The sequence below is a fragment of the Castanea sativa genome, chromosome 3 (assembly GCF_040712315.1).
Source record: "Castanea sativa cultivar Marrone di Chiusa Pesio chromosome 3, ASM4071231v1".
NCBI lineage: Eukaryota > Viridiplantae > Streptophyta > Magnoliopsida > Fagales > Fagaceae > Castanea > Castanea sativa.
The window spans coordinates 9036723-9165263 of NC_134015.1; the positions used below are offsets into that span (position 1 = coordinate 9036723).

The window sequence follows — 128541 nt, forward strand, 5'->3', positions numbered from 1 at the left end:
TTTAAGTTCCTAAAAACATCTCTCAACAAGAAAAATGTCAAGCATTGAGATCCAACACACACACACACACTAAACAAGTCTAACCAATTTTATATCACAAAAAAAAGTCAAGACAGTTTAGTGAGCATTCATTAACACAAGTATTCCTTGTGATGGCCAAATCACATTATACTTGTACATGTATCAAAAGTAACAAAGAATATTGCATGTTGTGTGTGAAAAACATTGCAAGATTGCATAAGTGTCTACATGTTATGACGATTTGAGATATGAGAAAATGTTAGGTTCTAAGAGTTTAGGGACTAATGTATTAGAACTTCAATGTGTATTGTGATGGTAAACCATTATTAAAATATTTAGTCTAGGTTTAGACTTGCTCAAAGTTTGGTGTAATGTAAATTTGGAATCGAGTAATTGCAGGTCTGCAAGGTTCGATCGATCGAGAATCGTAGATCAGGAATTTTTTGCAGAATTTTAAGTTGGCCCAAACAGCAGTTCAAGCCCATTAAGGATTAGGGTTTCAGATCTACTTCTCCCACTATATAAAGGAAACCCTAAGCACGTTTTTAAGGGCTTATAAGAGAGAGAAGAGTGTGCCACTTTTTGTATCTAGGGTTTTGTACCCAAAGCTCTCTAGAGTCTGTGTTGATGTTGTTGCTGTGTATGTGAATCTCTTGTGAGATCTAGAGGTGTTTGCCTTCACATATACTTAGGGTTATCAAGAATCAAGACTATGTCAAGAACTTGATGATCATTCAGTTGCTGCATTAAGAGCTTAAAGATATACAAGCAGGAGTGCTTATGCTTGTTGGGAATTCAAGAAAGAAGCAGTCCATGGACTCGAAGTTGTCACATGGTCGTTGTAGTAAGTTTCCTACTCAAGGTAGCAATAGGATGTTAGTGTTCTAAGTAGCTATTGTGTAAATTTCAATTCTTTCATAATGGATTCAGTTTTGCCTTGAGGATAGCTAGGTTAAATTCTCCCTAGGTTTTTTACCGGTTTGGTTTTCCTGGGTCATCATATTATTGTGTTTTTTATATTTTCACGGTGTTACATGATATGATTGTTTTGTTTTAACCTAGATCTGAATAATAAACCTAAGTATTCACTTGGTTAATTAATTAGGTTAAACAATTTAGTTTTACAGGGGTCTAAAAACGTACAAGTGGTATCAGAGAGGGTTAGCTCTAGTGTTTAGATCTTTCGATCTAAGAGTTGATCCTTGATCCCTGTTATCATGGATAATTTTAAGTGTCTTACTGTTTTTGATTGTGATGATTTGAATAAAAATGATACTGTTGTTTCTGTTGATTTTATTGATGCCTGTGAAACTCTCCGTAAGAAATTATTGAATCTTTGAAAATTGCTAAGAAATTCAAGGAATAGTTAAAATTGGCTAATCTTGAAAAAGAGGAATTAGTTGTTAGATTAGATGAATCTAATAAAAAGAATGAATTTTTTAGAAATTAAATTTCCTTTCAAGATGAGAAGATGAAAAGCTTGGAATAAGAGTTAGTTGAATCTAAAGCTAAAATTGAAAATTTGTCTAGTACCAAGCCTGCTGTTGATAACAGAAGTGTTTCTGTTTCTCTTAAGCCTAAATCTGAAAAAGTTTATATCCCTCATTTCAAGAGGAATATTAAAGAAAATAGTTATTTTGTTAGGTTAGATAAAGGTAAAAGTTCTGTTGTAGACGCTGAAGTTTCTACACCTAAGTCTAAATCTACTGTTAGAAAGCATAACAAATCTGTTTTTATGCCTACTTGTCACATTTGTTGTGTTGTTGGTCATATTAGACCAAATTGTTCTTTGTTAAGGCAATAACCAAAATCTGAGACTAGATTTGCTGTTAAGAATACTGATGTTCCTAAATTTGTTCTTATTTGTCACTTTTGTGGTGCCTCCGGTCATATTCATCCTAATTGTCATAAATTGAAATTTAAAAATTTTGTATTTCAATCTAGGATATGTGATGATATTTCTCCTGCCACGAGTCAAAATAAATTGTTTCATATGCTTTTGAGAAATTTAAGCTTGTTGGCTTGTGAAAGGAAATTGCAGGATTTTAGTCTTTCTCAGAAAATTGGTATAATTCATCAAATACACTGTTTTCATGGATTTTTACCTACAAAGCCAAAGGCTCATGCTATATGGGTGAGAAAAGATTCTCTAAGGTGAGTGTTGTTTACTTGTCCTTAATTTAATTCTTTCAATTTATTGTGGACATGTTTTCTTTTAGTTTTTGGTTGTTTTATTTTCTTAGGTTGCTTTGATTATTCAAAAATCCAAAAACATTGAAAAATTTCAAAAAGACAAAAATATTTTATTTTGTGTCTTGTTTTATTTGTTTTGAGGATTACATGAGTTATAATATCCCTCTCTTGATTTAGAACATGCTTGACATTGTGGAAATGCTAAGTTATTTATGATTTTGTGTGAGTATGTACTAGTTTGTACATGTACTTATGGGTTAATTAAGAAATTAATATTTCTTGTTTGTGTACCCTCTATAGCTTAGTTAAGCACTATCATGCATAGTTTTGCATTGTTCTTTTAGCATAATGTGTGCTTTTTGTTTTTGGTCATAAAAAATTTTTAAACCAAAAAGATTTTTGTGTTTTGTATTACATATCATGGATTTGAAATCAAGGCTGGTCATATTATCTTTACATAACTTGTTTATGTATCTTGTTTAGCTTGAATGAGCTTATTTTATTGCACTTTACTAGTTTGAGCTTTGTAGTGCATGTTGTGTGGGAGATGTTTATATTTTTTGATCACTTTGTCTTGATCTTGAAGTCACATGCCTTTGATTGTCGGACTTGATCTTAATGAGAAAAGCATAAATAACCATCTCACCACTGTTTACTAGCCAATCATGAACACCTTAGTGTATATTGTAAGATTTTGTACTCAAGAAAATGTAGCACATGCACAAAAAGAATATAAGGTGTAGCCTCTATTTAAATGATAAAATTGGTGTGTATATTATTGGGTTATAATTAAATCAATCAAATAAAATTGGTGTGTACATTATCCCGGCAATCTCTAATAAGTTTCTGATCAAATAAAATTGGTATGTACATTATAAGGCAAATCAAGAAACTTACATGATTGCAATCTTTTATTCTAGGAGATGTGAGAGTTATATGATGTAACTCTTTAAGGGATAGTCTCTTTTAAATGTATGTGATGGATTTTGTAAAAATTGTGATTGATTACTATCTACATATCACCTCATATGTATCTCAAGTTTTTACTAGTTGCACACACAACACAAGTTACTCTTTGTTAAACTTAGTACATATTATTGTGTGTGATCTTGTTGTGGCCATCCAAGATTAATTTTCCTATGGTGTTGATACAAAATATGTTCATTGATTGATTTTTGAGGACAAAAAGTGTGAAAATATTGTTTTTGGAAAATTTGGGTTAAATACAAGTGTTTTTGAAAAACTTTTGATCTCATACTCATGTATTTCATTTATAAAATACAATGCTTTGAGGAGTTTCTGCAAAAAACTGCTCTGTTTTTCAAAAATTTAAGTTTTCCAGATTTTCGATTAATCGAAGCTGTTTCTCGACCGATCGAAATTGCGTTAAAATTTTTTGGTTTGAATCTGCCTGGCTCGATTGGTATTCAATTGATGCTCGACCGATCGAAACTGAAAAATTTTCAGTTTTTAGATGTTTGACCAATTTTTTTTCTCATGCATCATTTATGTTTAGGATTCACATGCATTGCATTTTTTTTGTGTCCATTTTGCAGTTTGCAGTGATATCTCTCATTGTTTTCACACATAACATGCATACATTTTGCTAAATTGGGTACTCAATTTAATCAAAAAATTGATTGATTAATATTTTGAGTCGTTTGTACATTTTAGTATATGCTATTTTTTTGTGAACTACAAAAAATATTTTTCTTAAGAGATAAGATGGATAATAAATATGCAAATATTTTCTCTACTCATGCAACTGTTTATGGGTCACATAGTGTCAAGTTTGCATTTATTGATAGAAAGAATATTTTTCTTCATGTGTATCCTCAACTTAATTTTTAAGTTTGGTTTGTGTTTTTTTATTTTTCTCCACCTCCTAATTTTTCCCTAAAACTCTTTTTCCCAAAATTTGTTTTGTTTTTCCTATTTTTATAGGGGTAAAAGTCTGTTTTTAAAACCTTTGTTGTTCATAGGGAGAGTTGTTGCTCTTCATTGGGGGAGCTGTCTCTATTTTTCTAAAGAATTGAATTTTTATGTGTTCCCTTAATTCTCTATTTTCTCTTATCCTTTGTTGCATATGTATTCTGTTTACTCTTTAATTGAGTTGTCTTTGTCAATATGTGACAAAAAGGGGGAGAACTAGATGAAATTTGGAACAGTTTGTTTTGTTTAGGGGGAGATGAATTTTTTTTTGAAATGGGGAGAAAATAAAATTTTTGATGTATCTAACTTAGGGGGAGAGTTAGTTTGCATATTTGTTGATTTACTGTTTTTATGTTTTTCTTTCCATACATGTGTTTATGTGTTTGTTAAGTATTTCAGGAATATATAGGTTGATTCAGTCGTGCTGCTGTCTATACTTGCAACTAATAGATAGTGGTTAGGTTGAATTATTTTTGGGCATTTTGTAATGGGCTGTTTTGTAACTTTGAGCATTTTTGTTTTGGTATGTGTTTTGTCACGGATTGCCAAAGGGGGAGATTGTTAGGTTCTAAGACCTTAGGGACTAATGTATTAGAACTTAAATGTGTATTGTGTTGGCAAATCATGATCAAAACATTTAGTCTAGGTTTAGACTTGCTCAAAGTTTGGTTTAATGTAAGTTTGGAATCGAGTAATTGCAGGAAATTACTGTTCTATTTCTGCAAGGCTCAATCGATCGAAGAATAGACTTGATCGATCGAGAATCGTAGATCATGAATTTTCTGCAGAATTTTAAGTCAGCCCAAACAGCAGTTCAAGTCCATTAAGGATTAGGGTTTCAGATCTAATTCTCCCACTATATAAAGGAAACCCTAAGCACATGTTTTTAAAGGCTTCTAAGAGAGAGAAAAGTGTGCCTCTTTTTGTATCTAGGGTTTTGTACCCAAAGCTCTCTAGAGTCTTTGTTGTTGTTGTTGCTGTGTATGTGAATCTCTTGTGAGATCTAGAGGTGTTTGCCTTCACATATACTTAGGGTTATCAAGAATCAAGATTATGTCAAGAACTTGATGATCATTCAGTTGCTGCATTAAGAGCTTAAAGATATACAAGCGGGAGTGCTTGTGCTTGTTGGGAATTCAAGAAAGAAGTAATTCGTGGACTCGGAGCTGTCATGTGGTCATGGTAATAAGTTTCTTACTCGAGGTAGCATAGGATGTTAGTGGTCTAAGTTGCTATTGTGTAAACTTCAATTCTTTCATAGTGGATTCAATTTTACCTTGAGGATAACTAGGTTAAATCCTCTTCAGGTTTTTTACCGATTTGGTTTTCCTAGGTCATCATATCATTGTGTTTTTTATATTTCCGCTGTGTTGCATGATATGATTGTTTTGTTTTAACCTAGATCTGAATAATAAACCTAAGTATTCACTTGGTTAATTAATTAAGTTAAATAATCTAGTTTTACAGGGGTCTAAAAACGTATAAAAAATTAATTTAACTCACACACAATCATAATTGTTTGATGAGAACTATCACCTTCAAGGTACATCCTATAACTCTCACATCTCTTAGAAACACGCTTGCAACCATATTTAAAAGTATTTTGATTCTTTTTGCTTTTATATTCTTTGTATATTTATCTTTTGAGCATATTATGCATGAGCATATAGAGAGAGAGAAAAGAAATACATAATTCTGTTAAGCTAAAAACATCACAATTTTGCTATGCCAAAACATACAGATGTTATTACATGATTGACAGGCTTTAGTGGTGAGATGGTTATTTATGTCTTTTTCTTAGGATTTTCTAATCATTCCCAACAAAAAGAGTGATATGAGTGTTAAGTGTAAAAGAGACAAACTTAATCGTACTCATCACAAACACGAGCCACAAAGCTCACTTGAGTAGTTGTGCATTAAAGTGCTCATCTAAGTTACAAGAGATACAAAGTTTAGAAAACTTTGTTTCAATGGCCATCTAAGGTACACAAGCACTAATGTATACAAACACACACTGTTTTTATTTTTTTTAAATCTTTTTATTTTGAAAAATAAACAAAATAAAGACTAAACAATCAAAAAAAAAAAACATGAAAGCATGAAAGCATGATTCCAAATGCAGATAAAAAATCAAGCAAAGAGAGTTCTACTTTAGATAGAAAGATTTAAAACAGAGGACAATAGAAAAAACAACTAAGTCTTAGACTCTTTTCTCACCCACACAGCACGAATCTTTGACCGTGAAGATGAAAAGACACGTGTCCTAATATGTCTACTAAAAGACATAGAAGAATTAGAATTCTCCTGAAATTGAGTTAAAAAACTCAAAATTTTTAATAATTCTCCAAACAAAGGTGTAGTTCCTTAAGAGGAAACCTGTGACCATTTAAACACTTACTTTTGAGGATACAACTTAAAGCAATTAAGACGAATGTATCTAGAAACACCACAATGGTGACAAACATGAGCAGTTTTTAGAGCTATTCAGCTTCCTAAAGTGAGGTCTATCAAAGAATTTAGAATTAGACAAATCAGCTATGGATTTCATACCTTTATGACCTTTCTTAGATTGGGGTACAAAGACAGTCTGTGATCCAAAAGCCGTAGAAGAGGAGGGCTGGAGGAAATGGCATATCCTAAGCCAGCCTTATCAGAACTAAGTTTTTGAGCACTCAATATCTCATCAAGCTTTGCACTAGACATCCTCTTTATTTGAGTTCTAGCTTGACTAAGCTCTACCTCAAGATTTTTGGTCTTCTCTTCTAATGAGGTGTTTTCCACAACAAGAGTCTCAACTAACCTTGTAGTCTCATCTAGTTTGACTAACAGATTAGCTTTTTCAGTTTTTACCTCATTAAGCTTTCTTCTACAAAGATGAGAAGTCTTTTCAGATTTTATAAATTTAGTGCATAGCTTATCATAGGCTTCCTGAAGGGCCATCTTGTTGGGTACTTCATCATCAGAAGAATCTTCACTGTCATTAGCACTCTCTACAATCATCTTATCGATTGTGGTAGCAAAAGCCATAAAGTGACCACATCTATCCACATACTCATCAGAAGAGTCATTTTCAGTATCACTCTAAGTAGCAATCAATCATTTATCTTTTGACTTCTTGGTCTTTTCCTTCATAAGATAGTTTGGACACTCTATCCTCATATGACCAAAACCTTTACACTCATGGCATTGGATAAGGGGTTTCTCATTCTTACCTTTCCTAGAGGATTTAGATTTCCTAGGAGGTTTGTCTTTATCCTTTTTCCTAAATTGAAGAAGCTTGATAATCTCATCAGCTATGAAGGTTAAGTCTTCATCCTCATCCTCATCCTCATATTTATCTTCATCTTCAGAGTCATCACTCTCTTCCTCTATACCCTTAAGAGTTAAGTTTATACTCTTTCCACCTTTTCCCATTAAACCTAATCCCATCTCAAGGTTTGAAAGTTCCCTATAAGCTCAGTCAAAGGAATTTGATCAATGTCCTTCACTTCTTCAATGACAGTGATCTTGGCATGAAATCTTTCAGGTAAGGACCTAAGGATTTTTCTAACAATTTTGGATTTTGCTATAAATTCTCCAAGGTTGAAGGCAGAATTCACAATATCCTTGAGTTTAGCATAGAACTCATCAAAGGTCTCATCCTCCTCCATCCTTATTTCTTCAAAATTACTAGTGAGTCTTTGAAACTTCACAGTCTTTGCTACCTTGGTACCTTCATAGGTGGTCTCAAAAATGGTCCATACTTCCTTGGCAACTTCCATGGATGATATTTTCTTAAATTCCTCATTGGTCACCCCACAAAACAAATCATTCAAGGCCTTACTATTGAAATTTGGTACTATGATTGTTGCTTCATCCCAATCCACCGGTGCTTCCTTTAGCTTAATTCAGCCAATTTCAATAGCTTGCCATACTTTTTCACCTAGAGCTTGCAAAAAAAAAAACTTTCATACAAACTTTCCACTACGCATAATTAGTGTCATCAAATAGAGGAGGAATCAAAAGAGATTGTCCACGATCCATGACAATGGGGGTATAGAATCACACATAGGAAATTAATCTAATCAAAGTGTACCCGCTCTGATACCCCATGTTAGGAAATTTAGATCCCAGTTGATAGAATTACAAGTTTTAAATTTAAGTTGTTAATTAGATTTATTATGTACAAAACTTGTTAAAACAAACAAATATTGATATCATGTCAATATCATGAACAACGAAAAATTCAATAAGACAAGATATGATGACCCAAGAAAACAAATGAAACAAACTAGTTTCATAGTAAAAAACCTGGGGGAAAACCTTCCCGAAAAGCAATTCACTATAGTAAAGAGAAGTTTTAGATCTAATACAAAACCTTTATCCCTAAGCTATGCAATCCCCGTAGATAAACTCACAGTAAAAATCTTCTACCGCTTCAAAATCTCTAAACTCTTCAATATACGAATAACACCATTTTGATGCACGAATCTCAGTACGTGGCTAACCAATGATGCACGACTCCTAATACGTGACTAACTCACCAACTTGAAGAAGATTGTTGACTGCAAAGTTCTTCACTTCATTAACAATGAAGATCAAGAAGTACTTAATTACAAAACTCTAAGGCGCAAAGACGCAGTAGCTTCTTTTAGAGAGAATAAGGCATCAGTCACATTTTGCATGTGTTCTCCTTGTATTTTAATATGTGACTGCTTTTAAAATAAGTCTTATATATGTTTAAGATTGTGAGAAAAGAAACCCTACACATATATGTCAACATGGGCCGAAAATCAGATCTGAAAATTTGAATTTCATAATTCTCGATAGATATAGTTGTCGAGCTATCTGCTGAGATCTCGATAGATATATCATATATCTGTCAAGCTATCTGTTGAGATTCATTAATCTTCGATAGATATTATTTGTCGGCAGCTGTTGAGAATCTGTCCAGCTTTAATAAACAGCTTTTCTTCACTTGTTTCTTGGTCCAATATTCATGGCTTTAATACTTGGCTTGAACAACATGTTTTTTGAAGTCTTAAATCCATCCTAAATTTACCCAACTATGAGTAAAGTACGTTTTGTCAAAGGATTAATTAATTCTAAATAACATATGTACATAGCAATTCCCACATATGTCCTAACATATATTATGAAAATTACCATACATACTATATCATAAGGTGAAAATTTGTGGATTCCATTAATTAGCTCAACTTGTAAACTCTCTTGTTATCGAATAAGAAATCTAAAGTTGATTTCCGCCTACAACAAAAACCAATTTGTGTTTTGGTTTGACGATAAAGAGCAATTATCATGAGTGAGTGTCATATGTTAAAAGTCTCGCAAAAAGAAAAAGGAACATAAGGGGGGAAAATTCAGGAGCATGACCCGCTTGATCGAAAAGTAGTAATGTCCTTGGCTAATCATGGAAACCTTATTTAGGCATGACCTCAGTGATCAGTCCTACCAAAATTTCAATAGCATCAACTGGTATAAACTACGATTTGAACTGACTCCCGAGGATTAAATTGGTGATCATTGTATGCCTTCAAATCACATACAAGTAACTTGGTGCATGATTGTATGCTTTCAAATTTTCAATAGAGATAGTATTGTAATGAAATCACATAGGATTGAACCTTTGTCATTAGAACTCATCCTAGGCCGTGTTTAACTTAATCGGTGATTGTATGGTTTCATTATTAATCTAAGGTATAATTCTATAGCATCTTATCCAAAGTGAAAAGAGTTTCAAAGCTCGACCAAAACCTAACCATATATGCAAGATTTAAATTCATAAAGGAAATGATTTTGCCGCCAAATTGAAAGACAAAGACATAAAGAAATTATAAACCTAGAAGATGAACTAAGCAAGCACACACTGAGGCAAAAATAAAGGTTTATAATCAGTTCTTTTTAGGTACAGTTCGGTTGAGACCATCCCAAAACTTGAAACGTGCACAAATGTCGCCCACTCATTTGTATAGTACAAACTGCATCAATATTTTAAGCTATATAGATTTAGATCATGTAAATACCATTAATCAGATTATATGGGTCTATGACTCTAAGTGGAGTGTAGTGGAGGGGACCAAATTTGTACTGTAGTTGATACGGCTTTCAAGGTTTTATATTTATTCAAAACCATATCATTCCCAAAATATATATGGCTGCAGAGTTGGAAAACTAATCAACTTACTAAAATGTAAAAGCCCTATTCTTTATTCACTTTTATTTGAAACAAAATTTAACTTTTTTCAATAAAAATGAGAAGGGGTGAGCAACTATGACTATTCTATTTAAGTGTAACCATAATATATAATTCTCTTTTTATTAAATAACTAATGTCTGAGAGATTTAAATGAAAGAGGGGTCTCAAATAGGGGATCTGTAGATACTTACTCAAATGGTTGAGTCATAAATTTGGTACACGATGCACTAGGTGAATGAAATCACTAAAGTTAGGTCCACGTTGAGTTCTAGTGATATGACATGACTAATTCAGTGCCTTGACAAAAAATATTTTCTATTAACAAAATCTTGCTACTTTGTTTGACGCTAAAACTTAGGTACTATACCATGACGTTTTAAGATCCATGTTTCTCAGTTTGTTTTAATTTCTTAGCTTAGCAGGAGTCTGATACGTTGATTCTTTATCTCTTTACATATGCTAAAACCATTTGACATCAACAACAGCTTCAATATCAGCTATAGATTTAGCAGAACTTTATTTTAATATTTTGAAGTCAAACTTTGAAACATAGACCCTAGTGCTATTGCATCACCAAGATCATGTCTCTACCTAGGCTTTTACATCATAGATCATACCATTATGACCATAGTGACACACCTTCACATGCAACATATATATCCACAATTGTTATATGTACATAACATGTTTCATGCATGTGTTTATACATAACATGTTTCATGCACATAGACACATGCATATACATGATATACATACTTTCATCTATATAAGTGAAGATACATGATCCACTAGCAACATGTCTGTGTTTGAGAAGAAAAAAATTCATTTGATTGCCAAGCCAACTTTAGAAATGGATGATGAGCAAGAAAGATTGCTTCCAATTGCAAACGTGGGTAGGATCATGAAGCAAATCCTTCCCCCAACAGCAAAGATTTCCAAGGAAGCCAAACAAACTATGCAAGAATGTGCAACTGAGTTCATAAGTTTTGTCACAGCGGAGGCATCTGACAAGTGTCACAAAGAGAACAGAAAGACTGTCAATGGGGATGACATCTGTTGGGCTTTGAGTACTCTAGGTTTTGATAACTATGCTGAGGCTATAGTACGCTACTTATATAAATATAGAGAGGCTGAAAGGCTAAAAGCTAATCAAAACAAAGGTAATGGTACTCCTGACAACCATGAAGAAGAATCAAACTATAGAAGTGGAGGTCCACATGGGAGGCAAACTGAGCTTCCTATCCCATTAGAGTTTAGAGTTACGGAGAGGGGTGACAACTCTCAAGCAAGACCATCTTGAACTATAATATTGTCTACTGCATGATATGATGTGCTGATGAATAAGATCACTACTGGAGGTAGAGGTTCAAGCCATGTGTGTGGATGTAATCAACTGTGAAAGATTTGAATCTATCTTTCTTCAATACTTTTGTAGTTTAAGGTAAATTTGCATCTTTCTGCTCCACTTAATGTATCATTTTCTTCATATTGTACTTTTTTTCTTCCTCTCTTTTGCTGAAGGAGGAGAGGAACCTCTGTAGAAGGTGATAAACAATATATGTAGTCTGGCTTGCACTTAATTTGCAGTTTTCATGACAGATCTTAATGTTATATGATAGTACATAGAACTTCTATAGAGAGCGTTCCGGTATTTTAATTTAGAAAGAAAAAAATATGTGAAATTTATTTCTACATTATTTGATATTCAAATTTTGACCATTAATTTTTACTTATTGGAGTTTTATTTGAGAATTTACCATATTAAACTCACATGTAAGAACAGAAGGTGCTGGCCAATATATGTAGTCTGGCTTGAATTTTGCAGTTTATACTTGATAGATACTAATGTTAAGATGGTACTCTCATGAGCAGTTCTTGATTTTGAAAGGAAATAAGCTTGACAATAGTTTAGAGGACAGTGTAAGAAGAGTCCATTTTGGTTAGGCATTCAGATTCTGGCTAGACACAAACTTGGTTTGCTAAATTGGTAGCTATAAAGGAATTTTAAACTCTTCTATGTGATTGAGCACTTCTCACTTCTTCTAAAGACTAAGGATCATTTTGGGATGAACATTGGTTAATGAGATGTAATTATTCCCATTTTTGGGATTAAGGCAGTGGAAAACTTAATTTGTTCTCTACTGTGATTTATTCACATCATTCTGTTTTTTTTTTTTTCTTTCTTTCTTTCTGTTTTTAGTAAAATATATCATGTAATTACATCCCAAGTGGCCAGCTGATATTCCTATTTCCAGATTAAGGAAATGCAAAAATTATATTCTTCTCAACTGTAAGAATTGATACATATTCCTCTTCAATTTATTTATTTTTTCAGTATAATTTATCAAGTGATTATAATCCAATTATATTTTTCACTGTAATTAATTTGCTTAGCTCTTGAGCTAGCATTCCTCCAGAATGATAAGACCTTGTGTATGCAGTGTTCATTTTAGGTGTCTGTAGAATAACCATATAAGAATTCCTTGTCACATATATTGCTATTTAATCACTGGTTTATCAGATTTATTTTTATGCTTATATGCATGGACCTATCAGCACTTGAGGTTTGAGACTTCAACTGAGTTAACAATTGAATATCCCCCTTTCGCCCCTCATTTTTCTTAGGGTTTTCTTATATTGCCTAGCATCTAGCTGAATCTAAATCTTCCAATATTGTACTATAACCACTAGTCAACTCATCATGAAAGAGTATAATCCAAATCTGTTAGCAGACCAAAAAGGTCAAGAACCAAATCTGTTAGTATAATCCAAAGTACTTATTCATTTCAGTTCTGTGAGCATTCTCCACCAACCAGAACCCCCACTCTCTCACTAAAAGAGAAGGCAAATGAGAATCAAAAGTGAAGGTTTCAGTTCAAGCATCCAATCCCATTAGTTCTAAGTAGATCCTCTCATTTTCACTTAAAGAGAGACAAATGAGAATGAAAAGTGAAGGTTTCAGGTCAAAGATCCAATCACAATAGTTCTAAGTACATCCTCTCATTTTCACTGAAAGAGAAGGCAAATGAATGTTTCAGTTATAAGATCCAATCACATTAGTTCTAAGCAGATCCTCTCAATTGCACTATAATTCTCAATAACAAATTCCACCTGAATTTTTCTGAATAAATTTCCTCACAAAGTTTTTTTCTGCAAAATATATCATGCTAGCAGGTTGATATATATTACTCAAATAGTAATAGTCAAACTAGTCTAGACATTGCACACACACACTAGGTTTTGGATTTCGGTAACCCTAGAACTAGGGACCACTATCACGTGGCTTTACATGACATGATTAATCGTGAACACCCAATTAAATCTATGGCATGCTTTATATTTTACTCTTATGCAAATAGATTAGGGTAATTTTCCCATAAAAGTTGATTGTAAAGGTAAAGTTGATTGTAAAGGTGCTGATAATCAAATTTAAAAAAATTTGTCAGAGCTATGGCTTTCAACATGCAGCCTAGGGTTTCTATAAACTCTTGGGACCACTTCTCAACTATCTCCTCTCATATATTCTTTTCCCACTCTTTTTCTCTCATTTCCAAAAGATTTAATTGGTACAATTGGTGTGGAAAATCTTCCACTAAGTATGTTTCCTACAAAGGTATGGAACAAAGTCCCACTAATTAAGTTACCCTATATAAAAGGAGAGAAATTTCTCAAAATTGAGCATGGTTGATACTAAATATATATTATTAGACTAGTTGATACAAAAGCTGAAAACCTCACAAACCAACTATGCCACTGCAGTACGACCATGAAATAGTTTCCTTTGTAGAATCAAAGAAAACCTTAATACATTTGGAGCAACCATACCAAGACAGTATTGCATGTGTTATGGTGTTGCTTACTAGGACAATGTTGAAAAGTTCAAAATTTAGGACTAATTATAGCAATGTAGTAAGTACTATGTGATAGTTTCCTTGATAGAATAATTTCGAAAACCACAAAGAATTATGGGACCAACTGCAAAATATATTGCAGTACTAAATATATGATGGTTTCCTTGATTGAATGATTTCAGATAAATATTGCTTCCATGGACTCCGACCATGGATTTATGGTATCGAGCTTCATAACCTTCTCACACTGCAAGATTACTTGTGCAAATTGGCACTTTGGCAGCAGTGATTTGAATTTAATTATAGCAAACCGGCGATATGTACCGCAATTGGTGCATCCATTTTCCAGGCTGAAGGGCAAAGGCATCATGACTTGTCCCTGTGAGTTGCAGCAGCCCATCATATGAAAAGTGTAACTTTGTTGCAAATTAATTGCATGTGACCTAAAATTTTACCCAAAGAGGCTTCATTGATCTTCTTAATATATAATTTTAAACTACCCCAATGATCCATTGTTCACCTAGCTAATGCACGCATAGTTGCATACCCATGCCTTCTAGCATTTAGCCATGACAATCTGCATTATAGAGAGACATAGTACAATGCACAAGTAGGTAATAAGTTTTTTATTTCAATAAGAATTCCACACGTAATAGTTTAGTTTTGAAAGCTGTAATGTCAACCTATAAGCTAGCAAATAACTAAATTATATTGAACATTGTTATTTCGCTAATACAATCTACTTACTACAAGATAGAGAAAATGTATTCATTTGAGTACCCTTTTTTTTCTTTTGGGTCAATTATTGATTGTAGTAAAGATTAATAAGCATTCAAACATTTATTTCTTTTCCTTTCTTCCCTTGGCAACCAAAAGGAAAGCATTAAGCTTGTTGATTTATAACCACTATTGAGTTCTTCACTGGTGATTACTTGGACAAAAACTATTACATGCTTAAGAAAGTTGACGACAAGCGGTTGTTATTGAACTTCTAGCTAGCAAGGATTAATTAACAGATACTTAATTTAGATGCATCGCTGGTAACCTTTTTTTCCGTACTTATACGGGGCCTAATCAGTCCAACATTTATGATGTTAAAATCATATAGAGTTAACTATTGGATGGTTTATGGTTTTAATTAATGTCATATTAATTAACAATTCTAGTGAGATATGTATAACTACTAGCAACATACTTGTTTTTGGGATATATACTTAATATGTCGAGGGCATCGATGTCTTCAAGGACTTTTTCAATGTGTTATTAGACTATTCAACCAATAAGCACCTGAATTTCATGCACTTTGGTTAATGCAAACTGTTTAAAACCCATCAACACAATAGATTTATAGGACTCATTCAGTTATTCATCCATCTGGTTTCTGACCAGGTTCTAGTTAGCTAAACGTGAAGCTTTGATATGTATCCTGGGTGACAGTTTAAAAACTTGAAGATGTACCCAAACACTGGCTTAAGGTTTGCATCATGCTTAACAAGCAGAAAGCCCCAAAGGGTTGGTCTTCCTCAAACTCATGATCACTCAACATGGGAGTCCTAAGTTTGACTTTTGTCACTAACATTCTCTGAACTTTTTGAGGTCATCCTAGGGATCTAGTTTGTATGATATGGGAGAGTGTATAAATGTATATGCCAGGGGTTAGTGAAGTACTCAAAACAGTTTTAAAAGAAATGGGGAGGGAGAGGAAGACCAAGAAGAAGAAAAGGCAAGCGATCAAGCAGGAAGCCTAAAATGTTTGCTCTTTGATGAGGTTGGATTAGATAGACTTTTTTTTTTTTAATTGCACCGATCTATTTTACCAAGCGATAGTACGAAAAAGAAAACCGCGAAGACATCCAACAAGGAATTAAGGTTGGGTCCGAGAGAGAGAGAGAGAGAGAGTAAATTGTCATGGTTGTATTAATGGTCATACTCAAGATTTTAATTGAGTTGAGGCAAGCATTAAAAGTTTAAGATTAGTTGAACAAGAGTTGAACTTGTTACTAAGCAAGATTATATATTCATGCTTTTTTTTTTTTTCCTTTTTAAGGCTTGATTTTTTCCATAGACTACTTCATTAACTTATTCTTTTTTCATCTAAAATAAGTAGGAATTTGTATCGCTTTTCAAATCTATACTAACAAGTAATAATTAACATATAGTTGAGATTATATATTATTTGAGTTAATTAGATATATTCACTTAGATTTATGAACTTTTTAGAAATTAGATTTACCAATCTTATATTACTGGTAATTAGTATCAATTTTACTACTAAACCAAATAAGTTTTTTTTTTTCTTTATCAATGACTAAGAGAAATTAATTCAATCTTTAAGTCGATCTTCAGTTTATAAGCCTTACTAGTACTTACAAATATTAGACCCTTTTGTAAGTGTTAGTGTTGTAAGTCTTGTCTTCTTACTCTCTCATTTCCCATTCTCTTTGTCTTCTGTCTATATTATCTCAAAAAAAAAACAATCAATCTTAAGTCTGCTTGTTTATGGACATATTATAATGTAGTTTTGCTTGTTCAATACCTAAGTTTAAACTGTGAAGACATCCAACAAGGGATTAAGGTTGGGTCCGAGAGAGAGAGAGAGAGAGAGAGAGAGAGAGAGAGAGAGAGAGAGAGAGAGAGAGAGAGAGAGAGAGAGAGAGAGAGAGAGAGAGAGAGAGAGAGAGAGAGAGAGTAAATTGTCATGGTTGTATTAATGGTCATTCTCAAGATTTTAATTGAGTTGAGGCAAGCATTAAAAGTTTAAGATTAGTTGAACAAGAGTTGAACTTGTTACTAAGCAAGATTATATATTCATGCTTTTTTTTTTTTCTTTTCTTTTTAAGGCTTGATTTTTTTCATAGACTACTTCATTAACTTATTCTTTTTTCATCTAAAATAACTAGGAATTTGTATCGCTTTTCAAATCTATACTAACAAGTAATAATTAACATATAGTTGAGATTATATATTATTTGAGTTAATTAGATATATTCACTTAGATTTATGAACTTTTTAGAAATTAGATTTACCAATCTTATATTACTGGTAATTAGTATCAATTTTACTACTAAACCAAATAAGTTTTTTTTTTCTTTATCAATGACTAAGAGAAATTAATTCAATCTTTAAGTCGATCTTCAGTTTATAAGCCTTACTAGTACTTACAAATATTAGACCATTTTGTAAGTGTTAGTGTTGTAAGTTTTGTCTTCTTACTCTCTCATTTCCCATTCTCTTTGTCTTCTGTCTATATTATCTCAAAAAAAAAAAAATCAATCTTAAGTCTGCTTGTTTATGGACATATTATAATGTAGTTTTGCTTGTTCAATACCTAAGTTTAAACCGTGAAGACATCCAACAAGGGATTAAGGTTGGGTCCGAGAGAGAGAGAGAGAGAGAGTAAATTGTCATGGTTGTATTAATGGTCATTCTCAAGATTTTAATTGAGTTGAGGCAGGCATTAAAAGTTTAAGATTAGTTGAACAAGAGTTGAACTTGTTACTAAGCAAGATTATATATTCATGCTTTTTTTTTTTTTCCTTTTTAAGGCTTGATTTTTTCCATAGACTACTTCATTAACTTATTCTTTTTTCATCTAAAATAACTAGGAATTTGTATCGCTTTTCAAATCTATACTAACAAGTAATAATTAACATATAGTTGAGACTATATATTATTTGAGTTAATTAGATATATTCACTTAGATTTATGAACTTTTTAGAAATTAGATTTACCAATCTTATATTACTAGTAATTAGTATCAATTTCACTACTAAACCATATAAGTTTTTTTTTTCTATATCAATAACTAAGAGAAATTATACGTCAACAACATTTTTTACAACACTTTCATAACTTAAATACAATAATTTGATATCTTCTAAATTTATGTACTCAAATTCAATCTTTAAGTCGTCGGTTTATAAGCCTCACTAGTACTTACAAATATTAGGCCCTTTTGTAAGTGTTAGTGTTGTAAGTCTTATCTTCTTACTCTCTCATTTTTCATTCTCTTTGTCTTCTGTCTATATTATCTCAACAACCAAAAAAAAAAAAAAAAAATCAATCTTAAGTCTGCTTGTTTATGGACATATTATAATGTAGTTTTGCTTGTTCAATACCTAAGTTTAAACCTGAGCTTGAATTTGATTAGTTTGCTAAATAAATAAACACATTATTTTTTGGGAGTCTGATACTAAACACTTTGATTTATTTTCTTCTACAAAAAAAATAAAATACTCATTTATTTAACGGCCTTAATTCTATGACTATGACATTGGTAAGCCCATACAAGTTAAAGCTTAGAAAGGTACCTTGCCGAAAATTAGATCCTACATTGGTAAGGTCAGTTAGACTTCTAAGCGTTTGCAATTGCACACGCCCATATGCTTTAGGGTCTCCATATTTTATAGTCAGGCTTTTAAACAGTTGGATCTCAGTTTTGTGGATGACAACATCTTCCCGCAAAATTTTAGCCCAAGTTTGCCCTTTTCAGCCGAACCTTCAACTTTCACTTTGTAAATTTACACCATTTTAATTTTATAGCTCATGTCTATCACTTTTTTAAAAATAAAAACCAATTAGTGAGATTGAATCCAAGACTTGAACTAATCCCAACCACTACTGCTTCACTGCCAAGTCACGGACCAGATGCTTCATCCAACATTTTGATTTTTGCCTCATTATTCAATTCGGTCAATAGGATGAGGTCAACATAAATAAGATACAAATGGTTCGTGAAAACAATTAGGGGCAAAAAAATATCCACATGCGTTAGCATCTCACAAACATAAACTGAACTCAAAATAAAAGGAGTGTGACCCTTAATGCAAATTGCTTGAGCCAAAGCAGTACATAAAATCGACCGTCCATGCATACTCGCATTAAAACTTGATGATCCCTTCAGTTTGAGTTGATAAGAGAAGTTTATGATCACCTCTATATACTCTTTAGCACCTCTTAATTGCAAGTACAATATTTCAGCTATTTTTAAGAAATCAGTGACTTGTGATCTCCAGAATCTAATACACCACCACAGTGCCACCTCCTAGTTCATCCCCCAGATTCAGTATTCTCCTCTACCTCAGGTACATGCTTTGTCAAAGCTGGTTGTGACCTACACGACCCCTAGAGGAAACTACAGAGAAGGCATCCTACCCATTAATTTGATGTCTGAAAAATCAGGCAAAATGAAGAGGAGGTGGCATGCATTTGGTCAAATATGAGTGCACACTTCTAATAACCTTGTCCCAGTGGTAGGATGCTGGCAAGTTGCAGTTAGGTAAAGCTAGTTCTAATGAAGTATGAATCATGGCAGACATTTCCGAAATCAACGTCTATCAAGTAAGGTAAGCAAAATAAGCCCAAAAATCAAGTAATTTGATTTACAAAAGCTTCAACAAATCCCCAGCCATCATCAAGATCAGGTCCCACCCAATAACCAGCTAGTATCATATGGGTACAAGAATTCAAGGGACAAGAACTAGTTTCAGAAGGAAATATCGAGGGTGTAATTAAGTGATGTCGATGGCTCCAGTTCACAGACAGTATGCCTTTATTTGCATTGCAGATGGTAAGAAGCTTTGGTGCTGCAAACGTAATTCATACAATCAGCTTAAAAAGAAAAACACAGACAGCATTGTTCAAATGTTGAATATAAATGAAGTCCTAAACATTATGCCTTGCTTTAGCATCTGAAAGTGATCCATACTATTATTAACTTATTATTGGAACTTGAATTGGTCTCGTATCATCAACAAATTATCACTCAAGAGTTAAAAGAAGCAACATCATACATGTATTGGTTATTGATTTTGATGGTAATTGTCTTTCTTTAAAAAATCCATTCATGGGATAACCAAAATTCACATAAAAAGCTTTTTATCCCCTCCCAATGTAGAGCAGAACAACACTTCAAAACTCAAAATGCAGGTAGCTGACCAAGGTTCAAACAGGATAAAAGCCTAAAAATGAGAAACAATCATGCTTTAATGCTTCAAACAGGAGGCATAAATGGTAAATGAGCAAGGAGATAAATAAAGAAAACCTGTTTTGGCAGTTGCTTGGTTTGAAAGTCTACCATGATATGATTTCCTTGGATATATTTCCTGGAGGCAAGTCCCAACAAACAATAAGCACAACAGATCAAATACACAAAATTCCATAAATAAAACACCAGCCAGGGCATCGTGTGTAAGCAACAAATATTAAGCAGCAGTTTTCAAAAAAAATATTGTGCAGAACTACTACAATGTATCCCTATACTTAATTTGACAAATTGTAGCATAACCTAAAGAATCATTAGGATAGATCAAAACAGTGATACAAGAAACCCACTTTGGTTACTGAGCAATTATCAAAAAGGCAATACAAGACATTAACTTTTGGTAATTGAGCAATATTTGTGAGCCATTATTTAATCATTATGAACATCAATGAGTTTTTACTCATGAGTAACATGCAGTGTCCTGGTTAGTTAACCAGCAACAGTGGCTGCAAAGAAGGTGATCCACATGCGTTTGACAAAAAAACTCATTCACACAATCAGTTACATATAAAAGCAAATAGCACGCAAAAACCAATGATGACTAACTATTGTCGTACCCCAGCATCTGTTTGATAAAGCTTAAACATTTCTGGTTAACCATTCATTAATTAGTGACGAAGCAAAACTCAGTATCTATGTATGATCCACAGTGAAAGGTGGCACATTTTAAAAGTTGGTGATGAATTAAAAACTTCAAAAAAAAAAAAGCCCCACAAAACATTCTGGGTGACAACAACCCTTCTAATTTATCAATCTCTTGCTTTATGCATCAACTAATCAACCTCATAGTATTTGCTGTTAAAGGGTAAGCAACAACAAATATACTTAGCCAAGATTAAATAGTCTTCAAATTCAAGATTTAAATGGCTCTTTCTAATTACCCATGGTTCCCTTATCTATATTTTGACCTTTAACAAGTACTAACACATCAGAAAGGATAATTGAAAAAGAACAGACACTCTATAGATATTGAACCTCAATTCCACAACACTAAACTAAGATAATTCTTACTTTTGCATTTGTTCTTTTTCCCTTCAGTTTCTCAGAAGCCAAACATGGCTCGAATTCAGGCAACAATTTTCAGTGTCAAATTCCTAGACTGACCAAGAATCATTTGAAAGGTCAAACATCTATAACTATAATAAGAACTAGAAAAGAAGCTACAATTAACTTAATTCTCGTTCTCTCGACCCATTTGGTTGCCGAGAAAATGTGAGAACAGAAAATTTCGACATTGTTTGTTTTCACTTCTGCTCATAGATAAAAAAAAAAACGAACACACTATCTATATAATAAGAATTAGAAAAGAACCCACAAGAAACACTACTGGAAAGGGTACACTTTCATTCTTTTCACCCGTTTGGTTCCCTAGAAAATGTAAGAAAATAACATCTTGACATTGTTTATTAACATTCTTAGCTTTAAAAATGGGTGAAAAGAAAAAGAACCTAACTAAGCAAACAACAGTAGCCGTAATGGGTCACTTGGGTGAATTTTATTGTATTTTTTTAATGTGGGTATTTTCATATAGCAGAAATTAAGAATTTTTCTCTTTCTTTTTTCTCTGACATTTTCTCAGCAACCAAACATGGGTTATGGAGAAAACGTTTTTTGGTGAGTGAAGTAGTAAAAGCTAAAGTTTAGGAAGAGAGATTTGGCAAAAGGGTACCTGAAAAAGGATTGTTGGAGCGCAGAGAGGCATGGAGAAGCTTATGGAGAACAAGCACGCCATTGAAGCTTTGAACTTCAAATTACAGACTCAGAGTTCTTCGTTTTGATGCTTTAATTAAGAAGGAGCTCAGAACGGTGTCGTTTTACTCTGTCTAAAATAAGCTCCTCCTAATCCTAGGGCCTAAACCATTTTCTCTTTCTTTTTTTGGGCTTTGTGGGCCGACAAAATATTTCCCTTATTCTGGGTTGGTGTTGGTTCACATAAAAATAAATAAATTAAAAAGGAAAAAGAAAAAGAAAAAAGAGAGAATGGATGTTACAAATGGAAATTAATCTGTTGATTTTCTAATACTAATAATACATCTTATCACTGAACCAGTCTATTAATTTTTTAATTTTAACAATAATTTTAGATAGTGTGGAAATTACTACTAAACCACGAGGTCCACGAACTAAAATGTTAATTAAATTTATAATATGGGTTGTATATTACAAAATATCATAATCTAAGGTTAATACTTAATAGTTGCAATTTAGTAACCCATTTATAAGGTACTCCTTAATCCTATAAATCTTTAACTTTTATAAGATGGATTATCACAAGATTGGAAAGTGAATAATATAAAAGATTTTAGCCATATAAAAGCACCATTGAGGAATTTTCACATTTCAAGACAAAAAAAGAGAATGGAAATTTTAATATATAGAAAAAAATTTAAAAAAAAATGGCAATTTTAATCCATATCAATTAAAGGATTAAGGAAATATCAAGAACCTTATAAGTTATAACCCAATTAGTTGACATCTTTTTTATTGTAGTAAATCTTTGACATCACCTAAATGTGTCCCTAAGCATAATACAAGCCTTAATGCAATAAGTTCTTTGTGAATCCAAAGAATGGAACTTTTGAGAACCACTTGGAACAAACAACTCCAAATCTTAGGCAAACTCATCTGCAACTCGAAGATATAGCATTTTGAAGGAAGGAATGGTTATATCTTTTTTTTTTTTTTAATGGATTAGAACATATTAAGGAACAAGAGAGGGTCACAATCCATCTCCAATTTCTAGAATAAGAACCCAAGAAGGAAGAGAGGAGATGAAGATGGGTCCATCCCAATTACAAGAGGCCGCCCAATGAAACAAATTGTGAGACAAAAATTTGACATTCTTAAAGACAAAAAATAAACTTAGATACTTCTATGACAAGTTTGGAACACATACAAACAAAAATAAACTTCAAATTATATAGTTCTTCATTTTGATCCTTTTTTTTTCTTCTTTGGTTTAAGAAGGAGCTCAAAACGGTATCATTTTACTCTGTTCTAAAATTTGCATGTAGCAAAATTTGCTCCTCCTAGGGCCTAAACCATTTTCTTTTTCTTTTTAGGCCTTTGAGGGCCAACAAAATATTTCCCTTATTCTGGTTCTAGGTTGGTGTTGGTTCACATAAAAATAAATAAATTTAAAAGGAAAAAAAAGGAGAAAAGAAATAAGAATCGATGTTACAAATTAATAGGAATTAATCTATTGATTTTCAAATATTAATGCATCTTATCATTGAACCAGTCTATTAATTTGTTAATTATGACAATAATTTTAGATAGTATAAAAATTACAAATAAACCTCAATTTAGAATGTTAATTAAATTTATAACATGGGTTGGATATTACAAATGACCATAATCTAAAGTAAATATTTGCAATTTAGTAATCCATTTATAAAGTACTCCTTAAACTCCTTGATCCTATGAATCTTAACTTTTAAAAGACGGAACTATCACAAGATTGGAAAGTGAATAGTATAAAAGCACCATTGAGCAATTTTCACATTAAAAAAAAAAAGACTGGAAATTTTAATATATAGATAATAAAAAAATGTACAATCATTATCAATTAAAGGATTAAGAAAATTACGAGAACCTTATAATTCAACTAATTAACATGTCCTATTTTATTGGAGTAAATCTTTGACATCACCCACATGTGTCCCTAAGCATAATACAAGCCTTGATGCAATAAGTTCTTTGTGAATCCAAAGAATGGAACTTTTGAGAACCACCTGGAACAAACAACTCCAAATTTTAGGCAAACTTATTTGCAACTCGAAGAAATAGCATTTCGAAGGAACGCATATATCTTCTTCTTCTTCTTTTTATTCTTCTTCTTCTTATTTATTTATTTATTTTTAGATTAGAAAATGTTAAGGAATAAGAGAGGGTCACAACACATATCCAATTTTTGGATTAAGAGCTCAAGAAGGAAGAGAGGAGATAAAGATAGGCCCATCACAATTACAAGAGGCCGCCCAACAAACCAAATTGTGAGGCAAAAAATTAACATTCTTAAAGACAAAAATAAACCTGTTGCTTCCATGACGAGTTTGGGACACTTATGGACAAAATAAACTTGATGCTTGGGACACTGACTTATATCTGCATTAAGCTCGATTTATTTATTAGATGAACATGGCTCACTAATGAGGCGGTTTTGTTAGTGCTAGAAGAGTGAGGAGTTTCAAAATCAAAGGTAATATGGGCTTCCTTGAACTACGGAGTTTCAAACAAGTACAGAAGCACCAAAGTTGGTTTCGGCCTAGATAAATCTAGCAACATTAACAATGGAACCTCCAAGTAATAGATCAATTTTTTTTTTTTTTTATTTGCCTCAAGAAGTATCTGTTATTAGAAATATCCCCTTTGAGCACTAGTCCAGTTAGAGGATTTTTAGTTTATCAAATTATTAAACGACATGCATTAATAGAAAGAAAAATGCAGAGTTAAGAAAATGCATTGCGAATTGCCTTGACTAGTTTCTAAATGGGAAATAGAATGAAGCCATAAAGCAGGGAAGAAACAACAGAATTTTATTTTACTTAATTTTTTTTTAATTGCTTGTTAATTAGATACTTTTCTTTTGGACAAGTAAAACTGATTTTATATCGGATATACACATCAGGTATCTCACATCATGTAGATTTCACAGGTGTGAAACTCCAACTGAGGCTCACCAGGTGCATATACCCAAAGCAGTGCAAACATGTCTGGAAATCATGGAGACTGGCAAACATGTCTGCATATACCCAAATCACTTGGTGCCTCACAGCTGGGGTATATAAACATCAGATATCTCACATCATGCTTCCATGACGAGTTTGTATCAGAACTTATTCTGTAATTATGTTAGTTGATCCTTCTCATAGATGTGAAAATTGTTGTCCAAGATCAGCAAAATTCTGGATGCCATACACATTTTTCATTTAATTGGTTTCACAACCAAAAAAAAACACAAATGAAAATAAGTAAATAGATAAAGGAAATAGTGATTAGAGAAGAGAAACAGAATTCCAGGTCTGTTTCAATAAAATGCATTATGTATTGCTCGAGGACTCAGATAATGATGCGACTCCCAGGTAAGATTCAAGGATGCATTATCTGAAATCAGAGAAAATACAGTCAGTACAACTACAAATCAAAAAGTAAGGCTCCTCTTTAATTGCACAATCATGAATTGCTAATAACTGTTATTCCCTTTGAAACAATGACAGAATCAAAACAGAACCAAAGTGGAGCAAAGCTCTTTGCTCCAATTAAAAGTTCAATCAAAATGGGCAGTACTTACAAATCAGTATGAGAAGGCACATTCTGTGTTTCATTTGAACTCTTCTTTGACTTGTGCTTTGATTTCTTCTCCCGTTTCTTGCTCCTGCCAAGCAGTCAAACATGGGCATTGGTACAAAGAAAACAAATTAGGGCATTAGAGTGACAATTGTTAATTCATTATATGAAAAGAGTATTAGATAGTACTCGTCATGTGAGCTAAGACCCCAGCAAGATTTTAGTTTCCGGTTGATGTGCTTCAAATCTTTTTCTGAAGGGAATTTATATCCTCTTACCTGTATACATGGCCACAAGTAGAATGGTAAATGTAAATGAAAACAACCACATTTCACTATTTAATTTTAAATTACATCCATTAAATTTGGTATACTTATATTCAGATTGCAAAAAGTATGATGAATCTATACCCAAGAATCTATTGAATTTAGAGATTCAATGAGCTCTGAAACGGTATGTGCAGAACTCTGACGAGAGAGAATGCTCCTCAGGTATCTGCAAAGGAGCATGCAAGTTGAAGAAGACTGAAAAATTATTGCAAACAAGAAATAGGATTTTTTTATTTAAAAAATTCCACCAACAAAAAGAGATTTAACCCCAGATTCCTCCTTTCCACTCATCAATTTTTATTACCGTGGAATCACAGTTTGGCAACCAAATGTGAAGGTAAAAAGTTGTTGCAAAAACATTATTGTCAGGTAACTTTAAAGCAGTTTATAACCTCTCAAAGTCGAGAACTTTGTGCACCTCATTTGAACTACGCAAAGCAGCCAATGCCAACTGCATCAAATAAAAAAAAGACAAGATCAGTGTTCTTGTTAAAGAACAGATTACAAGGTTAAACCACAATCTTCAATTGGGACCCACAAGGATCCATTTCAGAAGTACAATATAGAATTGTTTGAATGGAATCCTGGGATAGGATTCATTGTTTTTATCAATGGTCTATTGCACATCCTGGGAATACAATTCATAAATGATATTTCAATATCTGTCATTCCGAGCGAAACTACGGCCCTTTTTGTTTCTCTATCTTTTTTGTTTTGATAAGTAATGAAAAAAATATATTAGAGAAGAACACAACCCCGTACATAGGAAATGTACTAAAGAGGCAAAAACATCAAGAAACCAAATTACAATGATCAAGCAAAACAGGAAGGGAAAGACAAGAAAAAGATGGTAAAACTAAACACCATTCCAGAAGAGTAAAAAAGAAAAAAGACTTAATCTCAAGAATGGACCGATCGCGACCCTCAAAGCTTCTAAAATTCCGTTCCCGCCAGATACACCACATCAAACAGTGCAGCACCATCCTTCAAATCACTATATTGTGATGACGCCTGAAATTGCAAGCCCAACAATCCAATAGATCCACTACCCTTTGCGGCATCACCCAACAAATACCAAACAAGCAAAAGACCATACTCCACATCTCATAAGCTATAGGACAGTGAAGGAGGAGATGATCAACAAATTCCCCACACCTTTTACACATATAACACCACTCAAGAACAACAAAGTGCCTTTTCCGAAGATTATCAATAGTAAGAATCTTTGCCTAGAGCAGCAGTCCAAGAGAAAAAAGCAACCCGGGGGGGAACCTTGGATTGCCAAATCATTTTCCAAGGGAAGGGAGTGGCAGTGGGGGGGGGGGGGGGGGAAGGGAGTGATAATACCCACTCACCACTCACCACAGCTGCTGGCTAGCTTCCAACAAAGCTTGTTAGAACCTACACCCCGCACATTTGTGGAATAGATTAAAGCCATACGCGAATCCAACGAGTGTGACTCTTGATCATTCACAAAACGGCGAAATTGTAGGTTCCAAAAAATTCTCCCATTTGCATAGTACATAACCTTAGAGACCGAAGCATCCCTTGTCCTACTAATATTGTATAAATCTAAAAACGCCTCCTTAAGAGGACTATCCCCACACCACACATCAACCCAAAACTTCACACGAGTACCATCACCCACATCATACCGAAAGAACTTGGAAAAATACAGCCAACCACTTCTAATGGACTTCCACAAACAAACACCATAAGCCCCAAACACAGATTTTGTAAACCAACCACCCCAGTCATTCCCATACTTCGCCCCAATGACCTTCTCCAAAGGGCATCATTCTCCTCACCACAACGCCACAACCATTTGGCTAGAAGGGCAAAATTAAACCTTCTCAAGCACCGAATGCCTAGCCCTCCATTCTTCACTGGCCTACAGACCTTCGACCAATTCACTAAATGAAGTTTACGATCGTCACCAATACCATTCCAAAGAAAATTTCTTTGTAATTCCTCCATCCGCTTGGCCACCTTAACTGGGATAGGAAGGAGAGAAAGAAAATAAGTAGGCAAGCTAGAGAGAGTACTCTTAATAAGGGTAACCTTGCCCCTCTTAGATAAATACAATCTCTTCCATCCAGCTAGCCTTCGCTCCATCTTCTCCAAAATAGGATTCCAAACCGTCTTTTATCTCTAAAGGTAGCACCCAACGGAAGATCTAAATATTTTAGCGGAAGAGCAGACTCTCTACAACCCAAAATCTCCACTAGCTCATGCAGATTAGGCACATCTCCAACAGGAACCAACTCAGACTTACCTAGATTAATTTTTAGCCCTGACACCTCCTCAAATCTAGAAAGAATCCCACGCAAAGCTGTTATATGACTGCTATCAGCATATAACATCAAAGAGAAAAGGGGAAAGCGGATCACCTTGCCTCAGACCTCTAGAACTCCCAAAAAAGTCAGAAGGGCTACCATTGATCAAAATGGAGAATTTAACAGTTGATATACAACACCTGATCCACCTTCTCCACTTGTCGGAAAAACCACACTACTGCAACAAAAACAAGAGAAACTCCCAATTCACATGGTCGTAAACTTTCTCGATATCCAGCTTGCACAATACCCCCGGAACCCCTGCCTTCAATCTACTGTCTAAACACTCAGAAGCAATAAGGACAGAATCCAAAATCTGACGACCTTTCAAGAAGGCGTTCTGAGATTCTGAAATAATACTGTGAACCACCCTTCGCATACGATTGGCTAACACCTTAGCAATGATCTTGTACAACCCTCCCACCAAACTAATAGGCCTAAAGTCTTTTAACATCCACAGCATCAATTTTCTTGGGAATGAGAGCAAGGAAAGTAGCATTGATGCTCTTTTCAAACACCGCATGGGCATGAAATTTATGAAACACATCCATAATATCTGTTTTCATCAAACACCAACAAGACTAAAAAAATGCCATTGTAAACCCATCCGGACCAGGCGCTTTATCACCATTGAAATCTTGGACCACTCTAAAAACTTCATCCTCAATAAAGGGTCTGTCTAGCCAGTTGGCCTCTTCCTCAGAAATGCTGGAAAAGACAACCTCATCCAAGAGAGGTCTGTGGACCTCATTCTCCGAGTATAATTGCCTATAGAAAAGAGAAATGCTCCCCTCAATGATCCCCTGATCTGTGGATAACTCTCCATCCACCATAAGCCTATCAATGGTATTGTGTCTTCTATGAGAATTAGCAATACGATGAAAAAATTTGGTGTTCCTGTCACCCTCCTTAAGAAAAAGAGCCCTAGATTTCTGCCTCCAGCAGATTTCTTCCAACAAAGATGATTTTTCTAGCTCTTCACGAATTCGATCCTTTTCCATACTTTCCTTCGCCGAAAGAACACGATCATCCTCAATGACTTCCAACACCTTGAGATCCTTCCACAAATTCTGCACCCTAAGGCCTATATTACCGAACTCCTCCACATTCCATCTATTCAAATCTAATTTCAACATCTTTAGTTTGTTTGCCAAAGAATAGCTAGGAGAGCCTTGGAAATGATAGGACTCCTACCAAGACTGCACCCTTTCAAAAAGCCCTCATCCTTTAACCACATGTTCTCAAACCTAAAGGGTTTATTGCCTCCAAGAAAATTCCCTCCCTCCATTAGGATTGGAAAATGATCAGAGAGCAACCTAGATAGACGACATTGACAAACATATGGAAATTTCTCCTCCCAATCTGTTGACAGAAGGAATCTATCCAATCTAGACCTTGAAGCAACCTCTCTAGAACTAGACCAAGTGAAATTCCCCCCAACCAACGGCAGATCAATAAGGCTTTGCTCTAAGATGAAGGCTGAAAACCAATGCATAGCAGTAATGAAATTTACCGACCCTGAACGTTCAGAAGGAAACCGCACCACATTAAAATCACCTCCCACACACCAAGGCACATCCCACCAACTACAAACGCCAGATAACTCCTCCCATAAGAAACATCTATCTCTATCACAATTGGGTCCATAAACACCAGTGAAAGCCCAAACAAAATGATCCACCACATTTTTGAATTTACAAGAGACTGAGAAGCGGCCCACCGCTTCCTCCAACTTCTCCACAACCCTGTTGTCCCACATCAATAACACCCCACCTGAAGCACCCACAGAGCCTAAGTAGAGCCAATCCACATGTTGACCTCCCCACAAACTACAAATGACGCCCCACATCAACGAGCTTCATCTTAGTTTCTTGCAAACAAACAATATCTGCTTTCCACTTATGGATCAAATTTCTAACCCGAAGCCACTTATCCTGCTCATTCAACCCTCTCACATTCCATGAAACAATTCTCAGATTCATTTATGCACTACCACAGCCCGCTCCCTAGTAGCACTCCTGCTCCTTTCTGACTCATTCTCCTCACCCCAAGAACACAATAAATTCTTTAATTCACGATGTCCTTTATGCCCAGCCTTAACCATCTTCCTCTGTGAGACTACATCAACCATCCTCTTTTTTCTTCAAGCTTCTAAAGCTACGAGCAAACCTATTACTTGTTCTTCAAAACCCTCCAGCGAGGTCCCAACGGATCTTTGGAAAGCTTTAATTCTATTAGTTACCCATTGAGACAACTTGGTATTATCTACATCCACCGTAGCCCCTCTCTCCTCAACCGCCTCAACTGTAGGGATTTCCATAACCCCTGGATTATCCATTGCCAGATGTGCCACTTCTAGCGGTTCACCTAAAAGTTCCCAATTCAACAAACCCTCCTCAGAGTCCCAATCTTTGCCCTCTGACCCAACCTCAGAGTCAACATAGCCCACAACACCATCACACTCCGAATCCCAACTGACAATTTGTCCCTCATTAACAAGAGAAGCCATACCTGAATTAATTACACCCTCCGAAGCATGCTGATCAGACACGGAATTAGGAGAACGATAAGCTGAGAGCGGAATAACTATTTTCCTCCCATCCCGAAGTTCAAGCATCCAATCTTTGGAATTACCCCATGTTCTACTCAAATTTCCAACATAATCACTAATTCTAGGACCAAAATCAAGTGGTGCTACAATGGAAAACTGTTCTGTCTTCTCCGATCCCACTGCTTGCTGAGAAGACTTTACCGAATCAGCCTCAAAAATCACCTCTTCCGACCCCATACCAGCCGCTACACTCATCAGAGAACTAATACCCACTGTATGTGTGTAGAGGGGTGACTGATCAGGCAGCATGCTTGAAAGCATCGGCGGAAGCCCAAAGTCAGTGTCACATGCAGAGAAGGTAGAAGGCACCAAAGACCCAAACCCAGGAAACACATTCAGAGGCACCGAGAGAGAAGTGCCAGCAAAAGGAGGGATCACAATAGCAGAAAGTGAAGACCCGACCCCCAGATCATGAAAACCTAAGTCGTTTGGCTGAGGTGAAGACTCACTCGACTGAACATCGAAGTTGCAAGCAAGAGAGGAGCTCTCAATCAGAACCACACTTGGCTGAGTTTCATCCGATATAAAAAGGGTGGGTTTAGTTCTGGAACGTTGTAGCTTAGGCTTAGGCTTGTGAGGCAAATCATTAAGATGCCCAGCTTGGGCTTTGGGCTACCAAGAAGCGCGGGGCCTTGGCCCACTTCCGTTTGTTACCACTTTTTTAAAACTTGGCCCATTACCATTTGTTAAAACAGTTTTAAAACTGTGTAAATTATCATCACCAATGGGCTTCACGACAACCACATTTTTAAACCTGGCCCACAATCGTTTGTTGACATAGTTTCAAAACTGTGTAGCTTATTGTCACCACTGGGCTTCACAGCAACCGAGCCCACCTCATTGATCATAGAAGAAAGCACGTGCCACTTCCCTTCATTCCCACGTTCCACTCGCAAGGAAATCTCCAAGGTCAGCGATACATTACCACTGCCTCACACATCGCTATTAGTGACTGACATGACAACCATTCCATCACAATCTTTTTCAATCCCGGAAATACCTCCCCAAGAAAAATACGGTTTCGAAAATTGGGAACCTGACAACATCTCTTTCCCTCTGTTTTCAAAACCTTCATAGTTCTGCCGGAACTTCTCCGGCACCCCCACTGGTTTCGTGTTGGCCCTCCTATGCTTAACACCAAAATTCTGATAAATCGGAAGGATTGTCTTCCTCAAATGGACTCCAAACCCCCTCCATCCACTGCCTAAGTTCCCTTCCGGTATGACAATGGATCCCCTCTGGCGGCCTTTGTCTAATTCAGAGAACAACAAAAAGGTGCCATGGGCATTGGACCCCAATTGAAGGATAAGGATTCTATCTCCCTCCCGAACAGTTTAAACCAACCGGCTTTTGCTTAGATGACAGCTCCTCAACGTGAAACAAAATACTCTTCGCACTCTCCTTACCCATACAGACAGAACGAGAGGTGTTCCTACCTCTTTCATAAATACGTAAAGAGAAAAATGAACCCCCTTTCTCAATAGCAAACTCAAAGGTTTTAGATTCAATGAAAACAAAAGTAGAACCTCCCATAACTAATAACTTCTACTTAAAACAAGAAAAACTAGTTTAGTTGTGCATTCTATGATGCTGACAGGAAAGTAGAACCTCTCATATGTTTCTCAATCTATACAACACTACTTTCTTTTTGATAAGTAATAAGTTTTATTGATATAAAAAAGGAACACCCTAGTACACAGGGAGTGTACAAGGGGTCAAGAAATCAAACACAAAAATTGCAAGAGTCTAGGAAATTAATAAAAGAAGGGAATGATTGTTTTTGCAAAGCAAACAACCAATCCTGCAAGGTTCTAAAAAAGAATAGCTTGAGGTCCGGAATAGATCTCTCAATATCTTCAAAACATCTACTATTTCTCTCCCTCCAAAGAAACCACATTAAGCAATGAGGAATGATGGACCAAATCTAACCATTTCGATGACGACCAAAGCTGCCTTGCCAACACCCTAACAGCCCCAAAACAGTGTGCGACATAACCCAAGTTACTCCAAATAGACCCAAAACCATAGACCATAGATCCATAGCAATAGGACAATGAAGGAATAGATGGTCAACCGATTCACCATTTCTTTTGCACATGTAGCACCAATCCAAAATCCACACCTTCCTTTTTCCTAAATTATCAATCGTCAAATATTTCCCTAAGACAGCAGTCCAAACAAAGAAAGCTACTCTAGAGAGAATCTTCTGCTTCCAAATACTTTTCCAAGGAAAACCATAGATAATGTTGCCAACTAGAATTCTATAATAATCACTAACCATGAATCCCTTATTTTTGCTAGGTATCCAACACATTTTATCCTCATTATAGGAGAACCATATATGGTTTCCATGAAGTCTGACATAGCCTCTAGTTCCCAAGCATGCACACCCCTAAAGAATCTCACATTCCAAAAGAGGACACCATTGGAAGACTTCATCAGCTCAGCCACACTGGCATCTTTTTTCCTACAAAATCTGAACAAGTCAGGATATCTAACAGCAAGAGATGTCTCTCCACACTACCGGTCTTGCCAAAACTTCACTCTAGACCCATCACCAATATCATACAGAATATGGCATGAGAAAGAAGGCCATCCTTGACTAATATTTTTCCATAAACCAACACCACAAGGGCCATTCACAAATCTGGTACACCAGCCCCCCCGCGCGCGGACACATCCATATTTCATTTCTATCACTTGTCTCCAAAGGAAGGGCATCTTTCTCAATCCCATATCTCCATAGCCACTTCCCAAGTAAAGCTTCATTGAAAAGTCTTATCTTCCTTATCCCTAAGCCACCCAAAGAAATAGGAGCACAAACAGTAGCCCATTTAACCAAATGAATTTTAGGTTCATCTCCAAAACTACCCCGTAAGAAATTCCGCTGAAGCCTCTCAATTTGGTTATCCACATTAGCAAGTATAGGAAATAAAGATAGAAAATGAGTGGGTAAATTAGATAGGGTGCTTTTGATTAGGGTGACTCTACCTCCCTTGGATAAATATAAGCGTTTCCAACCCGCCAATCTCCTCTCCATTTTCTCCAGAATTGGATTCCATATAGTCTTATCCTTGAATTTAGCACCCAAAGGAAGACCTAGATATTTCATTGGAAGAGAACCCTGCTTGCAGCCAAGAACAACCAGCAATAGGTCAATATTATAGACTACCCCGACCGGAACCAATTCTGACTTGCCTAAGTTTATCTTTAGACCCGACACCATCTCAAACCAAATAAGAATCATGCAAAGAATCAAAACCTGTTGTAAATCAGCCTCACAAAAAATTAGAGTGTCATCCGCAGAAAGGAGATGAATACCGCCAAGGATCTTCCCTCCAAATTACCCACACTAAATCCTGACATGTGTCCTTCATGAACTGCTTTATCCAACATTCTTCCAAGAGTTTCCTTCACCAAAACAAACAACAATGGAGACAATGGATCACCTTGTCTCAAACCTCTAGTGCTACCAAAAAATCCACAATGAGAGCCATTAATCAAGATGGAGAAACGTACTGTAGATAAACAAAAGAAGATCCATTGTCTCCATTTGGCAGAGAACCCACTTCTTTCTTACATCTGCAGAAGAAAGCTCTAGTTTACATGGTCAAAAGCCTTCTCAACATCCAGCTTACAGATCAGCCCCGGCACCCCGGACTTCAATCTATTGTCAAGACATTCATTAGCAATAAGAACAGGGTCAAGGATCTGTCTGTCCCTCACAAAAGCATTCTGAGATGCTGAGATTATATCCCCCATCACTGTGCGGAGTCGATTAGCCAAGACTTTAGCAATAATTTTATAAACCCCCCCCCCCCCCAACCAAACTAATTGGCCGAAAATTCCTAATCTCACTTGCTGCATGTTTTTTAGGAATGAGAGTAATAAAAGTTGCGTTTAAACTTTTCTCAAACTGACCACTAGAACAAAAAAAAGATGAAATACGGCCATAAGATCAGGTTTAACAATCCCCCAGCAAGCTTGGAAAAAATCCATAGGGAAGCCATTTGGTCCAGGAGATTTATCACCATGAAAACTCTAAATGACATCAAAAATTTCTGTCTCTTCAAAAAGTCTATCTAACCAATCCGCATTATCCCCAGATAGCATTAGAAAAACCAACGAATCCGGAAACGGTCGATCAACCTGCTGCTCAGAGTACAAATTCATGAAGAAATGAGTAATGCAGTCTGCAATTATACCCTGATCTGAAGACAAGGTACCATTAACCATTGAAACCATTGTTTTTCCTGTTAGAATTAGCCATTCTATGAAAGAATCTGGTATTGGCATTCCCTTCTTTCAAGTGCAACACCCTAGACTCTTGTCTCCAACTAATCTCTTTCATAAGAGTTAACTTTTCAATATCTGTACGAAGATTAGTTTGTTCTAACTTCTCCTCAGCTGTTAAGCTATGTGTCTCCCCTTTAGCATCCAAAACATTCAGCTTGCTCCAAAGGTCATGTTTCTTATATGTGACATTGCCAAACTCAGTCTCATTCCACTTTTTTAAATCCAACTTCAAGGCAGCCAACTTCTCAGCTAGAATAAAACTTGGGGTTCCTTGGAACAAATAGGATGCCCACTTCTTCACTTTGTCAACAAAATTATCCACCCTCAACCACATATTTTCAAAACGGAAAGGAATTCTACCTCTTCGCTGACTCCCACCCTCCAACAAAATAGGAAAATGGTCAAAAAGTATTCTGGACATCCTTTTTTGGGTGAACTGTGTGTTCTACCAAAAGTGGGAAGAAAAGGAATCGATCTAGATGAGAAGCTGAGGATGTATTGGACCAGGTGTAAAGGCCCCCTTCCATAGGTATATCCATCAACCCATGCAAAGAAACAAAGTCAGAAAACCCACACATAGCCCAAGAGTAGGTAGCAGCCCCCAATCGCTCTGATGGGAAACGGATTATATTAAAGTCACCTCCAAGGCACCATGGCAGATCCCACCAACTGATCAGCCCGGTTAGTTCCTCCCACATCAACCTACGCCTTTTGTTCAAATTTGGCCCATATACGCCTGTGAAAGCCCACTCAAATTGCTCGCCTACATTTTTAAACTTGCATGAAACCAAAAAATGCCCCACTGCTTCCTCCACCTTTTCCATAACCCGTCTATCCCACATCAATAAAATACCTCCAAAGGCACCATTTGAACCTACGTACAACCAATCTACGTATGGACAACTCCATATACTTCGAACAATACCTCTTCTAGTAATCCGCTCTAGTTTGGTCTCTTGCAAACACACAATATCAGCCTTCCAGGATCGCAACAAGTTACAAATCTGAAGCCTCTTGTCAACTTCATTCAGCCCTCTGACATTCCAGGAAAGTAACTTCAAATTCATTGAGCAACAGAGAGAACCCAATTCCTATTAATACCACTTCGCCTAGCAGACATAGAGCCATAATTAATAGAACTAAACAACCCCTTCAACTCTCTTAAACCTTTCACCCCCGAACCTTTTAAACCACATGTTATCTTGTTCACCTCAGCCCTCCGATTTAATTCAGCTTCAACAGCCAATAAAAATTTTGTTTCTTGATCTTCTAAACCCTTAAGGGACGTGTCAAGGAAGCTATCGAAATTATTGAATCTCTTTTGAAACCACTCGGAATAAGGTTCTTGGCTCTATGAAGTATCCACACCCACAAACCTTTCCACATCCACAACTGACTGCTCTGCTATGGCCAAAGGTAGAGAAAAAGCAAGTGGTTCAACATCTAGGGGCTGATCAACTTCCTCCGAGTAGGTATCCGAAACCCAGTCCTCCACCAATACTTCATCTTCTTCGATAAGAGCCGATGACACATTAGTAACGTCAGAAGACTCCAACGGAACTAAGACCAGTTGTTTTTGCTTTTCCAATACCCTTGTAGCTTCACACCGAGGCAAAGAGATTTGAATCGAAACCGCAACCCTCCTCCCATCACGTAATTCCAGTACCCACGGCTCTGAATTCCCCCATTTCTTGACTATATTGCCAAAGTGCTCCTGGAGAATCAGTCGAAGGTCACGCTCTAAGCTCTCGTCGCTATCAATGGTACATGCCGACCCATTCCTGGCCTCCTCAGCCTCGTCAGAGCCGAGAAGCTCAGACTCGACTACATCAGAGACTAAATTCAAGTCAATCAGCGCTGAGAACTCATACTTGGCTTTATCAATCTTATCGAAGTTGAGAAGCTGTGCAGCAGCAACATCGGAGACCATCGACGACATCAGCAGCTTTTTCGACTCAACCATTACATCGGTGCTTAGAGTATCTAAAGCTGAGCACGCCGAGACCGATGGACACAACGAAGACTTCCCTAGAGGTTGGGTGTCTTGCATCAGGAAAGGCTTGGTGGTCACTTCTTTTCTTTTGGGCCACCAGACCAAAGTGGGCTTGGGCTTAAATTTGTGGACATGAGGTGGATTAATTGGAATAGCTTCAGCAAGTGCATTGGGCCTAAAGACAACTTGCGTGGGCCCAACACCAGAAGGACTTACACAACCCACTTCCTTAATGTTGGAGCACTTAATTTCCCACTTACCATTCAGCCCACACTCCAAACTTATAGATACTTCTAGCAACAAAGGAGATTTAGCGCCATTAAGAGCATCGTCCTTAATTTCAAGCATGATTTCAGCCCCAAGTACCACTCTTTCCTTCCCAGCAACCCTATTGCGCAAATCATGGTTCTAATTGCTCAAGCTTGATTTGTTTGAATTCTGAATATTGGGCATTAATTGCTTTCCTTTTCCGCTTCCACCATTGTTTTTCCGATCACTGTCCACCGCTGCCAACAAAAAGGATTTTTGTTGTTTGAACTTTTGCACTGTTAGGTTCAAGACAGATTGAGACGGCGGTTTGACGACAAGTGTGTCAGGAGCAATAGCCTTACATAGATGAAATCTAAATCCTCTCCACCCACTACCCTGCTTTCCTTCCGGCACAATGATGAAACCCTTCTGACAACCATGAACAAGTTCAGAGATCATAAGAAAGCTTCCATGTGCATTGAATCCCAATTGCAAAAGAAAAACCTTATTACCATCCCTGAAGGTTCTTGCAAATTTTTCAAGTGGTGTATTTGACATGAAATCCTCCACATAAGTTAGCAAACGTTTAGCACTCTCTTTACCCATGAAAATAGACCGAAGAGAATCCTTATTCCTTTCATATGTACATAACATGTAGTAACTACCTCCCACCTCAACTGAAAATTCAAACGTTTTGGACTCGACGAAAAAGAAAATGGAACCTCCCATGATAACAGAGAAAATAAAAAAAAAATAAAAAAAACCAGAGAATTTTGTGACTAATCCGAGGTGGCCAGGCTTCTCATATATACAAACTGCATATTTATACAAACTGCCACAACACTACTTTCATAATCCCCTATTTTTACCTTAATCATTATCTTAACTCCCCATATCTGAAAGGGTTAAGTTATTGTGGTGCATCTACAAATATATTTTTCAAACTACTAGACTTCTTCAATAACAATTCTATTGATATGCTTTCCAATTTAGAGAATCAAGGATGAAAGTTTTCAAGTTCAGATTTAGAAAGAGCAAAAGATATTCCTAATCAATGTGGCGAAAAAAGATGTACAGTACCTGCCCGGGAGGGAATAGAAGTGGTGCATCAGTAAGCATGATTTTATCAACCTCCATCCTTGCAGTTTCATGTATAGCCTACATAACAGTAAAGCACCAGACAGGAAAAATGCAGTCAACCTCCCTGTAAGCATATTTTAGTGAACAGAAGGAGCATTATCTACAACAGTTAAGAGTACTAAAACAACATATGCTTAGTTGTTTCAGTATTTTTCCTAGAGGAAACATTTTACAATTAATTAAATTACATATTATTTACTTTAAAATGGTAACCATGCACAAAGATGTCATATGTGCTCAACTGCTAGCTATTCTTAAAGAAAATTAAAAACAATTAAGAAGATCAATTATGAAGCTATTCAGTTAAGAAGATCAAATAGGATGCAAACATTTTACCTTCAGCACATGAAGCTGGTCATCTTTTACTGGACAGAATTCCTGGGAACAAACACCAACCGAGAATATAAAAAAGAAGGGGAAAAAGAATTCTAACATCACAATGAGACCAAAAACAAAATTAAAGAAAAAAATACAAAGACAAATGAGCTTTCTGATGTAAAAATAACAAAACAAGAAATCAGCAAAAAGAATGGATTAGGATTAATCAACTTACCTCCATATCATTGACAAAACCATCAATGGAGCGATACGGTGCATAAACAATAAGATCAAATTCTAAACTCTGCAAAAATAAAGGAATAAGTTCAAGTTTTGAAAGCTTGCAAACTAAAGGTATATGCATTAGACAAAGAAAAGCAAAAATAATAAAGAAAACAATATTATGCACGGCACCTACATGCCTGATAAACTATCATCTCATTATTGAGAATCAACTGATGATCCTGAGAGATCCCCTTACCGAGCTCCTCTGCTGAAACATGATTTTCTTCTATCTTGCAAGCAGCATAAATGCACGTTAACCTGTGCACAAGGAAATAAATTCAATTTAATAATAACGTAATCACAATTGAGCACTATACCCCCAACAATTACCAAATCAAGAAATTCCAATAGTGCCCACTTTCATAGTGTGTCCAAATATATCTTCTTTTAGCAATATTGTCATGAAATTTTTTATATTTTTTTTATAAGTAAAAGTTTATTGAAGTATAAACAGGGTTCTACCCAAGTATACAAGGTGTATACTGCAAGTACAATTTCCTCAAGAGCTTCTAGTTTTCTACCATACTTTGATGTAATGCAGATTCAAACTTAATGGTGGATCATGTGAACGTTGGGAAACTTCAATGAAGAGTTGAAAATAAGTATAAAAAATAATCTTACATAATGTTTTTGGGATGATGTTGCATGACTGACCATTGTAGATAAAACCTTTTGAAATATATAAGAGCCGTTGCCTGCAAATGAACCAATTCAAGAAACTTGACTAAGATACCCAAGTTTACCATTTATTTATCATTTCATATCATTGAAAAGGAACAACATACCTGAATTTTATGAGGAAAGTGGAAGTTATTACAAACTTCTTGAAGTTTATTCTCATAGAACACTCGCATGTATCGCTCTTCTTCAATAGTAAGTGGTTTCGGACGAGAATGCTTATCAGCTAACATGAAAAGAACGAACCCATTAGAAAAAAATAATAATTAGACCTCTTGCACAGAATAGAATATGTTGACAAACTCATCCAATCCAATAAGAAAATGCTACAAAAAATTCAACTCTTGGAAATGTGTTTACCATTATCTTTCGAGTTAATTTGAGGTTCAGGGTATGACAACGTCCCATCCACATCTACTTCCATCAATGTTGCTCCATACTTCACAACACATCATTAGTTAATCAGCCCCAATAGAGTAATTAATCTTAACACAACTGCATTATGAGCTATATGACTAGGACTAAAAAACAAATAAATAAGTGAACAAATAACAATTTTGCACCATACCTTCTCTAGTGTTTGTATTGCTCTTTGACGAGCAGCATTGTATTTATCATCCTATTTCAGAGACCAGTAAAAAAAAAAAATCTCTTTTTATTATAATACATAAACAAATGTAGTAAACAATTACAAAACTGAATTAAGTAAAAAACTAAAAAATATATTTACCTTCACTACACACAAACAAAAAACATACACAAGGTTTTATTAATTGAGGAAATAATTTAATTTTTCTCACTCAAGCCAAGCTTAAAAAAAACTATTAAGCTTAATCAAACTGGGTTTTTTAAAACATACTTATAATGATCTTTTGTTTTTAATTACTCATTCTTTGATTTTCTTTTCCTAAATTTTCTAAGTAACCAAACGGAAAACGAAGCTTAAAGAAATAATTTGCTTTTCCAACTTAAACCAAGCTTAAAACAGAACTACTAAGCTTAATCAAACTGGGTTTTTTTTGTTTTTTTTAATAACATAGTTATGAAAGGAAAAAAAATGATCTTTTGCAATTAATTACCCACTCTTTGATTTTCTTTTCCTGCATTTTCTAAGCAACCAAACGGAAAACGAAGCTTAAAGAAATAATTTGTTTTTCCCACTCAAACCAAGCTTAAAACAGAACTATCAGCTTAATCAAACTGGGGTTTTTTTTAAAAAATCAATGAAAGCAGTTGCTTTCAATTACTCCTTTCTTTGGTTTTCTTTCCCTACATTTTCTCGGGAACCAAACGGAAAACGAAGCTTAAAAGAAATAATTTGTTTTTCCCACTCAAACGAAGCTTAAAACAGAACCATTAAGCTTAATCAAACTGGGTTTTTTATATTTATATATTTATGATAGTAAAAGTTAGTTCTTTTGCATTCAAATGTTACTGTTTTCTTTTTTTCCCTACATTTTCTCAGGAACCAAACGGAAAACGAGTGTAAAGAAGGGGAAGGGACTTACCAGCTCTTGAGTAGTGAAGATCCAATTGGCTCGGTGAGTTGAGGTCTGGAAATCGGCCATGGCGACTCGGAAACCCTAACTCAGTTGCTCTAAGTAAATTAATTAACTTTACAATTTTTATCTATGGGATTTTGTAATAAAGTGAATTGATTAGCAGAGAGAATTTTTTTGGGGTTCTGACTTGTGAGTGATGAAAGAAGGAAAGGAAACAGAGAGAGACCAATTTTGTCAGAATGTTTGGGTTTTTAGGGGTTTGGGTTTGGGTTTTTACTTTTAAAGCATGTGTGTTTTTTAAAAAATAAAAAATAGCAAAGGTACGTTTAGTTGGGAGTCTTTTGGGTAAATATTGGTAAAAATGAAATTTTTTGGGGTTATAGTCACTGTTCGAAGTTATTTGGGAAAATGAGGAGAGAGAGTGAATTTCGGCAACAGTGTTGCCGAAATTCGAAGAAAAGTATGAGAGAGAAAATCCAAACTGAGGAGAGAGAAATTTTGAGAATTTCGGCAACAGTGTTGCCGAAATTCCTTCTGCCCAAACCCTGCCCGCTTCACTGAGTGCCCATGCGCGTGAGTGCCAAAAGGAAAAAATAAAAAAGGTTTGTGGCAATCCCATTGCCGAAAATGGAGGGAAAAGAAAAAAAAAAAAAAAAAAAAGAGAGAATTACAGCAATGGGATTGCCGAAATAGGGGGGAAAGAAAAAGAAAAAGAAAAAAAAAAAAAAGTGGCCATGTAGTGCCGAAATAGGAAAAAAAAAAAAAAGGAAAATTCGCAATGGGTTGCCGAAATAGGGGGAAAAAAAAAAGTGGCCATGTAGTGCCAAAATAGGAAAAAAAAAAAAGGAAAATTGGCAATGGGGTTGCCGAATAGGGGAAAAAAAAAAAAGGAAAATTGGCAATGGGTTGCCGAAATAGGGGGAAAGGAAAAAAAAAAAAAAAATTGGCAATGGGGTTGCCGAAATAGGGGGGAAAGGAAAAAAAAAAAAAAAAAAAAAAAAAAAAAAAAAAAAAAAAAAAAGAGGAAAATTGGCAATGGGGTTGCCGAAATAGGGGGGAAAGAAAAGGAAAAAAAAAAAAGAAAAAAGAAAATTGGCAATGGGGTTGCCGAAATAGTGGGGAAAGAAAAGAAAAAAAAAAAAAAAAAAATTGGCAATGGGGTTGCCGAAACAGGGGGGAAAGAAGAAAAAAAAAAAAAAAAATAAATGGAAATTTGGCAATGGGGTTGCCGAAAATGGGGGGTAAAAAAAAAAAAAAAAAAGGTGGCTATGTAGTGCCACATTTGTTTTTTTTCTTTCCCCCTATTTCGGCAATTCCATTGTCACATTTCCTCTTTTTTCTTTTTTTTTTTTCCTATTTCGGCACTACATGGCCACTTTTTTTTTTCCCCCCCTATTTCGGCAACCCATTGCGAATTTTCCTTTTTTTTTTTTTTCCTATTTCGGCACTACATGGCCACTTTTTTTTTTCTTTTTCTTTTTCTTTCCCCCCTATTTCGGCAATCCCATTGCTGTAATTCTTTTTTTTTTTTTTTTTTTTTCTTTTCCCTCCATTTTCGGCAATGGGATTGCCACAAACCTTTTTTATTTTTTCCTTTTGGCACTCACGCGCATGGGCACTCAGTGAAGCGGGCAGGGTTTGGGCAGAAGGAATTTCGGCAACACTGTTGCCGAAATTCTCAAAATTTCTCTCTCCTCAGTTTGGATTTTCTCTCTCATACTTTTCTTCGAATTTCGGCAACACTGTTGCCGAAATTCACTCTCTCTCCTCATTTTTCCAAATAACTTCGAACAGTGACTATAACCCCAAAAAACTTCATTTTTACCAATATTTACCCAAAAGACTCTTTAGTTGGAGTAAAATTAGGAAAAATAAAAAATAAAGGAAAAAAAATAAGGTGAAAAATTATATTTTTTATTATTTAGTTAAAAGGGAGAAGATGAGAGAAAAGTGGTAAGTGCATCAGTTTTCTCCCTTTTTTTTAAAATACAATTTTTTTAGATTAGAGAAAAAATTAGAGTGAAAAGTAAGACAAATATTTGGAAAAAACTGCCCACTACTAATTAACATTTCTTTTTTCTAATTTCCTTGTAATGTTGGCTATTTTTTTTTTTTTTTACTATTTCAGTTTCCTTGTAACGTTGGCTTCTTCTTCTTTTTTATGTTTTTGTTGGGCAACGTTGGCTTCTTCTTTTTTCTTTTTTCTTTTTTGGTTTTGTTGGTGGGTTGTTCTTCTTTTCCTTTTTTTTTTTTTAATTTTTATTTTTATTATTTTTTAAGAAAACACTTTTGAATAATTTTTTAATGTTATTTTTGGAAATGTCTACTTTCATCTATACACAATTTTTTTAAAAAGTATAATGTATTACTTTTTGTTTTATTTATGAGGGACATGATGGTAAATTTATATAAACCTTATTTTCAACCAAACCAAAAAAAATTTCATCCTTCCACTTTTTCACCCTCTCAACCAAATACAAATGAGAAAAACTAAAAACTTTTCCATCCTCTCACTTTTTCATCTTTCATCTATTTTCTATCCTCTCACTTTTCTATCCTCTCAACCAAACAGACCCCTAGGCTGTTATTACAGCAAGATTTTTGAATGAGTTTTTTTCTTTCCTTTTTTTTTTAAGAAAGAAAGGAATGAGTAATTTTTATTATTAAAAGTCGTAAATATATTATTATTAGATAAATATTTCAATATATACAAAAATAAATTTTAAATTAAAGAATTTATAGAAAAATGACTTACCTAATTTATTTGAATCTATTTGAAGAATACAAAATTAATTGAATCAAAATTTAAAATTTGTTAGTGTTAAGTTGCCTATCTAAAATAACAACAATTGGCAATTAAGATAACTTCATATAATTTAACATTACTTGTAACTCAAAAACCAAATATATATTAAATGATGATGTGAATGGGGAAAAAATGTGACTTATTCCTACGACGGAATGGTGGATAGGTCCCGTTACATGGGAATGTGCAGTCCTTAAGGGAGTGGATTACAAGAATCCAAAAAACTAAAATACCTCTTAAGTAGAATGAGATGAGGGAAAACTAAATCACAACTAAGTCTCACATCATTTAAATAAGAGATTTTAAGAGGTTCCTAAAAAAAAAATAGAGGTAAGAGATTGTGTTACTATTATAAGTGCACAATTGCACCTGGACCCAAAGATAACTACGGGCTCAGACCCAATGAGCCTTAAACAATGAAATTTGTAGAGTGTGAATTTGAAATCTAGTTTAGGAATGCTGGAAACTTGATAAACGGGCTAAGGTGTTAAAATACTTGCGAACAATAAATGATTATTGCAAAGGAATTTCCTCGGACATAAGCCGAAGATAATTTCTTTATTATTTCTCTTTCTTCTTTGAAGGTTACAATCCTTAGTTCCTATTTTTGCTGACTGACTGATCCCCCCTTTTCTTTAGCCTTTACTCTTCTTAAATACTTCTTCTCTCTCTGCTTTATCCATGTGTTATACAAATCTTATCCTCCCTCTCCTTGACACCACCTTCTTCAAGTGTTTTAATAATACTAGAAGGTTCAGCTATACTGTTTATGGATCATTTCCCCATTAATGCGGCCAGGGAGGTAGGTGCAGGATCTTTAATATAGAAGTGGCAGCCTTTTCCTAAGATACTTCCCTAACACCGGTGCATCTAGAGGATACAGGGATCCCCCTCTTAACCAACGATCTTTCCGGAACTCTGCCTTGATCTTCCTAGCGAATCTCCAAGTCATCCCGGGTTTATCTGAGGAGAGATTCTTATTCAGATGCATCCTCAGACCCTCGGCGTGTGGGCCGACTTGCAGTCCTAATGGCCTTTTAATCAAGAACGAACTGGCCTTTCTTGTCAGAGCCCAAAGGCCCAAATACCTGCTCGGGTCCTTTTACTCCCCACAATTATTATAACAAATCAACAAAGAATCAGTATCATTCTATTTATATAAAATTCGTAACTTTCTTTCAATCGCAACCCACTTAAAATTAAAGGGTTTATTGAGCCAACTATGCAAGCTTTGGTAAAAGAAAAGTAGGCATCTTGCAATTTCATAAACCTATAGATAAGTAAAGTTTCTTGTGTATCATAAGTTGAAATACTATTATATTTATATTCTATATATAAAAAATATATATTACATAAAATAGTTTTTTTTAACTCTCCAATAGGAACAAAATTTATGTCCAAGTGTTTATACTGTAAATGAAAATAAATTAAATAAGAATGTAAAACTGTTTTTTAAACCTCCAATGATAGCTAACCACATCATTACTTTTCATGCATCATAATACTCTCGCTTACATATAAACATTCCTCCAAAAGTTACATTTACCATTAAATATTCTTCTACATGTAGAAGAAAAAAGTTTGGACAATTATGAGCTTTCTTGTATGTGTATATAGATTTGAATTTAAGTCAAACTTTGTCATAAGTTTAAGTAATATTATACTACTTAATAATTTGTATTTAATGCGAATTTTGGATTATATCTTCTTCTTTTACTATAAATGCCTGCAAAATTTTAAATTGATTAGAGATCAATAATTATGTCATTTAACAATTATTTAAATTTTAAGTTTTTGTATTTTAAAACTATGTATAAAAGATGAGTTTATAGATTGAATAGTAAATAACATTAAAGTGATACAAATTTGATATGTGTGTTAAGAATACAAAGAACATTTAATTGAACAGTGGGATTTTAAAATTTAATTCCAATAAAAATTATAAAGTGATATAATATTGCTTAAAGATGTGTGTGTGTGAGAGAGAGAGAGAGAGAGAGAGAGAGAGAGAGACAGAGAAGTACCAACAACAAAACAATAACCTGTAAGGCCTTAGCGAACTCCACAGGGAATGCCCAATAAGACATAAAACATTACCAGAATGGCCTTGCTAGAAGATAAGCTACTTTGTTGTTATCTTACTATAATTCGCTTAAAAACAAGCTTCACATTAGGATTTCAGCAAACTTAGCTTTGAATTCTAGGCACACCCAGATAATAGCAATTTAAAATGAAAATTTGGAGCCTCCAAGAATGTACTTATTAGAAAATCAAAAATGAAACAGACATCCCTATGTTCAATATTATGATTGATTGTTAGTGAGAATATTTTAATCTCTATCTGAGGAGCATAGTTACTAGAAGGTCAGAGAGTAGATCCTGTTACGGCTACAATAAAAACATGAATGCTATCACTTTGAATCACTTCATCTCCAGAATTGTTTATTCAAATTCTAGCAAATTAAAACACTCTATGCTAATTGCTAGTTTTTAAAAAAAGCATTAGAAAGGTTCTTTCTTTTTTCAGTTCATTTTAACAACTGCAAATTTATTATGAAGATAAGTAGAATCTGTTACTGTCTTGGTTTCTTTTAACAGCCTAATGACAAAAACAGAAAACTGCAGATACAAGAAGAGTGACTTAGTTGTCATCCAAAAGGCTGTAGAAAGAGTGTAAAACCCAACCACCTTTCCTTAAGTTTCTATGCTGCCAACACCCTATATAAAATACTAGCCCTTCTAAGCCTAAGCTCCTCATTCCACCACATCAATCATCATTGAAATAATTACCATAGTAACTTTTCCTTTCTCTATAACTCAAGTGTCTTTCATGGCCTCTAAAACTGTCTCCATGACATTTTTCTCACTACTAGTTTTTTCATTTGCTATAATCCAAATGGCAATAGCTGGAGATCCAGATATCCTCTCTGACTTCATAGTTCCAGCAAATGTTACAATTGATGAAAAATTCTTCACATTTACTGGCATGCGTGCCCTCCTACTAACGCTACTGCCTTTACAGCTTGGAAAGCAAGCAAGGCTGAATTCCCAGCTCTCGATGGACAAAGTGTTTCCATTGATGTCCTTTACTTCTCGGCTGGCTCCATTAACCCACCTCACACCCGTGTTCGAGCTATTGGGCTCCTTTTCCTGCTTCAAGGCACCCTTCAAGTGGATCTCATTGATACAACCAACAAGCTCTATACTCAGACACTACAAGCGGGTGACATGTTTGTGTTTCCAAAGGGACTCGTGCACTACCAGTACAACCCTGATGCACAAGTACCTGCCTTAGCAATTGCAACATTTGGGAGTTCAAATCCTGGAAGCGTGTCAATTCCCAACACTTTGTTCAACACTAGCATTGACGACAATATCTTGGCTAAATCCTTCAAGACAGATGTTGCCACCATTCAAGCTCTAAAGGCCGGTTTTGCTCCCAAGCCATGAGGATTGCATTCACTACCAGTTATAACTATTATATTGTTCTTTGGTGTTTTGTTTGTTTGTTGTTGAGTGAATTTGAGGCTTCCTAAAATGATGATTATTATGTATAAGACATTTATTTATAAAAAAAAGAAGACGACGACTTTTGAGCATGTGATTGTGCTAAACATCATAAATCTCAAATGTACTCCTTATTACCTCTCTCTTTCCATGCAATTTTCCAAATGAGTATCTTTAACCCTTCATGGATTTTTGAGTTCCACAGCCGGTTCCAATCCGTTCTTCAAAGTGGGCTAAAAGGATTGAACAGTGAGATTTGGTGATGCAGGGAGCATTAAAACCATATTCATTTAAGATTTTGTTTACTAAATTTTAAATGAATTTGGTTTTAATGCTCCCTGCATCATTTAGTCTACTCTAATTGCTGATTTGGTTGAAAATTCCCCATTGGGTTCCAGGGCTTGAAATAATTCTCCTGTAAAGTTTCTAGATGAAGATTGATATTCGAAACCCAAGTAGCTTATGTTATTTCAAATTCTTCAAACACTTTGGTTCCATCCCTTGAATCTTTACTTATGAGATCAAAAACTTAGTTAACTAGTGACTTTGGCATAAGGTTAAAGTTTGGCAGAGTAGGATTTCACAGGTCCTCCCACACAACTTAAGACAAGCCCCTTATGCAATAGATCTTTACTAGATAGAATTGATTTCAATTTCCATGAGAATTTTTTTGTAGATTTTCTTGGAAGAAGGTAGAACACCTTTGGTACCTAGCACTTAAGATCTGGACCCAGGTTTATCTCCATTTGTGAGAACTTTCCAACTAAGCTTGGCTACAAAAGCTTTGTTAAGATATTTCATTCTTTTCAGCCTCAATCCCCCTGCACCATTAGGTTGGTAAATAAAATCCCTAACACTTCAGGTATAACTTATTTTTCTCACAAGATTTCTCCACCAAAATCACTCGAAGTAGCATCTATCTCATCACAAACCGAGGAAGGAAAAGAAAGATACAACATAGCATACCCTCAAACTGAAGCTATTATAGATATCATCAGGCAAGACCCAGCAGCTTGAGAGAGTATCTTTAATTTCCAACCCTGTTCCCCATTCTTGATCTTTTCCACTACCGCATCTGAAGACTTGCTTCTTGATACCTTGGAACACAAGAATAGACGTCCTAGTACTTTTAATAGAGAGGAACTTTCTCTAGGCTTAAAATTCTAAAGCATAGATGATGTCCTACTATTTACATTTTTGCTTAGCATCATAGAAGATGTGGAACCATTAATGGTTTGCTTTGACCACTCATGGTATCTAGCCAAGCAATTCAACACTTCCTCCACCTGGGATGCTTCAGCCTTCACAAAATCAGTAAATCATCTGCAAACTTCAAGTGACTCACACTAAGTCTTGTGCTAGACATCTTGAACCTGTATCTTACCTAGCTGTTTAGCTCTCAACAAAAGCCTAGACATCAATTCAGTTCCTAAAATGAAAAAGGATGGGAAAATGCAGATCACCTTGTCAATAACCTCTTGAAGATTTGAAAAAGTTAGAAGGAGATCCATTTATTAGGTTAAGCAAACAAGCAAACAGGGTTAGATATACATTCTTCAATAAGTTTGATCCAATGTTTGCAAAAACCCAGACATCGTACAAACTAGAGAAGGAAAGACTACTCCATTTTAACAATATACCTTCTCCATATCCAACTTCAGTGCCATATACTTATTTTCCATCTTCAACTATGGCCTATGTAATGTTGAAATTTTATAACTAAATCATGTTCTCACAAGATAAGAGGATTATCTCCTCTTACAAAGCTTAAGTCAGAATTAAAATATCCACAACCCCTAGATGCAGGGAATCAAACAAAACAAAGTACATCTGGTGCTTAGCTCCCATCCTAGCTAGAGCATCTGCGCAGTCCACACCTTTTTTTATAAATAAAATTGTGACATAAAGATATTATTTTTGGCACAATCACCTTTTTTAGAAAATAAATAAATTGTGGTCTTAATCTTGTACATAAGAAAAATTATTTTAGGAAGCCTCAAATTCTGTTCTTATATTTGAAAGGTAATAATTTAAATAAAAATTTAACAATGTTATGGTGATAACGATTTGATATGCTAAAAAATATCAAAGTAAATTATACTAACATCTCAAAGGTAGAATAAAATTAGACCTGCTATACTTATTTTCCAGAAATGACTCTTCTTCCTCCTAAATGATCAGCATAATTAATAGTCCATCACCTTTTCTCATCCCCCCCCCCAAATAATCAAAATAATTGATACTCCACCTCAAATCAATTCAAAAAAATGGGCATAGTGTTAATTATTTTGATCCTTTGGGAGCAGAGTGTTATTTCTTGAAAATAAGGTAAAGTAAGCCTAATTATGCTGTAACTAAAAGATGTTAGTGTAATATACCCTAAATATTATATCAAATAGGTTTTTAATTTTTTTTTAATAAATACACCCTTTATAATATTGTTACTAAAAAATTTGATAAAAAGAAAATTACAAATTGATGTGACAAAAATATGATTGCTGTCACTAAAACAACATAATAATTAATATTTGTTTTTTTGTTGGTTATTTGTAAAGTTTATACTTTATATAGTAAAATTTGTAATATATCTAGTATCACTCATAATAGAACAAAGAACAACCACGGCTTATCCTCCAGTAAGGCAGTGACTAACTCCACAGGGAAAGCCCAATAAGAAAATAGCCTAAGACATCTATATCTATATGACCATATCTATAAAATATCTAAAAAAGGAAGCAAAACATTCATTATTGCTATGCTCGCTCTTGTTAAGCCACATTAGCAGCATTTCAGTCCATTCAATAAATTTTGGTCCACTTTAGTCCATTCTATCCATTTTGGTTCATTTGGTTTACTGTGGTCCATTTCGGTCAATTCAGTCCAATGGGGTTCATTTTGGTCCACTGAAGTCTAATCAGTCCTCTTTGGTCCATTAGGTACATTTTTGTTAACTTCGGACCATTTCGGTCTATTCAGTCCACTTCGGTTCATTTAGTCTACTTTAGTTCATGTTAGTCCAAATTAGTCTATTCAGTCCACTGTAGTCCATTTTGGTCACGGTCTACTTCTTTTATCCACTATGGTTTATTTCGGTCCGCTTTTGTCCATTTCGGTCCATTCAATCTACTTCTGTCTCATTTGGTCAAGGGTGTAGGAAGCAATATCACCTTGACCCGGTCACAACTTTGTTGCCCTTGATCGTCAAGAATGTGAAGCTACATGCAATAAACAAAATTTGTTGCCCTTGATTTATTACGGTGTTTGACTGTTTGTTTTCTGTAAGTCAATTAATAAATAAACAAATTCCCAGTCGAGTTGATGTTCGCAAAGCCTGTTCTGTTCTTGTTCTCCTTTGGCTTTTTGGCAAATTGTGGACTAAGGTATTTTGACTACGGAAAATCAGATAGCTGTTGCCGTCCATAAAATTGAATTGCTTAATCCAATATTGAATATCGTTACCTGACATAGATATAAATCATATAATGCTGCGTGAAAATGACATATACCTCAGTCAGTCAGTCATGTCTCATGAGACTTAGTCATCTATAACATAGAACTTTAATGAACTGGAAGATAGAAGCAGACGCTTTTGCTTAGCTACCACCTTTGATGATAAATCCAATTTCTACATGAAGTCCATGTTCCATAAATAGAAGTATATTCCCTTAAATGCCATATCAGACAAATGGAAAATATGATGATTAAAAGGTTGATGTTCTGTGTAATACGTATACAAAAACAATGAACTGGTCTACATGAAGGGTCTACAAGAATATACTTATTAGAAGTAGAAACTAAAATATAAAAATAACTTCCCAAGCTAGGTCCAATATTATGATTGCTAGAGAGAGCATTTTGAACTCTATTCTGAGGAGGATAGTTACTAGAAGATCATTATGTAGCTGAAAGAATTTATATGTAAGCTTTTCAAGAATGCAACAATGGCATTCACACTATGGAAGATTCAATGTGAAGCAATGAACACACACAGTGAAGAAGATAAGGAAAACAGAGAGAGATGCGAGAGAGAAAACAAGATTGATTTGAGAGAAAAGAAAATGAATTGCTTGACTTTCTATTACACTCAATGTACAGTATTTATAATACAAAGTACCCTTAACCACCTGATCAACGACTCCTAAATTCACGGAATTGATCCGTGAAATGTGGAGGGAAATGAGGAGCTAACTAACTAACTGAAAACTACCTAACCACCTGGAGCTGATACATTACATGAAATGCAGCGTATTCATAAGTTCAATTCCTCACAAATGAAACGCATCGTTTCATTTAAATACGTGTATAACTGTTAAATAGAACGACACCGTTCCGTGACACTTCTTCAAGTCCTGGAACTAGCCGTTGAAGCACTAGCCGTTGGGGTTTGAAACTGGGTTTTGAGTAATGCTCTGTGATGCTCTTCTTGGATTCTTAACAGTAGCTTCCATAGTTCCATCACCATTACAATTAAAAAACATACGTGAAGTGCTAGCTGAATCCTATATATGTCACTAGGAATAGCTTTAGCTCCAGGTCTGTCTACTCAAATTGTAGCAAATTAAAATACTCTATGCTTGAAGAAGAATGACTTTGTAGTTTTCATCTTAGTTGTCATGCAAAAGGCCTATAGAAAGAGTGCAAAACTCAATCACCTTTCCTTAAGTTTCTACACTGACAACACCCTATAAACATTGGCCCCTATAAGCCCAAACACTTCATTCCACCACTTTAGCCATCATTAAATTAAGTAGACTTCCATGGCCTCTAAAACTTTCTCCATGACATTCTTCTCACTATTAGTTTTTTCATTTTCCATCATCCAAATGGCAAGTGCCGGAGACCCAGATATTCTCTCTGACTTCATGGTTCCTGCAAATGTCACCATTGTTGATGGAAGTTTCTTCACTTTTACTGGCATGCGCACACTTGTCAGGTCAGGTCCTCTTACTAACACTACTCCCTTTATGGCTTGGAAAGCAAGCAAGGCTGATGTTAGGAACCTAGAGGTTCCTAATGGGAATGGATATGAATTATAAGGGAATTGATGGAAATTGTAAGAAAATTGACTTAATTCGAGATAGTCACCCTCCATAGAAAAATAGAGAGATTAAGAGAGAGAGATGCATTAATGCACTTAAGCAATGAATTGGTTTATTCTTCAAGTGATATCTAATGTTGAATTATACAATCATGTATTTATAGGAAACTAACTCTCATGTCATTAGCCCATATGGCTTAAGATAATTGGCTAGTTAATTCAACATGTGCTCTATGAATTAAGTCATGTGTTAAATGAGCTACATGTGCTCAAATCCTAACTAACTCATCCTAATCTCAACCAACTATCTAACTGCCTAACTAAAGGGATTACAACAATTATGTCATATTCCTAACATTTCCTTTCCCTTGAAACACCTTACCCACAAGGTGTTGTTGTAAAATGACACATTTATTAAATGAGATCTTCCAATGGACCAATACCTTAGTGACATTTTGATCACCATATTCATGCATTTCTCTTTGACAAGCAGTCTCATGCACAAGAAGGTTTCTTCTTCATAAAGCTTCAAACTTTGCTCGAATTCTTGGGCCTTCAATGGTTCTTCAATCTTCAAGATTTCATTGGTTCTTTGAACCTTGGAATGTTTTTGTATCCTCAAGACCTCATTTGATTCTAGAACCATTAAAATTTTTAGCGCTTGCATCTTGGATTCTTGGATCACCGACACTTGGATTGCCAATTCTAGAATCATAGACTCTTGACTGAAAGCCTCCATTGGTGCATCAAGAATTGATTCTTCAAAAATCATCATCAACTTCTTCATTGGTTCTTTGGACCGAACTTCAAAGGCAACTTGTACATAGATATCATCATCCACTTTGACACAAAAATTAACGTCTCAGCTTGCAACAACAGTAGTAGATTCTTAGAACTTAATTTGTTTTTCGAGTTCCATTGAATCAAGAGATTGTAACTCCCCTTCCATCATAGTCTCAAGATCCTTTTGCAATCTTGAAAGCTCTTCTTTCATGGCCTTTTTAGATTCAACCAAGGTCTTGACTTTCTCTGAAACATCCCTGACATCTTCTAAAACTTTGTTCACCATTTGTCGTATTTTTTTCCAAAGTTCTCTTCGGTCATATTCGCTCGTCTTAAAATCGACAGCTCCGATACCAAATGTTAGGAACCTAGAGGTTCCTAATGGGGATTGATGAGAATTGTAGGAAAATTGACTTAATTCGAGGTAGTCACCTTCCATAGAGAAAGAGAGAAATTAAGAGAGAGAGAGAAACACTAATGCACTTAAGCAATGAATTGGTTTATTCTTCAATTGATATCTAGCTCTAATGTCATTGGCCCACGTGGCTCAAGATAATTGGCTAATTAATTCAACATGTGTTCTGTGAATTAAGCCATGTGTTGAATGAGCTACATATGCTCAAATCCTAACTCATCATAATCTCAAACAACTATCTAACTACCTAACTAAAGGGATTACAACAATTATTTTATATTTCTAACAACTGAATTCCCAGCTCTCAATGGATAAAGTGTTTCCTTGATGTCCTTTACTTCCCGGCTGGCTCCATTAACCCACCTCATACCCGTGTTCGTGCTACTGGGCTCCTTTTTCTTCTTCAAGGTACCCTTGAAGTGGGTCTTATTGATACAACCAATAAACTTTATACAAGCAGGTGACATGTTTGTGTTTCCAAAGGGACTTGTGCACTACCAATACAATCCTGATACACAAACACCTGCTCTTGGATTGCAGCTTTTGGGAGTTCAAATCCAGGAAGTGTTTCAATTCCCAATGCTGTGTTCAACACCGGCATGGATGACATTGTCTTGGCTAAATCTTTCGAGATATATGTTGCCACCAATCAAGCTCTAAAGGCTGGTCTCGCTCCCAAGCAATGAGGATTGCATTCAGTACCAGTTTTAATTGTTTTGTGATTGTTTTATTATTCTTTGGTTTTTTATTTGTGTTTTTTTGTTCTTGTTAACTAGTGGCCTAAGAGCATCTATAGCAGTGGAGCTAAAATTTTAGCAATTTAGCTCTATAAAAAGTTACTTTATCTATTTTACCTACTCATTTTACAAAATATGCTGCAGCAGTGGATCTATTTTAACTTTCAACACAATAAAATAATATAAACATCACAATAAAATAATATATCTACTACAATAAAATAATATACCCCACTACCCAAAAAATATTCAACCACAATTTAATTGAAAAAGTGAATAAATTTTTTTTATTTTTATAGCTCTCAGCTACAGTGCTCATTATTGATACATGAGCACTATAGTAGTTTAGCTAACTTTTTTTGCTTTACCTCCATTGCTGCAGGATGATTTTTTGTGTTTGAGTGGAGCTAAAATAGCTATATAGCTATTTAGCTCCACTGCTGCAATTGTTGGCCCATGTTAAAGAATACTAATAAAACCGTAATGCATACTTTACCTCAAACAAAGTGTACTCATGACTGATCGGTGATTCGTTAGCGTGTACGAGCAAATTCAATGCAAATTTATGTTCTACCATGATATTCATATTCATCTACAACTTAGACTTTGTTTTTTAAAAGGCATAAAACATCTTGTTCTGTGGCGGGTAGCCCTATTGCTTGTTTTTTTGGAAGTTCCAATTTGACGTTTTTTTGGTAGAAAATAACGGTTTTAGCAAAAGGGTTTTTAGCGTAGTTTGAGGCAAAATAGATTTGGGATTTACACATCTTTTGAGGTGGGTCCACATTGGGTTATCTTCACCTACATGAGTAGAATAGGATCCTATAATGATGGTTTTGCTAAAAATTGATAAGGAAGGATAAGAAACTGACTTAAAAAATGTCGACTTGAACATTGACCAATAGTGAGGTTATATACACCTTCCATGGAAACAAGCTTCGGTCCATGCATATTTGTCCCAAATTAGGTTGGGTTGGGCATGAGCAAGTCTGATTCTCTTAAAAACTTAAATTATTAAAAAATTGTGATTAATTTTTAGGGTTAATTGCACTCCCCCCCCCCCCCCCCAAAAAAAAAAAACCCTAACTAATAGTACACTTCAATGTCCTCCTCCTAGACCCCCATCCTAAACTTTAAAATTGACCAATATCCACTTTGAAGTATTGAAAATTAGCAAGTTACACCCTAGCATTACTAATTTCCTTTAAATATCCACTTTGAAGTATCGAAAATTAGAAAGTTACCCCCTAGCGATACTAATTTCCGTTAAATTCAAATTTTTTTTTTTTTTAAAAAGCAAGTGGTAATTTGCTAATTTTCAATACTTAATGGGAAATAGTACTCAATTTTAATTTTTACAGAAGAGATTGAAGTGTACCCCATAGCTAATTAACATTAAATTAAAAATATATATGTATAATTTCCGTTAAATTCAATTTAAAAAACAAAAAAACGAATGGTAATTTGCTAATTTTCAATACTTAATGGGAAATAGTACTCAATTTTAATTTTTATAGGAGAGATTGAAGTGTACCCCATAGCTAATTAACATTAAATTATATATATATATATATATGCAATGTTCACATTAAAACGCCTATTAAACCCTTCATAAACGTAAAAATACCAATTTCCTATATAGATCAAATTAGGATTTATATATGTTAAGAATTATCATGATCAAATACCCAAATTATTTTTCAAAAATACAGATACAACATGAAGCCCAATTTCTTAATTTGAAGAAGGAGAATAATCATAAAATAAAAGAATCATCATCTCAATTCCTGAAGAAGAATAATAATAAGTATGACAACAATCCTTAAAATCTTCCTTTTAGGTGAAATAAAAAAAAAGTACAAATCATAAAACATTCTTAATTCATAGCCTAATTCACTTAGAAATTTGACTAATTAACAAATCAAATGAATCAAATAGAAATCACTCAAAAATTCGGCATCATTGGAAACACTGTCATCCACGTTTTCAACATCCGTCCCTCCCTTTCATCCCCTTTCACTACAACAAAATGTATTTTTAGTAATGAAAATTTTCGTCACTTGGGCAATTCTTACATGCTCCCGAAGCAATTAAGTTTTTCCCAGTCAACTCTCTAGTTATTTAAAATGATGTTCATGTCTACCTACAATCTTGGAGATAACTTCCAAACTAAAGGGAACAAATGTCATGGGATAGAATTCTAAAATTCTCAGGATAATGCAAACTCAAGTGGGAGTACAAATACAGAGCACCATGAACCTGGAAAGGTATGCAAACACAGCCCTAGCTCCTAAATCTCTTAGTTCTTTATTTATTTTTTATTTTTTATGACTTAAAGCATAGAAGAATTCCCCATTAGCACCTCTTAGCAAGGTTCCAAATTGTTGATCAAATTGCATCATCAGAAGCCAATCTTAAGACTGACCTCTCATGATAAATAGAAGCTCTATAAAGCAAGGGTGGATACGATTAACACCAATCTTCATGTTTGGACCTAAAGTCATAGACTAAACTTTTAAGTTAAATGTTGGCTCAATATATTATGTTAATGAGAAAGTTAACAAATGTCATATATTATGTTAATGAGAAAGTTAACGAATGTCCTAAGGATATATTTAAGAAATATTTTTAGAAGCTTTTTATGGAACAAAAAAAAAAAAGATATTTTAACAACTTTTTAAATTTTTATAAAAGTGGTATTAAAAGTTTTTTATAATAGCCCATTAACAAATGCTTTAAGAACATCTTTTAACAAGACCCTGTTATAAGACCCAATGGCAAAGGAGATACTTTAGCTTACTTTAATTTATTTAGAGCCATCTTGCTAGCTTTTGTCACCTTCAAAGTGATATTTTATCATTTATCAAAAGGTAATCCACACATTTATTTATTATATTTTTGAAATTCAACAATCATATATATTACTATATTAATTTGTAAAGGTTATACAATAAAGTTATAATAACTTTAGCATTTTTCATTAAATATATACTCTAATTTCACTGAAAATGAAAATTTATCCATCATTTTTTGTAGAGTTTACTGGGTCTAAGGTCTCAAATGAGATTTGGATCTCACGTGCTTGAGCAATCCAAAAATTGGCAAAGAGGGCTAGAAGAAAAAAATAGAACATTTTTTTCAGCAAATTAAGCAAAGACAAATAGATGAGACTACAAGTAGAAGACAAGATTTTTTATGATTATGGGACATTTCTTGTAACATTAAATACATGGATTGGTTGCATGGCTCTCTCTGAAGATTCAATTAATAAATACAGCTTGTTTTGTTCTTGTTCTGTTCTCCATCGGCTATTGAAAATGTGATAGCTGGTGTCGTTTAATAATGTTAAGAAAAACCACCACACCTTTGAGTGGTGAGAGTTTTGCATATATATAGTCATTTACAGATTGTATAACATAATTACACATAAATGTTGATTACATTAGGGTTTTTTTCTCCTCGTTTAGAGCTCTCCCTCTCGGGTAAACGAGCATTTCCTCCTTGGGGTTGCCCTAGGGCTTCAAATTTTGTTTCCTTCTTGATTCTTTTCTTTTTATTATCCTTCACAACTCCATCCACTCCATAATTTTTACAGTATCGAGTATGACCGATGACATAATTAATGGTATTGTGAAAATGAAGTTGACGTCTGACGAGGAAGAAGACATATAGGTATCAGAAGAGGGTCGAAAGGATGAGATCGACAGTTGTGGGTTGAGTTTGATAGGGAAGTTTTTAACGTGTAAACCCTTTAATTGAAAGGCTGCAAGTATTACCCTTCATAAACCATGGGGGCTAGATAAAGAACTGCAAATTTCTGAAGTGGGGTTGAACCTTTTTCAATTTAAGTTTCCATCTGAATACGAGCTTGACTGGATTCTGAGGGGTGGGCCGTGGACATTTGATAATCAACTCCTGATGCTTACGAGGTGGAAGAAGGGGATGAGTGCAAATAATGTTGTTCTACAGCATGCTTCTTTGTGGGTGCAGATTTGGGGTATGCCATTTGATATGATGTCTCCGAAGGTGGCAGAAGAGATAGGTAAAAAGATGGGGGAGGTGGAGGACGTGGAGCGACGACAACGGACAGATGCACAAAATTTTTTCCTGAGAGTTAGAGTCACCCTACTGATCTCCAAGCCCCTTCGTAGAGGGGGATTTTTGATAGATTCAGATGGGAAACGGCATTGGGTGGATTACAAGTATGAAAGACTACCAATTTTTTGTCATTATTGTGGCATCCTTGGGCATGATCTCCGGCACTGCCCTAAGTACTTTGAAGCGTCCAAAAAGAATTCTACTGTGGAATGCCAGTATGGTGACTGGATGAAAGCAGCAAGTAGCAGAAATAAATCTCCACCACACCGGCGTAATCCTAGTTGGTCGAGGGAGTCATCACTAGGCAGGGAGGGTAACACAGCGGCAACGAGAGAAGGGGTGCAAGCTGTGGAGACGGTGGTGGCGAGGGTTCCATCTCCTAGAGATAGCCACATTTCCCATTATGGTAAGGACGATGTTGACGGCAAAATCCCACATATTCAGGCGGATATGGCATCAGGGTGTTTAATGAAAAATCATGAGCAATTATTAGCACCGGCTAGAGCGTCAGTTTCAAATTCAAACAATGTTTCTAGTAACAGGCTGAAAGTAAATGAACAGGACTTGGGCTAGGCCGAACCACAGCCCAATAGCATAAAAAGGACTTGGACAAGGTTGAATAGAATGGAAGTTGGGCCTCTTGAGAGTAGCTTGGTCACTCAGCCTTCTACGCTGGGTAAAAGGCAGTTAGATGATACTTTGGAAATCAATGGCGAAACAGAGTCTCCGTTGTTGCACTAGAAGCGTACCTGAGTAAGTGGTGAAGATGATTTTTCTGAGTCTATATCGGCAAGGGTGGAGGTTCACCCTTGCCGGAAGCCATGAAAATACTAAGTTGGAACTGCCAAGGGCTTGGGAACCCTTGGACAGTTTGGAACCTTCGCAAGATAGTGAAGGAACAAGCTCCCTCAATTTGTTTTCTCATGGAAACTAGATTGGACAGAAAAGGTATAAACCAGTGGTGTAAGGAATTGCCATATAAAAATAAATTTATTGTTAAAAAATCGGGCATGGGGGGCGGACTTGAATTGATGTGGAAGGAAGACGTTAACTTGGATATTTTCAAGTTTTCTAAGAATCAAGTTTCAGCGGTGGTGACCAAGAGTGACGGCTTTCAATGGGTGTTAACAGGATTTTACGGGTGGCCGGAGACATATGAACGGTATAAATCATGGGCTCTTCTTTCTCATATCTCTTCCCTTGTGGATGGAGCTTGGATGTGTATCGGCGAATTTAACAAAATGTTAAGTTCGTCGGAAAAATTAAGTAGGAGACCAATCCCTCAGAGGCAAATGGATGCTTTTCGTGAAGCTTTAGAAACTTGCAGGCTGACTGATCTCGGATTCACCGGCTATCCGTATACTTGGAACAATCGACGACCAGGGGATGCTAATACTAAGGAAAGGCTGGACAGAGCAGTAGCAAATGAGGCTTGGAGGATGAAATTTCCTAAAACTACTGTCACGCATATAATTTCATATTCATCAGATCATCTTCCCATAATTCTTCAAAACCATGAATCACCAAAACGGACTTGGAAGGGGAAACGTGGTTTTAAGTTCGAAGAAGCATGGTTATTATGGGATGAGTGTGAGGCGGTAATCAAAAAGGCTTGGGAGACTAGCCGAGTGGGTGATTCGGCCTTGGAAAATGTCAGGGAGAAAATTAGTGTGTGCGCCTTGGACTTGAAGGCATGGGGTACTACAAAAACACAACCTGGTACAAATGAGATTAAAGCTTTGCAGAAAAGAGTTCAAGAATTAAACTGTGCCCCACCGTCACTACAGAATAGAGAGGAGTTCATTAAGGATAGTAAGGAGCTGGATGATTGGCTTAGAAGACAAGAAATATACTGGGCACAAAGATCACGTGTCAACTGGATAAAACATGGAGACAGAAACACTAAATTTTTTCACATGAAGGCATCCCAAAGAAGAAAAAAAAATTTCATCCAAGGAATAATGGATTCACAAGGCAGATGGATTGAGGACAGTGAAGAAGTGGCTGAAGTAGCAGTGCAATATTTTAATGATATATTCTCTTTAGGCCTTTGTAACCGAGTTGACGAATGCTTGGAAGCAGTATCTCAAAAGGTGACACCAGACATGCAACTTTTCCTATCCAGTGAATTTAATACAGATGAAATAAAAGCTGCACTATTTCAAATGGAGCCTACAAAGGCGCCTAGTCCTGATGGTATGAATGCCATTTTATTCCAAAAATTTTGGCATATTGTTGGTGATATTGTTGTGACTGCAGCTCTTGATTTTCTTAATTCTGGTCATATGTTACCTGCTCTTAACCATACTCATATTGCTCTTATTCCAAAAGTCAAAAATCCAGTTAAGATGACTGATTTTAGACCTATTAGCCTGTGTAATGTTATCTATAAGATATTGCAAAAGTGCTGGCTAACAGATTAAAACATGTTCTGCCCCAAATAATAGCTCCTACATAGAGTGCTTTTGTTCCAGGACAATTGATTACAGATAATGTTCTCGTGGCCTATGAAGCTTTACACACGATGCATGGCCAAAAAAAAGGAAAAACGGGAACTTTGGCTTTGAAGCTGGATGTGAGTAAGGCCTATGATAGGGTGGAATGGAACTTTTTAAGGCAGATTATGCTTAAACTGGGCTTCCCTAGTGGTTGGGTGGAAAGGGTGATGAGTTGTGTTTCCTCTACCTCATTCTCCATTTTAATTAATGGCAAACCCTTTGGAATGATTAATCCCACTAGAGGACTCCGGCAAGGAGACCCTCTATCACCTTATCTATTTCTTTTATGTGCAGAGGGTTTTACATCTCTTTTGCAGAAAGTAGAATTGGAGGGCAACATCCATGGAGTCTCCATTTGTAGAAGGGCACCAAAAATCTCCCACCTTTTGTTCGCCGATGATTCACTCTTATTTTGCCAAGCATCAGAAAGAGAAACACAGGAAACTTTGGAGGTATTGAACTTATATCCAGAAGCATCGGGTCAGTGTCTAAATATGGAGAAATCTTCTGTTTATTTTAGTTCTAATACATCATCACAGAAAAGGGAGGCGATCAAGGCAATGTTAAGAGTGAAGGAGGTGGAAAGGTTTGAATCCTATCTGGGTTTGCCAACATTGGTTGGAAGAAGGAAATATCATACTTTTTCTTTTCTTAAAGATAGGGTGTGGAAAAAGCTTCAAGGGTGGAAAGGGAAAACTTTATCAAGAGCAGGTAAGGAAATTCTAATTAAAGTTGTGGCCCAATCGATCCCAACATATACTATAAGGGTATTTCAATTACCTATTAAGCTATGTGAAGAACTCCAAGCAATGTGTGCTCGGTATTGGTGGGGACAAATGGGACATGAAAGGAAAGTTCATTGGCTAAGTTGGGAAAAATAATCAAGGCCAAAATCTGAAGGTGGAATGGGATTCAAGGATCTTAAGCAATTTAATCTAGCAATGCTTGCAAAACAAGGCCGGAGATTAATGCAAGATGAAGGGACGCTGCTTTTTCAATGTCTAAAAGCTAGATATTTCCCAAGATGCCATTTTTTGGAGGCTTGTGATTCACCCACTAGCTCTTATACTTGGAAGAACATCATGGCAACCAAACCAATTCTTAAAAGGGGGTCATGTTGGAGAGTCGACAACAGAGAGAATATAAGGATTCTGAAGGATGCTTGGATTCTAAACTCACCCATTAAAGCAGTTTTATACCTGGTTCAGAATGTTGAGGAAGGGATGAAGGTAGCTGAACTGATGGACCTTTTTTCTAGGGGGTGGATAGAGAGCTCATTTTGCGGAGTTTTAACCAAGAAGAGGCTGAAGCAATTTTACATATACCTCTTAGCTATATAGTCACCCCAGATACTCTATTTTGGCTAGCCGAAAAATCTAGGGAGTATTCTGTGAGGACGGGTTACCATATGGCCTATAGGTTGGCGAAAGAGCAAGATTGGGCTGAATGCTTAATTGGTGTTGTGGAAGGAGGTGTGTGGAGAACTCTTTGGAAACTTCGGGTGCCAAATAAAATCAAGATTTTTGGGTGGCAGGCTTGCTACAAAATCTTGCCAACACGAGCAAATTTGACAAAGAAGCAAATAATAGATGTGTAGTCTGCAAGACTGAACCTAAAACGGAAGTTCATACTTTATGGAATTGTGGACTGGCAAAAGAAATTTGGTTAGGTTGTTCTGCACGTATTCAGAAGTGTAAGGGGGATATGAGGACTTCCTTCAGTTAATGGAGGACTTAATTGCTAGACTGCCCACTGATGAGCTTGAACTATTTCTGGTCCAAGCTTGGTTTATATGGCATCAACGAATTGCGATGATCCATGGGAAGCATGTTCAGGCACCTGGCATTTTAAACAAGAGAGCTACAGATTTTATGGAAGAATTTAGGCAAGCAAAATCCCAGTTGTCCTTTAACTCACCCATACCAAGCCTATGTAGATGGAGACCTCCACCCTTGTCCCAATTTAAATTGAATTTCGACGCCGCAATATTTAAGGAGGATGATGCATCTGGAATGGGAGCTATTATTCGTAATGAAAAGGGAGAAGTGATGGCAGCCTTATCAGCTAAAGGACCATCAGTGACATGCAGTGAGGAAGCCGAAGTTCTAGCTTGCCATCGAGCCATCGAATTTGCTATGGAGTGTGGCTTCTCGGAGGTGGTAGTTGAGGGAGATAATCAGATGATCATGTCGTCCATTCAGCTGAGGAAAAGGCTTTCGTCTGGGATTGGCCATATTATATAGGATGTGTTATGTCTACTCAGTAGTTTTCAGTGGTCGCAAGTGCACTATATAAGGAGGAGTGCAAATTCAGCAGCCCATGCCTTAGCCAGGTTTCCAAAAAATGTAACTCATGAACTTATCTAGATGAAGGAGTCCCCCCCTCCAGCGGTTGAAGCATTATACTCTAATTCCATTTCTGTTTAATGAAAGCTAAGAATGATGTCCACTTCAAAAAAAAAAAATGTTGATTGCAAAATAAATGGAAAGAATTAGCTAAACATGCTCCTATAATTGAGGGTCAAAGGTTGCACATATGGAAAGCCTTAGATTAAGGTAGAGGATCCTTAACAACCCCCCTCAAGCTAAGCGTCGGACTGGGACAGACGTGGAGCTTGGATCGAGAAAATTGAAAGAGAGGCCTAGGCACACTTTTGGTGAAGATATTGGCAACTTGTAAGCGAGAGGGCACAAACTGTGTGAGAAGTTTGCCAGCGACAACAAGTTTGCAAAGAAAGTGGTAGTCTAACTCAACATGCTTGGCCCGCTTGTGAGAAACAGAGTTGGAGCTCAAAAAAATGGCACTTTTGTTGTCGCATAATAGAAGAGACCGCTGTGGAAGAGAAACTTTGAGGTCACAAAAGAGATGCATGAGCCAAAGAAGTTCAGCGACAGTGAGAGCAAGGGCACGATACTTAGACTCACAGCTTGAACAAGAAACAGTAGGTTGCTTCTTGGCACTCTAGGAAACCAAATTGTCGCCAAGGTAAATGGAATAACCACAGGTAGAGCGACGAGTGTCTGGACATCCTACCTAGTCAGCATCAGAGTAAGCAACTAAAGTACCAGGAGTAGTAGATGGACGAAAAGTGAGGCCAAAATGCAATGTACCCTTGACATAGCGAAGAATGCGCTTTACAGCAAGAAAGTGGTCTTCAGTCAGAGAGTGTAGAAATTGACTAACAGAGTTGACAGCATGAGCAATATCGGGACGCGTGATGGTCAAATACTGAAGAGCACCTACAAGAGATCGGTAAAGAGTGGGTCTGAAAATAGAGGACCATCAGAAGACAGGTGCTAAGAAACAACCATAGGGGTGTGAATAGGCTTGCTATCAAGTAACTGAGCGCGAGTGAGAATGTCACGCGCATATTTCAACTGACTGATAAAAAGACCGGTGGTTGGTGTAGCTTCAAGACCAAGGAAGTAACTGAGAGAACCCAAATCCTTAGTAGCGAACTCAGAATGAAGCTTACAAGTAAAGCTGTCAAGAAGAGAGGAACCTGTAATAATGATGTCATCAACATAAAGAAGCAAATAAATAATGTCAGACTGCCTATGATAGACAAAAAGTGATGTGTCTGCACGACTACAATAAAAACCAAGGTGAATGAGGAAAGAGCTGAATCACTGAAACCAGGCACGAGGTGCTTGTTTGAGGCCATAAAGAGCTTTCTTCAACAGACAAACATGATTAGGGAAGCGAGGATCAATGTACCTAGGAGGCTATCCATATAGACTTATTCAGTAAGATGACCATTGAGGAATGCATTTTTGACATCAAGTTGGCGGAGAGGCTAGTGGTTGGTCACAGCAAGAGAAAGGACAACACGGACAGTGGTAGCCTTGATGACAGGGCTAAAAGTGTCAATGTAGTCAAGACTAAGAACTTATGTATAGCCTTTGGCAACAAGGCGGGCTTTGAGACGCTCGATAGATCCATCGGGCAAATACTTGGTCCGAAACACCCATTTGGAACCCATAATGTTGGTTTTGGCAGGTTGAGGGACCAAAATTTAGGTATGATTATTTTGCAAGGCTTGAACTTCTTCATTCATGGTGGTGAGCCAAGCAGGATTCTTAGCAGCAGATTTGAACCCTTTTGGCTTAGTGGATGCCGGGAGAGCAAAGAGAAGACCAGAGGATCCCAAGAAAGCAAGATTCGTTGGGTGGCAAGTTTTGAAAGTACTAGCTTTGGCTCGTGTGAGCATAGGATGAGAACCCATCGGAATGACAACAGGAGCAGCAGAGGACAACTCAGTAGGTGCAAGAGAAGCTGGACTAGGATCCGAGTGCAGCAAAGAGGGACTTGCAAGAGAATCACCGACCTGTAAAGACTCATTCACGGGATTAGTACAAAGAACACATGGGCTAGATCCGGATTGAGCAATGTGTGGGGAATGGGGTGTAGGGGAGGATGGGGGCATGTCTATATGGGGAAGACTTGGTTTTAGAAAATTTGAAAATTGGAGGGAGGATATGGGTTGAGCCTGGGAGGTATCTAGGGAGGGAAAATAATTTTCATCAAATTGAACGTGTCGGGTGATATATAGCTTAGAGGTAGTGGGGTCAAGACAATGGAACCCTTTATAAGAGGAGCTATATCCCATAAAAATGCAAGGAATACTATGAGGGGAAAATTTATTAGGCATATAATCACGTAAACAAGGATAAAGACAACAACCAAAAGGATGAAAATTTTCATAATTTGGAGGGGAACCATGTAGAAGCTCAAAAGGGGACTTACCTCTGAGAAGTGGTGTGGGCAAGGGGTTGATGATGTAAGCTGCAGTGCTAAAGGCGTCAACCCAAATTTGATTTTACAGGTGAAGGACCTCATATATCGCAATGAATAAGATCTAACACATTAGACGACCTATGTTCATTACGAGAATAAGGCAAACAATGACTTTTCGCAAGTTGGCATGTATCACATAATGTAGGAGATGGCAATAAGGAGGTAAGATAAAGCTGTCCTTTTTTATTTAACAAAGAAATAACATAATGATTTACATGGCCAAGGCAAGCATGCCATAAATCATACGAAGCATGAAGAGATTTATTTTTAAGGATAGAAATAATAGTGGAATTGCCGCGCTAGCACATATGAGCCTCCATCACGTTTATCGGTTGCCACCACCTTTCCCGTTTGGTGATTCTGAACAGTGAAAAAATTATTAGTAAACGTAACGGATAAAGGAAAATCATTTGTTAATTTGCTAATGGACAAGATTTTTAGTGAGGTGGGGAACAACCAAAACATCTAACAATTGAAGATTTGGGGAAGGGGAAAGTTTACCAATATGGGTAATAGGTAGGGACGGACCATTCCCTACAATCACACAATCCTTACCTGTGTAGGTGGTGGAGTGATCCAAAGTGGAGTGGGCTAGAGTCATGTGGGCTGAAGCCTCTGTGTCCAAAACCAGTCGAATGCTTCATGTTTAGACAGAGATCACGAAGAGGTGAAAGCTTCTGCAAGTTGCGCCGTGGGTTCATGTCGATCATAGTGCTGCCTGCACCAATCTGCACAATGTCCATCCAAATGGCAAATCTGGCAGCATGGTGGACGGCAACCTTGGTTGGTGTTGGCACGGCCCTGCCCGTGACTGGGAGAGTCACTGCTGTGGCCATTTCCACGACCTCATTTGTGGCTAAAAGAGCCACCCTCGCGATGAGAAGAGGTCCGAGTAGCGGTGAACGCTGCAGTTGAGGGCGTCGGAGTCTCTAGCGAATTTTGAAAGAGTTCAAAACTCTCAGCTTTAGACACAAGGTCAGAGAAGTAAGGGAGGGGGTTTTGTGCCATTTGGGCAGTAGAGAAACTGGAGAAATCGGGCCCGTGACCACGGAGAAACCAGTGGACTTTGTTGGTTCCATCAACGGGGCGACCAATTGCATGAAGTTGATCACACAAGGCCTTGAAGGCATGAGCATAGGCAATGACTGGACATGTGCCACGCTTCATCAATTGAAGGTCATCTTTGAGGCGAATTTCACAGGCCTTGGAGTGGTGGCTGAAGGTGTTTTCCAGGGCGGTCCATACCTCACAGGATGTGGAGAGGCCGACAGCTTTAGCCATTGCTACCTCTGTAAGGGAGGAAAGGAGAAGGCTAAGGAGGCGCCGGTCGGTTGCTTTCCACACCAGGTGTTTGTTGCTTGGCGTCTAAGAGGTGGGGGGGGGGTCGAATAGAGGTGGCAACACAAGGGTACCATCCATATGACCCAGCAAACCTTGACTCTCAAGGAGGGGAAGAAGTTGACTCTTCCATAAAAGATAGTTGGAGAAGGAGAGCTTAATGGTAACCATGTGAATCATGGTGTTGAAGGGAAGAAGGGTGGGAGAGGAATTGGAAGAGGAATCAGAGGCCATGGAGAATTGTGGGATGCTAATCCAAGTATGGCTCTGATACCATGAGAATGTTAAGAAAAACCACCACACCTTTGAGTGGTGAGAGTTTTGAATATATATAGTCATTTACAGATTGTATAACATAATTACACATAAATGTTGATTACAAAATAAAAAATGGAAAGAATTAGCTAAACAAGCTCCTATAATTGAGGGTCAAAGGTTGCACATATGGAAAGCCTTAGATTAGGGCAGAGGATCCTCAACACCGTCCATTCATATAATTTACAATTGCTTAGCTCTCATATATTGAACTTTTTTATCTGGATAAGGCACACTTTTTTTAAACTTCAAAAGGGAACATATAGAAGGACCAAGAACAAAACAACAATGACCCAATTAAACAAGCTTTCAATTATGATTTTAGGAAGTTTGGAATACCAAGCACACTACAGATCTAGAAGACCAATGCTAATTCCAATAATTAATAATAATAATATAAAAAGTTGATGATGTTCTCTACGTAATTTGTATACAAAAACACTACATGAATCTTCATGCATGAAGGCTCTCCAAGGGTATACGTATTCAAAACTCAAATATGACAAGGACTTCACTAGGTCCAATACTATGATTGCTACAGATAATATTTAATCTTTTTTTTTTTTGTGGAAGAGCATAGATACAAGAAGATCATAGTAAAGTTTAAATGCTGGCTGACCCCTGTCACATTGACTCAGTTCATCCCACTATTCAAATTCTAACAAATATTTATAACAATGTGCTAGTTTAAAAAAGCATTAGCCAATCTATGTTTTTTCAATTCTTTTTAGCAGCCTTAATTATGATAGAAGCAGAAAAGTGAAGCTACAAGATCGAAGAAAGACCAGCGTTGTAGTTTTCATCTTAGTTGTTATCGATCCAAAAGGCCTGTACAAAGAGTGCAAAACGCAATCACCTTTCCTTTTGTTTCTACACCGACAACACTATAAATATTGGTCCTTATAAGGCAAAGTATCTCATTCCAACACTTTAACCATCATTACCATAATAGCTTTTCCTTTCTCTGATTTCTCTGTACCTCTGCACTTAGAGTTCCATGGCCTCTAAAAGTTTCACCAAATCATTCTTCTGACTACTACTAGTTTCTTCATTTGCGATCATACAAATGGCAATAGTCGGAGATTCAGACATCATTTTAGACTTCATAGTCCCAACAAATGTCACTACAATTGATGTAAATTTCTTCACGTTTATGTTGGGTGCACTGCACCATGAGTCCAGCCCACGTAATAGACATGCTCATTTAATGAGCAAGTCTTTCATGTCTCTTAACTTCTCTTCATTATGTACAAAAGTCAGCAGGAGTTATTGGGGTTTGTTGGCTTGGGCGTGTTGGACACGGTGAGGAAAAGAAGAGAAAAGAAATTAAGGGCTGATGCATTAAGGCCATTTGGCCAATGAGAGCTGAAGAAAGATTTTGGTTGAAGCAAAGTCAAAGTAAGTAGGCTTGCATTTATGGTGATGTAATGTGAAGAGTGTGAAAGGAAGAAAAGAGGAAAAGATGTAGAAATATAAGGAAGGCCATTCAGCCATTTGAAGATGCAGAGAAAAGAGAGAAGTCCCAGCAAGTGAGACCGAGGACTGTAGTCTTGAACAACTGCGTGACTGAGAGCAAGCAAAAGAGAGAAGAGAAATAGAGAGAGTAAGAGAAAATTGTGAGAGATATACAGTGAGAAAGAGAGTCGTGAGTGAAAAAAAAAAGAGTTTTTTTTATTGCTCAAGTTGTATCTTTAAGTATTATAATCTCTATTTAATATAGTGAAATTATTCAGAATTTGTCTCGTAATTTTTCCTTGCAAGGAGAAATGGTTTTCACGTAAATCTTTATGTTATTGTGCAGTTGTGCTTTCGCTGTGCTTGCTGAAATTATTCACAGTTATATAGAATTTTTCCCAACAGTTTACTGGCATGTGCACACTTGTAAGGTCAGGCCCTCCCACAAACACTACTACCTTTACTGCTTGGAAAGCAAGCATGGCTGAATTCCCAACTCTCAATGGACAAAGTGTTTCCTATGATGTCCTTTACTTCCCGGTTGGTTCCATCAACCCACCTCATGTGATCACACCCGTGTTCGTGCTACTGGGCTCCTTTTCTTGCTTCAAGAGTTCAAGGTACTCTTCAGGTGGGTCTTATTGATACAACCAACAAGCTCTATACTCAAATACTGCAAGCGGGTGACATGTTTGTGTTTCCAAAGGGACTTGTGCGCTACCAGTACAACCCTGATGCGCAAACACCTGCTATAGCGATTGCAGCTTTTGGGAGTTCAAATCCTGGAAGTGTTTTGGTTCCCAAAGCTTTGTTCAACACAGATATTGATGACATTGTCTTGGCTAAATCCTTCAAGAGAGATGTTGCCACCATTCAGGCTCTAAAGGCCAGTCTCACTCCTAAGCAATGAGGATTGCATTCATTACTAGTTCTAACTTAGTTATGGCTATTTTATTATTCTTTGGTTTTTTATGTGTGTTTATTTTCAATTGTTAACGAGTGAAAGAATCAATCAGAAGCTACAATATTATGAAGGAAAAAACAAATATGTGTAGATGATTTCTTCATTTGTACCCACAAATTCAAGACATATGTTATTTTCTTGATATTTATGTGTTGTTTTATTTATTTTTTAAATAAATATATTAACTAATAGAGTCTTAATGCATATCAATTTATATCTTTGGAACACTCTTTAATGACCAAAGCCTGTTTTTTTTACTATACTCCTCTTGTTTATAAGGTACTTATTATGAAGTATGTCATCATTAAATGTACATAGTTTCTCTGTCTTAGACTGTTACTTTGCATGGTGTCACATGGCATGTCTAAGTAGCAAGTTTAATCAATGAGTGATGAGTCCATGCCACATTATGATCAATCCACCTAAGATCAATTACCTAACTATTATAAGCTACTAATGGTACGAAACTAATGGTAATTTCATATGAGGCTTCCGATTATCTTTTGAAATTTCCAATTTGGTGTTAAATTTACTGGTACTCAAAGATATCTATAAGAAGCTATGTCTACGAGGTCCAGGTTAAATGCCACTTCCTCCATTTGAATTCAAATTCTACTTGAATTCATCAATAATTAATGCTTGTATAGTTGTATCTGCTTTACCCATTTTATACAATATGGGCAACAATGAATGGATTGTGTTTTAAAGTTAGTACTCTTTTAATCACTACAAAAAAGTTGGGTAGTGCCGTAGTGCCTACCATTTGATTTACGATCAGGTTATGACAAATAAAATCCACGTATAGATTATAATTGGTAGAAATTTATTGTCCTGTTATATGTTACATGCTTTGTCTATGCTATCTCCAAAGGCACTTGAGTGTGCATTTTCTAAATGTGGAGAATAAAAGTATGCTAGGATGTTTTAGTTGCACTAAAATGTGTAACAATCCTTCTTGTGGATTTATAAGTGGCACTTTGTAGGACAATGTTGAAGGCACTATTGTGTGCGTGTCCTCAAAAGTGACTTTGTACCATAATACACTCCAAGTTTGCAACCCAAGTCAAACTACTAAAATGATGTACAATATATAGGTATCAACTTATGATGGAAGCGAGCAAGAACAACTAGTGATGAAGTTAGGAATATTTTTCAAGAGGAGCCAAATAAAATGAGAATTGAAGAAATAATATATTGCTTTTTTAGAACAAGATTAAGATGATTGAAAATCCTATTCATTACATAATTCTTGATTAATAGGATTTTCAATCATCTTAATCTTGTTCTAAAAAAGCAATATATTATTTCTTCAATTCTCATTTTTTAGCCTTTTTAGGAGCTTCAACATCTATTGCTTCAATCCCATATATAAAATAAAATAAAAAATCTATTGCTTCAATAATTTGAGATATTAAATGGTAACCCTTCACCCTTGAGTACTTTTTATCTTAAATTATGCATTAATTGTGAATACTTTTCACTTAAAATTATTTTGTACTTTGAAATTCGAATATTAAATGTTAAACACTAATTATATATCCAGTTGAAAAAAAAATTATAAATACTAAATGGTATGCAATCATACAAACAAAATAAATTCACAAAAAAAAAACTAAACATAAAATAAATTAATAAAACCTTAAAATTTAGTTATAAATCACAAACACTTTACATTGAACAGTCTACATGCCCAGCAAAAAAAGAAAAAGCAAACAAAACAAAACACTTTACATTTTAATATTATTCAAACATTATAGTAAGTGCTAGCAAACTGTACAACATAAATCAATGCACAGTTACGTCTCTTTTCTCCCAATCATTCAGACACCTCTCCTCAGTCCTCTATCCCTTCTTTCACTATGTCTGCTCTCTCCTCTTTTAGGAGCACTGATCAGAGACGCTGGGTTGCTAGGTGGCGGTCACGATGGGTTGGATCGGTGGTATTTTTGCGGCGGTTGCGGCGGTCACCGTTGGTTGTTAAACTGAGAGAAGCAGAGGGTCGAGAGAAGAGAGAGGTTGAGAGATGTTTGTAATATTTTTTTTGTTTTTTTTAAGATTATTTTAATGTGTTAGTAATCTTATCTTAAAATATACTATATTTTTTTATTTTACTAAACATAGAATGGTGTTTTGTTTTTTAGAATTACTAAAACATCAATTTTGACACAACTTTATACTATAACTTGTCAAAGAGTATCCCTATATCAACCCTAACACAACCCTTACTAATCATATGGCACAAAACTATACCAAAATTGGTGTCCCAGCTTTTTTTTTTTTTAATATAATTTTTTATAACATTACAGAATGGTGTTCTAAAATAGAAAAAAGAGGTGGAGTGACATTCGGACTTACAAGATTATAATCCCAAGAATCCGGACAAGTCAAAAGATGAAGATAAAGAAAGCAAATGGTGTCTGCAAGAGAAACTCAAAACGTCAACGTTTTGATCACCACCGGTTCCACTTCCGCAACCCGGGTACCATAAAGAGTACATAACGGGCTCCACCTCACTCCCACTCAAACAAAACTCTCTGTTACACTACACACTCGAGTCACAGAGCAACACAAAAAAAGCAACAAAAAAAAAAAAAAAAAAACACTTCTAAAACCCTAAAATCCAGTTCTTGTTTTCAATAAATTTTAACTTTTTATTAAAAAAAAATTCCCACAATTCCTTGTTTTTATCTTTGTTAGAAATATTTCTTATGTGGGTTTTATTCTATTGTTATTGTCTTTCTTGTTTTTGTTGTTGTTATGTATGTTTGATCATGTGTCATCATAATATTCATATGTGTTAGTGTTATTGTAGATGAAGTAGGTGCATATTTGTACTATTGGGTATATTGTGGAATTTGAGATTGTTGAGGGTGAATGGAAGCAAAAGAATGAGGCAGATTGTAATGCTGGATGATGGGTTGAGGATTCTTGAAGAAGGGATTGTCAAGGCTAAGCATATTCTGATTGGACACCCACCCAAGAGGAGACATTGTTCTCTGGTGAAGATTACATGAAGTTCTATAAGTATCCTTTTTTATAATTTTATTGGGTTCTCTTTGTTTGCTTTGTTAAGTAACTTGTTCTAAAGTACAAGTTTATTTGTCATGTTCATTTAGTTTTTTCAAGTACCCTTTTTTGAACATTATAATTGGTTCTTTTGGTTTGTTTTGTTGAGTAATTTTCTACGATGTGTGCGTTTAATTCGTTATGTTCATGTAGTTCCCGAGTATGCTTTTCGAAATTATAGTGTGTTCTCTGGGTTTGCTTTGTTAAGTGATTTGTTGTAAAGTACAAGTTAATTTGTCATGTTCATGTAGTTTTTCTGAGTACCCTTTTTGAAAATTATAATGGGTTGTTTAATTAAGTAATCTGTTGTAGAGTATGCATTTGTTTATTATGTTCATGTAGTTTTTTGAGTATCCTTTTTGACAACTATAATGAGTTGTCATGGTTTGTTGTTAATTTTTTATGTACATGCTTGTGTGCTTGGATATAGTCATATCTTTTTTGTGAAACTTTTAATTCTTTCTTTTGGTTTTCTTTGTAATTTTATTATATCTGTTCACAAATGTAAATTTATTACATTTTGAGTATCCTTTTCTTGAATTATGATGCCCTCGCTTGGTTTCTTATTTGTTTGTTCTGTATACATATGTGTGTGTGTGTTTGCTCACATTTCTCAATTATAATTAGGTTATTACTAACTGTGGGATGGTTGAAGTAAAGAATTAGCATAAGTTGCTAGAACGAACATGTAGATTTTTTTAAGAATGAAAACAGAAAGGTTTCTGTTTAGCTCTTTCCAATAATATATTATAAATGTTATATATTCGTCAAGCTGTGATTTTGCTTTTTGTCACATAATCTTTCATCTCCATGAAGAGTTCTTCCTTCACTTGGTTGATAGCTGTGTTTACACCATGTGTTCTCAGAGACAACCTTATGATTATTCAGGGCAGCTTTATGAAAGATACAAAATGGCTTTGGAGGAGAGCATTCTTTCAGTGGTGCAATTCTAAAAAGTTTAGACAACTTCTTCATTAGTTTAGTCCAATTTGCAAATGAGATCAGTTATGCGGAATGCATAGTTAGATGGTAGAACTTTGGTCACTAAAAACAACCCCCCTCCCCTTCCCCCACAAGGAAAAAAAAAAAAAAAAAAACCCAAAAAGTAGGGGGAAAAAAAAAAAGAACAGTGCAAACCAGAACAACAACCAAAAAAAAAAACTTTTGTATGCAAGCATTACAAATAACAAGGTTGTTCACTGTGTCTTTTATGTTGTCTTGGATGGATCCATATTGTAGGATCAACTTGATAGCACATTAGCTCTATTATTTTGTGTTAAGAGCTCCCTTTTCTAATGAAATGATAGCTTGGTGAAAATTAAGGACTGGGCAAACAGATGGACCATGTCTACCTTATATGTAGGGCTAGCTAGCTGTCTATAGACCAACCTCCCAATTTCCTTTCCCAATGCTTTTCTACTCGGAAATACCTAGACACCTTGGTTAGCTGATGTTTTATGGAATAACGCCAACAACTTTTATGCTCTGTTAATCTCCCTGCTTTTAATTGTACTCTTAGGTGCTGCTATCTCTAAATGACAAACACGACGCCTATTTACTTATAGAACTTCTGCAAATGTGGAAAAATTACAAGGTGATGACAAAGTGTTTATTAGGATTCTTTATGTACCTTGATCATCACTTTGTTGGTAGAAGAAGCATTCCTTCACTCAATGATCTTGCAATTCTTTGCTTCCATGATCTTGTAAGCATGCTCTTTCATGCGTAAAATTGCTTCCTTGAGTTTGCATGGTTCTCTCACATCCTTTTTCTATTTTCTCCTTCCTTTTTCTGGTTAAGATTCGCGAAGCTAAGTTTTAATTTCATTTTGAGTTTCAGGTCTGCAGTAAGTTGTTTGGTGGCTTTAAAGATGTTGCAATTTCCCTAGTATGTTGACATTCTATATTAATTTAAAATTTTTGGTTTCTGTTTCTACCAATTGGGCTTTAGACACTTGTGACTTGTGTGTCCAAATAGCACAGGAGCAGAATGGTAAACAGATCCAACAAGATTTGCTCAAGAATATCTTGAATTTTTTTTGGAAATCGGAGAGGGGAAGATAGACTACTATATAACATTTGAGCAGCTCATGCTTGAAGAAGCAGCTAGTTACTACTCTCAATTAGCTTTGGAGTTGCTTTGTTGCATATCATATGCAGATTTCATTCGAAAGGTTGTTCTTTTTCATTGGTTGCAGCTGGAAAAGTTCATATATGTAATACAAAGTATGAACTATGGGCTTAGTTTTTCTGAATTATTCAGGTTGTGTGGTTATTGATTCAAGAGCAAGAAAGAGCTGGCCAGTACTTAAAGCAGGCCTCTCTAGAGAAGTTACTTGAGGTATTTCTATCGTTATATTAATTTTTTTACCACCATTGCATAGTTGTTGATCATTTGGCTTCCTGATAGTGCCCTAAATTGATAAACATGAAGGTGAAGAACTCAGCACAGTAAATAAGTTAATTCAACTTTATGCTTAGGTGATTAATTTGTTATGGAAACTGGTCAATTTTCAAACATGTAAGGTGAAAGGTATCTAACTAGGTTGGGTTTTGCTGTGATTTCACAAATGGCCTTTACAGTTAGAAATTGTATTAGCCATTGCATTCCTACAAAAGGATTACAAAAGCTAGCACATTGTATGAATTATTTCCTCCAAGAAGTGTTTTTTGGTTTTATGGCTTTGGGTTTATTTGTTTCTTAAAAGAAGTTTATAATGCTAGTTGATGTTTTGCTTTCTTTGGTATCTCTTGCAGATTGTGAAATGGAAGTTGATGGGTGAAACTACACAAGTATTGATTCAAAAACAAAAGTCTGAGAGCCGTGACACAGCAACTTATCAGGTATGATTCATTATTTTGTTCGCCTGCCTCTGGGAAATTTAGGTTTGAGATTGGCGTCTCCTACATTGTAACTTCCCACTGTGTGATAGTTTTCCTATGGTTTCTTCATATTATTTTGCTGCAATCTGTCACTAGCATGTTTTTGCTAGCCCACATATAACGGTTTCTGTGTTTGCTGTTTTATCCTTCTTCATTGTCTTTATCTTTTCTTTTCTTTTCTTTTTAAAAAAAGTCATACGTATTGATCTAGCCAAATATCAATTCACTTTCTTTTAGACACATAAGGACCAGACACTCATTTCTTTCCATATTTTGATCATTGGATCATTTGATGGATGTCTTGGTTTTGTATTTACTAACAAAGAGGAAGTTTAATGCTCTCTCTCTCTCTCTCTCTCTCTCCCAAATGTTCTTCTGATTTATGGCTAATTCTGTAGGATCTTCTATCATAATATGCTGTCATGAGCCTTGGAGAGGGAAGTTCTGTGTTGCTGTCAAAACAATGGTCCATGCAACAGTGAAAGTTCATCTTTTAGTAATTAGGAGGGGTAGTGAAACAAGAACACAAATACACTGATTTTTGTTAGCAAATCAACCAAGAGTTATTTATGCTGGAAGTAATAGGTTTAAAATGCTATTTTGAAATCAAAAGCCCATATGTGTGTATATGTATGTGCCTTTCTTCTACTATTGAGTAATTTTGGTTGGGCTAGGTGTTGGTTCGTTAAATTACTGGTAAACCACCTACAATTATGACATTTTTTGCCCTTGCAAATTGTTTCTCTTTTGGTGGAAGGTTCAAGTTAACTTTAACTGTGGTAGTGTTGACTGAAGAGCTGTTAGTGATGACTAAAGAGCAATTATGTAATAGTGGCCACTCAGTCAGCAAGGGGCAGGGTTGGGAGACCAGTGTGACTACAGTGGTTGCAAATTTTTGGGATGTGGGTTTTTGATATTTTGTGGTCTTGATCAACTGTTATTTCAAGGCATGTGAAATCTGGAGGTTTTTTTTGGATGATCAAGAACTAAATTTGGTGATTTTGTGGGATTTTGATTATTGGATTTTACTGGGTTTTGGATTTTCTGAAGTGGGTTTTTTGATATTTTGTGGCCTTGATCATATTTCAATTGAGGGAAAGTGAAATATTGGAGGAAAGTTTGGATTATTGTAGTTAAATTTAGGTTAGTGTTAAGGGTTTTCTATTGGTGGTGGTGGAGATGGGGGAGACTTGAGCTTGAAGAGTGAAAGGCTTGTTGTTCTTACTTAGAATGCACAGACACAGACACAGGTACAAATACGGGTACAACACAGCGGCATGAGCAATTTTTGAAAAATTATAACATAAAATGGCAAATACGACATTGGTATGACATGAATACGGCACGGATATGACATGAGTACGACACCCTAAATGAAGTTTCCGTGCATCTTAGGTTCTTACATGGACAATGAACAAAACATCAATATTGACGTTGCTTTCTCTTAAATTGTAAGGGTTTTTTTATGTAGGACAAGTGGGAACAACAAAATCTTATTTAGAACACCAAGGCAGATCTGGTATAGCTTGGGTTTTGAAGAATTAGGGTTAGGTTTTGGTGGGGAATAGGCTAGAAAATAATAGGAATTATAGGGTTTTCAAAGGGGACAAGGACTAATAGGGTTTGGGAATGAAAACAAGGGTGAAAATCAAGATTTAGGTTGCTGTGAACAGTGATGTGAACAGTAACCGTGAATAGTAAAATTAAAGAAAATAGATAAATTCTAGGAATCACAACTAGATTTTCTAAGCATTACACCTAGGGTTCTTTGGCATCACACCTTAGGGAAGGTTGCATCACACAAACCATAAAAGAAAGCTTCATAGTTCTTAAATTCTGAAAACATTTATTATCTCAATAGAAGGCATTACAAATTTTTAAATAGAAAACTAATACCTAATCCTAGTTGAACTAGGATTTCTTATAACCCTAACAAGACTTGGACTTGGACTTCTTAGGCTTTTACTATTAAGCCCAACTAAATATCCAAACTTAAATAAAAACCAAAAGAAGATCTAATGGACTATTAGCATAGCCCATTCCAGAATATTATGAATTACAAAATTGCCCTTGATAATTAAAATCAAATAAAATATAATAAATCTGTCTTCTCATTGCCTCCTGCATCAGTTTTTATTGATGTTGTATGTTGATCCTTTTATGGTGTGATCAATGCAAATTTGGTTGCTTTTTGAGAATTTGTGTTTGGATGTTCTTTTCATGGGCTGCACTTGTAGGCTTGAGCAAAAGTCCTAAACAAAATATGAAAATAAAAAGAAAAATAGAACTGGAGTGTGAACTAGCGATTGATGGTTGGGTGGTTTTGAGAATTCTAATGGATTGCTTAATGCCACGTGCACTGGAATTTTATTTCCTTTTATTTGTTTGCTGAGATAACTAAGGAAAATGTTTGGTTTTCATTGTTCATGTACTGATTTTTCATTGTTGGATTGGGTGGATTTTGCTTTCATGGACAATAGATGATGATGAGACTAGGTTAAATCAAGGAATTGTTTCAAGGATTATTACTATTGATGTGTAGTTTATCAATCGAAAAGATTTGTCAGTTTTATTTCTTTCTTTTCTCTTTTCCTGCATCTTCTCAGCTAGCAAAAGCATTTAGAAATTAGTTGTGTAATAGAATACAACTAATTCATGGGAATAGAACGTGTTTTCTATTATTACTGTTTGAGTCTAGAGACATTTTTGGTTGTGTATTTTTAGAGTTCATACCAATGTTGGTCTTCATTAGATGCCTCAAGTGATTTACAAAAAATTTTGGCTTGATTAATAGTTCAATTTTTTTATGTGATTTTAGCCCTCATTCTATCTATGTTGGACATTGTTTCTGCTGGGACTTCTTACGTGCTTTGATATTCAAAGGCTGACCATCATCTCAAGCTTGAATGAGGTTGCTTCTATTAACATCTATCAAAAAGTTAACTAAGACTATGTCCAAACCATTTGGATTTATACCTCCAAATATTATCAAAAGATATGTTTGCTTTCACAAATTATCATGTTGAGGATGGAATAGCCATAATTTCCTAATTGTCACACACTGACTAGATTCTAGAAGAAGGAAAGAGATATTTACTTTGAACAGTCTTTAAATGATAGGGGGTGCCACAAGCCTAGATCCCCAACAGAAATATTTGATATGAGTTGGTGGTGAGAGCCTAGGTTGCCAAACCTAAAACTGGTGTCATAAAACATCATTTGTTGGTTTAATTGTTTCCTCTATATCTGGTACTCAACTGCAATTAAATCTCCATTGGAACTTATTCACACTCATCAAATATGCTGCAAGCACATCAGTTCCATAGATTGCATTCAGTTGCTCCTCCTTTCTCTGATGGTTCTTTTGTACTTTCTGAATATATTCCATATTGAAGTGCCAATATATGATATAAACAAATGTTTACTAGAAGTATAAATATATGTTCCAAGTTGCAACTGTGTCATTGAATTATATTACACCTTTGTGTTTTAAAGTTGCATGCGGAGGTATGAAATTGTCACCAAGATTGGTGTCATAGAAATTGGCAATTAAAACTCAAAAGTTAGAAACTTAGTTGGATTCCATTGGCAGCTCAATAGCCAATACATTAGTGGCCCTTTAAAATACTACTGAAGCGGAGAAGGGGAACATTTATGTTCATACTTCATAGTGGTGTCTCATTCCTTGAAGCACAATTGAGAACAAAAAACATAGGATGCTTTCACAGAAATCCAGAATAATTTCCTGGATAAATTACAATTTGTCTCCTGTGGTTTGGCCATGTCACAATTTAATCTACAAAGTTTCATTTTCTACATTCACAGCCCTGTAGTTTGAAGTCTTTGGACTAAAAAGAACCTATTAGGGTTCTAATTAAATCATTAGATTTTATATTTTGTGGAAAAATCTACCCTAAATTATCTAAGTTTAGCCGCGAATGAGTAAAACCATTAGTAATAAGTTGCAAGCACTTTTCCTTTCAAAAAAAGAAAGAGGTTGTAACCTGTTCCGACACGCAGGATTGTTAAAGTGAGAATTAAACTTATTAAAGCAAAAAGTCAACAAAAGATCAATCTAATCCATTCGAATTGTGTGCCAAGGATTTCAAAGTCACCCTAATTTTGTGTCAAGCACCTCCAATTTGAAACCATTCTCAATTCTTAGTACAGCTAGTTTCTCATTTAAATTGACTTCATATCCATTTGAAACTAAGCCAAGTCTTTTACAATTGCTTATCATTAATTCAAATTCAAAATTCATTGAAAAATTTATTGATAATACCATATTGCAAAAACACAGTTGTACCATTGCAATAATTTTCTTTGAAAAGAAATGTAAATGTTTACAAAATTCTTTTACCCCAATAACACATATTACACCGAGTAAAACTAAGTATATAAATTATAAATAGCTCAACAACTAAACAATTTGCAATTTGCATACTAAACATAATTGGTATCTTATAATTGGTATCTTTCCAAAATGGAATAACCCATAATGAGCAATTTGCATACTAAACATAATTGGTATCTTATAGAGTTTTTTTTTTTTTTTTTTTTAATTTTTATATATGTTGGCAAATCTCTGCATAATCCACTTTCTAGAACAATGAGTAAGTGCATGTTTATTGACATTGCACATATGTCTACAGAGGAAAGTATTCATGGACTTTGGGGGCTATGGCCCCTTCCAATTTTTTTTAATTAAAAAATACTAGTGTGTATGTGTGTGTATATACACTAATTTTAACAATTTTTAATTTGGTTCAATAAAATAACACTTGCCCCTTTCCTCCTTAATAATATCATTAATACTTTTAAAGGTCATAAAAAATTAATAGATCTAAAATCTAAACCAAATTAACAAGTCCAACAAAATTAGCCCAACAACTAAAATTATCAATAGAAAAACTATAAAAAAAAATTGGTAAAATATCATTTTTGTTCCTAAACTATCACAAAAGTTCGTTTTTCATTTTTAAATTTTTAAAAGTTTGTTTTTCATCCCTAAACTTTACAAAACATTCTACTTTTCATCCTTTCATTAATGTCCTTTAGTTTATGTCCTAGGTGGCATAATGGAGATTTGACGTGGTAATTGACTTGGACTACACCATTTTATTTAAAAAAATATGGACATGTGGCTTATAATGATTCGTGCATGTGGATTAAATATTTTAGTGAGACAAATTCATCCTTCACACTAGCCGTAGTTGTGCGTTAATGCTAATAGAAAATCCCTAACTAGAAACCCCATTGCCCAAACGTTAAAACTGAATAATATCATTAATACTTTTAAAGGTCATAAAAAAAATTAATAGATCTAAAATCTAAACCAAAATTAACAAGTCCAACAAAATTAGCCCAACAACAAAAATTATCAATAGAAAAACTATAAAAAAAAATTTGGTAAAATATCATTTTTGTTCCTAAACTATCACAAAAGTTCGTTTTTCATTTTTAAATTTTTTAAAGTTTTTTTTTCATTCATAAACTTTACAAAACATTCTACTTTTCATCCTTCCATTAATGTCCTTTCGTTTATGTCCTAGGTGGCATAATGGAGATTTGACGTGCTAATTGACTTGGACTAAACCATTTTATTTTAAAAAAATATGGACATGTGGCTTATAATGATTCGTGTATGTGGATTAAATATTTTAGTGAGACAAATTCATCCTTCACACTAGCCGTAGTTGTGCGTTAATGCTGATAGAAAATCCCTAACTAGAAACCCCATTGCCCAAACGTTAAAACTGAATAATATCATTAATACTTTTAAAGGTCATAAAAAAAATTAATAGATCTAAAATCTAAACCAAAATTAACAAGTCCAACAAAATTAGCCCAACAACAAAAATTATCAATAGAAAAACTATAAAAAAAAATTTGGTAAAATATCATTTTTGTTCCTAAACTATCACAAAAGTTCGTTTTTCATTTTTAAATTTTTAAAAGTTTTTTTTTTCATTCATAAACTTTACAAAACATTCTACTTTTCATCCTTCCATTAATGTCCTTTCGTTTATGTCCTAGGTGGCATAATGGAGATTTGACGTGCTAATTGACTTGGACTAAACCATTTTATTTAAAAAAAATATGGACATGTGGCTTATAATGATTCGTGCATGTGGATTAAATATTTTAGTGAGACAAATTCATCCTTCACACTAGTCGTAGTTGTGCGTTAATGCTGATAGAAGATCCCTAACTAGAAACCCATTGCCCAAACGTTAAAACTGAATACCCAATGTATAACCCCTCCCAGAAGCTCATCTTATAGGAGAGAAGAAACGATTGAAAATTCCAAAGCTTAGAGAGAGAGCGCTTATAGCTTCATTTAATTTTAATCCACTCCAAGGCTACCGCTTCAACTGCAAACCCATTTCACAAGAAGTATTGACGCACACATATAGCTCCAAATCAGGCAAAAGTTTCGAGTCCCAAACTATAAAATACTTTAATTTTTTGCTCTGTTCAAGAAATTTTTGTTTATGCACATCCAAACTTATCAACTAATCAAGGTAGTGGGCTCCAAGTTATCTTTTCTTTTCAAATCTATAAGCAAATACAGAATGAAAGGATTTTTGTCAACCAAGGGCTCGAGATTTCATTGGGCTCGGGCATACGGGTCAGTGCCACTGTATCTTGTTTTTGTTGCTGGCACCGAGATCTCTTCTGAGAGAAGCTAGGTGCAGTTGGTTGTGAGAACAGGGAAGAAGAATCATTAAAAGGGGTAAATTTGTCTCACTAAAGTATATAATCCATATGTACAAATAATTGTGAGTCACGTGTCCATATTATTTTTTAAATAAAATGGTTTAGTCCAAGTCAATTACCACATCAGTACTCCATTAGCCCACGTATGACATAACTAACAAACATTAACAGAATGATGAAAAGTAGAACACTTTGTAAAGTTTAGGAACGAAAAACAAACTTTTGAAAGTTTAGGGACAAAAAAAGAACTTTTGTGAAAGTTTAGGGTTGAAATTGATATTTTACAAAAAAAAAAAAATTAAGCTTAATCAACTAATTTTACTCAACACAAATAATTTGGCCCTTTAAAAAATTTTATTTTTGCCCTTAACCAGAAGCTGACGCAAGCATCAAAGACGCATGTCAAGTTCTATTTTCATAAATGATTGCATTGTAACATATTAAGAAACAATGATTTTATGTATTTGTCTTTATTGATGATTTGTTAATACTAAAAAGATGCTCATTTAGAATTTCATAATGATTTTTTTTTAATACTTTGTCTAGTTTAACTTTAAGTTCTAGATCTATCCTTGCATACAACTGTGAATAAAGATTACAAGCTAATCCTAAGATGTTAGGTTTTAGTTGATGAATTCCATGTATGAAACGTATACACATTTATTTTTTCTTCTTTTGTGAAATTATTAGGCAATTAGACAATTAGTTGGCTACAAACTTCGAATTATTAGACAATTAAAGATAAGACAAAATTTGGTTACAAATTTAGTTGTAACCTAAGGATACAAATTTAGTTGTAACCTAACGTTACAACTTCACTAAATATTTTTTTATTAAACGTGAATTTTGACAAATCTACTATTGGACTATATTATCTTTTTATATCCTCCATGCTTACAAAATTTTCAAGATATCAAAAATCAATAAACATATCATCAATCAGTTATTTAAATTGCAAGTTTTTGTAATCTAAAATTATGTATAAAAAAAGTTTGTAGATAATATAGTAAATAACATCTGATTGGCGCAAAATTTGACATGTTTAATAAGAGCGTAAAGAGCATGCAAATTAACGGTTAAATTTTTAAAAATATGTAGCAATGTTAATTTTTTTTTTAATGAAGTGTAACTTCAGGCTACAACTAAGAAGCATAACTTTAAGTAAAGCTTGTCTAGGACTAACCCTAGACCCTATAACTCCTATATATACCCTACTAAAGTAGAATCTAGATAACTTAATAGAGTAGGAAGGAATGAATGAATTGATGTGTAATGAAAAAGAAAAGAAATGAATCAAATGATCTCTTTCTTTTCTTGGATGTTAAATGTAAAGAGAACGAATATTAGGAAAGAAAAAAACATGATGGAATGTCATTATCATTATATATACCTTACTTAATCTTTACTTTTTATTTGTGATTTAATCTAATAGGGTAAAAATATATTTGAATTTTTTTTTTTTTAAAGGGCAAAGTGTGGCTACACGATGGTTACTACTCTCACTAAAAAAAATTAACATGATTACATGTTTTGAAAATCTAACTATTGAATTGCATGTTCTTTATTTTTTAACACACATGTTCAATCTGCCAATCGACTATTATTTACTATTCTATTGTTTAAATTTATTTTTTATGCATACTTTTAAATTGCAAAAACTTGAAATATAAACGTTTGATTAATGACATAACTATTGATCTTTAATTTATTGAAAATTTTGCAATTTAAAAAATATAAACTAATGGTGGATTTGTTAAAATTTACATCCAAAATGTATGCGCCTTTCTTCTACGATTAATCAATTTTGGTTAGGATTAAGTGAGTTGATTCATTAATTTACTGGTAAGCTACCAACAATTTTGACATTTTTCTCACTTGCAAATAGTTTTTCTCTTTTGGTGGAAGATCAAATTAACTTTAGTGGTGGTGACTGAACAGGTCTTAGTGGCTGCAATTATGTAATAGTGGAAAGTGTTAGTATGGACAAGCAAGCAAAAACAAAGAAAATGTAAATGGCAGTAAGAATTCTGGACATGGATCAAGAAAATATCAAATAAAAGAGAATATATAAGTCTAATTTGGCATGAAAATCATAAGTGCCTTACCTTATTTCTCTTTTTCCACATGAGTCATACAAGTCTAAAGTGGCAAGCAAGCATATATGCCTCGCTTTGCCTACTTCTCTTTTTTTTGGCACAATGGCATAATAATCCTATGTATATAGTAGAAGTTCTAAATGAGTTCTACATGAATTTGGCTTTCACAAAAGATTAATCTAATCCATTGGAATTGTGTGCCAAGGATTTCAAATTCACCCTAATTTTGTGTCAATCACCTCCAATTTGAAACCGTTCTCAATTCATAATACAACTAGTTTCTCATTTAAATTCACTTCATATCCATTTGAAACTAAGCCAAAGTCTTTTACAGTTCCTTATCATTAATTCAAATACAAAATTCATTGAAAAACTTATTGATAATACCATATTGCAAAAAAACAGAGTTATACCATTGCAATAGATTTTCTTTGAAAAGAAATGGAAATGTTTACAAAATTCATTTTACCCCAATAACACAAATTACGCTGAGTAAAACCAAGTATATAAATTATAAATAGCTCAACAACTATTCCGTTTTTTCATTCCAAAATGGAATAACCCATAATGAGCAATTTGCATACTAAAAATAATTGGTATCTTACAGAGTTTTTGTTTTTAATTTTTATTCTTATATATGTTGGCAAATCTTTGCATAATTCACTTCTATGTAATCCACTTTCTTTTCTTTTCTTTTTTTATGAACCCTATATAATCCACTTTCTAGAACAATTAGTAAGTGCATGTTTATTGACATTGCACATATGTCTAGGAAGGGAGGTATTCTTGGACTTTGTGGGGGCAATGGCCCCTTCCATTTTTTTTTTCTAATAAAAAAATACTAGTGTGCGCGTGTGTGTATATATATATATATAGCTACTAAATTTAACAATTTTTAATTTGGTTCAATAAAATAACACTTACCACTCTCCATCTTAACAATATCATTGATACTTTTAAAGGTAATAAAAAAATTAATAGATCTAAAATTTAAACCAAAATTAACAAGCCCAACAAAATTAGCCCAATAACTAAAATTATCAATAGCAAAAGTATAAAAAAAATAAAAAAAAATTAAAAAGCTTAATAAACTAATTTTACCCTACACTAACAATTTGGCCCTTTAAAAAATTTTATTTTTACCCTTAACCAGAAGCTGATACAAGCATCAAAGATGCATGTTTCATTTTCATAAATGGTTGCATTGTAATGTATTAAGAAACAATGATTTTATATTTTTGTCTTTATTGACAGTTTGTTAATATTAAATTTCATATATATATATATATATATATATATATTTTATACTTTCGTCTACCTTAACTCCAAATTCTGGCTCTAGCCCTGCATACATTTGTGAATAAAGATTATAAGCTAATCCTAAGATGTTAGACTTTAGTTGGCGAATTCTATGTATGAAATGTATATACATTTATTTTTTCTTCTTTTGTGAAATTATTAGACAATTAGTTTTTTTTTTTTTATGAGAATTAGACAATTAGTTGGCTAAAAACTTTGAATTATTAGACAATTAAAAATAAGACAAAGTTTGGTTACAAATTTTGTTGTAATATAAAGTTACAACTTCACTAAATATCTTTTTATTAAATGTGAATTTTGACAAATCTAAAATTGGATTATATTATCTTTTTAAATTCTCTATCCTTACAAAATTTTCAAGAGATAATAGTTATGTCATCAATCACTTATTTAATTGCAAGTTTTCGTAGTCTAAGATTATGTATAAAAAAAGTTTATAGATCATATATTAAATAACATCTAATTGACACAAAATTTGACATGTTTGGTAAGAGGGTAAAGAGCACGCAATCCAACTATTAAATTCTTCAAAATATGTAGCAATGTTTTTTTTTTTTTTTTTTTTAAGGAAGTGTAGCTTTGGGCTACAACTAAGAGGTGTAACGTTATGTAAAGCTTGTCTAGGACTAACTCTAGAGGGCTAGACCCTATAACTCCTATATACCCTACTAAAGTAGAATCTAGATAGCTTAAAAGAGTAGGAAGGAATTGTCTCAAAAAAAAAAAAAAAGAGTAGGAAGGAATGAATGTATTAATTTGCAATGAAAAAGAAAAGAAAGGAATCAAATGATCTCCTTCTTTTCTTGGATGTTAAATGTAAAGAGAACAAATATTAGGAAAGAAAAAAACATTATGGAACTTCATTATCATTATATATACCTTACTTATTCTATACTTTTTATTTGTGATTTAATCTAATAGGGTAGAAATCTATTTTGACTTTAAAAAAAAAAAATGCAAACTGTGGCTACACGATGACTACAACTCTCACTAAAAAAATTTAATATGATTATATATTTGGAAAATCTAACTATTGAATTGCATGTTTTTTATTTTTTTTAACACACATGTTCAATTTGTGTCAACGGATGTTATTTACTATTCTATATTTTAAACTTATTTTTTATGCATAATTTTAGATTATAAAAACTTGAAATTTAAACATTTGATTAATGACATAATTATTGATCTTTGATTTTGTGGAAGTATAAAAGATATAAGAAAAAAAATATAAACCAAGAACTGTCACCCCACTCCAATCAAAACTAACAAACCCAAAATGGCCACCCATTCAAATCCAATCAAATCAACCCAGCAAAATCTGAAATACATTAGAAGGGCGCATATTCATAAGCAACCTAATTGGATTCTTCAATGATTTATGCAGCGAAGAAGAAGACCACCTGTGATTTTGAAGACCTATGTGCCTTTATCGCGCGAATCACACTTTTCAATCACACCCATTTGAAGACCCGCCTAGGCCACCTGTGATTTCGTTCCAATTGAAGATCCATTAGAATTATTCAATCACCAAAAAAAAAAAAAAAAATTGATGTGTAGAACATCCATTCCCTCGTCAGTTCACAAGGATCATATAGTGGGTCTACAAATACATAGAATTACTCAACCAAGCAACCTTGAATTGAAAAGAAAAAAAGAAAAAAGAAAAAAAGTTAACCCCTAAGTTTTAAGGACTTCACCTTCAAACATATGGAAGGGTGTTCCATTCATAAGCTTGTGTTCGCCTCTTTCTCAGATCAGGGTAATTTTTTTTCTTTTCTTTATATTTTCTCTAAAATGAATTATACTTGATGCTCCAATAAAATTTTTAATTAAATTTTTATTCCATGTGAGAGTACATGTGTCATATGATGTGGCATACAAATAATTTTTTATTTTCACCGTTAGCTACATTAACACTTTTCATCTATTACTTAAAGACAATAACTACTTTGACACATTACCAAAAGGATAAGGACTCTATTGACACATTTAGAATATTAGGGTTCAAATTGATATTCAGTGTAAAGGTTAGGACCAAACTTGTAATATACCCAAAATTTTATTTTTGTCCTTAACCAAAAGCTGACACAAGCATCAAAGTGCATGTCGAGTTTCATTTTAATAAATAACTGCATTGTAATGTATTAAGAAACAATGATTTTGTTTTTTTTGTCTCTATTGATGGTTTGTTATACTAAATGTATTCATTAGAATTTCATAATGATATATTTGTTTATACTTTCGTCTACCTTAACTCTAAATTTTGGCTCTATCGTTGCATACATTTATGAATAAAGATTACAAGCTAATCCTAAGATGTTAGGTTTTAGTTGGCGAATTCCATGTATGAAACGTATTTACATTTATTTTTTCTTCTTTTGTGAAATTATCAGACAATTAGACATTTAGTTGGCTACAAACTTCGAATTATTTGACAATTAAAGATAAGACAAAGTTTAGTTACAAACTTGGTTGTAATCTAAGGTTACAACTTCACTAAAGGTCTGTTTGGAATCTGCTTATTTTGCTATAACTGAAAACTTTTTGATAAAAGTACTATAAATAAAAGTAAAAATTAGCTGAAATAGTATAGTGAGACCCATGAATAGTACCAAAGAATACAATGAGACCTATGAATAGTAGCAAAAATAAGCTGAATAGTAAAATAAGTTGGCAAAATTAATAATGTCAAACGGACACTAAATATCGTTTTATTAAATGTGAATTTTGAAAAATCTACCATTTGATTATATTATTTTTTTATATCCTTCATTCTTACAAAATTTTCAAGAGATCAAATATAAATAATTATGTCATCAATCAATTATTTAAATTACAAGCTTTTGTAATCTAAAATTATGTATAAAAAAAAAGTTTATAAATCATATAGTAAATAATATCTGATTAATACAAAATTTGACATGTTTGGTAAGAGCGTAAAGAACATGCAAACTAATGGTTAAATTTTTAAAATATGTAGCAATGTTTTTTTTTTTTTTTTTTTAAAAAGAAGTGTATCTTTGGGCTACAACTAAGAAGCATAACTTTATGTAAAGCTTGTCTAGGACCAACCCTAGACCCTATAACTCCTATATATGCCCTACTAAAGTAGCATTTAGATAGCTTAAAAGAGTAGGAAGGAATGAATGAATTGATGTGTAATGGGTAAGAAAAGAAATGAATCAAATATTTTGTTTCTTTTCTTGGATGTTAAATGTAAAGAGAACGAATATTAGGAAAGAAAAAAAAAACATTATGGAACTTCATTATCATTATATGTACCTTACTTAATCTTTACTTTTTATTTGTGAGTTTTTTTTTTTTTAGAAATGAAAAGTGCGACTAAATGATGGCTACAACTCTCATTAAAAAAAATTAATATGATTACATATTTTGAAAATCTAACTATTGAATTGCATGTTCTTTATTTTTTTGACACACATATTCAATTTGTATCAATTGGCTATTATTTACAATTCTATTCTTAAAACTTATTTTTTATGCATAATTTTAGATTACAAAAACTTAAAATTTAAATGTTTGGTAAGAGCGTTAAGAACATGCAAACCAATGGTTAAAATTTTAAAATATGTAGCATTGTTTTTTTTTTTTTTTTTAAAGAAGTGTAGCTTTGGGCTACAACTAAGAAGCGTAACTTTATGTAAAGCTTGTCTAGGACCAGCCCTAGACCCTATAACTCCTATATATGCCCTACTAAAGTAGCATCTAGATAGCTTAAAAGAGTAGGAATGAATGAATGAATTGATGTGTAATGAAAAAGAAAAGAAAGGAATTCTTTCTTTTCTTGGATGTTAAATGTAAAGAGAATGAATATTAGGAAAGAAAAAAAAAACTATGGAACTTCGTTATCATTATACGTACCTTACTTATTCTTTACTTTTTATTTGTGATTTAATCTAATAGGGTAAAAATTTATTTTGACTTTTTTTTTTAGAAAGGAAAAGTGTGGCTAAACGATGGCTATAACTCTCACTAAAAAAATTAACTTGATTACATATTTTGAAAATCTAACTATTGAATTGCATGTTCTTTATTTTTTTTAATACACATATTCAATTTGTGTCAATTGGCTGTTATTTACTATTCTATTCTTAAAACTTATTTTTTATGCATAATTTTAGATTACAAAAACTTGAAATTTAAATGTTTGATTAATGACATAACTATTGATATTTGATCTTTTGGAAATTTGACAAGTATAAAAGATATAAGAAAAAAAAAATATAAACTAATAGTAGATTTATCAAAATTCACATCCAAAATGCGTAAATGTATGCGCCTTTCTTCTACAATTAAGCAATTTTGGTTGGGATTAAGTGTGTTAATTCATTAATTTACTGGTAAGCCACCAACAATTTTGACATTTTTTACACTTGCAAATAGTTTTTCTCTTTTGGTGGAAGATCAAGTTAACTTTAGCTGTAGTGGTGGTGACTGAACAGGTCTTACTGTTTGCAATTATGTAATAGTGGATAGTGTTAGTACGGACAAGCAAGCAAAAAGAAAGAAAATGTAAATGGCAGTAAGAATTGTGGACATGGATAAAAAAAAGATTAAATAAAAGAGAATATATAAGTCTAATTTGGCAAGCAAATCATAAATCCCTTACCTTATTTCTCTTGTTCCACATGAGTCATACAAGTCCAAAGTGGCAAGCAAGCATAAATGCTTTGCTTTGCCTACTTCTCTTTTTTTGGCACAATGGCATAATAATCCTCTATATATAGTAGAAGTTTTAAATGAGTTCTACAAATTTGGCTTTCACAAAACTAAAATTGAGGCTAACTTGAAACCTCTCTTAGAGTGTTTTGAAGCTAAAATATGTATCGTCTTCTTGTAAGTATTGATATTTTTTTTTGCAAATTTGTTCATATATGTGTGTGTGTGTGTTTTCTATTGTTATTCAAAAATGATAAAGTGTTTTGCTTGCTTAAAATTTGTCATATAGATGTCAAATGTGGTAAAATTTCATTGCACTTGAAATTGACACTATTTGTGTGAGACATATTATTGTTAAATGGTTTAGTTTATGTTACATTTAATATACGTTTGGTAAAATGTATATCACTTAAATAACTTATTTCTTGAATCTAGGTTTTTATTTAATATCTATAATAGGTTAATTACACGCAATATTTGAAAATAATTAGTTGTCATTTACTATTAAATTTATAAGATTAGTCATTTATTATATTAGAATACACACCCAAAAAAAAAAAAAAACCTATAAGAACTCTTCATAGATCAGTAAGTTTTATATGCCTAATTACCTTTATATTTGAAAATAATAATAATAATAAATCACCTTAGCAAGATGGTTGTAGAAAAGAAATTTATTCCACAGTGGGTTCAGCAAACTATTGTTATTAAAAAAGAAAAAGTTTTGAGGAGTATAATTTTTATAAAAGTTACCCAAATTCTAACTTAAATCCATTCCTTATCAAATATTCGTTTTGTCTCATATTGATAGTAAGATAGTTTACATTCCTTCGCAAACGTTAACAACTCATTTTTTTTCCCTTTATTTATCACATGTGGGGAAGAGAGTTTTTGAACCTAAATTTTCTTCATCAAGAACATCTGGCAATGTTATTCGGCTTTAAAACTCTTGTCAAAATATTAAAAAACATAAAGATTAAGGGAGTGATAGGTTGAACAACCAAAAAAAATTAAAAAAAAAAAAAGATTAAGAAAATGATCTAATGGAAAAAAGGCATAGCTTTTATTCAAGTAGAAACTATACAATTACAAATAAGAAATTACCTTGTTGCATTTCTAATGGTAACATTAGAGTAACATTGAACCATGTTAGTGTAAGCTTTATGTGAAATTCTAAACAATTTCTCTCTTTCATTCTTGTATATCCAAATAAAGTTTTTAGCTAAAATTTCTCCCGAAGATTTTGTTGGATTAGCTTTGTTGTTGTGAGTTATATTCGTTGATATGGATTAAGTAAAAACTTGCCTAAAAAATAAACTACATAAAATATAAAGGCAAACTTAGCTTCACTTTTTACTTGATATATTGAACAAAGACAAACTTAAAATTGGGTTAGATATTTTCATGAACGATGACAATTGACATAAAATGGAAAGAATAAAGTAAAAAATAACAACTGACATAATATTTATTTTTAAGGTGCATTGCTTTTAATTAAAAAAATTATCATTTTATTTTATTTATTTGAAATTTTAAGAAGTTAGTTAAAAGACTTCCTATCTATGTGAATACAATAGTGTTAAGTTTTTCACTTTTAAACATTGCCACCCACCAATTTTTTACATTATAGAATTGAAAATACCCACCCGGCCCAACCCATGCCTTCAGAATTTGAAGTTATAAACAATGAGTCCAAATTTCCTAATTTCATTGTAAATCCAATTTCTTTACTTACTTTTATTAGACCCACTCAATCCCCAAAAAACCCAGCCGTGCAAACCCATCCTTTAAAACAAAGTCCAACACCTGATTCCCATCAAAAATAAAGAAAAAAGTGGAACACCTGATGTGCTGCTTATTACTAATCACGCACAAAATCCTCCTCCATATGCTCTCTCCGTCTGTAAGTAATGGTATGAACCCATGCCAAAGGCTTTGAGTCTTTTTGTTATTAAAATCCTATTTATTTATAATCACCTATGTCTATGTCAATAATTTGTAGGTTATTAAAATTGCCTTCCACTTTTAACATTGCAAAATTGAAAAGACCCACCCAACAAAAATACCCACCCGGGCCAAACCCATACCTTTTAAACAATCTGGTCCGAATAGAACTACTCTTCAGTCTTCACAAATCCCTCTGCATACGCTCTGAAACCAAAAGCTTTGAAACTTTATTTAGCAAAAAAAAAAAAAAAAGCTTTGAATAGGTTTTTGTTATTAAAATCCAAACTCCAAAATGGGTCAATTTACATCGAAATTTAAAGAAAATGGTGTGTTGTTAGATGAATTCGAAACCAATTCTGACGCATCACTATTTTGATGATTATGTCATGCAACAAGAAGATGGAGCAGCCGCAGCAGCAGCAACAGCTTCTACATTTTTCCCATCCAAAGCATCCCTTGCTCTTCTATCAAGACTACAGAGATGGAGGTCCTTGTTGGGGGTGCCAAGAATCAGTTTATGGTCCTATCTACTATTGTGAAGAATGCAAATATGGTCTAGTTGTGCCTAAGTCAATTGGTAATGTAGGGAAACGGCAGTGGCCATACAAACATCATAAATCATGTGCGGAAGCACCCCTTGGGTTGCACCATCCCTTGCACCCAATCCATCCTCTCATTCTCTTTGATGAACAGACACATTATCCTGAAGATGAAGAAGAAGACAAACAAAAGACCAAATGCCAACTCTGCAATGAATCTCGCCGACAATACACTTATCGCTGTTACCGCTGCGACTTCAACCTTCACGCCACTTGTGCTTCCTTACCGCCCACCATCGAATCTTCTCAAGTCCACCACCACCCATTAACCCCCTTTTGGAAGTGGATGTCCTTCACTTGTGACTTTTGTGGCAAAGAAGTCGAGGGTATACCTAATTTGTGTGCCCTATGTAGTTATTGCGTTGATAATACTTGTGCTTCTTTGCCACGCAGACTCCAAGTTCTAGCTCACTGGCACCCCCTCCATCTCATCCATTCTTCTCTTGAAGTTGAACTCCATCAATCCGACTCCCGATTTTGTCAGCTTTGTGCTCAAAAAGTGAACACAAACTTTGGGTTTTACTATTGCTCCAGATGCGATTTCGTTGCTCACCTCGATTGTGCTGCGGACTACAGAAACAGGGATAACATAAATTTTCAGGAACTTAAAGAGGAGGAGAATGAAGATCCAGAGCTCGATCAATCTTTTAACTCGGCAGCTTACGAAGTCAAAAATATCAAAGTGGTGGAGGACGGAACTGAAATAGCTACAGAAATCCAACATTTCAGTCATGGGCATGACTTAAAGCTTTCGGATTATGAGGTTCTAAATAATGAAAAATGCAACGGGTGCATACAAGCCATTTCTCCTCCCTTTTATAGTTGTGTAAATTGTAGCTTCTTTCTTCATGAATCTTGTGCTAGATTACCTAGAAAAAAAAGACACCCACTTCATCTACACACACTCACCCTTTTCCCAAAGTCACCTTATTGGCAGAATACATTTTGGTGTGATGCCTGTAAGCGCCCTTGCAATGGCTTCACCTATTGGTGTGAGACATGCAATTTTGATCTTGATATTCCATGTAGTTTAATCTCAAACATCCTTACCCACCCTGGTCATGAGCATCGACTTCTTCTCTCAAGCATAGAATCTAAACATAATTGCAGTTGTTGTGATTCTAAAATTTCCCCAATATTCCATTGTACCACTTGTGACTTTGCTTTGGACTTCAAATGTGCTACACTACCACAAACTGCAAGGTACAAACAACATGAGTATCCCTTCACTCTCTGTTATACTGCTGAAGATGACTCCGGTGAATATTATTGTGATATTTGTGAAGAAGACCGCAACCCAAAGCATTGGTTCTACTATTGTGCAAACTGTGATTATCCTGTACATCCCAAATGTATTCTTGGAAAATACCCAACTTTCAAGTTTTGAAGTGCATACAAATTTCATTGAGGAAACTAAAGACCACCTTAAATGTGACAGTTGTGGTCGTGAGTGCATAGAGTTTTTTGGTCAATGTGCCCAGTGTAATTTGAACATACATGATGAATGTATAGAATAAGGACAATTGTGGTTTTACTTTTTATTTATTTATTTTCCAGTTGGGTTAAGCCTTAGTTCTTTATTATGATACCAAATGTTTTATTACAACAATCCATTAGTGTAATTTACAGGGGAACTTTTTTTCTTTTTCTTAATTCCTTTTGCTTGTAAGCTTATTAGGATCGTTATTTCATACATCCAAACTAACGAAAACAATTAACATGTTGTCACATTTATTAAAGTTAGATTTCAATTCTACTAAATTTTTCATTGAACCTACCAACCTACCAATAAGCCTGAGATGAGTTTTTTCTCTTTTTTTTTTTTTTTTTAGTATGTTTGGGTGTCTTGAGCAAAATCTGAGTTGCTGGTGTGTATGTTTGTTTGGATGTTGGGACATTGGGCAATTGCCAATGATTTGATCGTTTTGGGGCTATGGGTGGTGGTTTGGGTGTATCCTACCTTATCGAAAAATGTCTTATAAACCTCAAGTGTTCAATTACGTGGTACAGAAGCAGCATAATCTCATAAGTTTAAAAATAGTCTATGAGGGCAACCATGCAGTCTTTTTTTTTTATAAGTAAGAATGATATATATACGAAGGTTACTCTATGCCTGAAAAACACATAGCAACCCAGAAATACAAGAAAAAGAAAACAAAGAGAAACAAGAGAGAAAACCAAACAACAAAGAAATTACAATAGGAGAAGGGAACAAAGAAAAGAAGGGAGGGAATCACTAGACGTGAGTCCCCACGCCCGAGACCAATCAAAAAGAGTTCCACAAAAAGAAGCAAGCAACTGATCACTAGAGCTATCCAAATCCTCAAAAGTCCTCCGGTTCCACTCCTTCCAAATACACCAAAGGATGCACAACGGGACTAAATTCCAGATCTGAGACGAATGCTTCCCCAGCCAATTCCACCATCCAAAAAGCAAGTCTGGAATCGAACTAGGCATAACCCAAGCCAAACCAAAAGTTATAAAAACAAAGCTCCATAACCGATAGGCCACCTCACAATGAAGAAGAAAGTGATTTACCGTCTCTCCACAATGACGGCACATAATGCACCAATCCACAAAAACCAATCTCCTCAATCTTAGATTGTCTCCCGTTAGGATCTTATTCCAAGCTACACACCAAACAAAAAAAGAAACTCGCCTAGGGGCCTTTACTCTCCAAATAGCTTTCCAAGGAAAGATAGTTGAAGGAGAATTTATTAATTTGTTATAGTACGACCGGATGTCAAAAACCCCATTAGGCTTCAATTTCCAACTCATCCGGTCTCCAACATCCATAGGAGGGATTATAGCACCCAACATACGAAGAAACCGCAGCCCTTCATCCATCTCCCAATCATTAAAAAATCTACTAAACCGAACATTCCAAAATCTTCTATCCTCCGCCCCCTGCCTATGCAAAGAAGCTTCAACAGAAGCCTCCTTATCAATGGCAATGCCATACAGCCTAGGCCCATACCACCTATCCTGCCAAAACCTCACCCTATTTCCCAACCCAACCACAAACTGACAATTTTTGCTGAAATCCTCCCAACCCATACGGATGCTTCTCCACAAACCACACCCATGAGCTCCCCTACCCAGCTTTGAGGTCCATCCCCCCCAATCTTCCCCATATTTTGAAGCTACTACCCGCCTCCATAAACGACCCTCTTCCTTACCAAACCGCCACAACCATTTCCCCAATAAAGCCTTATTAAAGGTAGTGAGTTTCCTTATCCTTAAGCCACCATTGGCTATAGGCGCACAAACTTTGTCCCATCCTACCAAATCCCTTTGTAGCCAAATCAGCAAGAATATAAAGGTTGGTTTTTCTCTAAATTTGTAATTAATTAAGTCTTTTTTTTTTTACTTCCTTTAAGTGACTAATATTCTTTTGGCAGTGGACCTACTCCTTGCCTTTGGTACCTCCTTGTGGTCCTTCCACTGCTAGTATGGGAAGTCCTTATCTATAAAGGTCTGAATCTCACTTCCTCGTGTTCTATTCCATCTTTTAAGATGGAGTATTGGAGATATGATGTCACCATCCAGGTAGAAATTACTCCTTCACCCATCTATTGACCTCAGTAATATTGTTACAAATGTAACTCAGCATTTCTTTTATTGTTGCAAATGATGAATTGCATATATTTGTGTAATCTTGTAGTTTTCCACCTAATAATTGATTTGTTAGCTCCAAAGATGCCAAAACATGATTAAAATTGAAATAGTAGATGAACTCAATGATTCATTTTATAACCCTGTTTGTGGATAACAGTGATGGTCATAGACTGTCCATTTCTCCATTTCTGGCAAAGATTTTGCCACTTACAAGAAGGGTGGGTTTATCTTTGACAGAATGAATATGATTAGTATCCTTTGAAGGGGAATGCTTTGAAGAGAGAAACGAAAAAGCTTATGCTGGATCTGATTAATGTGTTGATTAACACAAGAATAATGGAGAACGAGATCCAAACTTGTCTTTAGTAATTCTACTTGGCTCCTTCAAGTTTCAATGCTATAATAGCTTGGATAATTCAAGGTCACCTTATAGTAGTTCTTGTCTTCATTCGTCATCATTTGCCTGCACACTTCCAAATAGTGTATTTTTAGTAGGATTTTACAGCTAGCTTGGTCATTGTCTTGTGGTATACCCACAATGTTGAAATCAATCTTAGCAGGGGCAGAACCTGCAAGAATTCACAATGGCAAAGAATAAACTGAATGGGATGGTTCTTGGATGCCAATAGAAACCAAGGGCTATGTAAATAATAATGCAATATGATGCACTTATCTATGTAAAGACCCTTTCTTTCTCCCTTTTGTTTTCTTCCCAATTACTTGTATTTAATTGAACTTCTTCATGTAATGGCTTCCTATGCCATGCTATCTTGTAGGTCACTAATCTGGACATTAGTAGACACTGTTTTATCATTAGCCATGGCAATTCTAATTTTTTGACTGAGTGTTGGTTTAATCTGAATTTGAGCCTTTATTTTATTTTTGCACCAGTAATTATAGTCTTTGAGAGATGGAGTAAGGTTAAGGAACCAATTGGCATTCATTTGGAGCACAGGCAATAACATATGATTGTGCTAAAAAACTTACACTTGCTTGTACCTAAGTTACCAAGCTTTAGGGTGAGGTTTTCAAGTGATGCATTTGTACAAATTTTGAATTTCATTCTGCCTCATTATTTTAATTTCCTTTTGGTCATATTTTAATCTATTTTCTCTCTTTTTGGCTTACAATCTCTTCCTTTTTTCTCGGATGTGCTGATGTGGATGATCTTTTATTCTCTAGCGGGGTTCATTAACAATATTTTAATATATTGGGTGGAAATTTAGAGAAGCAATGCTTTCAACATCTTATTCTAAGGTACCTTCATTCTTACACACTTACATTCTTTAGAAAATCTCTTTTATTTGTTGTTTATTTATTTTCAAGTTTTGGGAGTTTTTCACTTTTTCGAGTTAAATCTCTGTAGTGTGTGTGTGTGTGTTTTTTTTTTTTGGTTTATTTTCTTGCTTGTACACAATCAGTACAAGTTCAACTTTTTAATGCTATTGTTATAACTTTGGTACAGAGCAGTCATTAAAAGTTAATAAGAACATATTTTTGTCATAGATATGGAGATCTTTTTCTAAGAAGATCAAAAACCCAATTGCTATAAAGATCTGTATTGTGGTTTAAATCAACCAGTTATTCCAATGTGATGGGGGGAATGTGTCTTGCTCTCATGGTACACAGTAGAAATTGTAATAACTTCAATTTGCCTGCAAAGGATAAGTATTAATATGTCCAAGCATTTATTCTTCTTGTTGTTCTCTCAATTAAGGGCTTGCAATCATGACACCTCAATTTGTCAGGGACTAGAGGCATACCCAGATTTCTAACCAAGAGATTACCATCCTTAAAGTGAAGAGCATCCAAATTTCTGGTTCCTTTGACCAGCAGATACCCCTGCACAAAATACTTACTTTTAGAGTATTAATCTATAATCCAAAAATCCCTTTAAAGTTTTCCCCACACTTTTCACTAACTGGATTGGGAGTTGATAACTCTTGTGAAAATCATTCAATCGTTTGCAAAATAAAGATTAATAATTTGCATATTCTCACATCTGGGATGGAATTTGAAGTCCTTGCAACAAAGAATCCTTTTTTTAAGCATCTGAGATAGGAATTCCATTGCTAGCAAACAGATAAGGGGACAATGGATCCCTTTTTCTCATCCACTTGGCACCTCCAAAAAAACCAACCAATCCTTCATTTACAGTCACAAGGTACATAGGGGTGGTAATACACTCCCTCACCCAATTAGCATATCTTGAGGGAAAAGCCACAACCTAAAGGCACTGAAAAATAAACCACCATTCCACTGACCCATAAGATTTCCTAATTTCCACCTCTATGGTAGTTCTTAACAATTTCATGAACTCATAGCACAGTTTCTACTATATTCCTGCTAGGCACAAAGGCAGTTTGGTTGGGGCTAATAATATCATTCAAGCCTGATTTAAGTCTTTTAATCAAGTTCTGTGTGATGAATTTATAAATTATATTTCAACAAGAATTGGTTTATAATTCCCCATGCTTGAAGGATTGCTCACTTTAAGGACAAGAGTAATAATTGTTGCATTCACCTCTCCAAGTAACCTACCTGAATTGAGAATCAATTGGATGGCATGGGCTACATCTGAATGGATAATAACAGGCCAAGCTTTTTTGAAAAAACAAGATGTGAACCCATCAAGGCCTGGGGCCTTCTATCCATCCAAGAAAACATAGTCTACTGGATCTCCAAACTTGAAACTGGAGAACTTGTTGAAAGTCTACCCAAATTTCTTGAGGCAGATGCTCCTTAGAGTTATCTAATAGATTCTGATTGTTTAATTTGTTGAGGATCCATTATCCTATTTCCTGATCATCCTTCAGAAAAAGTATTGAGTTTCTAGCATTTCCTATTATAACAACTCGATGAAAGGATGCAGTACTGTTATCTCCAATTGAGGCAACTATTTTAAGATGTTTGTTTCATAAGTGCCTCCTCTCCTCTGCTAATATTCTCAAAGAATTCTCCAACATAGGATTGCGGCATCTGTCGGTTGGGCTGCAAAATTCACAGTATTGTCTTTGGGTCTCAATCCTTTCGCTCATAATTGACGGTTATGCCCTCACCCACGTGCTCTAACTTTACCTACCAACAACAATGATGATGTGGCAAAACAACTTTCGCAAATTGATCAGTCTATCTTACATTCTTGTTAGCTTATACCTTTGTGTTTTAAAGTTGCATGTGGTGGTATGAAATTGTCACCAAGAATGGTGTTGTAGAAATTGGCAGCCTTATTGTGATAGAACATGCAGTTAAAAGTTAGAAACTTAATTGGATTCCATTGGCAGTTCAATAGCCAATACATTAGAGGCCCTATGAAATACAACTGAAGATGGGGGGGTGCATTTATGTTCATAGTGGTTTCTCATTCCCTGATTCAAGTTACGATGTCACAATATTATATCTGGTTGAGATGGTGTGGTACAATTCACCAGTTTGACACTAAAAAGTGAGCATATCTTCCCAATAAAACCAAATATATATATAAATATATATATATATATATATATATATATATATATATATATATATATATATATATATATATATTAAAACTAGCAATCCCAACAATATGATCTATCAGTCCAGCCCAAGCCCCAAAGAAGAAATTGGTGAGAATTAATAATCAACCAATTAGACCTAAAGCACAATTGTTATGGCAAAGCAAAACAATAGGAGGTCCAATAGGTCTCAAATCTTAACATGACATAGTAGCACTTAGTAAAATCCAACTTAGACTGGGAAAGGATCTCTCCAATTTCCTCTGATAATCCACATAGGATGCTTTCACAAAAATCCAGAATAATTTCTTTGGGTATGTTACATGTCTGCTGTGTGTTGCCAAAGTGCTATTGTGCTTTCTATGTGCTGCTGCACTGAAATGCTGGGCTGGATGCTATACAGGTGTGCTGTTTAGTCTCCTTCTTATCTTTAGCTTTAAAGGTAGCTAGACGATTGTGTTGTTTGTGCACTTTTGCTTTGCTACTAGCTTTCTTTTTTTCTTTTTCTTTTTTGATTTGTAATTTGGTTGCTGTAATAGGGAGGTTCCCTATGCTGGTACCTTCCCTACTCTGGTTTTGGGGTTTATCCCTGTGTACTCTGTTTTTTTTCAATGAATATAAGCTGAATTAACAAAATAACAACAACAACAACAACAACAATAATAATAATATAAAAAAATTTCAATTTACCACTTGTGGTTTGGCAGTGTCAAAATTTAATCCAAAAAGTTTCATTTACTACATTTATAGTTCTGTAGTTTGTACTCTTAGGACTAAAAAGAAACTATTAGGGTTCTATTTAAATTAATAGCTTTTATATTTTGTGGACAAATGTACCCTAAATTATCCAAGTTTGACCATGAATGAACAACACTAGTAATAATTAGTTGCCACTGCCAGCACTTCCATGCTATTAAAAAGAATCATGTGCAGTAAATATTGTGATATTAGATTTCTATTTGTTGGAGCCATGCAACTGAGAGAAACAGGACTAACATTGAAAACCTCACCTCCAATTAAAAGATTGATTAGAAAGTTGGTCCACTAATTTGATCTCTTTTACTTTTTGTTTGAATTTGTTACTTAACCTGGTCTGCCACACAGTTTTGTTGAAGAGAAACTCCAACTCCAAGAAAACAGCCAAGTCATTGTGATAAAATTTCCCACTAGTTTCCTGCTTGGTCATTATCAGTTTATTAGTAAGCCTTTCTTTGACTCTTTGAAAATATTTTATGATATGTACTATATAATTGAGCTCATGATAGAATATTATTGTCAATAGGAGAAGGGTAAGGCTCAGATCCACAAGCTACCAAATTCTGGAGCTTCTTATGTTATAGCTTCATCTCTTTCTCTGGGTAGAATAAGGTACATTCTCTATGAAACCCTTACTTAGTTTACAATATTTTTTTTTGCCGCCATGCCTATGAAGCTGTATTGAGTTTCAAGATTTCTGTTAATAGATCATGATATTTTGAGATTTATGTTCTTGGATCATGCTAATTTAATATTTGTGTTCCTAGTCCTATTGATTTGCTGCTAAAAAGTATTGTTTGAGGTGGATCTAGGTTCATATTTCAACTTCAAAAGTCAAAACTCACAGATTCATATCTCAAATTATCACTTTTGTTTAATATTTAAGTTAAATAATTATTATATAAATATTTCAAAAAACCTAATATGACTATAGGCTGATGTACTTAAACCCCCTGTCTCAGTTTTCTTTTTTCTTTATAGATGACTATAAGCTGATTGGATTTTGAAATAATTCAACAAATGTTTTCTATATGATTATAGCAAGAAACCAAGCTCTGACATATATAATGCTTTAAAAGACTTAAGAATTCAATGGACAAGGTGTCCATGGAAAATTTCTTGAGGTACAAAACATTTGTTGATTGAACAAATAAACCATGATGACCTGATTGGTCTAAACTCTCGTACACTTCCAAATTGCTCAAAGATGTAAATCATGAGTTATGAGAATGGTCATAGAACATGTTTGATTTCTTATAGTGTAATATGTTTCAAATTCTAGTGATTCATTTTTTACATTGTGGTAGAGTACAACCAATTTCAAACTCTAAATTGTTCATGACCCTTGATCTCTAAGCAAAAAGATTGATCAATGGCCTCCAAGCATCTTGGTTTACAGCAATATTATAGCCTCTTCATGTCTTAACATATTATGTGTATATTAATATTTCTATCTGTAATCTAAAGGTTTGGTGGACAAGATGAATTTGTGTTTGAAAATGAAGAGGAAAGCAAAATAGGAGACATCTCTTATGAAGAATGGAAGACTACTATTATAGGAGCTAATTGCCTTTTGCAATGGGAAAAGCAATTCTATCCGTGTCTTCTCTACTGAGGAGCTCAAAAGAGCAACAAACTATGACCAGCATCAATGTATTTTGCAGGATAGTGATTTTAAGTTATTCAAGGGTTCTCTAGTAGGCCGCTTACTTCAGTTAAAAAGTACTACACAGAAGAAAAAGGATTTATTGTTATGGAAGAAGTTACGCTTGGCATTATTAAAGACATTCTGGTGGGATCGCAAATGAGTGTCCACCAAAATGTTCTAAAACTCTTAAGACGCTACTTAGAGACCAAATATCCAACTCCAGTGTATGAATTTGTCAAGGATAAAATTCCCTTCAATTATGTTGGGACAATCCATTTTGAGCCCTTAAAATGGAAATGCAGGACATAGTTAATGCCATTGCATATCTTCATACTTCATTTTAAGTCTGTTATCCATAGAGATATTAGGTCAGCCATCATTATATTAGACAAGAAAAATGTAGCCAAACTGATTGATTTCTCACTCTTATCTAAACCTAAAGGTGAACTGCATGTATTTGATGCCATACGTGAGAGAATGGGGTGTGGTGCACTGAATATATTGCTACAGGCTATATAACTGAGAAGGTTGGTGTTTATATTTATGGTGTGCTCCTACTTTTGCTTTTGGCTGGATGGATGTTGAATACTCCACAGTACAGGTATAGTCCCTCCTTTCTACCAATGTTGGTGGACCCATATGATGAACAAAATTGGTTGATTGAAATCATAGATTCTATGTTACTAAAAGAAGGAATTAATCAGGAACATTTTCTTGCTTTTGCACAGATTGCCTTGCGTTGCATCTCTGATACAGCAGAAGATAGGCCGACAATTATTGATGCAGGAAAACAACTCAGTGAATTTTGAGTCTGTCTCACCTCCTTAGTTTATCTTAGCTCTAACCTGGTAGATTAACATTCAAGATATTCTATGCTTTATATAGCATTTGAATGCACAAACTTGTCACCAAGACTGGAGTCACTAAATAAAATGGCAATCATGTTTATGATAAAACCATGGTTTGATTTCCATTGGGCAGCTAGAGTGGACTGTTATAAGACTTCTTATTTTTATTTTTGGATGGCTTGGATTGAACAAACTTTCTATCATTGCATGTAGTATTTTCTGGTCAATAGGAAAGTATCTCCTATGACAGGTATCTCAAATCAGCCATGTACGGGTAGTCTCCATTGAATTACCAGTCTCTTTTTCTTCTTCTTTTTTTTTTTTCTTTTTTTCTTTTTTTAATATACTCCATTGCATTACCAGTCATTTTTGCTTACTAATGTCACTAAAATTTCTTCATAAAGGTTACCGGTTAATGGTATAAGGCTTTTAAGTCTTAACGACTCAAAAGTAAATTATGAATGTGACATAAATCGATATAAATCAATATAATTTACACTAAGATTACATTATTATATACTATAATTATATTGCAATGACTTCATTTGAACACCAATAGTAATTGACCCAGTAACTCTTTAAAATTCATATTGAGTTTAAAAAAATAAAATAATTCAAGCAGCTTTAGTAATCTACTTGCTGACAAATAGCCTAATTTATATTTATCCACTTTGTTGATTTCATATTTAACACGCTTATATCTATAAAATAAAAAAAAAAAAGTAGTACCTGATAACAAAAAAAAAAAAAAAACCTCCCATTTTTGTAAAATCTATGAAAGGTTATGATAGACAATGTTACTCCTAATCTTTTTTGGAGAGGCTAATTCACAAACTCAAAGCTGGTACTTTTTGTTTTTGATGGAGGACCCTTACCATCATATCAAGACCCAACCTCAGAAAGCCTTGGTAGTTGTATAGTAGTTCTAAATGCCTCATGAAATTTATGCGATATTGAGTTCGAATCCCTACCCTTAATTTTTGGGACCCTTAAGGGATTCCTTCAATTAAGCCAATCTATTCTAATTTAGACTAGGATAAGATCTCTTCCTATTTAAATAGTACAATTTTTATTGATCACACAAATTCAAATAAATGCCATGTGTCTCACACCTAATTAAAAACCAGAAGAATTTTAATGGGAGTGAATCTTATTCCAATTTTTTTTTAATTTAAAATTTAATTATCGTTAATTGAAATACAAAACTTTTTGTTTTTTGTGAATGAATTGAAATACAAACTTCAATGAAAAACTTATTGATAATATCATAGTCCAAAAAAATAATTTTACATTTTCAAGTTTTCAATAGATTTTTATAATGAATTCAATTTTATCACAATAACAAAGTTTACGTATGAAATAAATAAACTAAGTATATAAATAGTTAAATAAGATTCTTCTTCTTTTTCTTTTTTACCAAAATGGAATAATAAATGAGTTATTCTACTCAAGTAACTAATATTCTTGCCCAAAGCCTTGTAACTCAACCAGTTAGCATCTCCTAGCTAGTCTTTCCAATTAATGCATCCAATGTTTAAATCTCCCTACTCCAAGGCCCCAATCAGACCCAACTATCATACTATCAAAAAAAATAAAATATTGATAACCTTACCAAGAATTTTTCATGAGTTGGAAAAAATAGAAGCTAATTTCTAAGATAATGCCTAAACATTCAATATTTTCTTTAAAAAAATGTAAAGTTATAATATATATATATATATATATATATATATATATATATATATATATATATATCTTGTTGCTATTAATATATAAATAAATGAATTATGTGTACTAAATAAAATTCAAATATTCGGATTTCAATATTATTTTAAATTATGAACGCCACATATCATATGAACGGTATTAGTTTATGAAATAAACTCAAATAAAATTATTTAAAAATATATATTCTTTTAAAATAACATTACTTTAATAACAATAAAATAAAATAAAAACTCCATGTTATAAAGGTAGAGTGGTAACTCTTTTTAAGAGTGATTTATCAACTAAATTGTGCTTCTAATCCTGTGCACTTGTAAATCATTTTGAGGTTTAGGAGTTGCAACTCCTTTGAGATTGTGTCGTTATTACAAAACAAAATTCTTTTTTCTCTTTTATAGCAAATGACATTCAATTTATTGAGAATGTAAATCAGATTATGAGGGCAACCCTCAAGCAAAACCTGGATGGAGCCCTCCTTATATTGTGATGTCCTTGCCAAAGCAAAGCATGAGCAACTCTCTTGCAATGTCTAATTAAATATAGGAAAAAGAAACATTATGGAACTCAAGAATAGGCACTTTCCTCCGCTGCTAAGCAACCCTTCTTTATTACCACTACGAATTTTGGTTTGATGGCATGAGCCTTTGTATAATTTCACATGATGCTTGATAAGAGTTAAATAATTTGTGTAATGGCGTTTCAACTTTCAATGAATGTATTGTACCCACTGTGATACTCTTTTTATTCATTAAATACAAAAAACAAACCTCCTTCAGCTAGACACATTTCAATTCCGTTATCCATTGGCAAATGGACCAACACTTTGTCCTCACAATCAACAAAGCATGAGTTTCACTGCTCAAAAAAAACAAAAAAAAGCATGAGTTTCAGATAGTTTAATTGAAAAAAAAAATCAATAAAAAAATGTAAAATTTTGTATCTTTAAATAAGAGATTTGGAGTCAAACCTTACATATACTAAAATTTAATTTGTGTGGGTTTCAGTTAACTCAACTAGTAAAAAAATCTTTGATGGTTAAATAAGAAATTTGAGATTCAATCTCAACCTACATTAAAAATCGATGAGTGTCTTGGTCTGATGATAAAAAGCTATCTCATCAGGAGTGAACGCCATAGATTGAAACTCTCTCTAAAAAATAAAAAAAAATCTAATTGGTGTTTTGATCTATGATAAAATACAATATTCATAGAACATACATCATAATTTAAAATTTTATCTATATATTAAAAAAAATGATCCTCTTAATTATTAGACTTTCACTTTTTAAAATTTTCTTTGCAACTCAAGAATTACAAAGAAAACAACATGGGAACAAAAGTTTTCAATTATTCTTGAAAACTCTAGAATCTTTTTAGTATAAAACGCTCTGTTTGTTTTGTTGAAAAACTTTCTGTGAAAATAGTTTTTCACATTTTTCAGTATTTGGTAGCATAAAAAAAAATTGGTCAACGAAAAACTATCTTTAGTCAATGGAAAATCTTAATAAAAATAAGGCTTGTTTTTTATAGGTTGTTTTCCAAAAAAAAAAAAAAAAATTGGAAAGCAATCTCTCTCTCACAATACACTCTCACTCTTTCTCTCTTCCTTTTTCTTTTTCTTTCCTCACACCTTCACTGTTACTAACTCTAATCTTTCCTCTTCCATAGATCTCTCTCCCTCACTCTCTCTCCATATTTCTTTTCCCCTTTATAACACAATTCTCTAAGTAGATTTTTTTTCCCTCATTGTTCAATAATTATTTCATTCCCCTTTGCCAACTTGCAAAAGTAAACATATTTGCAGCGGTAATTATTTCATTCATCTCTACCAAAATTCCAATTCTTTACTTTGAATTTCAAACTTGATTTTATTTTTTCTCTAAGAAATTTTTGGTTTGATGGATTCCAAGTAGAAGTTTTTTTTGCACATAAAAGTGCTAAAAAAATAAAAATGAATGAATGAAGTAAAAGACAAAAATTTTAAACACAGTGCCTATATGGCTCTAAATTGCTTTTACATAGGATAATCTTTTTCGTTGATAGATACATTATGCAGATACTATGTAGTGATGATATATTATGTAGATATATTATATGAATACATAATTTTGAGTAATCTTAAAGACTTGTGGTTGATCATAGTAGACAATTAGTGTAGCAACAAAAAGAGTAAACAATTAAAAATTATTGTTATTTGTACTAATTAAAGATGTATTCCCCTGTCAATTCTATGTATATAGACAAATGATTGATATATGTGTGTGTGTGTGTGTGGACGTTTCTGTCCATATATATGAGCAAAATGAGTGGTAAAGATCATGAAAATTTAACAACTAATTTTGATTGTATCTATTATCAAAATTTTAGTATGAAAACCAAATTTATTCTTGGTTTATTATTACTATTTATATTTATTACATTAGTTGGTTTACATAATACACATGTTTTAAATTACACAAGAAATATAAAAAATAAAAATAAAAATTTGCATACCAAACTCCGGAAAACATTCTTAAGCTCATTTTTAAGGTTGTTACCAAACACTGGAAAATGATATAGTTTTCTAGAAAATGCACTTTGAAAAATGAACCATTTTCCAGAAAATGTTGATGCTAAAACAAACAGAGCGAAAGTTTTCTTTGTACCCACAAACCTCCTATGTTTATTGGTCTTTTTATGTTTCCCTCTATGTTTTTAAAAATATTACAATTTTTAAAAATCATATTATGAAATTTTCCCTACGAAGTACTAAAAAAATAATGTCAATAGCCTTCTGACTTTGCATCGACTAATTCTTTCCTATAGAAGATTTCCCATTTCCATTTGCTATAAGGAATAATAAAATATTAAAGTTAATAAATACACAATTACACCATTCATGGGAGTTTTATCTCATAGCTGTAATATATATAAAAATATAAAGGGAAAAAATCAATTTACCCACTTTTTATTTTTTATTATTATTTATCATTCCTATATTTTATTATGTTTTTCACACAAAAAAAAAAAATTTTGAATGAACAAAAAGCAAGAAAACATAGAAAATACTTTATCCGTTTTCCAAAAGTAAAAACACAACCTTTTAAAAAAAAAATCGTCAATTCATTGATATTTTTTACTACAAAACAGTTCCAAAAGCTAAATTATATATTTCAACATATTTTCCAAAATTACATTATGACTAATTCTTCATACCAATTACTAGTAAATTAATTTCAATAGTTCATATAAATAAAATAATAATAAGCATTCCTTCATTCCTAAAAAAGATTTCCATTTATTATAAGGAAAAAAAAATTTAACTATCATAAAGATGTTAATAAATACACAACTACACCATTCATTGTAGGGCTACATTAACATGCGAGTTTTATGATTATATGAAAGTTAAAAAAAAAAACACACACACACACATGCACACACACTTTGCCCACATTTTCATTTTGTATTTTTTTATTATATATCATTCCAATATTTATTATAATTTATTATACAAAATCTTTTATATTTTCTTTTGGGATTTAAAATTTTCCTTTTCAAGTAATAAAGGAATTTTAAAGTAATTTTAACTTAATTAGCAAAAACAAAAATAAAAAATAAAATACTTGTAAGCTGTAACCCAATTTTGCGACTTTGTCAATGAGGTAGGTAAGCCAATTTCTTCACTTGAATGAACAAAAAACAAGAAAATACAGAAAACACTTTCTCTGTTTTCCAAAAGCAAAAACAAAACCTCAAAAAAAAAAATCCCTCCCAGTCAGTTTTAACTTTTATAAGCACCGCATTATAGAGAACCTTTTTTTTCACTGACGTATTAAATGCTTGGCCGTGTACAGAGATTGCGTATTAAAGTGCTTTTACGAAACGTGTTTTGGGATTTTGTGTATATTTGGAAAAGTATCTGAAAGGTGGGTTTTGATTGGGCAAGTTGAATAAGGTCCAAGAATGGTGATTCTGAGGGATTTGCTTCATGTGTTTTTCTGGGTTTTGGATTTCCGGAGCGGGGTTTTCTGATATTTTGTGGTTTTGATCAAATATCAATTCAGTGCCTCTGATAGTTTGGAGGAAATTTTGGATGATCAAGAACTGAATTTGGTGATTTTCAGGGATTTTGGGATGTGGGTTTTTGATATTTTTTGGTCTTGATCAACTATTATTTCAGGGCATATGATATTTTTTGGAGTTTTTTTTTTTTGGATGACCAAGAACTGAATTTGGTGATTTTAAGGGGTTTTGATTATTGGGTTTTACTGGGTTTTGGATTTTCTGAAGTGGGTTTTTGATATTTTGTGGCCTTGATCATAATTCAGTTGAGGGCAAGTGAAATATTTGGTTATTGTAGTTTAAATTAGGTTAGTGTTAAGGGTTTTCCATTGGTGGTAGTGAAGATGGGGAAGACTGAGCTTGAAGAGGGAGCGGCTTGTTGTTCTTCTTACATAGACAATGATCAAAACATCGATATTGATGTTGCTTTCTCTTACATTGTAAGGGTTCTTTTATTGATGTTTTATGTTGATCCTTTTATGGTGTGATCAATGCAAATTTGGTTGCTTTTTGAGAATTTGTGTTTGGATGTTGTTATCATTGGCTGCACTTGTAAGCTTGAGCTAAAGTCCTAAACAAAGAATGAAAATAAAAATAAAAATAAAAATAGAGCTGGAGTGTGAACTAGAAATTGATGGTTGGGTGGTTTTGAGAATTCTGATGGATCGCTTAAATGCCCACATGCACTGGAATTTTATTTCCTTTTATTTGTTTGCTGAGATAACTAAGGAAAATGTTTGGTTTTCGTTGTTCATGTATTGATTTTTCATTATACAAAAGACTCATGTCAACAAATTGTTGAATTAGGAGGATGTTTCTTTAATGGATAATAGATGATTATGAGACTAGGCTAAATCAAGGAATTGTTTCAAGGATTATTACTGTTGATGTGTAGTTTATCAATTGAAAAGATTTGTATGTTTTATTTCTTTCTTTTCTATTTTCCTGCATCTTCTCAGCTAGCAAAAGCATTTATAAATTAGTTGTGTAATAGAATACAACTAACTCATGGGAATATATCATGTTTTCTATTATTTCTGTTTGTGTCTAGAGACATTGTTGGTCATGTGGTTTTACAGTTCATACCAATGCTGCTCTTCATTAGATGCCTCAAGTGATTTACAAAATTTTTTGGCTTGATTAATAGTTCAATTGATGCGATTTTGCTGGACTTTGAGATAATGGGATACTACATCCCATCTATATTGGATATTGCTTCTTCTGGGACTTCTTACTTGCTTGGATAGTCAAAGGCTGATCATCATCTCAAGCTTGAATGAGGTTGCTTCTGTTAATTTCTATCAAAAAGTTAACTAAGGCTATGTCCGAACCGTTTGGATTTATACCTCCAAATATAAAATATCAAAAGATATGTTTGCTGTCACAAATTATCATGTTGAGGATGGAATAGCCATAATTTCCTAATTGTCACACGCTGACGAGATTCCAGAAGAAGGAAAGAGATATTTACTTTGAACAGTCTTTAAATGGTAGGGGGTGCCACAAGGCTAGATTCCCAACAGAGATATTTGATATGGGTTTGGTGGTGAGAGCCTAGGTTACCAAACCTAAAACTTGTGGCATAGAATGTAGATCACTATGTTTCAAGTTAGGCTGTGGTTGTATTTGCTGCATGGGGAATGTAGGTGTTTTGGGTGTGAATTAAATCATAAAGAGACACAATGAAAACTGGAAGAGCTTCCACATGCATAGGGAACATCATTTGTTGGTTTAACTGTTTCCTCTATATCTGGTAGTCAACTGCAATTAAATCTCCATCTGAACTTATTCACTCATCAAATATGCTGCAAGAACATCAGTTCCATAGATTGCATTCAGTTGCTCCTTTCTCTGATTTTGATTGTCAACCTGATAGTTCTTTTGTACTTTCTGAACATATTCCATATTGAAGTGCCAATATATGATATAAAAAAGTTCTTAAATAATAGAAACCACATCGTGGTTCTTTACATTTTAACTTGTAAGTGTAACAACATAATACTAGCTCCTGACCATTTATGATGCACCTTATGTCAAAACTTTCATTCAAAAGTGATTAATTTGAAGCATAAATAATTTCAGTTCCAATTATCATCCCCAATGTACTCGGTTTGACACTTTTTGTTTTATTGATAATATTCTTACGTTGCTTATCAAAAAAAAAAATTCAGTTCCAACTATAATGTCTAATGTACAATCTCATTGGTTTTTGTACTGGACTTGCTTTTCTATAACTCTAAGGCTTCACCACATTTTATGCCATGGTGGTTCTTGTAATTGGCCTCTTTCTTGATGTGACATTTTTTATGCAATATATTTCAAGTAATATTAAGGTTTGGTTCTGATTTTTTTTTTTTTTTGGTAGGATAAGAGGATTCAAGGTGTTTTGGGACATCATCAGAAAGAGTTTGAGGGTGGACTTTCTGCAGAAAACTTGGGTAAGTGATGAATTAAGGAGATGTTCATCTGTTAAGATACAATGTTATGATTAAATTTAGTATCATCATTGTTCAAAATGATGATAATGGGGACAACTGATTGACAGGGGCAAGATTTGGTGGATATGGTTCATTTTTACCTACGTATCAGTGGTCTCCTTCTACTTGCTCAAAGGCTTCACAACAAGCTCAAAACAATCATTCTCATGATCAGCCCTTAGAGGTATATGGTTGGTTTCTTCCTTTATATTTTTCTTACTATTCTAGACGCTTGAGTTCTTTGCTTAATATGATCATGCAGGGTGCCCCACAGAATTCAAAAGTTATCATGAGACCTGAACTTGCTTCAACTTATCGTGCACTACCTGAACTAAGGAATTCTTCTGTGGATAGTTTGTCCAAAGTTTGTAATTCAAGGAATTATATTTCAAATCACAAACCTCTCAAACTGTCAACCAATCAGTCTGATAAAAAAACACTGAAGTTCCGGATCAAGGTGGGGTCAGACAACATTTTAACTGAAAAGAGTGCTGCAACCTACAGCAATCTTGGTCTTGACATGTCTCCATCCTCATCATCAGATGGCAGCCATACAGAGTGGGAAGGGAACTCTCCAGATTCTCATAGTAAACAGAGTGAATCTCCCTCCTGCATTATTAAGGTGAACCTTTTTTCACCATTTTGTTATCTCTTCATGTGTTTCTTCAGGCAGATGTTCATATAATTCAATTATGTTTTTGGCCATGCCAATGTGATGAAGCAGATCTTGACTTCTTTTCCTATTCCAAATGGCGTGCTATTGTCGCCTCTTCATGATAATTTGGTTTGCCCATTGGAAGAAAAAAATCTCTTAGATGGAAGTAGATCTCCACCTTTTAAAGAGATGGATGCTGTCTTTGAAAATGAGTTTGCTTCAAAAATGCATTGTAAAAAGGTGCTCAGAGAGAAGAAAAAGAATTTTGGGGATAAAAATGAGAGGTTTGTTGAATCAAAGAATGGGAATTTTGAGGATCCTGTTAATCCTGTTAATGCTGGTTTGAAGAATGAAGAAAAAATTAAGATCTCAGTGAGCAAGGAGATTGCATCTGATATCTTGAAGCTTCCACCTAAATCTAGTAAACATACTAATGGTGGTGGCTTGGGAAATGGTATTGCTATGGCTGCATCTGAACCCAATATGGGTAAGGCAAAGGAAAAAAATTTCTCCTCACACTTGGTAAAAGAGGAAACTTTGGGGTCAATAGCTTCCAGGAGTGGTGATGAGCAGAATACAAAGAATGGTTTGGCAGAAATGATCCAGAAAGATAAAAATGTAGTCTATGATATAAGAAAAGATGGCAGAACCAAAGATGATAGAAGTTGTAATTTGTTTGAACGGAATTGTGACATGCCAAAGGGAAGCAAAGTTTGTGATTGGGGAACAGCAGCTCCCATAAAAGAGGAATTGTGAGAGCAAAGCCACCCACCAACAGGATGGAGTGAATATATCTCACGGGAAGGAATCAGCTGGGGGACAAAAGAAGTCTAAGGAAATCCAAAATCACGATAGCTCAGCTACCAGGAAGTCAAAAGTGAACTTGAAGGTTAGTTTTTCTTCCGCATCAAAAGATAATGTCACTTTCAAAAGTGGCTTTCCATCCAAAAGTAAAGGAGATGAAAAATTACACAAGGATTTGGAGAAGGCAAAAGATAGCCATAGTGATAGCATGTCTAACAAAAAACTAGTTAAGAAAGAATGTGTAAGTGATACATCAAGGAATCCTCTCAAAGATCAGGGAAGGGACTCTAAACTAGAGGTTTTTGAGAAAAAATTCCTTGCATCCAGCAGCAAATCAAGGGACGGTTCAGGTACCGATCAGGCAAAGGACTCTAAGCTTGAAGTGTCTGGGAAAAAATCAGTCAAAGAACTATCCGGGAAAGGATACCATGCAATCAGCAACATATCTAAGGTGATGACAAAGTGTTTTTCAGGATTTTTTATGTACCTTGATCATCACTTTGTTGGTAGAAGAAGCATTCCATCACTCAATGATCTTGCAATGCTTTGCTTCCATGATCTTGTAAGCATACTCTTTTATGTGTAAAATAGCTTCCTTGATTTCGCATGGTTCTTTTGTATCTTTTTTGTTTGTTATCACCTTCCTTTTCTGGTTAAGGCTTGTAGACAACCCATAGGCTAAGCTAAGTTTTACTTTCATTTTGAGTATCAGGTATGCAGTAAGTTGAATGGTAGCTTTAAAGATGCTGCAATTTCCCTTGTATGTTGACATGCTATATTAATTTTACGAATTGGTTACTACTCCAAATTAGTGTCGGAGTTGCTTTGCTGCATATCATATGCAGAGTACATTCGAAAGGTTGTTCTTTATCGACGGTAGCAGCTTGAAAAGTTAATATATTTAATACAAAGTGAAAAATGTGGGCTTACTTTTTCTGAATGATCCAGGTTGCGTGGTTATTGATTCAAGAGAAAGAAAGAGCTTTTCAGTACTTACAGCAGGCCTCTACATAATTTACTTGAGGTATTTCTATCGTTTTATTAATTTTTTACCACCAATGCATAGTCGTTGATCATTGGGCTTCCTGACAGTGCTTTAAATTGATCTTACATGAAGGTGAAGAACTCAGCAAAGTAAATAAGTTGAAGCAACTCTATGTTTGATGATTAATTTGCTATGGAAGCTGGTCCATTTTCAAACATGTAAGGTGAAAGGTCTTCTAACCGGGTTGAGTTTTCCATGCTTTCAGAATTGGTCTTTACAGTTATAACTTGAATTAGCCATTGCATTCCTAGAAAAAGATTACAAAAGCTAGCACATTGTAAGATTTATTTCCTCCTAGAAGACTTTTTGGTTTTATAGTTTTGGAATTATTTTTTTCTCAAAAGTTCACATTTATATCCACTCTTTCCTGCCAAATTCTATACACTGGGTACGCACTGCTTCTTTATTTTGAGCTTTTCAGCATTGTGCGTAGGTAACTGGAAAGGATAAATCTGTTCACACTAATACTGGGATCTGAAATCTGGTTCTTATTACAAAGAGAATGGTCTTTCTCCTGAACAAACTGGTCCATTGATGTTCTGCTCTCTCTGGTATCTCTTGCAGATTGTGAAATGGAAGTTGATGGGTGAAACTGCACAAGTATTGATTGAAAAACAAAAGACTGAGAACCGTGACACAGCAACTTATCAGGTATTCTTCATTAGTTTGTTTACTTGCCTCTGGGAAATTTAGGTTTGAGATTGGTTTCTCCTACAAAGTAACTTCCACTGTGTGACAGTTTTGTCATAGTTTCTTCATATTATTGGGCTGCAATCTGTCACCACCATGTTTTTGGTAGAACACGTATAATGGCTTCAGTGTTTGCTGTTTTATCCTTCTTCATTGTCTGTATTTTTTCTTTTCTATTTAAAAATGATATCTGTATTGATCCAGTAGAATGTCAATTCACTTTCTTTCAAACACATAAGAGCCAGACACTCATTTCTTTCCAAATTTTGATCGTCAGTTCATTTAATGCATGTCTTAGTGTTGTATTTATTTATGGACAGGAAGTTTTATACTCTCTCTCTCCCACACACACAAATGTTCTTCTGATTTATGGCTATTTCTGTAGGATTTTCTATCAAAATATGCTGACATGAGACTTGAAGTGGGAAGTTCTGTGTCACAGTCAAAACAATGGCCCATGCAATGGTGAAAGCTCATCTTTTTGTAATTAGGAGGTGTTAGTGGAACAAGCAACACAAATACACTGATTTTTGTAAGCAAATTAATGATGCGTAATCTATGCTGGAAGTGATAGGATTAACGTGCCATTTTGAAATAAAAAGTCCACATGTATGTGTATGTATGTGCCCTTCTTCAACGATTAAGCAGTTTTGGTTGTGATTTTGTGTGTTGATTCATTAAATTACTAGTAAACCACCTACAATTCTGACATTTTTTCCACTTGCAAATAGTTTTTCTCTTTTGATGGAAGATCAAGTTAACTTTAGCTATAGTGGTGGTGACTGAACAGCTCTTAGTGGATGCAATTAAGTAATAGTGAGCACTTAGTGAAAAGTGTTGGTACAGACAAGCAAGCAAAAAGAAAGAAAACGTAAATGTCAATATGAGTTTTGGAAATGAATAATAAAAGAAGAATAAATTGAAGGGAATATATAAGTCTAAGTTGGCAAGTAAGCATAAATACTTGCCTACTTATTTCTCTTGTTCCACATGAGTTATACAAGTATAAGTTGGCAAGTAAACATAAATGCCTTGCTTTGCCTACTTACTTCTCTTTTTTGACACAATGGCATAATAATTTTCTATATATAGTAGAAGTTATAGATGATTTTGACATAAATTTGGTTTTCACAAAACTAAAATTGAAGCTAATTTGGAAGCTTTCTTAGGGTGTCTTGAAGCCAAAATTGTATTCTTGTCTTTGTAAGTATTGATTATTTTTCTGCAAAGTTGTTCATATATATATATGTGTGTTTTTTTATTGTTATTCATAAACAATAGAGTGCTTTGCTTGCATAAAATTGGTCATATAGATGTTAAATGTGGTAAAATTTCATTTCACATGAAATTGACACTAAATGGTCTAGTTTATGTTACATTTAATGTATCTTTGATAAATTTATATCACCTAAATAACTATTCTTCTTGAATCCGAGTTTTATGTAATATCTATTATAATTTTTTGTTGTTGTTGTTGAGCGACATCTATTATAAGTTAATCGCATACAATATTTCAAAATAATCAGTTGTCACTTACTATTAAATCTATAAGATTAGTAATTTATTATACCTATATATGTCAATAGTGTTAAGTTTTTCACTTTTAACATTGTCTCCCACCACTTTTTACAGTTTAAAATTGAAAACACCCCACTAGGGTCAACCCAAAATTCTTAATTTCATTCAAAAAAATCCAATTTTTGTACTTAACTTTTATTTGACCCAAGTAACATCAAACACACACCCAAATCCTCCTCTGTATATTCTCCGATAATGGAATGAACCCCAAAAGCTTTCAATCTTTCTTATTAAAATCCTATAATCACCTCAATATCTCTCGCAACCAAACTCCACATCAGTCATTTTACATCAAAATCGAGAGCAATTCAAGAAAATGCTGTTGTTAGATTCGAAACCAATTCTCATGCATTGTGCCCCTTTCTCTTTGTTTCTTTTCGTATGTGATCCATCTACATTTGGATTCACCTACCCTTTTGTGTCTAATGCCATTTTCTTTTCGTAGTTATAGATAAATGTTACATGAACTTCAACAAACTCAAAATTGAGGCCAATTGGAAGCCATTTTTAGGTGTGTTTGGAAGCCAAATTGTATTATTCTTGATGTAAGTATTGATACTTTTACAAATTTGTTCATGTGTGTGTGTGTGTGTTTTATTATTATTTATAAATTATAGGTTACTTTGCTTGCTTAAAATTTTTCATATAAACATTAAATGTTGTAAAATTGGGGCTGAGTTTGGTTCAATTAAATTGATTTTATGAATACATTTTCCTCATTTATGGGTGTTTGGGGTTACTGAAAATGTTAGTCAACTATAAATTTTTTTCCACTTGACCATAAGATAAGAGCATTTATGGCGAAAATTAATCTATGCTTTTATTTTTCATAAATCATTTTTCACATCACCCAAACTCATCAATTGAACTTCCATCCCCCACCCCCCACTTAAATTCCCAGCCTTTGGTGGCCAACCACTGACGCTTTGATTTCGCTTTTTTTTTTTTTAATCTAAATTTTTTTTTTATTATATATGTGCTTGGGAGATGAGAATGTGTTAAAGTAGTAGAAAATATGTTTTTCATAACATTTATACAACTAGAAACTTACAAATATTTTCCATAGTGTTTTTAGAAATGCAATCAAACACTTGGAAATATTTTTTTTTTCGAAAAACATTTTCACATGAAAATATTTTATTAGACATGAATTGGCTCTATAGTTTTGTGAGATATATTATTGTTAAATTATGAGATAATAATAGGTATATCATGTTTCTTTTGTTGGATTATGAAAGATATATCTCTTAATTGTTTTTTTTATAAATCACTATTTTCTTGTTTCTAAGTTTTTTATTTGATATTTATTATAGGTTAATCACATGTAAAATTTCAAAAAAATTAGTTGTCATTTACTATTAAATCTATAAAATTAGTTGTTTATTATGTTGAAGAATACCAAAAAAAAAAACCTAATTTTTTTTCATAGATTAGTGAGCTGTTAATGCCCAATTACCATAATATTTGAAAGAAAGAATAGATCACACTAATATTTGGTAAGGAAGGTAATTGTAGGAAATAAAATTATTCCAATAGTGGATTTAGCAAAATTTTTTTTTAGAAGAATCTAATCCCTATTAAATTTTGTCCCATAAAGATAGTTTACATTCTTTTTTGAACTAAGCTGCAAAATCTTGTCAAAATATTATAAAGATTAAGTGAGTGGTAGAATGAGCATTAAAAAAAAAAAATTAAAGAGAGTGATTGAATGAAAGAAAGAGACATGAAAAAAGAAGAAGAAGCCATTATTCTTATTATATATCCAAAGAAATAATATTTTTCTAGTCAAGTAAAAAAATCACGTTTTAATTATAATGAAATCAATTTATAGAATTCCTAATCCTGTGTCTATGTCAATAGTTTGTAGGTTATTAAAATTGTCTTCCACTTTTGACATTGCAAAATTGAAAAGACCCACCCAACAAAAATTCCCACCCGGGCCAAACCCATACCTTTTAAACAATCTGGTCCGAATAGAACTACTCTTCAGTCTTAACAAATCCCTCGTATACGCTCTGAAACCAAAAGCTTTGAAACTTTATTTAGCAAAAAAAAAAAAAGCTTTGAATAAGTTTTTGTTATTAAAATCCAAACTCCAAAATGGGTCATTTTACATCGAAATTTAAAGAAAATGGTGTGTTGTTAGATGAATTCGAAACCAATTCTGACGCATCACTATTTTGATGATTATGTCATAGAACAAGAAGATGGAGCAGCCGCAGCAGCAGCAGCTTCTACATTTTTCCCGTCCAAAGCATCCCTTGCTCTTCTGTCAAGACTACAGAGATGGAGGTCGTTGTTGGGGGTGCCAAGAAACAGTTTATGGTCCTGCCTACTATTATGGAGAGTGGCGGAGAATATATCACCGCGTTTTTCATAAATCATGTGCGGAATTACCCATTGGGTTGCACCATCCCTTGCACCCAATCCATCCTCTCATTCTCTTTGATGAAAAGACACATTATCCTGAAGAAGAAGAAGAAGACAAACAAAAGACCAAATGCCAACTCTGCAATGAATCTCGCCGACAATACACTTATCGCTGTTACCGCTGCGACTTCAACCTTCACGCCACTTGTGCTTCCTTACCGCCCACCATCGAATCTTCTCAAGTCCACCACCACCCATTAACCCCCTTTTGGAAGTGGATGTCCTTCACTTGTGACCTTTGTGCCAAAGAAGTCAAGGGTATACCTAATCAATGTGCCCTATGCAGTTTATGGTTTCATAATAGTTGCGCTTCTTTGCCGCGCAGACTCAAAGTTATACGTCACAAGCACCTCCTCCACCTCACCCATTCTTATCTTGAAGTTAAACTCCATCAATCTGACTCCCGATTTTGTCAAATTTGTATTTAAAAAGTGAACACAAACTTTGGGTTTTACTATTGCTCCAAATGCGATTTCATTGCCCACCTCGATTGTGCTGTAGACTACAGAAATAGAGAGAACATAAATTTGCTAAAACTTAAAGAGGAGGAGAATGAAGATTCAGAGCTCAATCAATCTGCAACTTACAAAGTCAAAAATATCAAAGTGGGGGTGGATGGAACTGAAATAGCCACAGAATTCCAACACTTCAGTCATGAGCATGACTTAAAGCTTTCGGATGATGAGGTACTAAATAATGAAAAGTGCAACGGGCGCGTACAAGCTATTTTTCCTCCCTTTTACAACTGTGTAAATTGTAGATTCTTTCTTCATGAATCTTGTGCTAAATTACCTAGAAAAAAACGACACTCACTTCATCAACACTTACTCACCCTCTTCTCAAAGTCACCTTATTATTGGACAAATACATTTCAGTGTTATGCTTGTGAGCGTTATTGCAATGGCTTCAGCTATAGGTGTGGGAGATGCAATTTTAATCTTGATGTTCCATGTAGTTTAATCTCAGACATCCTTACCCACCCTGGTCATGAGCATCGACTTCTTCTCTCAAGCATAGAATCTAAACATAATTGCAGTTGTTGTGATTCTAAAATTTCCCCAATATTCCGTTGTACCACTTGTGACTTTGCTTTGGACTTCAAATGTGCTACACTACCACAAACTGCAAGGTACAAACAACATGAGCATCCCTTCACTCTCCGTTATATTGTTGAAAATGACTCCGGTGAATATTATTGTGATATCTGTGAAGAAGAACGTGACCCAAAGCATTGGTTCTACTATTGTGCAAATTGTGATTATCCTGCACATACCAAGTGTATTCTTGGAAAAAACCCAAATCTCAAGTAACACATATGATGGTCACCTATTTGGAGGTGCTAACCTATTTGTTTGTCACTTGCACACCTTTAATTTCATTGAGGAAATCAAAGGCTGCCCTCAATGTAGTAGGTGCAATAGTTCTTGTAAAGAGTTGATTTATCAATGTGCCCAATGTAATTTCCAGATGCACTATTATTGTTTATAGAAAGAAAAATGTTTAAATTTTTATTCTATACTAAACATCGCACAAAGAAAATACTAATAATAAATTTAATCTTTTTACCCCTTTTTTTTTGTCTGGCTCTTAACCAGGTGCATACAACACACAAGTGGATTAGGTGAAGGTATTGAAGAGAAAGTCCAAGGAAACTGCCAAGTCATTGTGATGAAATTTCTCAGTTTCCGGATTGGTCTTCTTAATTGTGATAATCTTTCTTAAGTGGACTAGGAATTTTTTTTTCCTATACTCTTTGAATATAATCTTTTATAGATTATACAATATAGCTCATAAAATATTAAGTGTGTATGACTTCCATATCCATAAGCTAGCAAAATCTGATATAAGTTTGTTCTGCTTCACATTTTGTAGCTGAAACTCTCTCTCTCTCATTGGGTTCTTCACAGGTACATTCTCTTTGTCACTGAATTTTGAATTACTATATGTGTCTGCATGCCTATGAAATATGATTGTATGAACTTTTGCGCGGTCCAAAGTGTCCTTATCAATAGGTAGTATTAGAGGTTCTATTTCATTTCTGGATGACTTGTAATATAACTATGAATGCGTCTAAAGCAGGATTAAGATCATGCTATTTTAAGACTTCTGTTATTAGGTCATATGATATGTTTAAAAAAACTGTTCTTATTGATTTGCTGCTACATAATCAAACATTGTCTTAATTGGATCTATGTTTATATTTATCACCTGTTAATCCTAAGTGATTTTTATTTTTGGAAGTACTTTCAGTCAAATTGAACTCTAGGCAAAATAACCACTTTATGGTGTTTGGTTCTTGATATGGTTCATTTTTTTAGTTTATCTCATGGAACCAAGCCCTCAAATTTAAATGGCTTCAAAATACTAAGAAATTCAAGAGATAAAGAGTCCATGAAAAATCTGTTATGGTTTTATAGAATATTTCTTGTCAAAACAATTACCCATAATGAGCTGAATTGATCCAAGCTCTTGTATGATGTTCATAGTTATGAGAATAGTCAGCCTGGGCCATCAGTAATAACATTTTTAGCCAAGAGACTTTTAGTTCAATGGCATAGCATGCTCTCCTTTATTAGGAGAACCAAGTTCAAATCTCCCCTCCCCCATGTCTTCTCTGCCGAAGATCTCAGAAGAGAAATAAAAAACTAGGACACTTATCAACGTTTTCTAGATGCCAATAGTTTTGAATATTTCAAGGGCTCTCTTGAAGACTGCTTAATTTCAGTTAAAAAGTACAAAGGAGAATTTCTTTGGGATTTTGAAGTTGAAGACATTATTAAAGACGTTGTGGGTGGATCACAAATCGGTGTCCACCAAAATGTTCTAAAACTCTTAGCATTCTGCTTAGAGACCAATATGCCAATTCTAGTGTATGAATTTGTAGGGGGCAGAATTCTCTCCACGGGTATCCATCCAGTTGAGGGAGTCATCACAGAACCATTACCATAAAAATGGAGGTTAAGCATTGCAATGGGCATATAGCTAATGCAATTACATATCTCCATTAATTCATTATTTAGGCCTGTTATCCATAGAAATATTAATCCATCCACCATTATATTGGATGAGAACAATGTTGCCAAGCTGACAGATTTCTCTCGCTATATCTATTCCTAAAGATATATTGCAAGTAAAGTGATAGTAGCTTTGGAAGCTATAATTATATTTGATCTTTTTTGATTGAAAGTATGTACGCATCTGAATATACAGCTACAGGCTACATAACTTAGAAGATTGATATGTACAATTTTGGTGTGCTTTTACATCCTCTTTTGAAAGGACGGCCTTCACATTTCTATGTTATCTACCAAATTGGGTGTGTTCCTATGTCGAACAAAATCAGGTAATTGAAGTTGTATGGTACAAATGATTGGGCCTATTATCTACATACTCTTTGGTACCCTTACTTAATTTTTAATTCATTAAAATCTGGATCCATATGTAATTAACATAATTTTGAATGGTTTGAAGCGGGATCAAGATCATGCTAGTTTAAGATTCATGTTCCTACTTTTTTGCTGCATTTTTTACTCAAGTATTCTTTGTGGATCTTGGTTTATATTTCAACTTCAAACATGTTAAAATTATCATATCTTTCTTTTTCTTGAAATATTTCAACTATAGCAGTTTATACTTTATTATTTCAAATTTGATTCTCTTAACAACTTACAATATTTGTTCGATCTTGAAATATTTCAACTATAGTAGTTTATATCATGAAACCAAGCTCGCATATTTATAATGCTTCTATTAATGACTCAGAAATTCAATGGACAAGGATAAGGTGCCCCATGGAAAATATTTTAAGGTATTAAAAAATATATTTATCTATTTTTTTCATTTTAGGATTAAGATTTTGTTGTTGTTGTTAGAAAACATTCGTTGCCCAGTCCCTGTTTGTTACACATGTAAAATCTAAAAGAGGCTTAGTGTGGTACAAGATTGGGATTTGCCATGGGCCGCGTTTAGTGTGGTGATATTTGCTGATGGGCCGCATTCATATAATATAATTGGGCTTTAAAGATAGTCCCTAGGTGTGTAGAGTTATAAGCTTAGGCTTAACATTTTTTGGTTTTTAAAAAACAAACCTCAACAACATTTATATTAGAAAATTGTAATACTTTTTTTTTTTATAAAAAATTAAGTTAACATAGAAGAGTTCTTCAAATGTTTGGAATTTGGTAACTATTTGACCACGTTGTATCTATGTGGTAACAACCACACATTTTGGATGCATTTATGAATTGCTAAAAAAAGTTTTGCTTTTTACTTTTTTCTCAATATATATATTTGTGTGTAAATAATCTAACTTTTAACTTTTAACTTCTTGTAAAACATTTAATATAAAAGTTACCCAAAACCATTTATTTTGATCAAAACTATGCAAATAAGCAAAAGCCAAACACACACATGAGGCTCTTGTGAGACTTATTGACCATTTGAAGTCCTTGCTAATTCAAAGTTTGTACTTTTAACTTATTGTAAAACATTTAATATAAAAGTTACCTAAAACCATTTATTTTGATCAAAACTATGCAAATAAGCAAAAGCCAAACACACACGAGGCTCTTGTGAGACCTATTGACCATTTGAAGTCCTTGCTAATTTAAACTTTGATTAGTCTCGAGCTTAGAGATTTACACATTGTACTACCATTTTTGAATTTCTATTTGAGTTGTTTTTTATTATGTTTGGGACTTTTGTGTTCTTTATCATAAACATAGAATACTAGTTCCTTTCTTAATAAATTTTTTATTACTTATAATGAAAATAAAAAAAATAGAATAGGTGTGTTGTACCATTGGTGTTGATTTTTTAAGCACCTTTAACCATTTTTCTAGGTGTTTTATTTTACTATTTATTTTTTTAATATGTAATCCACTATCTAAATTTTCTCAAAAGTATAAAATGACCTTCCAAACTGAGACCGGAATAAAGTGGCAGCAAATAAGGCCATTGTTTTGAATAAATTTTCCTCTAATTTTAGAAGATAATTTGAAAATTAATAGGTTATTTTGTCCAATAAGTCAAACAACATATAATTGGGGTTTTCTTAGGGAATATTTAGCTTTTATGTTTTAGTTCTCCTAAACAAACAAGTCATTTTTATTTATTTATAGATCCTATGAGTTAAGGTCTTGAAAATATAATGTTTTCAATTGCCAATTTTGTTCTCCCATGCATGGAGGTTTATTCTAAGCATTATATAAGTCATCTGGCTTAATTGAATAAAATCATATTATAGAGTGTTTTTAGAATTAGCCTTTGTACTTTTTAGAAAATGGATTTTTTCTAAATCAACGCTTATCCCTTGAGTGGATTCTTTTAGGTAGCGAGACTTGATTTATGTATCTTTTTAAGCAGTATTATCTGTACCCTTTTAGGTTTGCTGTTGGGATAAGCTTATCTATCATTTTAATTCTTGAGTACTTTTATCATTCTATATAACCACAAAATATAAATATATATACACCCTCCTTGCTCTCCTTCATCATATCAAATAAGTTTGGGTTGCTCCATACAAATCTAGTCTCACAAACTTTTTTTTTTTATCAATATTTTGAAAATTAATTTTGAAAGTGTGACTAAACAGGTATAATGCAAAAAAATATTTCTTTAAAAACTAGTTTTAAATTCAATTTTTCGCAAACTGTTTTCACAATATTTTAAAAACAAAAGCAAAAACCTACCATACAAATCCTTACTTATCTTTTTGTTAATTTCATATTGAAATTAACATTTTCATGTTTCTAAAATACATTAATTGAACTTAGGTGAATATACCATTTCGTTCTAATGTCAGAATAGAAAACCAAAATGGATTCATTCCCTTATATGGAATCATGAAACACCATGTCGTCAGGGATGAGAACAGAGGGGAAAGAGACGTTGATAGAGATATGGGTTTTCTATATATATTTTTTGGAAATCTAAAATTAATTAATGACTTAAAATTTGATGTGTCAATTGTTTTTCATAATGGCTGATGCATCACTTATATTTTAAGGATTTTTTTAATAAATTAATTATATGGTATCATTTAAACTATTTATTTATTTTAAGAAACTTCTAAACCATTTATTATAAAATAAAATGTTAAGAATAAAAAAACTCTATATAGTAGAGTTTCCTAGAAATTCTAGAAAATCCGGACCCATACTTTATCAAATACAGGTAATCTAATTCTTACCCACTCAGGTCACTTTTTTTCTTTTTCTTTTTTTATGCATGAAACATGTCACTAAAATTTATTTGTTGAGATGATTCAAATTTTATTAAGTCAAGAAAGATAGTCATGATATATTACAATTTTTGAGAAATGCTAAGGTTATTACAAATTTTTTTTTTTACATAACCTTTATAGCTAGTGGTTCACCAATTAAAAAAAAAAAAAAAGGTCATCAATCACAGAATTGTAATTCAAACAATCATTTATAATATTGTTAAAATCTACCAATGATATTCATTGTCACATCAGTTTGTAACCTTCATGTAATACATAACATTTGTAATAGGACAAATAAAGTAATGAACATTTCTTTTAGAGAGATCCTTTCTCCAAATAGAGAGAGATATACATTCATAGAAAATAATTATTAGAATGAAAGAGTATTTTTCTCAACAAAAAAAAAAAAAAGAGAAGAAGAATGAAAGAGTGTGACTTTTGAATCCTTCATTAAATCAACATGAAACAATTACATTAACAATAATACAAAAATAATAATTGATGTTTGCTCAAAATAAATACATAGTTCCACATCATTAATTAATGTTTGCCCTTCTCTTGCATTTACATTAAAAATAATTTTTTAAAATGCTACACATAAACACATTGACCCAATTTTTAGGAAAAATAATAATATAAGACTAAATCACACCAAAGCTATAACTTACCAAATCAAGCAAACATTCCTAAGAATCAAATTGAATCAAAACGTGAGATCATAGAACAATATTTAATAGTTTTCAAGCATAAAACTTTATAAAGTTGTAGGAATGGAAGTAAATATTACTACCATAAAACTGCATAAAACATTCTTACATGGAATCGCATGACCCATCCAATCTTTTAAATTGCAGCGTTCAGAGACAAAGAGAAACGCTGACTATTTTACCGAAGAAGGAAAACTGCAAACATGGAAGTGTATACCATGGAGTAATAAGGATAACCAGTTTTATTTTGAAAACTGAAAAAAAAAAAATGATAGTTATTCAAATGTTTTATTTTGAAAATCAATAGGAAAGTGGCCCTATTTTTTAGGCAATGTTTTAGTGGAAGTTAAGGTTTTATTTTTACTGGATTGTCCTTTAGTTTTGTCTCTATTTAAACATAGGAATGTAAGGGTATTTTAGAAGAAAAAAAAAATCCAAATTGTCCTTTAGTTATATATATATATATATATATATCGATTTGTTTTTAAATAAACGTGGGGTGTTTAACTTATTTTTCTATTTAAAAAAAAAAAACAATAAACGTATAATTACTTTGAAGAAGTGGGTTAGTAGAAGAGTATTCCTATTTTGTAGGCAATATTTTAGTGCAAGTTAGGCATTTATTTTTACCAAACTATCATTTGGTTCTGTTACTACTTAAACCTAAGAGTGTAGGGTATTTTGGAACAAAAAAAATCTTTTACCAAACTATCCTTTAGTTTTGTCTTTACTTAAACTTAGGGATGTAAGGGTATTTTGGAATAAAAAAAAAATCCACTCCAAACAGGGCCAACCGCTTAAATAGTAGTATATGCGATGAGGCTTTTTTTTTAATGGTCCTATTTTGTAGAAAAAAAAACTATATTTAATTATTTTATACATATATATAATTTTTATTTTCAAAATTTAATTTATAAGTGAATAAATCAATTTAAAAATTAATAGGAAAGTGGTCCTATTTTTTAGGCAATATTTTAGTGGGAGTTAGAATTGCATTTTTACCAAATTATCATTTAGTTTTGTCTCTACTTAAACATAAGACTGTAGGGATATTTTTGAACTAAAAAATGAAGAATCCAAACAAGAGAGGTTCCTTAAATAATAGTATAGAAAATACAACTTACATACTTGTAGTTTGGTTGAAATTTAAGTTGCTTACCTATAACTTAAAAGTTGACACTTTGTTCACCTCAGATTCACTTTGTTAGATTTTCGTGATCCACCTATGTACTTTCATAGTTAAAAACACAAAAAACATAACAGAAACATAAAAATCAAGATCTAAAAGCATATTTCTTAAAATTGTGAAGATTTGGCTTAATAACATTCTTCTCCTTCATAAGAACATTCTCAAGCATATCAATCCAAACAAAACTGCCAAGGGATAGAAAAGATTGAGAAAGAAATTTGTATTGTGTTTGATTTGGTTTTAGAAACTAAAAGGTAAGCCTAGAATTTTTGAACGTAAACCCAAACCAAAAACTAAACCCAGTGAAGATAAACCAAAAATTAAACTCATAAATTTTGAACATAAACCCACAACCACTGCAACCAAAAAGTAATACCAACAACACAGACTGTTCTGTTATACCCAAAAAGCACACATGTATTGCATACACAACAACACCTGTGCATGCTATAATGGGTGCCACTGGAACTTCCTTCTTGCATTCTTCATCGCAATTCCGGGAATTCCCCGTTAACCAAATACCCATTAATATTATATATGTAATTACGTATATATTGTATATTTCATTTTCATCAAACCAAATTCACAAGCACCAAAATTAATTTGACTATTTTAAATTAATTGCAAAATAAACAAAACACGTCCATTTACAGAGATGATTTAATTTACAAATTAAAGACGGAGACCGATTAGATTCATAACAAAAATACCAAGAAGCAAAGGCACTGCCGTCTCTGGCCTGAAGGAGAGAAGTAGTAGAAGCGGCATCCTCTGATGACGCCTCTACTCTCTTCCTCCCTTTCACTCCTCCACCTGCCCACAAACTGAGTTTGTTCTTTTTTTTTTTTTTTTTTTTTTTTGATGGTACTGAGTTTGTTCTTTTTGTTTTTAATTTTTAATTTTAATTTTTAGTATGACATGGCTGTACAGTTTGCGGTTAATGTGGTAGAAACTTTTTTTGAACATAAACTCAAACCATAAAACCATAAATCTTGAGTAGGAAAAATGTTTTTAAGAAACATACTATTAATTCTTGATTTTTATACAAGAGATGCTGTGGGTACTCAGGATTTTCATCTCTCGGGCCAATGACTTTTTGCCTTGTAACCTTGTTTGGCTTGACACCTTGTATCCCACAAGGTTACAAGGCAAAAAGCCCTTGGCCCGAGAGGTGAAAATCCTGAGTACCCACAGATGCTACGTTCGTAACATTTTTATAACAAATCATAGTTGGTTAGTTGTTATTAGTTCAAATTTGAACTTAACACTAAGATTACTT

The 128541-nt window shown here is 34.0% G+C and overlaps 6 protein-coding genes, 2 long non-coding RNA genes and 3 pseudogenes across 18 annotated transcripts; 9 read left to right on the forward strand and 2 right to left on the reverse strand.

The window, feature by feature from the left end:
- Nucleotides 1-11177: 11177 nt before the first annotated feature.
- Nucleotides 11178-11685, forward strand: LOC142626835 (nuclear transcription factor Y subunit B-4-like). Its single transcript, XM_075800543.1, has one exon. The coding sequence runs from the start codon at nt 11193-11195 to the stop codon at nt 11640-11642; it is 450 nt and encodes a 149-aa protein (XP_075656658.1). The 5' UTR covers nt 11178-11192; the 3' UTR covers nt 11643-11685.
- Nucleotides 11686-18971: 7286 nt separating this feature from the next.
- LOC142629511 (uncharacterized) lies at nt 18972-22045 on the reverse strand. The gene is made up of 3 exons (XM_075803518.1): nt 21906-22045; nt 20237-20297; nt 18972-19778 (listed from the first exon to the last, which is right to left on the reverse strand). Exons 1-3 carry the CDS (start codon nt 21966-21968, stop codon nt 19561-19563), a joined length of 342 nt encoding a protein of 113 aa, XP_075659633.1. The 5' UTR covers nt 21969-22045; the 3' UTR covers nt 18972-19560.
- A 2942-nt stretch (nt 22046-24987) lies between these two features.
- LOC142629510 (cyclin-H1-1) lies at nt 24988-41499 on the reverse strand. The gene is made up of 14 exons (XM_075803517.1): nt 41269-41499; nt 40329-40379; nt 40121-40199; nt 39868-39986; nt 39704-39777; nt 39220-39340; nt 39033-39101; nt 38816-38857; nt 38420-38497; nt 26247-26305; nt 25936-26020; nt 25715-25803; nt 25530-25613; nt 24988-25342 (listed from the first exon to the last, which is right to left on the reverse strand). Exons 1-14 carry the CDS (start codon nt 41326-41328, stop codon nt 25339-25341), a joined length of 1014 nt encoding a protein of 337 aa, XP_075659632.1. The 5' UTR covers nt 41329-41499; the 3' UTR covers nt 24988-25338.
- A 5408-nt stretch (nt 41500-46907) lies between these two features.
- LOC142626717 (putative germin-like protein 9-2) lies at nt 46908-47602 on the forward strand (annotated as a pseudogene).
- Nucleotides 47603-52332: 4730 nt separating this feature from the next.
- Nucleotides 52333-54497, forward strand: LOC142628457 (putative germin-like protein 9-2; annotated as a pseudogene).
- A 12960-nt stretch (nt 54498-67457) lies between these two features.
- LOC142628458 (putative germin-like protein 9-2) lies at nt 67458-70099 on the forward strand (annotated as a pseudogene).
- A 1943-nt stretch (nt 70100-72042) lies between these two features.
- LOC142626938 (uncharacterized) lies at nt 72043-79282 on the forward strand. 8 transcript variants are annotated; one of them, XR_012842708.1, is made up of 8 exons: nt 72043-73037; nt 73921-74020; nt 74599-74784; nt 74919-74966; nt 75057-75252; nt 75342-75419; nt 75836-75922; nt 76360-79282. XR_012842708.1 is itself a non-coding variant. In XM_075800674.1 (7 exons), exons 4-7 carry the CDS (start codon nt 75169-75171, stop codon nt 76372-76374), a joined length of 264 nt encoding a protein of 87 aa, XP_075656789.1. In that variant the 5' UTR covers nt 72453-73037; nt 73921-74020; nt 74919-74966; nt 75057-75168; the 3' UTR covers nt 76375-79282. The 8 variants fall into 8 exon arrangements, 6 of the variants coding, with proteins under 6 accessions (XP_075656789.1, XP_075656790.1, XP_075656788.1 ...); XR_012842707.1 differs by having other exon boundaries at nt 75062-75252; XM_075800674.1 differs by lacking the exon at nt 74599-74784 and having other exon boundaries at nt 72453-73037.
- A 13844-nt stretch (nt 79283-93126) lies between these two features.
- On the forward strand, nt 93127-94857 carry LOC142628459 (uncharacterized). The gene has a single exon (XM_075802559.1). It carries the CDS (start codon nt 93127-93129, stop codon nt 94711-94713), a length of 1587 nt encoding a protein of 528 aa, XP_075658674.1. The 3' UTR covers nt 94714-94857.
- A 1891-nt stretch (nt 94858-96748) lies between these two features.
- On the forward strand, nt 96749-101641 carry LOC142627605 (uncharacterized). 2 transcript variants are annotated; one of them, XR_012842891.1, is made up of 3 exons: nt 96749-96875; nt 98127-98201; nt 101546-101641. It is a non-coding gene; the product is annotated as an uncharacterized LOC142627605 (long non-coding RNA). The 2 variants fall into 2 exon arrangements; XR_012842892.1 differs by lacking the exon at nt 96749-96875 and adding an exon at nt 97862-97963.
- A 1697-nt stretch (nt 101642-103338) lies between these two features.
- LOC142626744 (uncharacterized) lies at nt 103339-103858 on the forward strand. The gene is made up of 2 exons (XR_012842632.1): nt 103339-103446; nt 103574-103858. It is a non-coding gene; the product is annotated as an uncharacterized LOC142626744 (long non-coding RNA).
- Nucleotides 103859-109189: 5331 nt separating this feature from the next.
- Nucleotides 109190-115719, forward strand: LOC142626936 (cysteine-tryptophan domain-containing zinc finger protein 7-like). Of its 3 annotated transcripts, none has more exons than XM_075800671.1 (9): nt 109190-109901; nt 111827-111899; nt 112007-112122; nt 112201-112560; nt 112663-113848; nt 114346-114421; nt 114515-114612; nt 115007-115093; nt 115518-115719. In XM_075800671.1, exons 1-5 carry the CDS (start codon nt 109806-109808, stop codon nt 113347-113349), a joined length of 1332 nt encoding a protein of 443 aa, XP_075656786.1. In that variant the 5' UTR covers nt 109190-109805; the 3' UTR covers nt 113350-113848; nt 114346-114421; nt 114515-114612; nt 115007-115093; nt 115518-115719. The 3 variants fall into 3 exon arrangements, with proteins under 3 accessions (XP_075656786.1, XP_075656787.1, XP_075656785.1); XM_075800672.1 differs by having other exon boundaries at nt 114515-114605; XM_075800670.1 differs by having other exon boundaries at nt 114515-114600.
- Nucleotides 115720-128541: the final 12822 nt, after the last annotated feature.

Excerpts from the sequence above, each read along its gene's own strand:
- LOC142629511 (XM_075803518.1), bottom strand. The coding sequence starts at position 21,968 with ATGGCGTGCTTGTTCTCCATAAGCTTCTCCATGCCTCTCTGCGCTCCA. Across the intron at positions 20,298-21,905 it reads CTCCAACAATCCTTTTTCAG|GAAATATATCCAAGGAAATC; the intron begins GTACCCTTTTGC and ends ACTTGCCTCCAG. Across the intron at positions 19,779-20,236 it reads CCAAGCAACTGCCAAAACAG|CACCAAAGCTTCTTACCATC; the intron begins GTTTTCTTTATT and ends TTACGTTTGCAG.
- LOC142629510 (XM_075803517.1), bottom strand. The coding sequence starts at position 41,328 with ATGGCCGATTTCCAGACCTCAACTCACCGAGCCAATTGGATCTTCACT. Across the intron at positions 39,778-39,867 it reads ACTTTCCTCATAAAATTCAG|GCAACGGCTCTTATATATTT; the intron begins GTATGTTGTTCC and ends GTTCATTTGCAG. Across the intron at positions 26,021-26,246 it reads AAAGTTCTCGACTTTGAGAG|ATACCTGAGGAGCATTCTCT; the intron begins GTTATAAACTGC and ends GCTCCTTTGCAG.
- LOC142628459 (XM_075802559.1), top strand. The coding sequence starts at position 93,127 with ATGGAGCAGCCGCAGCAGCAGCAACAGCTTCTACATTTTTCCCATCCA.
- LOC142626936 (XM_075800671.1), top strand. The coding sequence starts at position 109,806 with ATGGGGAAGACTGAGCTTGAAGAGGGAGCGGCTTGTTGTTCTTCTTAC. Across the intron at positions 109,902-111,826 it reads ATGTTGCTTTCTCTTACATT|GATAAGAGGATTCAAGGTGT; the intron begins GTAAGGGTTCTT and ends TTTTTTTGGTAG. Across the intron at positions 112,123-112,200 it reads CTCATGATCAGCCCTTAGAG|GGTGCCCCACAGAATTCAAA; the intron begins GTATATGGTTGG and ends ATGATCATGCAG.
- LOC142626835 (XM_075800543.1), top strand. The coding sequence starts at position 11,193 with ATGGATGATGAGCAAGAAAGATTGCTTCCAATTGCAAACGTGGGTAGG.
- LOC142626938 (XM_075800673.1), top strand. The coding sequence starts at position 75,169 with ATGCTTGAAGAAGCAGCTAGTTACTACTCTCAATTAGCTTTGGAGTTG. Across the intron at positions 75,253-75,341 it reads ATGCAGATTTCATTCGAAAG|GTTGTGTGGTTATTGATTCA; the intron begins GTTGTTCTTTTT and ends TGAATTATTCAG. Across the intron at positions 75,420-75,835 it reads CTCTAGAGAAGTTACTTGAG|ATTGTGAAATGGAAGTTGAT; the intron begins GTATTTCTATCG and ends TATCTCTTGCAG.